A 143,842-nucleotide genomic window follows, 5' to 3' on the forward strand; every position below is an offset into this window, starting at 1 on the left:
AACCAGGAATTGATGCTTCTCATCTCTCTCCCTTCCTGTCCGTCCCTCTCTCTCTCTCTTCTCTGTCTCTGCCCCCAAAAATATTTTTAAAAACTTTTATATATGTATATATCACCCAGTATTGTAAATTCAATCCTATCTTTAAATATAATCAACTAATTGCATCAAATGAAAGCAGAATTTCCAAACAAGTGCTTCTAAGCAAAGATTCCCTTCCGAGAAGAGACTGGAGAAATCTACGGAGCAGGCAAGAGTACTGCTTTTAGTGGCTCCTACAGGCCCCGCCCCTCACGTACACCACTTCTAGGGCGGGCGTAGGACGTCGAGCGGAAGTGACGTGAGGCAGCCGCCGGAGGTGGCGTTGGTGTGTTGCGCGAGTAGGTCTTAGAGTGAACTGGGGCCTGGGCCCGGGAGTGTACCGTAATGTCGATCGAAATCGAGTCCTCAGAGTGAGTCCTGCGGCGGCCGGGGGGTGAGGGAGTGGGGGTGGGGTGGAAAAAGGATGTGGAATGGAAGGTGGTTCGGGGCAGACGTCGGAGAGGCTAGGGAGTGGAGGGGCGTTTACTTGCCCACAAAGACGTTTCTTGCATCTGGCTGCCTCGAAGGCGGGCCCATAAGGAAGTAGCGGACGAGAAGCCCAAAGCCCGTGGAAGGCGGTGCGGGCCCGGAAGAAGGGTACCCCTTGAAGACCCGAGTTCTGGCCATTGCCGACTCCTGGCGTGCTCTTTGATCAAATTACTTTTCCAGACTGGGTTCCAGTCTGATTATTCGCGCAGGGGGGCTTGGACTCTAAGCCTTCCTGTTCTTCCTGCCCCCGTTAAACAAATGTGATTCGTTTATTCTGTGCTTACATGGCCCCTTTGCTTTCCTCTGCACATCACTTAACCCAGTATTGCCACTGTTTCTCTGCCCACTCTACTGGCCTGTATGGGCGCCTAGAACCTCCTTTTTCTTATCGTCCCAGTCCCTGTCATACCATAGAGCAGGGGTCGGGAACCTATGGCTCGAGAGCCAGATGTGGCTCTTTTGATGGCTGCATCTGGTTTGCAATATTTAATTAAAAAATGTTAAAAATATAAAACATTCTCATGTATTACAATCCATTCATTTTCTACCGCTCATGTTCATGGTCGGGTGTTGTATGGCTCTCACGGAATTACATTTTAAAATATGTGGCGTTCATGGCTCTCTCAGCCAAAAAGGTCTCCTACCCCTGCCGTAGAGGCTCGATTACGGCCTTTGCAACGAATAAACGACTAGCTATTTTATCAGGCTCTATCGGGTGCTGAATTTTGATTGGTCTGTAAGCTCTGTGTAGCTACAAAGGAGAAACAGAATCTGGAGATTGGGCCAGAAGAATGATAGTTTGAAGGGATGGGGGGTGGTGGAACTAATGAGTGACTAAAAGAGGTGTTTAGTGTACTTTTCCAGGACATCATCTTCTACCGTGCCTGTACCAACATTTAGTTAAATCATCAGACTTAACATTTGTGTTCTGTGTGTAAGAGAGAAGACTTGTCCTGAGACCTGCCATAGGATGAAAGGAGGTTTATTTATTTAACAAATATTGAAGTTTACTATGTACTATTCTAGATCCTGGGGATATGGTAGTGAACAAAACAGACAAAAATCCTAGCTCTTATAAATGTACGTAGTGATTAGGGAAGGCGAACAACAGACTAAAACAGTAAGTGAAATATGAGGCTTAACGGATAGTGATAAGTATTGTGGAGAAAAATAAAGCAAAGAAGAATGATACAGTTAAGTCAAGGGCAGAAATTGGAAAGGATTCATTCCATGCTATGAGACCTGAATAATAGTTGCCCAGTCTTGGGCTGTGCTACATTTTTTATTATCAATAATAGCTACTATTTACTAAGTATTTTCTGTGCTAGCCATGCTATAAGCAGTATAGTCAACTCTTTAACCAAGCCTACAGGGTAGGTATTTTCTTAACAGATGAAGAAACAGGCAGAGATAACTGACTCACCCAAGCTCACAGTGACAGAACTTTGATTAAAATCCTAGCCAGTCTCCCAGGTTTTAAACTCTTTATGTATTCCATTATATTTGAAGGAAGTAAATTTTATTTTGATTATGCTAAGTAAGAGATCTTTACAGGAAGAGTGTCTTATTTTGGGAGTGCAAATGAAAGTGTTGTAAGGAGGATATAGCAGGTACTAAAATATCAGGGGTCTAAACCTGGTGTCTCGTAAAGGAGCCATAAGAAAAAAGACTACTGCAAATAGTTTCTGTCTACAGTGGTGGTTTTTTTGTTGTTGTTGTTTGTTTGTTTTTTTCTTTTCAGAGACAGAGAGAGTCAGAGAGAGGGATAGATGGGGACAGACAGACAGGAATGGAGAGAGATGAGAAGCATCAATCATCAATTAGTTTTTTGTTGCGACACCTTAGTTGTTCATTGATTGCTTTCTCATATGTGCCTTGACCATGGGCCTTCAGCAGACCGAGTAACCCCTTGCTCGAGCCAGTGACCTTGGGTCCAAGCTGGTGAGCTTTTGCTCAAACCAAATGAGCCCATGTTCAAGCTGGAGACCTCAGGGTCTCGAATCTGGGTCCTCTGCATCCCAGTCCGACTCTCCACTGTGCCACCACCTGGTCAGGCTACAGTGGTTTTAAAAAGAGAGTGTTTGCTTTCCTGTCAGGAATATATGCTCAAGAGCCACATTACCAGTTTGAATCTTCATTTTACCACTTATCTGTTACTTGGTGAGATCCTTATCTGTAAAATATGTAGACATAATAGTAATAACCTACTTCATAGGATTGTTTTGAGGAGGATATCAATCAATATGTCTAAAATGCTTAGAACAGTACTTGGTATATTAAAAACATAATAAACATTGGTTATTGTTTTATGATTATTTCTCCTCAGAGAAAGTTAATTAAAGTCCAATCTAAAATTCCTTCCATGTGACAATCTGACTCTATACTAGTGCTGTCTAGTAGAAAGACAGTGTGAGCCACATATAAGGAAAGAGAAGGAAAACACTGTATCACAGCATCATACAGTGAACTTTTTTGGGGTTTTTTTTTTTCTGTTTTTTTTTGTTGTTTTTTTTTGTATTTTTCTGAGGTTGGAAATGGGGAGGCAGTCAGACAGACTCCTGCATGTGCCCGACCGGGATCCACCTGGCACGCCCACCAGGGGGCGATGCTCTGCCCATCTGGGGTGTTGCTCTGTCGCAACCAGAGCCATTCTAGCACCTGAGGCAGAGGCCACAGAGCCATCCTCAGCGCCCTGGCAAACTGCTCCAATGGAGCCTAGACTGCGGGAGGGGAAGAGTGCGACAGAGAGGAAGGAGAGGGGGAGGGGTGGAGAAGCAAATGGGCGCTTCTCCTGTGTGCCCTGGCTGGGAATCGAACCCGGGACTCCCACACGCCAGGCCGATCGATGCTCTACCACTGAGCCAACCGGCCAGGGCTAGTGAACTTTTTTTCCCCCTTCTTTTCAAGAGGAGGGGAGATAGAGAGACAGACTCCCGCATGCACCCAACTGGGATCCACCTGGCAACCCCTGTCTGGGGCTGATGCTTTGCCCATTTGGGGCCATGCTCGCAACGGAATTATTTTTAGTTCCTGAGGCAGAGGCTCCATGGAGCCATTCTCAGTGCCTGAAGCCAATGCACTTGAACCAATTGAGCTATGGCTGCAAGAGGGCAAGAGAGAGAGAGAGAGAAGGAAGGGAAGAAGTAGATGGTCATTTCTCCTCTGTGCCCCGACTGGGAATTGAACTGAGGACATCCTCACACTCGCTGACTACCACTGAGCCAACTGGCCAGGGCCCATTACAGTGAACTTTTATAGTATATATAAAGATTCTTTACTATACTCATTGAATCCGAGATCAAGAAATTTTAACTATAAACGACGTTGAAAATGGTTGCTTATTCTCTCAATATTTGGCAATTATCTGACTCCTTTTTTTCTTGGGAAACTGAATTTACAATGTTTTTATTTCACTTCTGAAAATTTGGTGATAAAGGCAGTAGTTAGGTGTTATTTTTGCAAGTGAGGACATGTAGCTTTGCTTTACTTTTTTTTTTTTTAATTTTTTTTAAATTTTATTTATTCGTTTTAGAGAGGAGAGAGAGAGGGAGAGAGAGAGACAGAGGAGAAAGAGACAGGAGGAGAAGTTGGAAGCATCAACTCCCATATGTGCCTTGACCAGGCAGGCCCAGGGTTTCGAACCGGCGACCTCAGCATTTCCAGGTCAACGTTTTATCCACTGCGCCACCACAGGTCAGGCACTTTTTTTTTTTTTTTGAAGAGAGAGAGAGACAGTCAGAAAGAGAAATGAGAAGCATCAATTCATAGTTGCAAGTTGCATCATTTTAGTTGTTCATCGATTGCTACTCATACATACCTTGACTCAAGCTGAGCCAGTGGCCCCTTGCTCAAGCCAGAAACCTTTGTGCTCAAGTTAGTGACCTCAGCATCCCGGATTGATGCTCTATCCACTGCACCACCACTAGTCAGGCTGCTTTACTTTCTATACAGTATAGCTCTACTTACTTGTGTAAGTAAATAGGAATCATTAAGATGAAATAGAGATCACTAAATCCGTATTAAGAAAATCTCAAATCACGTCTTTTGGTTATTGTTTAGAAAGTGAACCAAATCATCCTACAAGCATTTAGAGTATTTGTGTCAATGACTAGACTAGGTTTAAATATTTTGGTAAAGTGTGCAACAGTATAACTTTATGAACTAATGAGAAACCTGGCATAGTAAAAAGATCTCTGGTTTTGGAAGTAAGAGAGTCACTTTGGTACCAGTTCCCTTTCTGACTGAGACATTGGGAAAATTATTTTCCCCTCTCTGAACCCCCAGTTCTCATGTTTCTGAGATGGAGATAGGACTGGATGGTCCCTAAAGTCCCCTAGAACTTAGATTCCTTGGTTTTTGGAAAGTTTCCCGTAGATGAGAAAGAAATGAAAAGTAGGTAGTGAAAGGAAGATGGCTAAATAGGAGAAATAAGTTGGCATGGGCTTATTTTGTGGCCTGTCTGGTGAGTGAGGATCCCTGAACTAGATGACTTGCTTTCTTTTTCCAGTGTGATCCGTCTTATCATGCAGTACCTGAAGGAGAACAGTTTACACCGGGCATTAGCCACCTTACAGGAGGAGACTACTGTGTCTCTGAATACTGTGGACAGCATTGAGAGTTTTGTGGCTGACATTAATAGTGGCCACTGGGACACTGTTTTACAGGCTATACAGTCTTTGAAATTGCCAGACAAAACCCTCATTGATCTCTATGAACAGGTAAGAGTGGAGGTGATGCTGATTCCTGTGGGTTGGTTAATGTGGGCCTCCTGACTGGGAAGCATTAGTGAGCATTCCTTCAAGCACTATAGGGCTGTAATTGTTCTTAAAACTTTCACTGTCAAGGCTTGAGTGCTACTTTGTATTTTTTTCTCTCTTGGAAAAGCCAAGATTTTCCCAAATTGAAAGTTATTTCTTTTTTTTTTTAAATTAAGATTTTTTTATTGATTTAGAGAAAATAGGTGGGGAGAGAGACAGAGAGAAACATTAAGTTTGCTGTTCCACTCATTTATGCATTCGTTGGTTGATTCTTATATGTGCCCCGACTGGGGATCGAGCCCATAACCTTGGTATATTGGGACATTGCTCTAACCAACTGATCTATTTGGCCAGGGTGGAAGTATTTCTTAAGTGATCATTAAATGAACTGTTCTGACATCAATTATTCTGATACCTGCTAGTATACTAGAATTCATTTCTGGCACTAACCACTTAAAATTAACACAGACCCCCAAAGTTAAAGGCTAAGTTCTCCGTAACATTGCCTTAATTTCAGATACCAGTTACACCTTGGGGTCTCAGGCCACCCACAGTTCTGATTGACTACAAATTTGGGGTCCCAAGACCCCCTCAGAATTGATAATTCACTAGAATGACTCACATAACTCAGGAAAGCACTATATTTGTGATTGCAGTTTTGTTATCAAGGATACAGACTGTAACCAGCCAAAATAAGAGACATATAGGGTGTGGTCTGGGAGCATCCTAAACACAGCTTCCAGTGCCCTCTCCCCATGGACTCTTGTGTCTCTCTGACCTGGCATAGGAATGTATTCACTAACCAGGAAACTCCATTGGGGTCGCATTCTATCTTCAGTTCCCTGGAGATTGGGATGGCTCGAAGCCAAAACCCTACAATCACATGGTTGGTTTTTATGGTAACCAGCCCCCTTTCTGAGCTATCTCTTTAGCGCAAACTCAGGTGTGATGCAGGAGGCTCATTAATAACAAGGATACTCCTGTCATTGGCAAAATTTCAGGGTTTTAGAAGCATTGGACCCGGAAATCAGGACAAAGACCATACAAATGACATACAGTAGAACAGAGTGGAATTTCTGGACATAAGAATGTAGTGTTTATAAAAATAGGGTAGTTGGTTTGTTTCTTTACAATCCACATGAATTCAGTAATTCCCCAAAGAAAGTTTTGGTGCCTGGAGAAAGATTTCTCTGGAGCCCGTGGAGATATTATCTTTAGTTTTCTTTAGCATCTGTATTCTGAAAGGTAGCTGGAAAGGAGAGGAGATTGGTAGATAAAAATGGAAGGTGGAAGTTTAAGGATTGAAGTTATTACTTACAATTACTTCAGTTGTCCATCTGAAAAGGAGGAGCATTTCCCAGTATAGGAAATCACTTTGATAGGCTATTTCTGTATAAGGAGTTATACTGGAAAAGAACTATTACTAAGAGACTGCATTGAAATGGCCATTTTCTTTCACTTTTCTAGGTTGTTCTGGAATTGATAGAGCTCCGTGAATTGGGGGCTGCCAGGTCACTCCTGAGACAGACTGATCCTATGATCATGTTAAAACAAACACAGCCAGAGCGGTATATTCATCTGGAAAATCTCTTGGCCAGGTCTTATTTTGATCCTCGTGAGGTATGACTGTGGTAATGAAAAGAAACTTGTTAATTTTGAAAACATGTAATAATGCAATCTTTTTTAACCATCTGATTAGGTACTTTTATGATTTGGATTTCATTTTTGATAATATTTTTCTATTTATCTATGTTGTTTGAAATTTGCATATGTTAAAGAGATTAATCTTGTTCAGTTTTCTGAGTATTGGAGGGTCTTCCCTTCCCCACATACCCCATTTTAGACTTTGTGTCAGTTAGTACAGAAGCAGAAAGTTTATTCTGATATCATTTCTTTTTTTTCTTTCTTTTTTTTTTTTTTTTTGTATTTTTCTGAAGTTGGAAATGGGGAGGCAGTCAGATAGACTCCCGCATGAGCCCGACTGGGATCCACCTGGCACGCCCTCCAGGGGGCGATGCTCTGCCCATCTGGGGTGTCGCTCTGTTGCAATGAGCCATTCTAGCGCCTGAGGCAGAGGCCATGGAGCCATCCTCAGTGCCAACTTTGCTCCAATGGAGCCTTGGCTGTGGGAGGGGAAGAGAGAGACAGAGAGGAAGGAGAGGGGGAGGGGTGGAGAAGCAGATGGGCATTTCTCCTATGTGCCCTGGCCGGGAATCAAACCCGGGACTCCTGCATGCCAGGCCGATGCTCTACCACTGAGCCAACTGGCCAGGGCCTGATATCATTTCCTCATTAGCCCAACTACTTGTCTGGCCCTTAAATGCTACCTGACTGCTGGTATATTCACTGCATTTGTGTCCCTTAACCCTGATGATTGCAGTTTCCTTTCGGCTCGCCCTTTCAGTTCTTAGAAGCTCATGCTTTTACTTCTCAGCTGATTATGCTTACTGGTAGCTCGTGGTGACTGATACTCTTTTTATTCTTTCACAACCTTTTTTTGTGTATAGTTTCATTCTTTCTCACTCAGCCTTTTACTAGTCAAAATGGGAGGAAGAAGAATTTTTTTTTTTTCTTTTTTCTTCTGAAGCTGGAAACGGGGAGAGACAGTCAGACAGACTCCCGCATGCGCCCGACCGGGATCCACCCGGCACGCCCACCAGGGGCGAGGCTCTGCCCACCAGGGAGCGATGCTCTGCCCCTCTGGGGCGATGCTTTGCCCCTCCGGGGCGTCGCTCTGCCACGACCAGAGCCACTCTAGCGCCTGGGGCAGAGGCCAAGGAGCCATCCCCAGCGCCCCGGCCATCCTTGCTCCAATGGAGCCTTGGCTGCGGGAGAGGAAGAGAGAGACAGAGAGGAAGGAGGGGGTAGGGGTGTAGAAGCAAATGGGCGCTTCTCCTATGTGCCCTGGCTGGGAATTGAACCCGGATCCCCCACACGCCAGGCCGACGCTCTACCGCTGAGCCAACCAGCCAGGGCCGAGGAAGAAGAATTTGATAGACACTGGATAATGGAAATTTAGGGTAAACTCACAGAAACCATGAGGATAAAGAATTGCCAAGTCAAGATTTAAGTTAGAGGTAGTAAGGAACTTCTGGGCTGGGATCATTTCACTGAAATTACTAAAGACTATAAAAGAATTCTTGGCTCTTCAGATTTTTCAAAAACTGTGAAAACAACCCTTTCTTTGACATAGCTTACTTGGACTCTATTCAAAAATAACTCTGGATTGACTGACCTCAGTTCTCCCTCAGCTCATACTTTTGAAATGAAAGTGGGTAGAATTGGAAAGTCATTTAAAAATCTAATTGATTTAATTAACCCCCTGTTCAACTGGGCAGTTTCTTTACATATTTTCCTTTTTTGGGTGTTTCTGCTTGGCGATTATTGTTGTTTTTTTTAAATTAAGCACACTCATATTTTGCAGCCATTTCTTATAAGTAATGCTATCCCTTCTCCTTTTTCAGGCATACCCAGATGGAAGTAGCAAAGAGAAGAGAAGAGCAGCAATTGCTCAGGCCTTAGCTGGGGAAGTCAGTGTGGTGCCTCCATCTCGTCTCATGGCATTGCTGGGACAGGTAATTAAAGTCCGTGGAACTGAAATTACCCTGTATGTAAACTATACTGTATGAGCTAAAGAAATCAGATATCCTGATTATTGAGGACTGCCTGCAGAGCTGTTTGTATTAACAGCTGTGCCATGCCACCTTCATCTTTCCTGAGAGAGGCAGGATATATGAGTGGTTAAGAGCATAAGCTCTAGAGTCAGAATCAGGGTGACCATAGAATTTACCATTTCATCTAGGATAACTTAAGGGCACTGTTCATTGTGCCAGGATACTGTCCCAGGCAAGTTGAAACAAATATTTACCCTAGTTAGAAGCCAGGCTTTCTCACTTGCTAGCTATGTCGTCTTGGGCACATTACCTAACTCTTGTGATCCCATTTATTTATCATAGTGTGTGGTAAGGATTAAATGAGATTATGTACTTACAGCTTTCTTTTTTTATATTTTATTTATTAATTTTTAGAGAGAGAGGAGAGAGAGAGAGAGAAGGGGAGGGAGGAGCAGGAAGCATCAACTCCCATATGTGCCTTGACCGGGCAAGCCCAAGGTTTCGAACCGGCAACCTCAGTGTTCCAGGTCGACGCTTTATCCCACTGCGCCACCACAGGTCAGGCCACAGCTTTCTTATATTGCCTGACATCTTAACACTCAGTAAATGGTAGCTGCGAATGGTGATTTCTTTTTTTTATTAGTAGCAGTATTACTGGTGGTGTCATTATTATTATATAATATGCAAATGTTTTATAAATAGCACAGGGCACAAGTGATTGAGCTGTAAATAGCCTTTTTGCACTAAATCTGCATTTAGAAAGGGGCCAAAAAGCTATTTGTACCTGACCAGGTGGTGGTGCAGTGGATAAAGCATCGGACTGGGATGCAGAGGACCCAGATTTGTGCTCCAAGGTAGTTGGCTTGAGTGCAGGTTCACCACCTTGAGTGCGGGGTCACTGGCTTGAACGTGGGATTATAGATATGACCCCCTGATTGCTGGCTTGAAGCACAAGGTTGCTGGCTTGAGCGCAAAGGATGCTGGCTTGATCCCATGGTCGCTGGCTTGAGCAAGGGGTCACTCACTCTGCTAAAGTCCGTGTCTCCCCCCCCACCCCCCACCCCCCCCCCACGCCCCCGTCAAGGTACATACAAGAAAGCAGTCAATGAACAACTAAGGTGTTGCAACAAAGAATTGATGCTTCTCATCCCTCTCCCTTCCTGCCTGTCTGTCCCTCTCTCTCCTTCTCTCTGTCTCTGGCTAAGAAAAAAAAGCTATTTGTTACAGGTTTGTAGTACTTCTGAGATATAAACTTAAGCTGCTTTTTTTTTCTTATTTTACTTTTTATGAAAGTAGTCAATGTGCGTAATTTAGGGCTTTCAGTGAGAAATAGGCTCATCTGTCCTCCATCTCTGAATCTTAATTCCTACAGTCACTTCTAACTCCTGACATTTACTTTCATAGCTAAACTATTATATTTATACTGTTGTATCTTGACTTTTTTTTTAAAAGACATTAGCTATTGACTTTGTTTAATGGAAAATGATTTATCTCATACTGAGTTCCCAAAACACGCACACATTCTTCTTCCTCTAGATTTTCAATATAGCTATACCACACTTTTTGTTAAATTGGTTCAGTGTTTACATTATCTTTACATAAGTACTGCTCATAGCCAATAATAAATACATTTAATTTCTTACATAATTTTTATGATTCCTTGAAATAATTGCTTGATTTTTTTTTCTTTTGCTTAGTTTGATTTTTTTTTGTTGTTTGTTTTAGCAAAACCAACTTAAATTTAATGAGATTCTGACTTTCTGATCGTTGGTTGCTGGGGATTTGGAGAAATGTTGAGTTTAATACTTTCCTTCAGCTTCTAGGCACTCAGTGATATGTTCTCTCTGTGGGCTCACATGATGTCTTGTTAATGTGTGTGTGTGGGAGGGCTTTTCCTTAAGAGGACATACCATCATTCTGAGTCAGCCATGGCTTTGAAAGGAGCATTGGTTCAGCGTAGGTGAAGCATTGCAAGATGTCCATCATGTTCCTAGCTCTAGTACAGTTGGACATTGGTGTCCCAGTGTGAGCCACTATTGGTTTTTGAGATGAAATAAATTTTCTGTACTTTGAAGAAGCTTGTGGTTTTACTTTCTTTGTTTCAGTTACCTGTGGTAAACCGCAGTCCTAAAATATTAAATTAAAAATTCCAGAAATAAACAGTTTGTAAGTTTTAAATCACGCTGTTCTGAGTAGTGTGACGAAATCTTGTTCCATCCCACTCTGTCCCACCCAGGACATGAGTCATCTTTTTGTCCAGCGTATCCACACCGTGGATGCCATCTGCCCTATAGTCACTTAGCAGCCATCTTGTTTATCACATTGACTGTTGAGGTATCTCAGTGCTTGTGTTCAAGTAACCATTGTAGTAGCCTAATTCTTTGTCACAATGCTTATGTCATACACCTCACTTTATTTTATCACATAGACATTGTATCAGCTAACATCACAAGAAGAAGGGTGAGTACAGCACAATATTTGAGAGAGCACATTCACATAATGTTTGTTGTAGTATATTATATCACTCTGCTATTGTTGTTAATCTGTTATTATGCCTAATTTATAAGTTAAACTTTATCATGAGTAGGTATGTTTACGAAAAAAAGAGTATATGTAGGATTTGGTACTGTTCAGTTTCAGGCATCTACTAGGGGTCTTGGAAAATATCCCTATGGATAAGGGGGGACTACTGTACTGGGGTTTGTGAATCTGAAACTTAGCTGTGAGGTTTTGGCTAGACCTGTAGCTCTGTAAAGTGCACTAGTGGTTGAAGCTATACATATAAATATAATACCCTGGAATGCGTGGAGAATAAGAAAAGTAAAAGTTTGAGAAGAAAGCTATAGAAAACACTTAAAGTGAACAGAGTGAAGAGAGAAAGGAACAGCCAGAGAGATAAAAGGGGAAGCTGAGAAAATAGGATTAGATAAGCCAAGAGAGGAGTTTCAGGAAGATGAGTAGTAAGGTCATAGCAACTAAGGAAGTTCAAGGTTATAAAGGAATCTGGTTTTGACAGTTGGGATATTTGAGATACACCTCCAGTGGAAAGGGAGACAGAAGGTATGTTGCAATGAGTTAGGATTTAATTAACTGAGAAGTGAAGACAGTGTAGATGGCTCCTGAAGCTGGTGGTCAAAGGAAAACAATGACAGTGATGAGGAGTAGAGAGGGCAATAGCTAAAGAACAGAGTAAGAGGGGATTTCTTTTCTTTTGAAGATGGGAGTGATTTGAAACTTACAGACTAATGGTAAAGAGCAAGCAGAGAGTACACATTGATTGGAAAGAGGCCTTGAAATTTTTTCTTACCATTGCAGTAAACCATGAAAAATAAGTAACATGAATTTTGGAAAGATATAAAATTAATAATATTTAGAAACATTAGATATTTAAACTATAATAATTATAGACTTAATTTAAAAGTTTGATATTGTCAGATATAAGTTAATTGCATTCCTTTATATTAGTAGTAGCCAGTTAGACAATTAGTGAAAAAACAGCTTTTGTTTTTAACAACAATAAGGTTGAAATTCTAGCTCTAACTTTCATGAGAAACAGGTGATTTCCATTTTTACTTTATTTTTGTGACAGAGAGAGGGACAGATAGGGACAGGCAGGCAGGAAGGGAGAGAGATGAGAAGCATCAATTCTTCGTGGCGGCACCTTAGTTATTCATTGATTGCTTTCTCATATGAGCCTTGACCGGGGGCTACAGCAGAGCAAGTGACCCCTTGCTCGAGCCAGCGACCTTGGGCTCAAGCCAGCAACCATGGGGTCATGTCTAAGATCCCACACTCAAGCCAGCAACCCTGCACTCAAGCTGGATGAGCCTGTGCTAAAGCCAGTGATCTCAGAGTTTCGAACCTGGGTCCTCTGCATCCCAGTTTGACACTATCCACTGCGCCACTGCCTGGTCAGGTGGTGATTTCCATTTTTAAAAAAGGCAAAAACTGCCTGACCAGGTGGTGGCGCAGTGGATAGAGCGTTGGATGAGTATTAAGGTCATAGCAACTAAGGAAGTTCAAGGTTATAAAGGAATCTGGTTTTGACGGTTGGGATATTTGAGATACGCCTCCAATGGAAAGGGAGACAGAAGGTAAGTGCAGGCTCATCTGGTTTGAGCAAAAAGCTCACCAGCTTGGATCCAAGGTTGCTGGCTTGAGCAAGGGGTTACTCGGTATGCTGTAGCCCCACAGTCAAGGCACATGTGAGAAAGCAATCAATGAACAACCAAGGTGCCGCCACGAAGAATTGATGCTTCAATGAAAAACTGATGATTGATGCTTGTCATCTCTCTCTGTTCTTGTCTGTTCCTGCCTCTCCCTCTCTCTGACTCTCTCTCTGGAAAAAAATAAAAAAATTTAAAAAAATTTAAAAGGCAAAAACCTGTCAAAACTTAGAAGAAGATTTGAGTAAATGATTGAATATTGATTTTCCTGGATAAGACTGACCATTGATGTCAGTTCTTAGATTTAAAGCAATTATAACAAAGATCACAGTAGGATTAGAACTCTTTCAGAAAAGAATTTTAGTGTTCATCTGGAAAAATAAACTTGGATGTATATTCATTAAGGAAATTGAAAAGGAAGAGTGTTGACAGCATACTAGTCCTAGAAATTTTAAAGCATTTAATGAAGGTTCCTAGTTTGAATCATTTTGATACTTGGCATAAGAATATCTGTTGCAGCCAGTGCAACAACAGTGCAAGAAATTGATCCATAAGAATTGAATAGATGATAATGGGAATGTCAAAAATCCTAGGAATAGGAAAAGATTATTCACCTTTTTTGTTTTGGGATACTTTAAAATGGGGGGAAAGGTCAGCTCAGAGCCTTCTCATGTTTTATACAGCATAATTTCAGATAGACTGAAAATTGTGTATTTTAAGAAAATAGAGCCCTGGCTGGATAGCTTGGTTGGTTCGAGCATCATCGCGAAGTACAGAGGTTGCTGGTTTGATCTCGGTTCAGGGCACATACAGGAGCAGATTGCTATTCCTCTCTCTCTTTCTCTCCCTCCCTTCTTGTCTCGCTAAAATCAGGAAATAAACATAAAAAAAAGAGAAAATAGAAAAACTAGAAGATAATATAATTTATCAAACTCTTGATAGGGAAGAACTTCCTGTGATTAGGGAGTAAATATCTAGGTAAAGGTCAGCAAATTTGATCACTTAAGATGCAAAGAAGGCCCTGGCTGGGGCTCAGTGGATAGAACATGAGCCTGGCATATGGACGTCCTGGGTTCGATTCCCAGTCAGGATACACAGGAGAAACAACCATCTGCTTCTCGCCCCCACTCTTTTCCCCTTTCCCTGTTCTCCTCCTGCAGCCAATGGCTCGATTGATTTGAGTGTGGTCTTGGGCACAAAGGATAGCTTGGTTGATCTGAGTAAGTCAGTCTCAGGTGCTAAAAATAGCTTGGTATTTGAGCATTGGCCCCATATGGGGTTGCCAGGTAGATCCTGGTCAGGGAGTATGTGAGAGTCTGCCTCACTATCTCTCCTCTTCTCACCTCCAAAAACAAACAAAACAAACAAAAACAAAGAAAGCTATATGGCTATAATAAAAAATAGGCAGATTGGGGGAAAAAATTTTTTGGCAAACGTAAATAACTGATCACATTAAAAGCTCACAAATTGGCCCTGGCTGAGTGTCAGCCAGCGTATAGATGCCCCAGGTTGATTCCTGGTCAGGGCATACAGGAGAAGCACCCATTTGCTTTTCCACCCCCCCCAACCTCTCTCTCTCTTGCTTTCTCTTTCTCCCTCTCTCGCTTTCTTCTCCTGCAGCCATGGCTTGATTGGAGCAAATTGACCCCAGGTGCTGAGGATGGCTCCATGGCCTCTGCCTTAGGCGCTAAGAAGAGCTCAGTTGCTGAGCAACAGAACAGCTCCCCAGATGGGCAGAGCATCGCCCCCTAGTAGGCTTGCTGGATGGATCCCGGTCAGGGCACATGTGGGAGTCTGTCTCTGCCTCCCCTCTCCTCACTGAGTAAAATATAAAAATAAAAAGAGCTCTCAAATTGTTAGGAAAAATAGTAGATCAGTGAGCAAAGACCATGAGTGAATGAATGGCAAATAGAGGAAGTATATATCTAGTTAATAAACTTGGAGAGAAGTTCAAATTAATCAGAGAACTGACCAAAGTAGGTTATAACTTTTCTCTTGTTAAATTAGCAAAATTTAAAAATGATATGCAAAACTATTGAGTTTTATTGATAAAACAAAGGGAAAAGGAATAAACATTGATCCATGTATCTGTTATATAGACTTAACGTATATTATTTTGTTGTTTCCTTTCAGCAGCTCTAGGAATTAGGCTTTTACTTTTTTTTTTTTTAAAGAGTATTTTTTTTTTTTTTTTTTTTTTTACAGGGACAGAGAGAGAGTCAGAGAGAGGGATAGACAGACAGGAACGGAGAGAGATGAGAAGCATCAATCATCAGTTTTTTGTTGCGAGACCTTAGTTGTTCATTGATTGCTTTCTCATATGTGCCTTGACTGCGGGCCTTCAGTAGGCCAAGTAACTCCTTGCTGGAGCCAGCAACCTTGGGTCCAAGCTGGTGAGCTTTTTGCTCAAGCCAGATGAGCCCGCGCTCAAGCTGGCGACCTCAGGGTCTCGAACCTGGGTCCTTCCGCATCCCAGTCCGACGCTCTATCCACTGTGCCACCGCCTGGTCAGGCTTTTAGTTCATGAGATTGGGAGTCAAAATAACATTCGGCAGATGATCTAGCCTAGGGCCATCTGTCCCCAAATCCATGATTTTTTCATTCATAATATAGTTGTGAGTGTTGTTGAAATTGAGACTTTTTGGGGAAACTTTGTTAGTGTATATCAAGAGCCTTAACCTCTCATGTTCTTTTTTTGGATTCAATAACTCCTATTCTGGGAATCTATTATTCTAAAGTGGGAATATCCCCAAAAGAGAAAAAGTCTTATGTCCAAAGATGTTTATAGCGGCATTAATTAGATGAGTGAAATGTTGGAAATGTGTAAGTGTCCATTAATATATTACCATAATTAAATAAACTGTTAAACATCTACTAGATAGGCTATGTAATATTTAACAGTCATTGGAAGGATAATTGTGGCATAGCACGATCTGATGTTAGGTGAAAACAGGAGAATATAAAACTTTGCATATATTATAATTACAGCTACATTAATTAAACACATGTGTAAGGAAGGAAATATGAGAAGATAATATAGAAAATGCTAACAGTGGCCGTGTTTTGGATTTGGAACTCTGAGAGATTTTTGTTTTCCATATTTTATTTATAATAAGAAAATGGGTGTGGAAAGATGGACCCATTGGCTTTCAGAATCCTCTTTTATGCTGAGCTCAGCCTGTGTTTCTAGGACGCACAGAGTAGCATAGATTATGTGGTGTTGGGATGGCCAAAGATGGATAGGTCTGTGGCTCCCAGTGGCCTGTGAACCTCACCCTTTTGGGCTTGATTTTGAGCAATCAGGATGAGATTTCTCTCCCTCTCTCCTTTTTTTCTCTTCTTTTTTTTTTCTTCTTTTTTTTTTAAAGGTGAGAGGAGGGGAGATAGTGAGGCAGAGTCCTGCATGCACCCCTACCAGGATCCACCTGGTTACTCTGTCTGGAGCTGGGGCCACGCTCTAACCAAGTGAGCTGGCTACAAGAAGGGAAGAGGGAAAGCAGGGAAGAGGGAGGGGGAGAGAAGCAGATAGTCGCTTCTCCTGTGTGCCCTGACTGGGAATCAAACCCGGGATGTCCATATGTCCAGGATGAGCTCTTAAAAGCACCCAGTGTAGCCTGACCTATGGTGATGCATTGACCTGGAATGCTGAGGTTACGCATTCAAAACCCCGGGCTTGCCCAGTCAAGGCATATACAAAAAGCAATTACGAGTTGATGCTTCCCACTTCTACCCCCACCTTTCTCTCTCCTCTCTCTAAAAGTCAATACATAAAATCTTAAAAAAAAAAAAAAAAAAAAGGCAGCCTGACCAGGCAGTGTTGTAGTGGATAGAGTGTCATACTAGAGTGCGGAGGACTCAGGTTCGAAACCCCGAGGTCGCCAGCTTGAGCACAGCTTCGTCTGGTTTGAGCAAGGCTCACCAGCTTGAGCCCAAGGTCGCTGGCTTGAGCAAGGGGTCACTCAGTCTGCTGTAGTTGTCCCCCGCCCCCGGCGCACATACGAGAAAGCAATCAATGGACAACTAAGGTGTCTCAACAAAAAAGTAATGATTGATGCTTCTCATCTCTCTACGTTCCTGTCTGTCTGTCCCTATCTATCCTTCTCTCTGACTCTCTGTCTCTATCAAAAAAAAAAACAACCCACCAAAAAAGGCTCAAGTGGATTACTTTACATTTCTTTTTTCATAGGCACTGAAGTGGCAGCAGCACCAGGGGTTGCTTCCTCCTGGCATGACCATAGATTTGTTCCGAGGAAAAGCAGCTGTCAAAGATGTGGAAGAAGAAAAGTTTCCTACTCAGCTGAGCAGGCATATTAAGGTAGGACCCTTAGGCACTGAGCCAGTTAGTAATCATTTGTTGAGGTCTTCACATGTGCTTGCTCAGTCAGGCCCTATACTAGGAGTTTGGGTTAGAAAGCAAAACTTAGTCTCCAGCTCTGACAACATTCAGGGTTGCTGTTGGTGACCACTGGGTCCTGTGGCCTGGCAGTGGCACACCACAGTTGTATAACCAAGTGGACATACTGTATTTCCCCATGTGTTAGACACTCCCAGGTAGAAGGGGCACCTTAATTTTGAGGCCCGAAATTTGGAGAAAAGAAAAAGCGTATTACATAAAGTCATTGAACTCAAGTTTTATGCATCATAAAATTCATACAACTCATCTGCGTGAAAAAGCGGGAAATGCAGGTAAAAAAACTATAACCACTGCATAAGATGCACCCAGTTTTTAGACCCCAAGTTATTTGGAAAAAAGGTACATCTTACACATGGGGAAATACAGTACATTTGAGGTCTGGCCCATCTGACCTTGCACTTCCTCCCAGGAAGTCTGTATTTGGAAGTATGGTTAGCTCAGGGGTCTCAAACTCAACTCAGCATGTGGGCCGCAGAGCAAGATCACAGCCGTTCCGCGGGCCGCAGAGCAAGATCACAGCCGTTCCGCGGGCCGCACTAGGTCTACAAAAGGCAACTGTTACGCAACACTTTTCTCACTGCAGTTGAAAACAAAAAAAAATCAGTACAACAAGCACAATCGTACATGCAGTTTACTCAGTGTCACAAAATGACCAGAAACTGTAGTTCGCATCACAACTGCTGTTAACTAAGCTAATATCTAGCTAGGATGCTAGAGAAATGAAAAATACAAGTAGGCCCCTAGGCTTACTTAATTTTATCCAAAATATTTTGAACTTCGTGGATTAGTCTGCAGGCCGCACAAAATTGTTTGGCGGGCCGCGAGTTTGAGACCCCTGGGTTAGCTGTTTGCTTAAGCCTGGAACTATGAACGTTTAAATATATTTGTCTTGTTCAACATTTGTGTTTTTGCCTGCTGCCTGTCAGGCAAAGTACGAGGTATGAAGTGGGCTTTTATGATGTTTGAAGATAATAATTTATCATCTTACAGCTGGTTCTTGTTTTTATTTTAATCTGAGACTTTCCTAGGGAAAAGCACAATTTAAGTAATTGCTTCAGTTTCCAGAATTATATTTGCTACTTCAGCATCTTTATATATATTACAGTTTTTCTGTAGGTTTGTGCTCTTACTGAATTTATGTACTTTAAAATAATTCATGTTCTTCAAAGCTTTGACTTTGGCTTAGTGAATTGAATTTGTCTTTTCTGAGTTATATGTTCTGACTTGTATTCGAAGATACTTTTGAGCAGTCCTTTCAGCCTTGAGACAAAAATCCATTACAATTACACTGCTAGGCTAAGATTTTGTTACACTTTCCTTTTTTTTTGGCATTTAAATTGAAATTCATAACAGCATTTCTGTGTATTGTTCTGTAGTTTTCATCAGTTGTTGGGAGCATGATTGCTGGTAAATGCTCAATACATTTCCTAGGTAAACAGTCTGTATCAGCTTTAACTAGTTCTCCCAGAGTTAGTCACCTAAACGTTATCACTTGATTAAGGGAAGGTCATGAAAAGAAACAGTGATAGAAAATTTGTTTACAAAATAGTGTGTGAAAGCAGAGAGTTATTTTGAAAAACTGACTTTTTCCCCCTAGATACACAACAGAAACATATTCTGGTATATTAAGTTGAGTGTCATGCTAATAGTGGCTGATTCTGATAAAAGCTTATTGTTTGGGTTAACAGGACTATTTGTTCTAAGTCCCATGTTAAAATAGTTTTTTTGGTTGTTGGTATTGTCTTTCCTTTATTTGGAAAAGTGAACTTCACATTAAAAATACCAGTTTTAGCTGAGAGTCTAGACACAAAACTGGTCAGAGAAAATATATCCACAATATTCCTGTGTCTGGGTGCAGAAATGTTCCCTCTATATTTCATAATAATAAGCTAGCTATGACTTGATGCTAGGGCAGGGTTTCTCAAAAGGTTAAAGTGGGAGCTGTTTTAAGTCCATTAGATAAAAGTGTATCTATTTCATTGTTTCATTTGAAACAGTTTGGTCAGAAATCACATGTGGAGTGTGCTCGATTTTCTCCAGATGGTCAGTATCTGGTCACTGGGTCTGTTGATGGATTCATTGAAGTATGGAACTTTACAACTGGAAAAATCAGGAAGGTAAAGTATTTAAAATACATTAACTTTTTAGTAAAAGAATGATCTGTTGATCTATTGTTTCTTAATTATCTGTTATTTTTACAATTTAAATGTATTTTTTGAGTGGGTTATATGTACATCTGATCGATGTTATATAAAATAGAAAAGTTGTTTTGTAAAGGGTCTTGTTCTCTAGTCTCTTGGCTAGTCAGTTCCCTTCCTTAGTCCAGACAGGGTTACCAGTTTCTTGTGGAACCTTCCTGGAATTTTCTAGGTATATTTAAGCAGTTATTTTTTATTTCTAATCTAACCTAATTGTAGTACTAATTGCATTTCTCTTACTATGAATGAGAGAATATCTTTTTTTTTTCTTTAGTGAGAGGAGGGGAGGCAGAAACAGACTCCCGCATGCACCCCGACTGGGATTGACCCAGCAAGCCCACTAGGGGGTGATGCTCTATCCATCTGGGGCCCTTGCTCTGTTGCAACTGGAGCCATTTTTTTAGTGCCTGAAGTGGAAGCATCTTCAGCAACTGGGCCACCTTGCTCCAGTTGAGCCATGACTGCAAGAGGGGACGAGAAGAGAAGGGGGGGAGAAGCAGATGAGTGCTTCACCTATGTGCCCTGACTGGGAATTGAACCTGGGACATCCACATGCTGGGTTGATGCTCTACCACTGAGCAAACCAGCCAGGGCTGAGAGAATATCTTTTTATATGTGAAAAGCCACCAATATTTCCTATTCTGTGAAGTCTGTTTATATCCTTTGCCCGTTTTTCTTTTGGATTGTATCTTATTGATTTGTTGGAGCTCTTTACAGTTTGAAGAAATCAACTTTTATGATACATATCACAAATATTTTTTAATTTTAACTTTTGTCTTTTGATTTTGCTTATGGTTTTGCTTTATAAACCTATTTTTTATTTTATTATATATATCCATCTCTTCTACATTTTCTTCTAGTCTTTTTATGTCTCATTTTATGTTCAATTTTTGATCCATCTGTAATTTGTTTAGGGAGATAAAGTTGGTGTAGATTGAACTTAATCTTTTTCCCAAATAGCTATTTATTGGCTATCCACTGATTTAAATTGTAATTGCCATCATAGAGTACTAAATTCTACTTGGTAGTGAATTTATGAGTGATTTTCACTTTCTACTTTGTATTTTTTTAGTTTGTCTCTTTTTTAAAACCATGAAGCAGTGTCAGTTTTAATTAGCAAAAAATAGACCTACTTCTATTTGAACAATAATGTATGATAAAGTAAGCATAAAAAATAAATAGATTAGTCAGTACATGGGGTGAGGAAAAATAGCTGATGATTTGGAAAAAAAACATTAGTTTCTACATCATACTCCTAAGATAAGTAAATTCAGATTTAGAGATACATAGTGTAAAACTGTAAGGAAATTTTGCTTAGAAAAGATTAGTAATCAAAAGATGTAGGCCATTATGTTGGCATTTTTTACAATATTAGTTCAAATTATGCAAAATTATTTATTCCCAACATTATCAGTTCTCACTTGTTCATTAGGAACATGTGTGCATGCCACTACTATTTGCTTTGGAGATTTAGAGTAGGAACAAGCTATTATCCTGCTTTCAGTGAGTTTGTAGAGATCTGGGGTAACTGGGTTTTGTTATTTTGATAAGTGCTTATCATTGTTTCCTTTAGGATCTTAAGTACCAGGCCCAGGATAACTTTATGATGATGGATGATGCTGTCCTCTGCATGTGTTTCAGCAGAGACACAGAAATGTTAGCAACTGGGGCCCAAGATGGAAAAATCAAGGTATGAATTAGTGAGCATCACAAACACTTGTATGTAGACATTTTGAAAGTTCTAAAGCTTAGTTTATTTATTTATTTATTCATTTTAGAGAGGAGAGGGAGAGACAGAGAGAGAGAGGAGAGACAGAGAGAAGGGGGGAGGAGCTGGAAGCATCAACTCCCATATGTGCCTTGACCAGGCAAGCCCAGGGTTTCAAACCGGCAACCTCAGCATTTCTAGATCGACGCTTTATCCACTTCGCCACCACAGGTCAGGCCATCACATTTTGAAAGTTCTATAGTGAAGTAGTGTCCTACATATGATATGCAGCTTAATAACAGCTACTGTTTATTGAGCATCTACTTTGTGCTAGTCACTTTTCTTTTTTCTGTTTAATCTTAATACGTAACTGCTGAGAGAGGTCCAATAATATGTTTGAGGTCACACATTTAGTAATTGATAGACCTGGATTTTAGTGTAGATCTACTCATGCCCTTAGTGATGTACCACCTTGCTCACTTTGTATGTGTTGTACTTTTTTTTGTTTTTGTTTTTTATGGAATGGGATGGTATATAGCTCATTAGCTGTGGCTTGTATTTAATTGCTTGTAAAATGCTCTGGGCTAGGTAAAATACAGAATTGGTCTCTGCTAAGTGAACTTAGAGTCTAAATTTTTGTTTTAATAATTTACAAGGAAAGCTATTTAACTTTCAAAAGATTCAGTTATCATTATACTGTGTGAACCAGATATATCATATTCAGCTATAAGCATGCATTTTTAATGCTGTTTTGGTACATTAGTGAGCATTGCTACTTGCTTGATTCTGGGCTAGAGTGGGACACTCTATTTACAAGTTTTTACTATTTTTTTTAAGGTGTGGAAAATTCAGAGTGGACAGTGTTTAAGGAGATTTGAAAGGGCGCACAGTAAAGGTGTCACGTGTCTGAGCTTTTCTAAGGATAGCAGTCAGATCCTTAGTGCCTCTTTTGACCAGACAATTAGGTAAGTAAGAATCCCCAAGCTGCCCTCACTTGGGTTTGATATGACGAAGCTCTGAAGGGTGGTACTAGTGATTCCTTATGCTTTCACCAGGACAGTATTGGATGGAGAGTGAGTGGATGTGAGATCTCATGTCCCCAGTCAGAGTACAGCTGACACAGTGCTATTATTTTGTCCATTTGAGTTTTTGCCCACCTGTATCAGAATTAAGTTAGAGGGCATATTACAAATACATATTCCTGGGTCCTAGCCAAAGCCTAAAAGTCTGTCTCTGAACAGAAGCCTGTGGTATTATTGGCATATTTTCTTCCAGTCTGTGCCAACCTTTTGCTTTGGATTTTGACATAATGAAAATTATACTGCATACATAAATGCATGGCCCTGTTTCTTCACTTAATATTATAACAAGACTTTTTGTAATTCACCTAAAATGAATTAAAAACTTGTCCTCAAATGTAGTATATAGAACATTAATTGTTCTTTTCATTTCCTAATGTATGTGATAGAATTCATGGTTTAAAATCTGGGAAAACCCTGAAGGAATTTCGTGGCCATTCTTCCTTTGTCAACGAAGCGACATTTACACAGGACGGACATTATATTATCAGTGCCTCCTCTGACGGCACTGTGAAGGTGAAGTATTTGTTACTGGTTTACTCTGGGGTATCTGTCCCATTTTTGCCCTTTGAGGAATTTTCAGTGATGGTAATGGTTATAATTGTGTTGGAGCAGACCTCTTTATTAATTATTTTAGCTATAATTGAGTTTAGTCTGAGACAACAGTAATATTTTGTGGGTAATTCCTGTTGGCCTAGACCTCAAATCTCAAACTTACAAAATGAAAAACAGACTTTAGCATGTGTAGGAAAAGAAGAAAGGTGTGGAGTCCTAAATTTAAGTCATACCCCATTTACATTGGTTAAATTTGAAATTGCCATATATGTATGGTCCACCTGCAACAAATTTACAAGGAGCTCAGTGGCTAAATAAATAGATTTTTTTGTTGTTGCACAGCCTTTCTAATTTAGGGCTTTCTTTTTTTTTGTATTTTTCTGAAGCTGGAAACGAGGAGAGACAGTCAGACAGACTCCCGCATGCGCCCGACCGGGACCCACCCGGCATGCCCACCAGGGGCGACACTCTGCCCACCAGGGGGCGATGCTCTGCCCCTCCGGGGCGTCGCTCTGCCGAGACTAGAGCCACTCTAGCGCCTGGGGCAGAGGCCAAGGAGCCATGCCCAGCGCCCGGGCCATCTTTGCTCCAATGGAGCCTTGGCTGCGGGAGGGGAAGAGAGAGACAGAGAGGAAGGGGGGGGTGGAGAAGCAAATGGGCGCTTCTCCTATGTGCCCTGGCCAGGAATCGAACCCGGATCCCCCGCACGCCAGGCCGACGCTCTACCGCTGAGCCAACGGGCCAGGGCCTAATTTAGGGCTTTTTTAATGGCATTTATAGAGGAACAGAGGAGGTGCAGGGTAGAACAAAGCCCTCTCTCAGCTGAAAGGAATGGATCTTCATTGCCTAGAGAGATTTATTTTAAGAGAGGTCCTCATTTCCTAGAAAAGATGATAAATCCAAATAATAAGTTGCTGAAAATCTTTGAGACACTCCATTTACATTCTGGACCTGCTTTTTAATTGCCTTATGTGAGTGCTTTGTAGCAGAAGTCCTCAACATTTTAACACAAACACCTGAAAGTCAGACCATGTCCTGATGTTTGTTCTGGTTTGGGAATCAAACCAGAAATCTGAGAGTAGGAGATATACTCTTCCTCAGGAGGAATGGGGAAATACACAGAGCTCTCACTACTTTAGTCATGGGATTTATCCTCTTTGTGCTAGGTGTAAGGCCTCACAACATGTAAAATGCCATGGGGGGCTGGTTTATCTAGGTCTCTGTTTTGATGTCTTTTCTTTTAGTTCTGTAGTGTGTGGGATAAAGCATTGCACTGGCTTTTGGACAGAAACACTAAAAAAGCCTTAAAACTCTTGATGTCTAAAATGTTCATTTGTCTTCTAGGCAGTTGGGCTTTAGAGAGTAGACTGGGACAGATGATTATAATATTTATTAGGAAAACAAACACTAGGACAACTATTTCCTCCTGTTTATTGGTATTCAGTATCTGTTGTGTGCTAAGCTTTGTTGAGAGCACAGAGAAAACACAGTCCACGCCTTTGAGGCTTTTATGCCTCATTAAGTGAGTGGTGTCCAGATGAGGCCATACAATCAATATTTGTCTTTCTTTTTTATTTAAAAGATAAAACAATAGACAGTAGCAATATTCTTTACATCTGTGCTTCAGGCTCTATCCATTAGCACAAATTCCTTTTACATTTTAGAGATATTGAGGATTAAATAAGAAAGTATGTGAAGCGCAGCAACCAGGGCATAGAACCATCCAAAATATAATAGCTGGTGTATTTATTTCTTTGTGCAATATAGATTTTCTTATGCACCAGGAAAATAAAATTGTTTTAATATATCCCTCTTCTAAACCTATAATCCTGACTGCAAATGAGTTACTAACTACAGGTGAGTTGATCAAGGTGCTATCAGACCTTACCATCACCATTTACCCCCAATAGGTATCTCTCTGGTTAGCTCTTCTTGGGTCCTGCTGTTCTGGCCCTTTTCTCACAAGTACAGTTGAAACCAAGAGGATTTCAGGAAAGTAAAGAAACATTGTGAACCAGGCAGCCCTAAAGATCAAGTAATGCCCTGATGGGGTTTTGTGACCCTCAGTCTGAATACTGGATGTATAATCTAGTCACCCATTGCCATTCATCTTTTAAACAACTTTATTAAAGATATTTATAGAGCAACATCCAGACTTCAGATCCAGCTGCCAAGTACACCCTGTTATGTTGTGGTTACTGGCTGGGGCATGGCAGATGGCTCTGGCTTTCCATCCTTCTGTTTTGAGGTGGTGGGCAGCATCTCATTGTTGGGTTCCACAATGCTCATGTGGTCAGGCAAGGGCTTCTTAGGGCCTGTCTTACCACTTGAGTCCCAAGGAAGCACGATCTTCACTTTGATGCCCAGCACACCCTGCTTGAGCAGCACATGGTGCACGGCAGTGTCAATGTAGTTGTTAACAGGGTCACCACTGTGGATCGTCAGCTCACTGACAAAAACTTCATTAATTTAGCCCTCTGTCCTTGGAGTTTCCCAGACACCACGACCTCACAGCCTTTGGCCCTGCTCATCTCCATGAAGAACCACAGCATGCCATAGCTGGCCCTCTATACCAAGAGGCCTCTTAGGAGTTTGTAACGTACACTCTGTCTGGGCAATGGCACACAGAACTCTCTGGCTACCATTTCCGCATAAAGCCCTACACTGCCCTCAGGGAAGCCAGACTTCTTCTGAACCACAGTAGTCAATTCCCTTGTCCATCAGCTTTTCTCACCAAGAACATTCTCTGTCCTGGTGGCCAAGATAATGATTTTTGTCCTGATTGCTATAACTCTGACCTCAATTCTGGAGTAGCCATTTTCACCCAGCTCCCAAATGAGAAACTTGTTCCGTTCAGCTTTGAAGATGCCATCAACAACAAACTTCCACTTCTTGGAAATTTGCACTGCCATCTTTCCCTGCAATCTATATTTGTTCCATCCCTTCTTTAAGCAAACCTCAGATGTCAGTAACTACTATGATGTCTTATTTAACCCTTCAGTTCATAATAGCCCAGAGGTTAGGTGAAAGCATTAGGTTAGAGAGCTAATACTAGAAGAGATGTTGGATGGGGAGTAGTGGTACAGGTGGCCATGAGTGGTTTCCTCTTCATGGATCCTCATGTGTGTGTGTTAACATTGTGACTTGTTTAGTGCTTCAAAATGTACATTAGAATTATTTTTGGAGCTTTATAAAAATGTACACGCCACCTGACCACTGGTGGCACAGTGGATAAAGCATTGACCTGGAGTGCTGAGGTCACTAGTTTGAAGTCCCAGGCTTTGCCTGGTCACGGCACATACCAGAAGCAACTACTACAAGTTGATGCTTTCTGCCCCCACCCTTCTCTCTTCTCTCTATATAATAAATATAAAAAATATAAAAAAAAATAATAAATATAAAAAAATGCACATGCCTGTGCCCCATCCAAGACCCACCAAGCTAGAATCTCCAGATAAGGGCCTGAGCATGTAACTAAACAGCCTCCATTTGATTTTTTTTTTTTTTTCTGTATTTTTCTGAAGCTGGAAACGGGAAGAGACAGACTCCCGCATGCGCCTGACCGGGATCCACCCGGCACGCCCACCAGGGGGCGATGCTTTGCCCATCCGGGGCATCGCTCTGTTGCGACCAGAGCCACTCTAGCACCTGGGGCAGAGGCCGAGGAGCCATCCCCAGCGCCCAGGCCATCTTTGCTCCAGTGGAGCCTCAGCTGCGGGAGGGGAAGAGAGAGATAGAGAGGAAAGAGAGGGGGAGGGGTGGAGAAGCAGATGGGCGCCTCTTCTGTGTGCCCTGGCCGGGAATCGAACCCGGGATTTCTGCACGCCAGGCCGACGCTCTACCACTGAGCCAACCGGCCAGGGCCCTCCATTTGATTTTGATGTCCAGATAAGGGCAGCTTTGTGGTTGTTTATGACCTTAGCAGTATTGACACATAGCTAATTTTATTGTATTTTATTTTTACTTTTATTTTTTAAGTGAGAGAGAGAGAAAGAGACAGGAACATCCAGCTGTTCCCATATGTGCCCTGACCGGGGATCGAACTAACAACCTCTAAGCTTTGAGACTATGCTGTCGGCCAGGGTGACACATAGCTAATTTTAAAGATGGGTAGCTCATTAGGAAAATTTTGTAAGAAAAGACCATGATTTGTAAAGATTTTTATTATTTAGCTTTGTGATTGTTTATACTAATTAGCAAATAGATGGTAAGTGCTTACTATGCATATGGCAATGCTAATTATTTGATTAGACTAAAAATCAAGTAAGAAGCTTTTTTCCTGAGTCAGTTTTATTTTTTCGTAATGTAATTTTGTTTTAAGCCACACAAATTGTATAAATTCTTATGCTTTAAATTTTTTGTCATAGATCTGGAATATGAAGACTACAGAATGTTCAAATACCTTTAAATCCCTGGGCAGCACTGCAGGGACAGACATCACTGTCAACAGTGTGATTCTGCTTCCTAAAAACCCAGAGCACTTTGTAGTATGCAACAGATCAAACACAGTGGTCATCATGAACATGCAGGGGCAGGTGAGTGCTCAGAAAGTGCCTTTACACAGATCCTATGGACCATTCCCAAATCAGCATGTCTTGGTCCTGGCCCTTCCAGTAACTAAATATGGATTCACCATTCCAAAAACCATATGCAGGCAGACTCCAGATTATGAATGAGATAAGTTCTGTAGGTTTGTTCTTAAGTTGAATTTGTATGTAAGTTGGAACAGGTCCATTTATCTATGAAATGCAACTTAGATGTTTTAACATCGTATTTATTTTGACTTTTCTGTGCTTATAAGTACTTAAACATTTTCAAACCTACAGAACAGTCTTGTTTGTAACCCGGGACTGCCTGTACACTGTATTTGTTATTGAAATGCTTAAACTACACTCTTTGGCTTTTTAAAAGTTATCTTTTTCTCAGAGTTTTGTATGGTATGCTCTTTCCTTTGTGTCCTTTGGATAAATGAGGCTCTCTCTTTAAGCCTCTGCAGAATCTCATTGAAGCTTTTAAGATAACATTTCCTAAATATGGGAGGTAGTGTGTGTCAGTTACCAGTCTGGGATATCTAGTTACCACATGATCTAAGGCAGAACTCTTAATAGGAGAAGAGCAACAGTGTCTTCATGATGTATATTTGTAATCAGCACATTTGCATGGTCCCCAGGGAACCTTGCTTTTGTAGCACCAGGGACATTAGAAGCTTTAAGGTTGAGGTCTGGAGCCCTGGGAATGTGTTCTGGTGCTGTTGAAATGTTGGCCTGGGCATCTGGGGCTGGTGTATAGAACTATCTCTATTCCTTTAGTCCCTATAACTGATACAGATTAGTAGTGGTTGAGATGGCTGGTCTGTAGTACCTTCTGGGCCCCTGCATAGTAGCCAGAGCTGCCCACTTCCTAGTTTTTTTGACTTTTAAAAGAGTTATTGAAAAGAGATTTTTTTTTAAGATTTAGAAAGAAGTTGCAAAAACAGAGTATTCTTGTGTACCTTTTCCCCAAAGATAACATTATATAACCATGGCATAATTATCAAAATTTGGAAATTAACATTACTACAATTCTGTTAACTCAAATATAACCTTATTTGGATTTCATCAGTTTTTACATTCATTTTGAGACAGGAAGTTAACAGTTCTATAAAATTTCACCACATATGTAGATTCATGTAACCACCATCACAATTAGGATACAGGGATGTTTCATCACCCCCAAAGAAAATCCCTCGTACTACACATTTATAATCAAACCCTTCCCATCAACCACTGGTCTATTTTCCATTATTATAATTTTGTCATTTTGAGAATGGTAGATAAATGGAATTGTATTGTGCCCTGGTTGGCAAACTGCGGCTCGCGGGCCACATGTGGTTCTTTGGCCCCTAGAGTGTGGCTCTCCCCCAAAATACCATGTGCGGGCACTACCTCGATAAGGAATGTACCTACCTGTCTACTCGATAAGGAATGTACCTATCTGTCTAGTTTAGGTTTAAAAATTTGTCTCTCAAGAGAAATTTCAACTGTTGTACTATTGATGTTTGGCTGTTAACTAATGAATTTGCCGACCACTGGTATAGTGTGCAACTTTTTATAACCTTTGCCATTTGTTTCTCAACTTGATTTGTGATGATTTTAAATGGTATATAAAATAGAGCAAGCAAAATCTTGGAGACAGAGTTCCAGCCTGCATGGGTACAACACCTTTTTTTTAGAAAGTGGAAACTGGGGAGCATGAGTCCACAGAGTATTGAGAACTAGTAGTGTATTGACTTAGAAATTATGTGTGTGGTAATGAATTTGCTTCAGGGTAAAATGACTCAGTAGACTAAAGAGCAGGATTGGTGACTGGGGATATAGAAAGTTGAAATTTCTGACTGCCACTGACTTCAGGTAGCCTATCTGTTGACTATTTCTCAGGCAAGGGGATTTAGCATATGATGAAGGGAATTGGTGATCTATAATAATTATAAATGTCAGCAAACCAAAGTGCAAAATAACAATGTAAAGATATCCATTTAAAATGCTGCTAATCCACGTTTTGTGTTTTGCTTTGGGCTGTGATATGATGTAGATTGTCAGAAGCTTCAGCTCTGGTAAGAGAGAAGGTGGTGACTTTGTTTGCTGTGCCCTCTCTCCCCGTGGTGAATGGATCTACTGTGTGGGGGAGGACTTTGTGCTCTACTGCTTTAGCACAGTCACCGGCAAACTGGAGAGAACTTTGACAGTGAGTATTACTGACTTGAGGCCATCTAAAGAAATTACATTAATGCTTGTGTCTTTCTGAAGTCTGAAGTGAATCTTTTCCAGACTGCTATCAGTATGAGCCTTGGTATAAAAAATATGAAAATTTTATCACTAAATAAAACAAAGAGCCCATAAGTAATTGTATAGAATTACTTTCTCTCTCAAGAAAAGTCATCCTTGCCTGACCTGCGGTGGTGCAGTGGGTAAAGCACCACCTGGAACACTGAGGTCGCCGGTTCGAAGCCCCGGGCTTCCCTGGTCAAGGCACATATGGGAGTTGATGCTTTCTGTCTCTTGCTGTCTCTCTCTCTCTCTCTGTCCCCTCTCTCTAAAATGAATAAATAAAATCTAAAATAAATAAATTTAAAAAAAAAAGTTATCCTTCATTGAGCCCTCGGCTTCAAATAGATAGGGTGGGTGTATGTAAAGCAGAGAAGAAAGGGAATATGCCTGTCTAGCCAGCTAGATGATCCATATCTTCCTCAGGGTATTGGAGAGTGACAGATATAGCTAGTTCTGTCCATGTCCTTTTTTTTTTTTAAGATTTTATTTATTCATTTTTATAGAGAGATCAGAGAGAGAGAGAGAGAGAGAGAGAGAGAGAGAGAGAGAAGGGAGGGGAGGAGCAGGAAGTATCAACTCCCATATGTGCCTTGACCAGGCAAGCCCGGGGTTTTGAACTAGTGACTTCAGCCTTCCTGGTTGACACTTTATCCACTGCACCATCACAGGTCAGGCTGTTCATGTCCTTTCAAAGGCAAATTACTTTTACATTATCCTATCGAATTGATTTGGTTATGTTTTTAAGCAGCTCTATGTTGTAAAATTTGGTATAAAAATTAATGCCAACTATTGTAATAACTCCCCATATTTCAGTGGCTTAACATAAAGTTTCTTATCATGTGGTATGAGTTGGATAGCCATCTTCCATCTTTTAGCTGTGTCATTTAGAATATATAGTCTCCAGCGTCTCAGGAGAAAAAAGATAGCTAGAGGGCTATGTTGGATGATTTTAAGACTCACATCTGGAAGTGGCTTATATTACTTTGTTCTGTATTCATTTTTTGTTATACCCAAATGCCAGTGGAACATGAAGATGTAATCTCTTCGGTTCAGGAAGAAATGGTATGGTAAACATAAAATAATTTTAAGGATACCTGTGTTAGAGAATAATCTTTTCTCGTGATTCACGAGTGAACTTTTGGTGCACCTGCCCTGGGAAGCCTCCAGTACTGATCTAAGATGTGAGAAAAAAACAAGCAAAAGAAACAAGTTGGGAGGTGTCCTCTAGCTGAGGTGCCTGGACAGTCCCATTTCACTGAGTTGAAGGAATCATTTGGTCTCAGCCACTGTCTTGGGACAAAGTATTATTCACACATTATGAAAAACAGTACAAAAAATACGAACAGCATGTAATCACCTCGTCTGAGTGTTTGCAGTTTGTATTTGTTTAGCTCTCTTTGAGGCTGCCTTAGGCTTGATTCCTGTGGTAGAAAGTGGAAGCTTCACTCTTATTCTTACCTACTCAATTCTGGAAGCCGCTTCAGAGTGACTTTTTAGTGGACCTATATGCCCTAACCCTGTGCTTTCCTTTTTCCAGGTTCATGAGAAGGATGTGATTGGTATTGCACATCACCCTCATCAGAACCTGATTGCTACCTACAGTGAGGATGGACTCCTAAAACTCTGGAAACCCTAATTTGACATTTTTCTTTAAAGTAGCTTGAGAACATGTACTTAAATGATGACATGTTCATGTGTTTTTTTTTGACCAGCTTTTAAGTGAGTTGTCTGAATTGGGCACAAGAATAATTTTGTGAAAATTCATGTTTAAGTAGCAGTTACCCTTTTTTATATATATATATATTTTAAGGTATTCATTTGTTTCTAATTGGGGCAGTCACTTTAAGTTTTCAATAATATTTTACCTGGAGAGTGAATAACTGATAGTTCTAGAAAAAATTGTAATCCTTTGATTATTGAGTTGCTGATTAAATGTGCCTCCTTGCAGTAAATTTGTAAATAAGGAACTATCCATATTCAGTAGCTGTTTTCATTTTTTTTTAGATGGTAATAAACTTTACACCTTTTTGGAGGCTTTGTTTTTAAATGTAAATAAGTGCTCATCTAGTTAACATACTTAACTTAGAATTTAGTGAATTGGGTAGGACACGGACATTAATTATGCCTGAATCTTAAATATAGTAGGAAGTCAATTCTTGGGTAGAAGAGACTGAATGTGAAAAGGTTGGATGTTGCAAAAGATCTCATTTCACTGTACTGACCCTTCCACTCATTCATAAAGATGTGCCTTCTCACATGTTCTGGGCAACTCCAAGGAAAATCGTCTTGAGCTCCTCATGTATAGAACTAGTTGCAGGATACATTGAAGAATTGTTTTGGCACCTCCCCTTTGTTGAAGGAGGATTTGGCACTGCAAATGTGCTATTGTTCTGAAGAAAAATTAGAAAAGGATTGAGATTTAGAAGTCTTTTTTGCCATGTGCATCATTACTAGTTATTTAGCTAAAAAAAAAAAAAAGATGTTAAAAGCCAACAATACCCTTGGAATATTTTGCATGTAGGTGTTTCTTTTATGTTTCAGCCAAAGATGTTAGAAGAGGGAGCATCTGTGTTGGTGTATTAAGATAATGTGCTAGGTACCATTTCAAGAAAGTAAGACCATATTAGTTTGTGTAGTTCTTTTATGCCCCTTTGTAATTTTAGCATTTATTAGATATAAACTAGTGGGTATAATTTTTTCAAAGTTTTGGAGTCTTATAATTTATCTTTGATTGTAATTTGAAATACAGCCTGATCCTGTGCCTAATAGTAAAGCTCCATATTGGCTGAATTAATTCTTAACAGCACTAAGAAATCCTTCTTTTCCAGTCATATTCCCCAAACTAAAATTTTTTCCTGTAACCACAAAACCTGTAGTTTTTTGACAGAATGTCTGTTGTATTGCTATTTTGATATTTGAACACAGCCATACGCCTATGAATTCATGTGAATGTAGCCTGCCATCCCAGTGAAAAGAAGCCTTTGCTTAAGTAAAAGAAGTTCAGGTGGGAAAGGGACAGCTTATGCTCTAATTCCTTAGAAGAACTTTCAAGAAATTGGATTTTTTGTTTAGCCCATGACTTCATGAACTGGCAGTTATGAGATGTATGTTTTGTGCTGGACTCAGGAAAGGCAAGAATCCAGTTAGCACAGGTTGCTTTTTTCCTTCTAGGATTTTTTTTATTATCAGACACCTCTTCTGTTCTTGCATCTAGTGCCGAGGATGGTTAAAAAAGACTAGTTTTTATCATAGGCTAGGAAAGAAAAGCAAGTTAAAAGGAGTAATTAAAATAGTGGAATAGAGAAAATCTTTTTGTTTTTCAATAAAGGGAGAAAGAGCACCTAATCCAGTCCTACTGAGTTGGGAAAGGCTTCCTGGTGTCCAGCATAAAAGCACCATCAGGAGCTGGAGGTAAAGGGGTTTGGCAATCTAAGCGCAAGGAGTCTTTCTAGGCACTGCAGTGTGGCACAGGCCTAGTGCAAGGCATGTGCTGGACAAATGGTAGTGTCTGGGGAGACCATGCAGAGAGGCCTGGATTGGGAGCCATTGAGTATGTATTTTTTTCTTTAAAAAAAAAAAAAATGCTTTTCCTAGGTAACCCTTAGGCATCTGCCTACAACTTCATTTCATCCAAACCGAAAAACATGGTGTTTTATTTATAAGTGGAAACGCCTTTCCTCTGTGCTTAGCTTTTTGTCTTAAGGCCCATGTGACTCTCTCCAGAAGGCAGGGGGAGCCCTGGGGCCAGAGGCTTAGGTGGTAGAAGAGTAGTTGTGTGGACCTAGCTCGCTGGGGGGGGCAGAGGAGGCGAGATGGCTAAGGAGGGCAGGTTGCACATGCGCAATTAGCCTCAGTGTGCCCCTGCAGTAGTCCTTTGTCTAGGCCAGGCTGAGTAGCTCCATTGGAGGCCCTTACCAGATTTCAGTGGCTGGAGGTCTGACTGCACTAATGGGCTACTTTCATATTACATATTGTTGGGCTTCTGCCAGTTGCAGAGGTTAAACGAATGGAAGCTGGATGCCCATGCCTGTCATGTCAGGTTCCTAGGGAGGCTCTAGGCTGCAACCAATTTAGATGATATTCCTCTAGATTTAATTCCATGAGAGAAAGAACATTTGTCCTATCAGTTGTTGAATTAATGACTCTGGAAAAGTTTTTTCCCAATAGAGTCTCAGGTACAATTCTCTATCTTCAGCCAGCCAGTTTTTTTTCCCCAGCTTGTATTACCACCACTAATAAACTATTTATTGAGCCCTTCCTATGTAAGCAGCCTTATTTCTCAGAACCATTTATGAAGTACAGCCTATTCCCATAATGCACATGAAGAAACAAGTTCCACACCTTACTCATGGAGCCCACAATAAAAAACAGGTGTGATTCCAAAGCTCAATTTCTTTACTCTCTTTGAATCAAACTGTTGTTTCTTCTCTACCTTTTTAAGTTTGGGCAGAGATGAAGACTCCATGGATTGTTTCTCCACCTTCTGTTAAAACCTATCTAAATTGGCCCCAGGCAGTGAGATGAGTAGAACTAAATTACAAGAATCTGGATTTCAGTCTTTGCTGTCATTTGATTTCTTTTTACTGGGGCCAGAACAATAGCTATTACCTGTTAACTTGTTGAAAAAGCAAAATCTCAGGCCATACAGTAGACCTGCACTATCAGAAACTGGCAGTGGCACTCAGCACACACAAATTTGAGAACCCATAGTCTAGAGGGCCGTTTCCTCACCTATACTGTACATCTGTCGCTCAGTATCTGCAGGGGATTGGTTCCCAAACCCATAGCAAGATACCAAAATCCAGAAGATGCTCAACACCATTATGTAAAATGACATTTGTGTATAGGCCACAATAGGGTCTCTACCTACACATCACTTCACTCACTCTTGTGGCAAATTCAAGTTTTGCTTTTTGGAACTTTTTCCCCTGAATATTTTCAGTTCAGTTTGTTGAATCCTTGGATGCAGAACCTGAGAACAGAGGGCTGACTATGTGTTTGATTTTTGTTCTGTCAGTTTCACAGGGTTGCTGAGATAACCAAATTAATAAAAGGTATAAGATTTCAGAGACCCTTTGGTGTATTTGTATTGCTGTAGTTTACTAGCATTTTAATCCCTGTGCTATTTAGATCCTATGATTCATTTCCTAGATCAGTGGTTCTCAACCTTTCTAATGCTGTGACCCCGCAATACAGTTCCTCATGTTGTGGTGACCCCAAACCAAAAAATAATTTTGGTGGCTACTTCATAACTGTAATTTTGATGCAGTTATGATTCGGAATGTAAATACCTGATATGCATTATGTCTTTTCCGATGGCTTTAGGCGACCCCGCTGGGGTTGCGACCCACAGGTTGAGAACCGGTCCTAGATTATTTCAAAAGAAAAATTGTGAAGTGTATGTCTTAAGCTAGGATGCTCCTTTGGTGTGACCCCATACACTTGCAAGGGCTACCATTACTTGAACTTACACATTAATTCTAAGTGGCATTTCTGTCCTAGGTAGTCAATACCCCATGTTGGTAGTGTTGAAGCTTGGCTGTACCTGACCATCCAGATGCTTAGGCTACACTCAGCTCAATTACACCAAAATCCCTGAAGGGTGGGACTCAAAATCAGTTTTAAAGTTTCCCAGGTAATTCTACTCATAGCCATGGTTGAAAACCAGTATATATGCAGAAGAGATCTGATACTAGACTGCTCTCAAAAATTAGGGGTACTTCAAAATAAATATGAAGTGATGAAATACTCCAATTTTTTCAGCATATTAATTTCACATACAGGAATTTTGGCCACCATGTTACACAGCACCCCCCTGGAACATAACTAGTCTACTCTTACTCCATAAAAGTGTAGAATGGGCCCTGGCCGGTTGGCTCAGCGGTAGAGCGTCGGCCTAGCGTGCGGAGGACCCGGGTTCGATTCCCGGCCAGGGCACACAGGAGAAGCGCCCATTTGCTTCTCCACCCCTCCGCCGTGCTTTCCTCTCTGTTTCTCTCTTCCCCTCCCGCAGCCAAGGCTCCATTGGAGCAAAGATGGCCCGGGCGCTGGGGATGGCTCTGTGGCCTCTGCCTCAGGCGCTAGAGTGGCTCTGGTCGCAACATGGCGACGCCCAGGATGGGCAGAGCATCGCGCCCTGGTGGGCGTGCCGGGTGGATCCCGGTCGGGCGCATGCGGGAGTCTGTCTGACTGTCTCTCCCCGTTTCCAGCTTCAGAAAAATGAAAAAAAAAAAAAAAGTGTAGAATGGGTGGAGGTAAGCACCAGAGAGAAAGCAATAGTGCACTTGTATTTCTGTAACCACCTTGGTCAGTGTTGACATTTTTTTTTTAAGTTACAAACGTGTCAGTTTCTGCCTCTCCAGGCTGTGTTCTGTTTTAGTGATTTCTCTTTTAAAGGGTTTTATTTTGTTAAGATGTAAAGTTTACTTTTAACCATTTTTAAGTGTATAATTCAGTAGCTTTATACAGCCATCACTGTTTCCAAAACTTTCATCACCCCAGATAGAAACAGTTAAGTACTCTCTCCTTTGCCCCCTTTCCCCCCAGCCCTTGGTAACCTCTGAATTTGCCTAGGTATATTTCATGTTCCTGGAAGCATACAGTGTATTATCTGTCCTTGTGTCTCATAGGGTGGGCCAAGGTAGATTACAAGAGTAAACTTCCGTATACTCAACTATAAATCTACTTTTGCCCACCCCTCTATAGGTATCACATTTTGTTTACCATCTGTGGGACTGGCGGTTGTTTTCCCCTTGGCTACTGTGAATACAGTAAACACTGGCATTCCCAAGTATCTGAAAGCATGTAATTACTGAGTCACATGACAATTCCATGTTAGGCTTTTTGAAGACCTGTCCAACTTTATCCTAGCAAATATGCATCATTGTACAAACCCACCAGCAATGTACAAGGTTCCAACTTCTGTGCTCTTCTCATTCTGAATTAGATTTTGGATTACTTGGTATGAAGTACACCTAGCTGCTACAGTGCTTTTGATTTGCATTTTCCTCAAGACATACCTTTTACTCTCAACCCACTTAAGAGAAAACATTAAGCTTTAGTTATTAGTACTTTTAACTAGTTAAGTGAAAAGTTACCTATCTTAATTAGTGAAAAACTAATGCTTTTTTTCTGGGGGGAAAAAAAAGCCTGTAGTGACACACTGGAAATGCTTTGTAATCAGTATATTAAGGAGACATTCATACATTTCAATAACTGCTTAAATTCTGATATCCAGATTTAAGCTTGTGAACATGACTTTTAAACATACAATTAAAACTATTCATAATTTTCTATACTACCAACATTAAATTACAGTTACTTTGGAGCATAACTTAAACGGTTTTAAAGTAAGCCTGTAACATACCTAAAAAATACCTTCCTATCTCACACATGCAAATTACTTCTCCATGTAAAGGTTTCATCACTCAACTTCTAAATTAGCCTGCTCCCCAAGTCACTACTCTAAGGCTTATGGTCCAAAAAGAAAGAAAAAAAACATAACTGAGGACTGATAATGTATTTTAAAGAAAGATGGCACCGCAGAAGTGGATGCAGTTCTACAAGTGCAAGCACTTAAGAAGCAGCTTACTATGATAAACACCTTCCTTTGAAAGGTATCATTTCTATCACTGATACAAGTTAAATTATATGGCATGCCATCTTCAAGTAACAGTTGAGTCAACAGAATAAATGCAGAGCCATCACAATGAATCCCACTTAATACAACTATAAAAACTAACACTTCTCTACAAATTAGGCTGTCTGACTGCCAGTTAAATACAGAATTTTAACTTCATGACTTAACAATTAAGGGTCATACACCAAAGTCAATACATATACCTGGCATTTCAGTCTAAGCTATTCCATGTACATAGATGAAATTAATCACAAAGTATGGCCTAACAAATGCTAGGGGAAAACTTTTTAAAGTAGTTTTTACAGGTTTTATACTTATCTTGCACACAAGTCATCATACATACAGGGCAAACTCAGAGCTTTTATATTTGAGTTTATTCTTCATTTAACTTTTAAAACACTACTATAGTTGAATATTAAAACAAAAACAATAACAAGTAGTGAGCATATTATGATTATAGTCCTTCACTCATTCACTACAGTATATAAAAGGGCAGCAGTCAGTGTTACTCACTGGCCCCATTAAGATGTCTGACACTGAACACCACCCCTAGGATGATGCTCATCATCCTCATATGCTTCTCCATTGTAATGGCGCCGTCTTTCTTGATTTGGATCAAAGTCCACCAGTTCTACCTGGTCCATTTCATCAGTCTCTTCTACTTCCTTCCTTTCAGGTAGGAGTTTTTCCAGCAAAGAAAGTTTATCAGGAGAGAGAAAGCCATTCTCAGGAAAGTTTACCTATGAAAAGAAATTTCTACTGTAAGTTCAATGTAATTTACTTGATCAGTAAGTAGCTCCTTAAATTACTGTCGACCCCTTCCCCCCAGAAACACACATGCAACCACACAATTTTTGAGTGAATTTGCTAGTCCCAGGGTCAGAACACGGTTTAAAATACGCAGCATCTAGTGCTCTAAACTACAATAGTTTTAAGGCATTTGGCGCAAGTAAGGTCTTTTTAAAATATAATGATCCTAGTAAAATTATACTGTAACGATCACTCTAATTCAGTAAACACATTATATGAGCCTGAGCTGTGGTGGTGCAGTGGCTCGAGTTGACCTGGAATGCTGAGCTCGCTGTTTTGAAACCTTGGGCTTCCCAAGTCAAGGCATACAGTGTACAAAAATACAATGAATAACTGAAGTGAAGCAACTGAGTAGATGCTTCTCACTCCACCCCTTCTCTCTGTAAAATCAAGATATCTTAAAAAACTGCACAAGAACCCTTCCTAAAACACATTTTATGAACCACCCTAGTAACAAACCAAACACTAAAGTATTTTGCCAAAAACCAAATAATAGCCTTTAAAGTCCTTCAGTTACAGCCCTTTGTGAATAAAATAACCACTTGCCATGTATCTGACCCTCCCTCACCATTTTTTTTTTTTTTTTTGCATTTTCTTTTCTGAAGCTGGAAACGGAGAGACAGTCAGACAGACTCCCGCATGCGTCCGACCGGGATCCACCCGGCACGCCCACCATGGGACGATGCTCTGCCCACCAGGGGGCGATGCTCTGCCCATCCTGGGCGTCGCCATATTGCGACCAGAGCCACTCTAGCGCCTGGGGCAGAGGCCACAGAGCCATCCCCAGCGCCCGGGCCATCTTTGCTCCAGTGGAGCCTTGGCTGCGGGAGGGGAAGAGAGAGAGGAAGGCGCGGCGGAGGGGTGGAGAAGCAAATGGGCGCTTCTCCTATGTGCCCTGGCCGGGAATCGAACCCGGGTCCTCCGCACGCTAGGCCGACGCTCTACCGCTGAGCCAACCGGCCAGGGCCTTTTTTTTTTTTTTTTTTTGAGAGAGACAGGAAGGGAGAGAAAGGGAGACAGATGAGAAGCATCAACTTGTAGTTGAGTCACTCTAGTTGTTCACCGATTGCTTCTCATTTGTGCCTTGACAGGGGTGGGGCTCCAGACAAGCCAGCGACCTTTGGGCTCAAGCCAGCAACCTCAGGTTTTGAACCTGGGACCACAGCATGCCAGGTTGACACTATCTACTGCACCACCAGTGTTCAGGCTCTCTACCAATCTTTAGCCAAATAATGATGTAAACAAACCCAATCCCAATTTAAAGATGACCAACATAACTAGTAGTATTAGATCGATATATTTTTTCCACAGGACAAGGGAGAATATAAATTTGATGTTTCTCACCATTCAGAAAATATAACATCAGGTTTAGCAAATAATTACTCAAATATTCTGTACTTTATACCTTACCTTAAATTCGATGATTAAGCGACCCTTTTCATATGGTCTACGATAAATTGGCATGCCTTCATTTAGCACACACTTGATATCTCCATGCTTGACAATTTGACCTAAAAACATTGAAGCCAAGTTCTTCCTTAAATACAGCCACATTTTCATGAAGTGGGTAAATAAAGCACAGAGGAATGTCCTAGCTCACTGACAGGAGGTAAAGTTATATAAAGCAATCCTTTACTTCTTCATTTATGGACTTTCTAGGGACTTCCAAAAAAGAGTCAAGACCATACAATTTCAGCTCATCTCATAAGAAGGGTATGTAACTGAGCAAGAAAAATAACCCATTTGCTCAGTGCATACTTAACAAAATGAAATTACTACACTAGAAAGAGAAGTTCATCTATTGTTACCGTACCTGGATGAGAGGTGATGACTATGGTTCGATTGTCAAGAGTTGATATTGGCTTTTGGAAGCCACACAGTGCTTCAACCAGCTGTATGTCCATACACATGAAAAGGTCTTCCCCTCGTCTATATTAACATAAACATAGTACATACTTAGATCTTTCAAATCACGAAGGACTACAAGTACCACAGCAGGCTATTCTGTTTCTTAACATCAAATTACCTTTCACAAAGATACTCTTTCTTCTCTATTCTAAAAAAGGAGCTGAGAACTTGGAATAGCAAATATATGAACCCTATTAGCCCCATTTCCTGGTCAAGGCTTCAGAATCCTTGCATACATACACTCTATGTCAGGGGTTCCCAAACTGCAGCCCCTGCCGCACTTCCAGAAGGGGCAACTCTTTCATTGGTGGTCAGTGAGAGGAGCACATTGACTATCTCATTAGCCAATAGCAGGCCCAGAGTTCCCATTGAAATACTGGTCAGTTTGTTGATTTAAATTTACTTGTTCTTTATTTTAAATATTGTATTTGATCCTGTTTTTTTTTACTTTAAAATAAGATATGTGCAGTGTGCATAGGGATTTGTTCATAGTTTGTTTGTTTTTTTTATAGTCCGGCCCTCTAACGGTCTGAGAGACAGTGAACTGGCCCCTTGTGTAAAGTTTGGGGACCCCTGCTCTAGGTAGTCTCTACCATTTATCATCCCTCAATTATTTCATTACCTACTTTTAAATCAAGTTTCTCACATAGAGAAGGAAAAAGTTCTCACAAGAGTGAGGCTAAGCCTGACCAAGTGGTGGTGCAGTGGATAGAGCATCAGACTGGGATGTGGAGGACCCAGGTTCAAGACCCCGAGAGGTTGCCAGCTTGAGCGCAGGCTCATCTGGTTTGAGCAAGGCTCACCAGCTTGAGCCCAAGGTTGCTGGCTCGAGTAAGGGATCACTCAGTGTGCTATAACCTCCCCCCCTCCCCCCCCCATCAAGGCACATACGAGAAATCAATCAATGAACAACTAAGGAATCGCAACAAAGAATTGATGTTTCTCATCTCTCTCCCTTCCTGTCTGTCTGTCCCTATCTGACCCTCTCTCTGACTCTCTCTGCCACACACACACAGTGAGGCTGAAAAACAAACAAACATATCCCTGGCCAGATCAGCTGATTCGATATCATCCTGATACATCAAGGTTGCGGATCTGATTCAGTCAGGGCATGTCAAGACTCAATATCAATAGAAAAATTTAAAAAGAAAGCAAACATACATCAGGGAGAATACATTATAGCAGGGGTCCCCAAACTACGGCCTGCGGCCGCATTCGGCCCCAAGGCCATTTATCCGGCCCCCGCAGCACTTCCAGAAGGGGCACCTCTTTCATTGGTGGTCAGTGATAGGATGCATCCTGTGCTCCTGGAGTACTGTATGTGGCGGCACCGCAAAGCATGGCGTCGCTTACGTACAGTACTACTTCCGGTGATGCGAGATGCATGCGTCATGGCTCTGGAAGCACGTCATATCACTTGTTACCACTAGCAGTGACAAATATGGAACTGGACATTGACCATCTCATTAGCCAAAAGCAGGCCCATAGTTCCCATTGAAATACTGGTCAGTTTGTTGATTTAAATTTACTTGTTCTTTATTTTAAATATTGTATTTATTCCCATTTTGTTTTTTTTTTACTTTAAATAAGATATGTGCAGTGTGCATAGGGATTTGTTCATAGTTTTTTTTTATAGTCCGGCCCGCCAACGGTCTGAGGGACAGTGAACTGGCCCCCTGTGTAAAAAGTTTGGGGACCCTTGCATTATAGTATAAGTTGAACAGACCTCAGCTGGGTCAGATGATGGGCTTTATGAAATTTATTGATATATATAAATTAAGTAATATATTGACTAGCACATTATGAACACAATCTTTTATATCATTAAAATCCTGAACTTGATAGCATTTTCCATTGTTGGGACGCTTGGGAAATGTTCTATTTTAATTAATTTACAACCAGTTCCTTCAGATGTCATTCCCAGTAAGACTTAATATTTTTATTGATTTGAGAAAGAGAGAAGGGAGAAAAGCAGGAAGCATCAACTCATAATAGCTGCTGCTTGTATGTGCCTTGACTGGGCAAAGCCAGGGTTTAAAACTGGCAACTTCAGAACTCCAGGTTGCTTATCTACTGCACCATCATTGGTCAGGCCCACTATGATTTATGATTTATCAGAACCCTAATCTAGTTCAATAGTTTAAAAGTCAGCCATAGGTACATAACTAACACATGCACTGTTGTTAACCATCAATTTTTCTTGTGCCTCACTATAAGTTCATTGTAAACACTATTATATATTTCACAGCAATAGATCTGAAGTTAGTTTTAAGGTTCTAGACACTTATTTACAATTTAAAAGTAACCCAACATATCATGAACTAGAACTAAGGATTGAAACATGTGAGAACTTTAGGGTAAAATTTTGTCCAGGGAGGTTTGCCCTAATCTACCTGTTATACTCAATAAAACAAACACATCCTTCAAATTCCAGATTAGGTTTTTAGCCTTTTTTCCCCCCTTTTCCTGAAATGAGAAGCAGGGAGGCAGAGACACAGACTCCCGCATGCACCTGACTGGGATCCACCCGGCATGCCCACTAAGGGGCAATGCTCCATTGCAACTGGAGCCATTCTAGCACCTGAGTGGAGGCCCTGAAGCCATCCTCAGCGCCTTGGGCCAACTTTGCGCCAATGAAACCTGGGCTGCAGGAAGGAGAGGACGAAGAGTGGAGAAGCAGATAGGCACTTCTCCTGTGTCCCCTGGCCAGGAATCGAACCTGGACATACACACCCCAGGCCGATGCTCTACCACTGAACCAAATGGCCAGACTGCCCTTTTTTTTTTTTTTAAAGTATTTGTTTTATTGATTTTAGAGAGGGGGAGAGAAGAAAGACAGAAACATCAATCTGTTCCTGTATGTGCCCTGATCAGGAATCGAACCAGCAACCTCTGCTCTTTGGAACTATGGTGTAACCAATCAAGCTATCTGGCCAGGGCTTTAGCCTCTTTCAAGATGGGAACAATGGCTCAAAAAACCTTTCAGAAAACACATACACATCCTAACTCTCCCACTGCATTTTTCCAGGGTACTTCCAGGAAATAGTTCTAAGAGTAATGAAAAGCTCATCTGAATTTTTTAAAAATACCCCAAATATGCAAGATGTCAGTTTGAGTAGTCAAAAGATTTTACCGAGTGAAAACAGCATGGTCCTTTTGATCTAAAACAATGATAATATCTCCTGGCTCCAGTCCTGGTTCTTGGTCTCCTTCACCATGGAATGTTATCTTCTGGCCATCTTTCATGCCTAAAAACAAAAGGTTAATTTTATACTCTTATTTAACATCCAACTAAGGTCAGGTTCTCAATCTACTTAGAAACACAGATGCATATTTGCGTGTACATAAAAAGAAAGTTCAATTTTTTTGTGGATGCTAAAGTTTCTAGAGATGTCTAAGAAGGCCCATATGATGTAGATCAGTCCAATTTCTTATCAAAGAAAGTCATCACAGCAGAAAACAAACTCCAGAGACAAGCAGATCAGGCCTCAAGTCTCAGAGCTATTATTTACTATCAGCTGGATTATCCCAGAGAAGCAAGTTGCATTAACTTTCCTAAGCACCAACTATCCAACCTGCCTCATCAGGGGCATTGTGAGGATTAAATAAAAAAGGTCTACACTGGCAACAAATCAGTGACTAGTGAATACTATAACCATAAATGTTAACTATTTCAATTTCGTTACTTAAAAGAAGCTATGTCAAATTATTTCTATTAAGTCCAACAGAAACATAAATCAAGACTTTCTTCTCTACTGTATTAGCAATATTTACATATAGGCAATCTACCGTATCTCCCCACATATAAGACACACCTTCCCCTGAAAAATTTGGGGTCTAAAAACTGGGTGTGTCTTATATAGTGATTGTAGATTTTTTTTACTTGCATTTCCCACTTTTTTTGCACTTATTTTTGCACTCGTTGTACATGTTTTTACTTGCATTTCCAGCTTTTTTGTGCTTGTCTATTTTTCTTTTCAAATTTTGGGCCCAAAATTAAGGTGTGCCTTATACATGGGGAAATACAGTATATATAAAACCTAAATAATTGAAAAATTATCTTTTTGTTGAAGAATGATTCAGTTTAGCACCCTTAAAAAAAGACAAATATATGACACTTCTTTTAGAGCCCATGTGGTTATCACAAGTACAAGTATTTCCCAATAGGGCAAATATTTTTTAAAGGCCAACATGTTTTACTGAGATTCCCTCCCTCTACCTCTGACCCATATATTTTTAATTCAGTAAAGCTTTACTTACACATCTCTAAGACAACTGTTTTTTTGCTTAATTCCTTCACCCTTTTCACCCAGCCCTCCAGCCCCATTCCTTCTGACAGCTGTCAGTCTGATCTTTGTGTTTACAAGTCTGTTTCTATTTTGTATTTTTTTTCTTCAGTAGATTCCACATGTAAGTAAAACATTTTGGTACTTGTCTTTCTCTGACTTGCTCACTTCACTTAGCTTATCTCTTTTAAACTTAACTCATGTCTTTGTAGGTCATTATACTGCAGCAGTATATCTCCTGATAACTTCCTAAACCAATCAATGAGGTCACCCAACAAAAGCTATTGTTTCACTTTGTTATGGGAAATACATATTAAACCTATATAAACATGGCTGGGATAATGAATCCCAATATATCCATCAATCTAGATCCAGCAATTTTTAACTCATGACTAATAACTATTTTATGAATACCTTAATCCTTGTCCAAGCCACCGTCTTTTTGAAGCAAAATCCAGATATACAAATTAACTCACAAATGCTTCAGTACATACCTCTAGAAAAATAAAAACTTAAACCACAATATCAGTTTTATTCGTTGACAAACTAACACACTCTGGCTTTATCATGATGCAATGTACATTAGTGTGACAAACTCGGCTGCTCTGCTGGTTGTTTCATTACTGTAAATGGAATGGGCAAGGGCAAAATAAATGGCTTTACTCCCAATTAATTCCCTAAGTACATATTATTGGTAGCAAGGGGGAACATCTTACTGGACCAAAAAATATCCAAAACCTACAGTAAATGGGCCAATTAAGGGGGGAAATTGAGGGATGGTAGTATCATGATTCAGAGGGGAAAGTACTATTGCAGGGCTTAAGTAATGTAGATGCATGTCTGAGATGTTAATATTAAGTTTCAAATCACTACACACAATATTATAGTTGGAAAACCTGAAGGTTACCATATTTATTATTTCAGAATATGAAAAGTTACAGTTACCACCTTGAGCCCCAGAGTCAGAAACTGTCAGGTAAGTGCACAGTCTGTAAAAAGGTTTTTAAAACAACATTCTTTTTGTTTTCAGTATTTTTATGTATTGTTTTTGAAAGAGGGAAGGGAGGGGGGGGAAGGGAAATACTGATTTGTTAGTCTACTTATTTATGCATTCATTAATTAACTGTTTATATGCCTGACCAGGGATTAAACCCTCATCCTTGGTGTACCAGGACAATGCTCTAAAAAGGCAATTTTTTTTTTAAGGTGAGGGGAGGGGAGGAGAGATAACACCGAGCTATCCTCAGTGCCCGGGGCCATGCTAGAACCAAACAAGCCTCTGGCTGCAGGAGGCAGGGAGAAGCAGATGGTAGCTTCTCCTGTGTGCCCCAACTGAGAACTGAAGCCATGACGTCCATATGCCGGCCTGATGCTCTATCCACTGAGCACTGGCTAGGGCCAAAAGGGCAATAGTCTTTTCATTTTTCTGAAGCTGGAAACAGGGAGAGACAGTCAGACAGACTCCTGCATGCGCCCGACCGGGATCCACCCGGCACGCCCACCAGGGGCGACGCTCTGCCCACCAGGGGGCGATGCTCTGCCCATCCTGGGCGTCGCCATGTTGCGACCAGAGCCACTCTAGCGCCTGAGGCAGAGGCCACAGAGCCATCCCCAGCGCCCGGGCCATCTTTGCTCCAATGGAGCCTTGGCTGCGGGAGGGGAAGAGAGAGACAGAGAGGAAGGCGCGGTGGAGGGGTGGAGAAGCAAATGGGGGCTTCTCCTGTGTGCCCTGGCCGGGAATCGAACCTGGGTCCTCCGCACGCTAGGCCGACGCTCTACCGCTGAGCCAACCGGCCAGGGCAAGGGCAATAGTCTTAATCTAAGTTCTTACAAATCAATTAAAACAAAATATTTTGCCTGGCCTATGGTGGCACAATGGTTAGAATATTGACCTGGAACAGAGGTTGCTTTATGACAAGCAACTATGAATTGATGCTTCTCACCCACCCCTTCTCTCTATAAAATTAATAAACAACATCTTAAAAAACAACAAAAAAAACATTTTAATGACACCCCCCAATTCACCTAAATCCCCTCCCCCAAATCCCTAAATATCCATGTCCCTTAACCTAGCAGTTCCTAAGGAACTTTATGCAAAAATTACAATTTAAAAAAAAAAAAGAGGTACAACTAGTTACTTAATGGAAGAAATTGAAGTTTGGGACACTGTTCAATTATCTAACGATATCAGTGTCATATTTGGTGAGGAGATGCCTAATGCATTCTCTACAAAATGAGCAAAAATGTCTGGATGGAAAAACATATTTAACTATGCAGCCAAGATATCTCTCAGTGGTAAGATCATACAACCCTATTGAGAATCATTTTTAACTATAAAATGTTAACTATTCTTGCCCTAGCGCTAAAGAATTCAGAAGTGGCTGAAAACTCACCTTTGTCAATATGAACTTCTAGAATCTTCTTCTCTCGAACTATCTTCCTTCCATTGCAGCTTTTACATCTATCTTTAGGACTGATCCGTTCCCCATGGCCTTGGCACTCCATGCACACAGACTGAATTTGCTGAACCATTCCAGGGCCTATCTGATGAATTCTTATTTGCATCCCAGTACCTCGGCAATTGGGACAGCACTCTACTGCTCCTTTCTTACCACCTCGGCCTAAATAGGTTAGAGAGAAATTAAATTATGTTTCAACTTAGTATTGGACACAGTAATGAATGTTTTAATAAGACAGTTCCTAAACACTATGCTTTATATTTGCAAAGTGTGATATAATTTCCTGCCCTAAGAACCTACAATTCAGCCTTTCACTTGATAAAAAATACAGCTGCAGTCAGCTTCAATTATCCATATATAAACATCAACATTGACTACTTTTTTCCCCAAGGAACCATTTTAGAACTGAATTCTAAATATGCTCCCAATCACAATTCATAGGATATACTTTATCTGTGAGGTGAGAATATTTCAAAGGGCTTATTCTTTTAAGAAGATACCATATTTCCAATAAATAACTTGTATTATTTGTCAGTTTTATAGCTCCATAAAGGCTTCATTACATTTTCAGTTACAGTAAAGATGTTATTAAAAGACCATACCTTCACATTTGTCACAAATCACATTCTTTTGTAGAGCTAGTTTTCTCGTTGCACCATTATATAAATCTTCTAAGGTTACTGAGAGCTGATGCACAACATTTTTACCTAGAACAAAATATTGCTCATTAAAAATCACAAGTTACTCATTAAAATTGAAGACGCTGCATTTTGTGGTCAATGCACCATAAAAATGGTAAATAAGATGAACTTCACAGGGTACATCTGTTGAGTACTTATATACATAAAATGTTGGCCACATTATCCAGACATGATCCTCAAAATGCAATATAATTTCAGATGAGGTAAACCGGATTAGATGGAGTAAGTAATCTGCCTGAGAATGTAGTTGTGGTCATCTTACAAATTATGGCAACCAAAAACATTTAACTGCAAAATCACTTGAGAGAACCAACGTCATCTAAATAGAAGCACATTTCACAATAACTAGTCCAAACTGCATTTCTGTCCCAATGTATTTTTTTGAATCTTTCACTTACTATGATATTGAGCAACATGGCTCATTATTTCATCCAAAAATTCTTCACTACACTGAGTTCCACGTTACACCAATCAAGATTGGCCAGGGAAGCTGATGCATTTATTTAGTCTACATAGAACATCAATTCCTACTTCTTCCTGAAGTAGGAACGGCACATTTACTACCTGACCAGAACTAGTTTAAAGACTAGATTACATTCTCATACCCTTTATCATAGTGCTGTCCAAATGAACTTTCTGCCGTGATGATAATGTTTAATATTAGCTCTATCTGACATAGTAGCCACTATCACATGTGGCTTTTGAGCATGTAAACGTGGCTACTGCAGACTGAATTTTTGTCTTTGTTTTGAATTAATTTAAATGTACTGTAGCCAGTGGTTACAAAGGAGTGTCACATCTCTTCTCAGAATGCAAAGTGGAAGGTGGAGATCATATGAGGATACTGGGGCCAAAGACGTGAAGTCACCTGTTAATGATTAACAAGTTCCTCGCTAGTGATTCTTCTATAAGGACTTTATCCACCGGCAAACAGTACTGCCTTATGCCCAGTGGAAAAAAGTTCTCAAACTCTCATCTGTACAGCATGCCTACTGTGAACATTTTTAGTTTCCAATGAAGTGTGAACTACCATTAACTACATCCTTCTGCTACTAGCTCCACCTCTGGGTCCTATATCACAAATATAGTCCATGTAGTTGGTTCCAGCATGCTGAAAGCTGCCCTTCTTACTTTAGCTTTATATATTTGCAAGTATTAAAAAGGGAGATAATCTTTAGTTTGATTAAGCAAATATTTTCTGGTATATACACACAGACCTTTCATTTACCTAAATCACACAGAAGAGTTTGCCAGTCAATTAATTATTAAAAAGATAAAAAAACAAAAAAACCCCACTACTTTTCTCTGGAACAAACCATCCTAAGCAACTTATTGATTGCAAAAAGCTGAGTAAGCTATGTCCACTTTTTCTGATTTTTTTGAAAAATCTCAAAGTGAAATTTAATGGCTTCCCTATTCCTTCTACTATGGGCTCTACCCATTAGCCCTTATTTGTGTCAACTATACTGGGAAGAAAGTGAGACTGGCTTTGACCTAAACACTCTTTACCTACGAAGGTATTTCTCCAGACAGAAAAAGACTTTTCTGATAAATGTTAAGGGCACATATTTTGATGTAATAAAGGTGAAGCAAAATTAAACAGATGGTAGGCTCTTTGGAGGTACTAAGGTTCCAATCTTGAGTACTGAACTTTAATTCACTTTCAACTAAGCACCTCCCACCCGGGTAGGAGTGTCAAATAAGATCTGTAAAAGGGCTTCGAAACTTATGCTGCTAGCCTAACCTGTGGATAAAACAGCAACCTGGAATGCCGAGGTTGCTGGTTTGAAACCCTGGGCTTGCCTGGTCAAGGTACATACAGGAGTTGCTGCTTCCTATTCCCCTCTCTCTCTAAAATGAATACTTATTATGTTCCTATACTGTGTTCCTTTAACACTTGACAACGTTATTGAAGTTTGTGTCTTACTATCCAAGAGCTTTAGAAGTACTCACTTGTTAGCACTTGACTGGCTTAGACAATTTTAATTACATCAAATCTCATTTTAAAACTATACTATAAGTAAAAAAAGGCAGTTTACAGTCAATTTGCAACATTATACCAACATGTAAAGCAACATCTTTGAATTGGTGCATATGGACCAGGTCAGCGGTTTTCAACCACCAGTCCGAAATATATTGTGTGCCTGTCCATGAAAGAGTTAACCACCCGAATGTTATATGAAGATTGGATCTGTAATCTTCATACAGCATCAGGGTGGTTAATTAACTCTTTCAGAAGCCAGCAGTTGAAAACAACTGGACTAGATTATTCTTACCTCTCCTTTCTCTCTGCATCCTTCCTCCTCCTCCGAAAAACATATCAAAGATGTCCATGGGGGAGCCAAAACCGCCACCTGCTCCACCTTCTTTAATTGCTTGTTCTCCTCCTTTGTCATATAATTCCCTTTTCTTTGCATCAGAGAGCACTTCATAAGCTTGAGAAATCTGCTTAAACTGTTAAGAGAATAAATCTCACTTTTAAAAAAGTGTTGCAAAAATAGCCACTGTATTAGACACTCAATTTCAGGTTGTTATAGAAGTACCATACACCAGGCAAAAACCATCTCAAGCTATGTTTATGAGTATGAATATACAACTTGCCTTCTCTCCTTCATTTGGATTCTTATCAGGGTGGTACTTCAAGGCGAGCTTCCTGTAAGCTTTTTTCAATTCTTCCTGGGTGGCATTGGGTTTGACCCCCAAAACATCATAGTAAGTGGTTTCTTTGACCATTTTTGACAGGCTAAAATTAGAAAACGCAATTTTAACCAACTTTAAGCTGATAGTTGTAATTAATCAGAGTTAAGGCAGAGAAATCGTTTTTTTGTCAAGCTTCACAGAGAAAGTGACAAGTTCATTGATAATTCAGTCGTAATTTTTAAGATACTAAACATATGCTAGTAACTGCCAGGGAATAATTCAAAAGCCGCCTTCTGTAGCAGCTGGTTCCTACTCTCCTACACAAAAGCCTCCATACTAATGCCACTTTCATCTAGATTCTTCCTGTTCCCCTTCTCCAGTAGAGATGGGAGTAATCAAAAGGAGCACTAACAGGTTCCGTCCACTGGTTATCACATTATCTTCTCTGCTAAATCCGATAAGCCACATTTCCTAGAAAAATTACATCTGGGTACGAGGGCAGGGAGTGGTTTATGAAACTGATCAAGACAATCCTAAGTCTGTTTCTCAATCACAGGACTCATAGCTTCTCCACACAGGCCGCAGTACACGACCCCTAAAAGCCAGCGTAGCTTACATGTCGTTCGGTTTCCCCTTGCACTTGACGTTGATCCTTAAGGTTTCCTTCCTTTCCCCTTCCAACCACAGAGCGAAGGGGTGGGAGAATCCCAATACAAAACAAAGAGACGCAGAGACCCGAAAGGCGAAACCCTAGCCTCCGCCCCACTCCTGCAGCCCCTCGTCCTAGGCTCCTTCTGCGCTTGCGCACAAGGAAGCTCCCCCCTCCCCCCGCCTGACGCGGGGGGAGGGGCGCACAAGGAGGAAAAGCCTCAGGCGGAAGGTCCTTGGAGACCTCAGGCTGGGTGGGAAGTGGACAAGCATTCTGCAAGGTCTTGGGACCTCTCACCACGTGCCGTGAATTGCTGCGGGGACACCACACCAGCTTCCCGCCCCCCCCCCCCCCAGGGAATCGTGGACCATAGAACCGATAACCCTCCCGCCCACGCGGAGCCAACCGCCTCACGACAGCGGCTCCATCCATTCTCCGCGCGGCCAGTGGCGCCGGCTTTGGGTCGAGGGGAAGCTTAAAGGCTGAAACTCACCGGCGAGCAGGCCGAGGCCGGTTTGAGAAGCGGGAAAGAGCGCGTTACTGCGCGCAGCTCCAAAAGCTGCCGCTCCCCCCACCTCTCTCTGAGCGTTCTGGAAAGTTCCGCTGGTGCGCCGCCGCTGTCCTCTTTTGTAGCCGAGCCCAGCCGCGTCACGCGCGCACAGGAAGTCCCGCCTTCCCAGCACTGCCACCGCCCCATGGTTACCCGGACAACGGCGCGGGGGAGCTCGGGCTATAGTGGGCTGTGCCGGAGGGCCTTGTGGGGGTGGGCCTAAACCTAGGTTGCTGACGCTCTTGGAAATTTCTGGAGCCTTTTCTTTTGCCCGACGGGCCGGGAGAACAGAGGGTCAGGTGGGAGTGGGTATTGCCCAGGAACGTTGCGAATCCGAGCCAGCTCGGAGTTTCCAAGTCAGTGGGGCCGCCGCCGCCGCCTGCGAGGACGGGAGGGCTCCGGAACACGCTCGCGGGCGGATGCTGTGTGCAGCACGGGTGTCTAGCAGAACAAAGCCCCGCAGCACCTCCATCCACCACGCTGGCCCCTCATTTGCTTCTTTCGGCCTCTCTTAGCCGCTTAGTTCTTTAGCTCTGAAGTTCTGGAAACCTACTGAGCGAGAAATGCTGAGTAGTATGGGCCTGGGCCCCAGAATAGTCTCACAGGTCTTGGCTCTTTCTTGCTGCTTTTCACACGCAATCCCTGACCTCGTAATTCAAACTGCGAAGTTGGAAGAGCTCTTTTTTGCAAGTCCAGGCTCCTATACACACGTTACCTGCCTTTGGCCTTGCAGTTGCCTACTTTTGGGGCTCGGCAGCGCTAAGCAGCGAAATGTTTGCAAAACCTGTGAACTCTTCTCTCTCTGGCAGGGCGGTTCACCCGGTATGACTAGCTGGGGTCATAAAGTAGCACCAAGAGTGCGTAACAAATGGTTTTCTTTGATTTTCTAAGTACCGCCAGTCTCTGAACCTGGATCTACTGTCTGCAAAGTGAGTCTCTGGGCTTTCGAGTGTTGGTAGGGGGGGCGTATTGGAAAAGGGGGTCTGTTTTCCTTAATCATTAACGAATTTAGGAATTCTATCTAGCTCCAAGGAAGCTGAAATTTAAAAGTTGAAAAAATCCGGGTTCATGTCACTTAAGACTTTATAGTAGGGGACCAAACAGTCAGTGAGAACTTATTATCACGATTATTTACACGGCGGGAGAAGTAGATTGAAGCCAGTTGTTACAAGTCAAGGAACTGTAAGTGAACCATAAGATTGAGGTCGTCGGCAGGGCAGAGGCTCCTGTATTAATCCGGTGGAACAGGGAACGCTGCTCTGGGAAAGTGGCAGTTGAACTGAGTTTTGAAGAAGGAAGAAGAGTTTTTGCAGCGAAGGACAAAGTACAGGATAGGCTAAGGTGTGGAAAAATTGGATGTTTTTAGGAAATTGCGAGTAATTAGATGTAGCTAGACCTATGGGAGCTGGACTGGCCGAGGTGAGGCTTCAGAACTAGTTGGGGTGCACCTCTTGGTCTAACTTACCAAACTAAGGATTCTGAACTTTGCCCTGGAGACATCCCCATGTGTATCTGTTCAGTCTTACCTGTTGTGTTTAAATTATGCACACCAGATGCACTGAACTATATATTTGCAGTTTCAACTCTTGTCCTTTTGCTCTGACCACACAATTAGATGAATGAACACCTGATTTCCCCACTTTTTTTTTAATTTTCTCAATCTTAGATGTTATAAAATATTACCTGTGGTATAAAGATTTTTTTTCTCTTCCGATCAGCACTTACTGAAAGTCTAATACTGCCAGGAAGGGCACTAGGGCTTGGTAATATAAAAATCATCTAGCCCTGGCCAGTTGGCTCAATGGTAGAGCGTCGGCCTGGCGTGCAGGAGTCCCAGGTTCGATTCCTGGCCAGAGCACACAGGAGAAGCGCCCATCTGCTTCTCCACCCTTCCCCCTCTCCTTCCTCTCTGTCTCTCTCTTCCCCTCCGGCAGCTGAGGCTCCACTGGAGCAAAAGTTGGCCCCGGGGCTGAGGATGGCTCTGTGGCCTCTGCCTCAGGCGCTAGAGTGGCTCTGGTCGCAATAGAGCAATGCCCCAGATGGGCAGAGCATCGCCCCCTGGTGGGCATGCCGGGTGGATCCCGGTCGGGCGCATGCGGGAGTCTGTCTGCCTCCCTGTTTCCAACTTCAGAAAAATACAAAAAGAAAAAATCATCTAAGTCATGGTCCCTACCCTCAAAGAGTTCACCACATAAAAGATGACTTTATGTGATAAATGCCAATTGAGAAAGAGAATGTTGGGGTGCTCAATAGGGAACCTTCCACTATGTAAATAAATATCCTAGGCTGGGAGACTAGCAGTTGTGAAACATGAACAATTAAAAAGTAAACAAACCATGACTAAATTAATATTGTTCATGTATTTATGTAGGCATTTTAGGTCGGAAGTCCCTACTTTCTGTAACATAAACTGCCTTTGTGAATCTAACACTGGTTCCCGTATGACCAAGTATCAATATAGCAAAACACTTCAACTAGGAGTTTCCACAGTAAAGGTTACCATGTCAAGTGTTAGTTAAATATAACCATGTTTAGTGTTCCTTTTTGCCTGAGGGGCCCAATTGAAATTCCCACAACTTTTAAAAAGATGGAGGTATGATACAAACATGATGATATCTTCTTGAGACCAATATAAGGCTATGAAATATACGAAAATACTTTTAGCCTGATCAGGCGGTGGTGCAGTGGATAGAGCATCGGACTGGGATGTAGAGGACCCAGGTATGAGACCCTGAGGTCACCAGCTTGAGCGTGGGCTCATCTGGTTTAAGCAAAAGCTCACCAGCTTGAACCCAAGGTCGCTGGCTTGAGCAAGGGGTTACTCGGTCTGCTGAAGGCCCACGGTCAAGGCATATACGAGAAAGCAATCAATGAACAACTAAGGTGTTGCAACGCGCAACGAAAAACTAATGATGCTTCTCATCTGTCTCCGTGCCTGTCTGTCTGTCCCTATCTCTGACTCTGTCTCTGTAAAAAAAAACAACAAACCCCCCCCCCAACTTTTAAACTTTGCAAGCTCACTGAGTGAGCTTAATTCTTTATTAAGAAAAAAAAGAAAAGAAAAGAAAAGGGGCCTGACCAGGTGGTGGCGCAGTGGATAGAGTGTCGGACTGGGATGCGGAAGACCGAAGTTCGAGACCCAGAGGTCACCAGCTTGAGTGAAGGCTCATCTGGTTTGAGCAAAAGCTCACCAGCTTGGACCCAAGGTCACTGGCTTGAGCAAGGAGTCACTTGCTCTGCTGGAGTCCCCCGATCAAGGCACAGATGAGAAAACAATCAATGAACAACTAAGGTTCTGCAAACGAAGAATTGATGCTTCTCATCTTTCCTTTTCTGTCTGTCCCTCTCACTGACTCTGTCTCTGTCAAAAAAAAAGAAAAGGGACATACAAGTTGATTAAAAAAAAAGTAAAACTGTATTTGCTTGTATGTGCATAGAATATTTCAGAAAGATACTCCAAAACTCGTAATATGTGTGGGAGAGCTGAGAGTTGGGGAGAGGCAGATAGGAGGGAGACATTTCACAAAATAACCTTGTGTAACTGTGGAATATTTAACCCAATTTTAATGTAATACTGATTTAAAAATTACAAAACAACATTATATATGCTGTGTTTGACACTTTTCCTTTATAGAGATTTATCTAAATGCTGAAAACATGTCCTGATGAATATTCTGGCTTTCCAATAGAAAACACATTTAAGAAGCATTGTTATTTGTATAAAATACCAAATGATTAACAATAATTGTGATTTCTTTTTGAAAAGAAATGGGATCATATTATATTGTACATGCTGTTTGCCCTTGCCCTTTACATTTAATTTATTGTCATCATGTTTAGATAGATAAACCTACTGTTTTTGTTTTGTTTTGTTTTGTTTTTTACAGGGACAGAGAGAGAGTCAGAGAGAGGGATAGATAGGGACAGACAGGAATGGAGAGAGATGGGAAGCATCAATCATCAGTTTTTCGTTGACACCTTAGTTGTTCATTGATTGCTTTCTTATATGTGCCTTGACCGCAGGCCTTCAGCAGACCCAGTGACCCCTTGCTCGAGCCAGCAACCTTGGGTCCAAGCTGGTGAGCTTTTGCTCAAACCAGGTGAGCCCGCGCTCAAGCTGGCAACCTCTAGGTCTTGAACCTGGGTCCTCTGCATCCCAGTCTGTTGCTCTATCCACTGCGCCACTGCCTGGTCAGGCTCTACTGTATTTTTAATGACCTCATAGTATGTAGGATGCAGACATTATAACCATTGCTTTCTTGGCGAACATTTTGGCCACTGCCAGGGTTTTACAAACAATACTAAGTAATAAATATCACTTATTGTTGAGAAATTCTCAAATACAGCTTTGAGAGCACTCCTGCAAGTATTTCTATAAGATGGACATCTAGAATTGAAATTTTTGGGTCAACGTGAATGCAGATATGTTGGCCTTGCCAATATGGAGGATTGTGGTTTTTTAATTTTATTTTGCTAACCATAGATATTCAAAAGTGATATCTATTGTTTTAATTTGAGTTTCTTTTATAGTGTGGTTAAGTATCTTCTGAATAGTATTTATCAACTCTTCTATCAGTGGTCCTTCTTGTATTTGTCCATTTTTCTGTGGTGTAACTCCACTATTTTAATGTGATATAATAGCACTTTTATAATTGGGATAGTGTATGTATGTGTAGGAGAGAGAACAAGAGAGTGAGCAGGCATCAACTCCTTCCATGTATTTGTGCATCCATTTATTGCTTCTCATATGTTCCTTGACTGGGATTGAACTGATGACCTTGGGTCTCTAACCAGTTACCTCTGCACTCTGGGTTGAGGGTCTACCCATTGTACCACTACTGGGCAAGCAAGGTTTTAATTTTTTTTTTTTTTTTTTTTTTTTTTTTCATTTTTCTGAAGCTGGAAACAGGGAGAGACAGTCAGACAGACTCCCGCATGCGCCCGACCGGGATCCACCCGGCACGCCCACCAGGGGGCGACGCTCTGCCCACCAGGGGGCGACGCTCTGCCCATCCTGGGCGTCGCCATGTTGCGACCCTCCTGGGTGTCGCCATATTGCGACCAGAGCCACTCTAGCGCCTGGGGCAGAGGCCACAGAGCCATCCCCAGCGCCCAGGCCATCTTTTTGCTCCAATGGAGCCTTGGCTGCGGGAGGGGAAGAGAGAGACAGAGAGGAAGGCGCGGCGGAGGGGTGGAGAAGCAAATGGGCGCTTCTCCTATGTGCCCTGGCCGGGAATCGAACCCGGGTCTTCCGCACGCTAGGCCGACGCTCTACCGCTGAGCCAACCGGCCAGGGCCGGTTTTAATTTTTATGTAGCTATGTTTTGACTCTTTTTTTTGTCTTTTGCATTTTTCTCTCCTCTCTCCCTCCTTCTTCTTCTTTACTTGTTATACTTAGAAAGCCTTGACCAGTCCATTATAAATATATTCTCCCAGGGTTTTTTTTTAGTTTTATGGTTCCAGTTTTCACATGAAAGTTTTAATCCACTTGAAATTTATTTTGGTGGAAGGGCTAAGGATTATTTTTAAGTAACTGAGCTTTATTTTTGTCCAAATGATGAGCTAGTTTGTGTAACACTATTTAAATATTTTTTTCTGATTAATGTGAAATGCTACTTTTGTTGTACAGTATACTAAATTTCCATTAGAATGTATTTTACAGTTTTCCTGGTATTTTCTAGGATGTTTATTCTTCCAGGTGAATGTAAGAATATTTCTGGCAGGTTCCCCACAATCCCACTGTATTTTGATTGTGGGTACAGTGCTTTTATATAGCAATCATTTTGAGGAGGATTAAATGTTTATGATGTTGAATCTTCCTGCCCATGAACAAGGTATATAGTGCATATAACTATACATTTACTTTATTGTTTATCCTTTTTTAAACTAGGTCCTGATCATTTCTTATTAAAGATGTTACTAGATACTGTCTTCTTGTCGCTGTCACGAATGGCCTCTTTTCTTACCATTGTATTTTATTTCAGTGATATGCTTCGTTAACTCTCAGTAACCATGTGACCAGATCACAGATGTCCAAGGAGATTGCTGGATGCAGGGCAGAAGCCAAGTCATAAGGGCTTGAGCATTATGTTATTAGTTTGAATTTTATCTGAAAGCTCTTAAGAGATACTGGAAGATTCTGGGAATGGGGTGATATTACCTCTAATAGCTTTTGTTTCTTTGAGCACCTGTCAGGCACTGTGCTAAACTCTGCAAATGTCATATTTTAATCCTCATGGCAACTCTGTTTTACAGATGATCATATTTACATTTTTTTAAAATTTTTATTTATTTAGTTATTTAATACAGAGACAGAGAGTGAGTCAGAGAGAGGGATAGACAGGGACAGACAAACAGGAACGGAGAGAGATGAGAAACGTCAATTCTTTGTTGCAGTTCCTTAGTTGTTCATTGATTGATTTCTCATATGTGCCTTGACAGGGGGGCTACAGCAGATCGAGTGACCCCTTGCTTGAGCCAGCGACCTTGGGCTCAAGCTAGTGAGCCTTGCCCAAACCTGATGAGCCCTTGCTCAAGCTGGCAACCTCAGGATCTCGAACCTGGGTCCTCTGCGTCCATGTCCGACGCTTTAACCACTGCGCCACTGCCTGGTCAGGCTGATGACTTCAGTTTTAAACATACTGATATCCAAGTGTACATATTCAGGAAGAACTCAGATATATAGGTATCAATAGAAAAAGCTGGAGTACACCCTACAAAATGATAATGTTAACATTCTGAGGTTGAGGATGAAGGGGGACAATTGGTTGGGGACTTTAAGCTTTTTTTTTTTTTTTTATAGAGACAGAGAGAGAGTCAGAGAGAGGGACAGATAGGGACAGGCAGACAGGAATGGAGAGAGATGAGAAGCATCAATCATCAGTTTTTTGTTGTGACACCTTAGTTGTTCATTGATTGCTTTCTCATATGTGCCTTGACCACGGGCCTTCAGCAGACCAAGTAACACCTTTCTCAAGCCAGCAACCTTGGGTCCAAGCTGGTGAGCTTTACTCAAACGAGATGAGCCCGCGCTCAAGCTGGCGACCTTGGGGTCTCAAACCTAGGTCTTCTGCATCCCAGTCCGATGCTCTATCCACTGCGCCACCGCCTGGTCAGGTGGGAACTTTAAGCTTTTAGAGAAAATAGTCATGATGGGGGATGCATTCAGGGCAACATTAGAATCTATGTAAACAGAATAAATTAAAATTAATTAAAAAAATAAGTAAGAGCCCTGGCCGGTTGGCTCAGTGGTACAGCGTCGGCCTGGCGTGCAGAAGTCCCGGGTTCAATTCCCGGTCAGGGCACACAGTAGAAGTGCCCATCTGCTTCTCCACCCCTCCCCCTCTCCTTCCTCTCTGTCTCTCTCTTCCCCTCCCGCAGCTGAGGCTCCATTGGAGCAAAGATGGCCCGGGCGCTGGGGATGGCTCCTTGGCCTCTGCTCCCAGGTGCTAGAATGGCTCTGGTTGCGACAAAGCGACGCCCCGGAGGGGCAGAGCATTGCACCCTGGTGGGCAGAGTGTCGCCCCCCTGGTGGGCGTGCTGGGTGGATCCCGGTCGGGCGCATGCGGGAGTCTGTCTGACTGTCTCTCCCCATTTCCAGCTTCAGAAAAATACAATAAATAAATAAATAAATAAGAAAGTCGTTTTTGTATAATTGAGAAATATTTTTATTAATGAAAATAAAGCCATAAAGTATTGTATTTGTAAGAGAAATAGTCAATCTGAAAGTAAAGTTTCAAAACTTTATAGTAAAACGAAAGGCATTTATGATAGAAATAGATTTGCAGCATACACTTCATTTTTAAAAATGGGCTCTGCCCAGCCTGACCAGGTGGTGGTGCAGTAGATAGGGCATCGGACTGGGACGCAGAGGACCCAGGCTTGAAACCCCGAGGTCTCCAGCTTGAGCATGAGCTCACTGGCTTGAGCGTGGGATCATAGACATGACCCTGTGGTCACTGGTGTGAAGCCCGAGGTCGCTAGCTAGAACCCAAGGTCGCTGGCTTGAGCAAGGGGGTCATAGCAGAGCACCCGATCAAGGCACATAGGAGAAAGCAATCAATGAACAACTAAGGTGCTGTCCCTCTCTCTGTCCCTGTCTCTCACACACACACACACACACACACACACACACACACAAATAGTTAAGAGATTTTTTTTTTTTTTTACAGAGACAAAGAGAAGAGAAAGTCAGAGAGAGGGATAGATAGGGACAGACAGGAACAGTGAGAGATGAGAAGCATCAATCATTAGTTTTTCGTTGTGACACCGTAGTTGTTCATTGATTGCTTTCTCATATGTGCCTTGACCATGGGCCTTCAGCAGACTGAGTAACCCCTTGCTCAAGCCAGCGACCTTGGTTCCAAGCTGGTGAGCTTTTGCTCAAACCAGATGAGCCCATGCGTGACCTCGGGGTCTCGAACCTGGGTCTTCTGCATCCCAGTCCGACTCTCAATCCACTGTACCACCACCTGGTCAGGCAGTTAAGAGCCTTTTTTGAAGCTTAACTTCTCCTTTAACTGACTTTTCTTTTTTTTTAGCTACAGAGACAGAGAGAGACAGGGACAGACAGACAGGAAAGGAGAGAGATGAGAAGCATTAATTCTTTGTTACAGCACCTTAGTGGTTCATTGATTGCTTTCTCATGTATGCCTTGATTGGGTGCTCCAGCAGAGCAAATGACCCCCTTGCACAAGCCAGTGACCTTTGGCCCCCCCAGCCAGCGACCTCGGGCTTCAAGCCAGTGACCTTTGGGCTCAAGATCATGATTTCGGGTTTTCAAACCTGGGTCCTCTGCATCCCAGTCCAATGCTCTATTTGCTGCACCACCACCTGGTCAGGCTAGTTAACTATTTAACTTTTTTTGATCACCAATAACACTGGGGAACAAAATTTTTGTTGCATCCACAAAAACACTTGTTCTTACCTAATTCGAGTGTGCTGATCTCATATCTGACATTAGTTTTACTCTGTAAGCTACAGCATTTTGCAATTCAAGATTTTAGGTTTTCATCTTATTGTAAAATTTTCAACATTTAGTTTAACATAATGAAGTAGAACGTCTTCTTGGGCATCATCTTTGTGAAAATATAATAATTTATATAATGCAGTAAATACACTAATACACTAAAAGATATGATTGCATCAGAATTTGTCTACATTTTCTAAATAGAACATATTAAAACATTTTAATCATAAAACGAGCAAAACATTTAAATTCTATTCAGGCAAAAATTTGCATTTGTAGCTCTTGCGTTTGTGTACTTGTTGAGGACAATCTCGTTTGATGCTCCAGCAGTAGTCTGCTCATCACTAACAGCTCCAAGATTTTCAGGAAACTTATCAAGGTGACTGTTCAGGAAGTGAATTGTTTTTTTTTTTTATTTTTTATTTTTCGGAGACAGAGAGAGTCAGAGAGAGGGATAGACAGGAACGGAGAGATGAGAAGCATCAATCATTAGTTTTTCATTGCGCGTTGTGACTTCTTAGTTCATTGAATGCTTTCTCATATGTGCCTTGACCGCAGGCCTTCAGCAGACTGAGTAACCCCTTGCTGGAGCCAAGGACCCTGGGTCCAAGCTGGTGAGCTTTTTGCTCAAGCCAGATGAGCCAACGCTCAAGCTGGCGACCTCGGGGTCTCGAACCTGGGTCCTTCTACATCCCAGTCCAATGCTCTATCCACTGCACCACCACCTGGTCAGGTCAGGAAGTGAATCTTAATGCTCATGTTACATCTAATGTCGCAGAAAGCCAACAGCATCCTTTGAACCAGAAGTTCATAGTTTTCTGTTTTTTTGTTGCCAAGGAAGTTCTTTGTAACTGCTACAAAAGACTGCCATGCTGCTTTCTCTTCCTTACTCATCTTCCTGGCAAATTCTTCGTCACATATGAGTGTTCGAATTTGAGGTCCGTCAAATACACCTGCTTTTCTCTTCTCAAAAGACAAGGCAGGAAAAGCAGAAATAATATGTTGAAAGCATTCACTTTCTCTATTCAAAGCCTGAACAAACTGCTTCATTAAGCCAAGTTTGATGTGAAGTGGGGGAAAGATGATCCTGTCTCAATTAACTACAGGTTCATTCACAATATTTTGCATCCCTACTTCCAGAGCTTCATGTTTCAGCCACTCCTTCTGTGTCCAGTGTTTCTCCCGAGCTTGGCTGTCCCACAAACAACAGAAAGCAAGGATACTTCGTGAAACCTCTCTGTTGTCCTAGCAGGAAATTTACAGTTTTGAGATCCACACAAATAATCCAGTTATGCTCCTCATACTTCAGAAAGTCAAGGACAATTTTTATGTCATTCTTACTAAGTCATTCAATTCGGGTTGGCTAAATATATAGCTGAGGAGTTAATGACTGCTTGGTATCAGAAGAAGACCCTTCAGATTCTACAACCATTTCTTCATGCATCTTATCAAAATACACTTGATCACCATGTTCACTTTCTTTGTCCTTAGAAGAAATAAAACCATTGAAACCCGGAACCATGCCTGACCTGTGGTGGCGCAGTGGATAAAGCGTCGACCTGGAAATGCTGAGGTTGCTGGTTCGAAACCCTGGGCTTGCCTGGTCAAGGCACATATGGGAGTTGATGCTTCCAGCTCCTCCCCCTGTCTCTGTCTCTCTCTCCTTCTCTCTCTCCTCTCTAAAATGAATAAAAAAAAAAAAAAAAGAAAGAAAACCGGAACCAAAAGTGTCTCAGAGTGTGGGATAGGTCGTATTGCTGAAGGAATATTAGGATATGTGATCACATGCCGTTTTTTCTTGCCGATGCCCTTGTATGGATCAGACAGAAACAACAGTCACTGCTGTGGTCCTTAGGTTCACGTCAAACTATGGGAATACCAAAAGGCATTCCTTTGCGTTTTCCTTTATCCAGTCATGAAGCATTTCCTCACAATTATGACACACAATATGAGGAACCCAATTCTTGTCTTGATCGCCAAGGGGAACTTGAAAATAGGCAATATATGCACGTGTCACAAATGATGAAATATTGTGCCTTTGACATTGAAATATGTAACAGCCACATATATAACAGAAGGTGTCAGGACTATTCTTACATTTACGCTTACTGGAAGAAGCCATGATTCAATCTTAAAACAAGAGGGTGGTGGTTTTTTGTTGTTGTTGTTGTTTTGTTTTTTGTTTTTTTAGAGAGAGGAGATACAGAGAGAGAAAGAGACAGAGAGAGGAAAGAGATAGAACAGAGGGAGGAGCAGGAAGCATCAACTCCCATATGTGCCTTGACCAGGCAAGCCTGGGGTTTTGAACTGGCGACCTCAGCGTTCCAGGTCGACACTTTTACCCACTTGTGCCACCACAGGTCAGGCTGTTGTTGTTGTTTTTACAGGGACAGAGAGAGAGTCAGAGAGAGGGACAGACAGGGACAGACAGACAGGAACCAGGAACAGAGAGAGATGAGAAGCATCAATCAACAACTTTTCGTTGCGACACCTTAGTTGTTCATTGATAGCTCTCTCATATGTGCCTTGACCGTGGGCCTTCAGCAGGACAAGCAACCCCTTACTTGAGCCAGCAACCTTGAGTCCAAGCTGGTGAGCTTTTTTTTTTTTGCTCAAACCAGATGAGCCCACACTCAAACTGGCAACCTTCGCGGTCTTGAACCTGGGTCCTTCTGCATGCCAGTCCGACGCTCTATCCACTGGCAATATTAAGGAAAAACATAAGGCATGTTCTGGGGACAGTGAGAAAATGAGTTTGAGAAGGTAGGCTGTTGGAGATTAATCTGGGAAGTGGTGGGAGGCTCACAAGAAAGATCCTGGAAGCAGAGTACGAATTTATAAAATTTAAAGTTTACAAAAAACTTTCAGAGTATCATTTAATTTTCACATCTCTAATAAGGTTAATTTCATGTCCATTTTACTAATAAAGAAAACATGCTCAGAAAAGCTGGGTAATTTTCTCAAGATCACACAGTCAACAAGAAACAGAGGCAGAACTTAAACCTGAGCATTTTACTTCTACAGGCTTTCTCTGTCACCTCCTATCATCCCCCCCCCCAAAATACACAAGTAATAAAGGAGCATTATAAAACATACTACTAAAATATGGAAATGCTTATATACCAGTTATCAAAAAACAGAGATACAAGGCAAAATTAAATTTTAACGTAAGTCATATACATCCTGTAGGGCAGTGGTAGTCAACCTGGTCCCTACCACCCATTAGTGGGCGTTCCAGCTTTCATGGTGGGCAGTAATGGAGCAACCAAAGTATAAATAAAAAGATAGATTTAACTATAGTAGGTTGTTTTATAAAGATTTATTCTGCCAAACTTAACGAAAATCCAACATAAAGCACTTGGTAATTATTATTATATGCTTTAACTCTACTTTGCTATAACTCTACTTTATAAATTTTATAAAGTAAAGTTACTTCCCTACTTTATAAATCACCATTACTGTGGAACTGGTGGGCGGTTAGAAAATTTTACTACTAACAGAGCTACAAAAGTGGACGGTAGGTATAAAAAGGTTGACTACCCCTGCTGTAGGGGACTAACTGATTACACTGGGGAACAATTTTATTTTCATTTTCTGTTGCATGTTTTCTTTATTAGTAAAATGGACATGAAATTAACCTTATTAGAGATGTGAAAATTAAATGATACTCTGAAAGTTTTTTGTAAACTTTAAATTTTATAAATTCGTACTCTGCTTCCAGGATCTTTCTTGTGAGCCTCCCACCACTTCCCAGATTAATCTCCAACAGCCTACCTTCTCAAACTCATTTTCTCACTGTCCCCAGAACATGCCTTATGTTTTTCCTTAATATTGCCTTCTCAATATTGCTCTGATTCATTTGTTTAATCAAATATTTATTGAGCACCTCACCTTCCTCACATCTTTAAATGTCACCTTCTCAGTGAGGTCTACAATGTTTACCTGTTACACGTTGCATTCTGATCTTCCTCAGCACTCCCAATCCCCCTTAACCTGCTCTACTTTTTCCCCCCATTACACTTATGACATAACACACTATTTATCAATTTTCTCTCCACACTCCCTTCCCACTAGAATTTAAATGCCATTTGGGCAGAGATTTTTGTTTATTTTAATGATGAATCCCAGGTATCTATAACACTGCCTGGTACAGATTAGGTACTGAACCAGGGGTATTTATTGAACAAATGAATGATATGCATTGTGCTAGAGTTTTTAGCTAGGGTCTGGCTATATATATGATAGTTGTGAAAAAGAAGAGCTTGTTTCTCCCCTTATGCAGTATCCAGCCTAGCATTATAGTACAGTGGTTTTTCTGCCTGCCTGGGCTGCCCTCCTCTATGAAATGTCAGAGTGACTAATGGCTGAGTTCAGAGTAGCCTTTCCTCTGAGTGGTGAGCAATTTTTAGATAATTTTGCTTTTAAGTAAAAAAGAATTCTAATAGAAGGGCAGAGGGAGAGTAATGCATTCTATTTAGTTACTCTCAGTTAAAAGTCAACAGTTTTCCCTAAGGCAAAGACAGAATAAAAATATTTTCTTTAAAGTGCCAGGCCTTGCAGATAGCTGAAAGAGGTCATGGGGGCGTAAATGGTTTAATTTATATTTTTTCTCTCCATCTCCCTCTTTCCCTTCTCCTTTCCCCTTCTCCCTTTCCTCTCACTCTTTCCTCCTCTCCCCCTTGGTTTTCCCCCTCTCCTTTCATCTGAAGGAAGATAGCTGTAATTTCTCTTATTGAAGAGTGAGAGGATGTGCAGTAGACCTGTTTATTGCTGTCTTTTTTGTGAAATTTTGAAATGCTTTATCCATGAGATTCTAACCTATTTCTTGAGGTCCTCTGTATGCAGTTTGTCAATAAGTTTTTATATTGCTAGAATTCTTAAGAAAAGAGGAAACAAAAGGAACTTAAATTGAGTATATTTAAAAATAATCTTCTGATCCAGCACACTTAAAACAGTGTGACAACAACTATTCTTTCTCTTACCCTTTTCTCACACAGGCAGCCACACAATCCAGGGAGATTCCAAGGCTGGGGATGCACTTGCAGGATGGAATGAAGAATTAAGGAAGAGCCTGACCAGGCGGTGGCGCAGTGGATGGAGCGTCGGACTGGGATGCAGGGGACCCAGTATCGAGACCCCGAGGTCACCAGCTTGAGCGCAGCTCATCTGGTTTGAGCAGAGCTCACAAGCTTGGACCCAAGGTCACTGGCTCGAGCAGGGGGTTACTCGGTCTGCTGTAGCCTCACGGTCAAGGCACATATGAGAAAGCAATCAATGAACAACTAAGGTGTTGCAACGAAAAACTGATGATTGATGCTTCTCATCTCTCTCCATTCCTGTCTATTTGTCCCTGTCTATCCCTCTCTCTGACTCCCTCTCTGTCTCTGTAAAGAAAGGAGAAAAAAAGAGAAAGAAAAAGAGAAAAGAAAAAAAAAGAATTAAGGAAGAACACTGCTGCACAGGTACACAACTGAGCTAAGAGATTTTTAATATCCCTTCCAAATTTTCAGATTCTTGACCTAGATAATTTAAATTCCTAAATCCTATTTGTCTTCATTTACTTAAATAATCCAGTTGATAAAGTGTGTGTGTATATATATTTAGATAATTATTTTAGTTCTTTACTTCACTTTGCTATCAGATATCTTCTAACTTAAGTTTGATATTCCATTTGAATTTTTTTCCCTGCATATGTGAATTGCTCCATGATCTTTTATTAGAAAAAAGTTGATAAAGGAAACTCTTGTGGCAGTAGCCTCAATTTAGTGTAAACAATTTCTATAGTGTTCCATAAACTCATGATATGAAAATCTATACAAGAATATTATTAACATCTTCTTACACTTCGTTACAACTTAATTTTATTTAACAATTGTGTTGCCTGACCAGGTGGTGGCGTAATGGATAGAGCGTCAGCCTTGGACTCAGAAGACTCAGGTTTGAAACCTTGAGGTCGCTGCTGACTTGAGTGTGGGCTTACCAGCTTAAGTGCGGGGTTGCTGGCTTGAGCATTGGATCATAGACATGACCCATGGTCGCTGACTTGAGCCCAAAGGTTGCTGGCTTGAGCCTAAGGTCACTGGCTTGAGCAAGGTGTCACTGGCTCAGCTGCAGAAAACCCCCACCCCCATCAAGGCACACATTTGAAAGCAGTCAATAAACAACTAAGGTGCTGCAATGAATTGATGCTTCTCATCTGTCTCCCTTCCTGTCTGTGTCCCTCTCTCTGTCTCTGTCTCGCTTGCTTAAAAAGAAATTGTTGCATTATGAATAAACTCTAAAAGACCTTCAATAAAACAGAGTGCAAGCCTGACCAGGTGGTGGCGCAGTGGATAGAGCGTCGGACTGGGATGCGGAAGGACCCAGGTTCGAGACCCCAAGGTCTCCAGCTTGAGCGTGGGCTCATCTGGCTTGAGCAAAGAGCTCACCAGCTTGGACCCAAGGTCGCTGGTTCCAGCAGGGGGTTACTCAGTCTGCTGAAGGCCCGTGGTCAAGGCACATGTGAGAAAGCAATCAATGAACAACTAAGAAGTCACAACGCGCAACGAGAAACTGATAGTTGATGCTTCTCATCTCTCTCCATTCCTGTCTGTCCCTGTCTATCTCTGCCTCTGTAAAAACAACAACAACAACAACAACAACAAAACAAAAAAAAAACAGCGCAAAAGAAAACTCAAGCAATGACCCCTATGCAAGGTCTCATCTAACTGATTTATAAACCATCTAGTGTGCCCACATCGCCATGTGGACACATCTCTGTCATAGTATTTATGAATATACATTATGAATATTGATTGTGATATCTTCTTCCAGGAAGTGTTCATAGACATTTTCAAAGATACAAGAAAAGCCCAGAAAAAAAAATCTCTCTCTCTCACACACACTCATACACACAATCCAAGATGCCATAAATTAAAAGTACAGAGAATGAAGAAATAAAAATAGATGACAAAATGGAGCCAGGGACAAAGCTAAAAGGATTCTAGCAATGACCTTCACATTGCTACAGCTGGGCCATGAATTTGTCTCTAAGCTGACAGCCTCATTGGTCTTATAATTCATGATATACATGGATAAAGAACAAACACATTACTCTAGAGAAGTAAAACTATTTCCATCACTGAGATCAGATTAGACTGTCTCACATTCATACTCAGAACCTTGTGTTACATGAGCAGAAGTGTCCTGGACAGCATCCCTGCCAGGTTGACCAATTCACAGGGCTGCTTCTTACAGCCTGATGGCAGCATACCAGAAAGGGATTTCATGGGTTAAAGCAATACTTTTGAGGTGGAGGACTGTCTCAGTGATCATGGACTTACAATATTTTATCTCCTGTACCTACTAGAGTAGAAATACATATTTTATTTAAAAATGTATAATAAATATGTATTTTCTGATGGCTTTAGACGACCCCTGTGTTTTGGTTGTTCGACCCCCACCGGGGTTGCGACCCACAGGTTGAGAACCACTGTACTAGAGTTTTTGGCATATAGCAGGTGTCAAGAAATTTTTGAGTGAATATCAAATGGAGAAGACACAGTTCAAAGTTCTAGAAAGGTTCCCCTGATTACCAAGACCTAAAATCCTGCTCCCCAGCTCTGCACACCTTTTGTAGCTATCAAGCAATACCATTTCAATGCTTTAATATTAAATTTCACATGTCTTCCCCAAATACGGGGGTGAGGCCAAGGGCTTTAGTATGTGTGTAGTGGGGGAGGTATTAGATCAAGAAAGTACTGAATCATCAAACTGGGAGGTCTGTTTGCAGGTTACCTTGAGAGTACTACTGGCTTAGATCCAGACTCCCACATCCAATCTGTCCTTCAGAGCAGAGGCAGGGTTTTGGTCATGGTGCAACAGTGGGCCTTTTGTCATGGGTCTCTGTGTTGAGCAATGGGACGACCCAGTCACATAATAGTAGCAATGGCATTAAAAGAGACTTAGTGCTGAGCTAGCTGTTACTGACTCAGGGCTCTTGACAGTGCTGTAGGAATTGAGTTGAGCTCACAGGTTAGGGTTTATCCATTTTAGTTGGCATAGAGGCATGGGGGTAGGGCTTGGTGTAAGGATCTTTCTTACTGGTAGATGTCACTATTTCTCAGTTCTGACTGTTATCTTCCTGTTGTCACTGACATTGTAAAGGTGTTTCAGAGCAGGAGTTGGTCCCTGTATGCAGCTTTCTACCTGCATAGTTATAATGATGTCTGCATCATGATGAAGATGCTCATCTTCTGGTGTGTAACCTTACTTTAATTCTCATTTCAATAGCATTGGCACTGCCAGACCTAGGACAGAAAACTGGGAGAGGCAGTGTAGTGGTTAAGAATATGGGTTTAGCCTGACCTGTGGTGGCGCAGTGGATAAAGCGTCGACCTGGAAATGCTGAGGTCGCTGGTTCAAAACCCTGGGCTTGCCTGGTCAAGGTACATATGGGAGTTGATGCTTCCAGCTCCTCCCCCCTTCTCTCTCTCTGTCTCTCTCTCCTCTCTCTCTCCTTCTCTCTCTCCTCTCTAAAAAATGAAAATTAAAAAAAAAAAAAAAAAAAAAAAAAAAAAAAAGAATATGGGTTTAGGCCCTGGCAGGTTGGCTCAGCGGTAGAGCGTCGGCCTGGAGTGCGGGGGACCCGGGTTCAATTCCTGGCCAGGGCACATAGGAGAAGCGCCCATTTGCTTCTCCACCCCCCCCTTCCTCTCTGTCTCTCTCTTCCCCTCCCGCAGCCAAGGCTCCATTGGAGCAAAGATGGCCCGGGTGCTGGGGATGGCTCCTTGGCCTCTGCCCCAGGCGCTAGAGTGGCTCTGGTTTCGGCAGAGCGACCCCCCGGAGGGGCAGAGCATCCCCCCTGGTGGGCAGAGCATCGCCCCTGGTGGGCGTGCCGGGTGGATCCCGGTGGGGCGCATGCGGGAGTCTGTCTGTCTCTCCCCGTTTCCAGCTTCAGAAAAATACCAAAAAAAAAAAAAAAAAAAGAAAAGAATATAGGTTTAGAGGCCCTGGCTGGGAGGCTCAGTTGATTAGAACATTGTCCTGATATGCCAAGGTTGTGGGTTTGATTCCTGGTCAGGGCACATACAAGTCAACCAGTGATGGCATGATGGCATGAATAAATGGAACAGAAAATTGGTGTTTTCCTCTCTCTCTTCTTCCCTCCATCCCCCACTTCCTCCCTTTCTCTCTATCTCTCTCTCCCCTGTCTCTAAAATCAATAAATAAAAATAAAATTAAAAAAAGAATATGGATTTTGATGGAGGCCTGAACAAGTCCCTACCTGTCCAGGGTTTGGGGTTGCTATCTGCCTCAGAAAGCAGAGGGTTTGTCTTCTGAGAAGACAAAGTCATCTTCTGTGAAGAAGGCCCCTGCATAGTTGGCTCTGGCATCTTCCAGGAATAGGATGGTGGGGTCGGAGCCTCATGAGTTTAGGTTTTTGGTTTAAGTAGAGAAGACAGTGTTCCCCGCCAATTTCATTTTATTACAATCCCATCCTTGTGTTCCAGAACCAAAGGTTATTTAATATATATCTAAAGCACTCCTAAAATTGATAGTGCTAACATTCCCATTTTTTGCTCAGTGTATTAAATCAAAAGAAAAAAATCTTTAAAACCCAAAATCACCAGGTTTAGTACATCCCAGGAAGAGCACCTTTAATAAATAACAGGAAACAAAATGTGTTAGGAATCTGACCAGATACACAAAGCAGCAGATGAGACTCCTAATGGAACATAAATAGCTCCTCCTCACAGTACATGTATTTCACATGAGTGTGAACACATATGTAATATATTAAAGGAATTTTGTTTCTACCACAAGAAGTTATTCAGAAAAAAATAAGTCAATATCTCATCCACGATGGGGGACATTGGGGTGCTGTAGCCACATTACAAATGAGGTGTGTACCTCACTCTCACATACAAAAACCTTCTGTACACTATGTACTTTCCTGGGAGGAGGCTGGACAGGGCAAGAAGACTGCTAACCAGAAAAGACCTAACACATAGAACAAACAGGAAAAGCTTTCAAGGATATTTTGGATATGATACTAAAAGCACAGGTAGCAAGAGTAGGTAAATTGGATTATGTAAAAATTAAAAACGTGTGTATCAACAGGCACAATCTGTAGAGTCAAAAGGCAAACTACAAAATGGGAAAAATATGCCCTGGCTGGTTAGTTCAGTTGGTTAGAGTATTGTCTAGAAACACCAGGGTTAGAGAGAGGTTTGATCCCTGATCAGGGCACATATAAGAAATATCCAATAAATGCAAAAATAAGTGAACCAACAAATTGATGTTTCTCCCTACCTCTTTCTCTAAAATCAATAAATTTTTTTAAAAATGGGAAAAATATTTGCAAATCATATATTTGATAAGGGGTTAATGACTAGAATAAAAACAACTACAATGCGAAAAGAAAATGAGTAAGGGACTTTTAAAAATTTTTCATTGATTTTAGAGAGAGAAGAAGGGGAAAGAAAGAAACATGTTCCTGTATATGCCCTGACCTGGAATTGAACCCATAACCTTTGCATATTGGGACAGCACTCTAACCAGTTGAGCTATCTGGCCAGGGCAAATGAGCAAAGGACTTGGATATTTCTTCAAGGAGGATATACAAATGGCTCATCACTAATCATTAGACAAATGCAAATCAAAGTCACAATGAGGTATCACCTCATACTCATTAAGATGACTACTATTAAAAAAAAAAAACAACCCAGACCAGAAAACAAGGAGTGTTGTTGTGGAGAAATTGAAACTCATATGCCCTATTGATGGGAATGTGAAATGGTGTAGCTGCTATGGAAAATAGTATGTGGTTCCTTAAAATACTAAAAATAGAATTATGACCCAGCAATCTCATTTTTGGCTATATATTCAAAAGAATTGAAGGCAGGATATCAAAGAGATACTTTTACAACCATGTTCATAGTAGCATTATTTATTACAGCCAAAAGGTGGAAGTCCATTGATAGGTGAATAATAAAAGTGTGGTGTATTCATGCAATGGAGTGTTAATTAGCTTGAAAAAGGAAGTTCTGACAGTTACAAGTCAATGAAACTTGACATTGTACTAAGTGAAATAAGCCAGTCACAAAAAGGCCAGTACTACATGATTTCACTTACGAGTGATCAGACTTATGGAAACAAAGTAGAATGGTGGCTGCCAGGGGGTGGAGGAAGGGGAAGTGGGGAGTTATACAATACAGAGTTTCGCTTTTGCAAGGTTAAAAAGTTCTGGAGATAGCTTTCACTACAACATGAGTATACTAACTACAGAATTGTATACATTACTTAAAAATGGTTGATAGTTTTATGTTACATGTGTTTTGCCAACAAAAGAAATTTATTGTGGTGTACAGTTTGAAGCCTTTGTCTTCCATCAGTGAATCTCAAACTTGAAATAAATCAGGATAACCTGGTGGGCTTAAAACAGACTGCTGGACCCCACCGCCAGAGTTTCTTTTCTGAATTAGTAAGCTTGAGGTGAAGCCTGTCTGAGAATTTACATTTCTAACAAGTTCCCAGATGTTGTGAAGCTGTTGTTACAGATCCAAGAATTACACTTTGAGGGCTCCTACCTTAAGTACAGCAGACTACTCTCTGTCAATGTCTATGTAATTTGTGATAAATCTTTGGTTCTGGAGTCTGTGAAAGTCTTAAGTCTGCAATTCTTTTAGCCATGCATTGTGCCATGTGCCCTTGCTTCTCTGGCCAGGAACATGCTATAGACAAAGGGCTAGACTTAATAGAGTAGGCGTGGAAACAGGCCAGTTTTGCACAATAAATAGCAAATAATCCAATTAGAATAAATCCATCCAGTTTTGAACACAGGACACACAAAAGCAGGTCAGGTAGAAGCAGAGGCTAAAAGAAACTAATTCTGATGAATAACAGTAGTCAAGACCCCAGACTTGCTTCTTTTTACCTCCACCAGTATGAAACACATCCCACCACCATAAGGCCTATGTGTCTGCTGGGATACTTCTGTGCTTCCCCACTTCCTGGTGTGAGCCTAATATAAACTTGCATCTTCCTATGCTAACAAAAGCAAGTCTCTGGTCCATGTTTCCTGGAATATCCTCCCACCCTGTTTTTTAATTTTTATTTTATTTTAAGTATTTATTGATTTTAGAGAGAGGGGGAGAGAGAGAGAGAGAGAGAGAGAGAGAGAGAGAGAGAGAGAGAGAGAAAGGCCCGGGAAAAGCGGGAAGCATCAGCATGTAGTTAGGTTTATGTGCCTTGACTGGGCAAGCTTGGCAATTTAAACCTGTGACCTCAGCATTCCAGGTCCACACTTATCTACTGTGCCACCACCAGGTCAGGCCCACCCTCTGTTTTGATTGCTCTCATATCTCCATCATAACACAGAGTTTCTGCTTTGCTATGGAAGGAAAGAGTAATACATCTCGATGAAGAAATGTGACTTCCTAAAGATCAGTTTCTGAGTTTGAGAAAAATTATGAACCGTGCCTTCACCCATGAGATAGTACTTTTTTCATCTGCTAAAATACCTTCGAATAATTGCAATCTGTGACTCTTAGGGAACAGCTTGGGATCGCTATAAAAATCTGTAAACATATCTCATCCTAGCATCCTGCTTCTCTCTTCCCTGATTGCCCCTCAGTTAAGTTAGTGGACAGCATTAAGGAAAAAAATCTTGCCCTGGCCGGATAGCTCGGTTGATTAAAGCTTCCTCCCCAAGCACAGAGGTCGCCGGTTCAACCCCGGTCAGAATACATACAGGAGCAGATTGATGTTCTCTGTCTCTCTCCCTTCCTCTCTCTCTCTTAAAAAAAAAAAAAAAAAAAAAAAAAAAAAATCTTAGCGGGTTTCCCAGTCTCTAGCCCCTTTAGCCCTTTCTGCCACCCCACCATCCCCAAAATGAGGAAGCAGATTGTAGTTTTAAAAGGGGACGGGAAAACGCTGACAAGCAGGTATTGTCTACAGCAGAAAACATGGCTTTGTGAGTTTCTCCTTTAGAAGGGAGTGTCAAGAGGCTACACGGCTTTCTAGAAACGGCCACAGAGGGGCTAGTTGCCGGAAGTCTCTCCCAACTTAGAGACCGAGCGGCGGTGACAGGGGAACGGCTCACGGCTCTCGGGTAGAGATGTTGAGATAAACTCCCAGGAACCACACTTGGACCTCGCCCCACCGAAGGACCAGTTGGGACGGGCGCTAACGATCCAGGCATTGGGCGAGACTAGAAGCCAGTGTTCCGAGAGGCACTGATGACGTGTCGGGTTGCTTGCCAGGTTATTTGGCTACGTCATTCCATAGCGCCGGAAGTGGCTCGGCATGGAGGAGTAAAGTGAACTTGTGCGGCTCCGTTGTTTTTTGGTAAGGCAGTTTGGGCCAGCCTTCTGTGCTGGCGGTGCCGAAAGCCCTGGGACGGGCGTTAGGCCGGTTTCACTTCTGCCTCTGAGTGATGTGCCTTGAATAACGCTCTTACGGCTTCTTTCCCGTTGCTCCATCCTCGGGCTCCAGGGCCCCCGGCTACCCACTTCCCTCCCGCTCCCTTGGGCCGTGTTTGGCGGCGCTCAGGTGGGTATCTTCTTACCCACGCGTTCGTTCACCTGTGACCCCAACACCAGTACCTAGCTTAGTCGCAACACAAGCAGAGGAGAGATTAGAGAGTGGGCGCCGCCTAACCCATGGAGGGGGCTCAGCTGGTCAGGAATGACATAGTCTCCTTCAGAAACGCTCCCTTAAAGGAACTTGAGGTCCTTTCCCAGCGTCCTCAACAGGCCTCATAGGAAGGCAGGAAGAAGGAATCCTGCCCTCCTGCAGACCAATGATAGCGTTCAACAAAGCAGGGAAAACATTTCCATTTGGAATTAATGTTACCCGGGTTTGGAGCCTTTTATGAATTTGACTTGTATTGGGGATCGGTAGGACACTTGGGGCAGGGTATTTCATATTGGGGAGACAATACAGATTTGTGCCTTTTCACTTTGCATAGTCTAAGGTTGTATGGTCTTTAGCTCCTGCTTTCATCTTACCTTTACTGTTAACAAAAGTGATAATAGTTTTGAATGTTTACTGCTTGCCAGACACTGATCTCATTTAGCCCTTGTAGTGTAGAGCAGTTGTTATTGTTTTATAGCCAAAGAAGTGAAGGCTTAGGTTAAATATCCATAATTGGCCTCAGGTCACACAGTGACTAGGTGGTGGAGTCACTATTTGAACTTGAGCAGTTAGACTTCAGAGTCTTGAATGTTATCTGCTATTCTACATATATTGATTTTGTTCAACTGTTAATTGAGTTTCTGTAAACCTCACTTGAGTGTTGTTATCTACTGTTTTGTGGAGAAAAATTGAAGTTGTCAGATATGCTTGTTTCAGATTTTTGCTTCTGCTTTCCCTTTCACAAAGTTGTCTAGATTTTCAGCTGTCTTTATCTTTCCTTAAGTCTCAGGATGAATTATGTCCTCCGATCAAAGAAAATCCCTTAATCTATGTTGCTGACCTTTCTTAACTCTCACTTATGAGACCTAGTTTTTTTTTTCCTGCCCCTGTCCCAGTCATGTTTTAACAAGGTCAGGTTTCTCAGATCTCTGGCCATTCCTCACCCCAACTCGCACCCTGCCATGCAGAAAGGAAGAAAAAGTTCTTGGTGATCATCTTCCTTTAGCTGTTATCCAGTAATTATTTCCCCCTTGTTACCCAAACTTTTAAAGAGTATTCCAAATTCTGTCTCCATTTTCTCACCTCTTGTTCCCTTTTGCAGCCTAGCTTTCAGACCTTAAATTTTACTCTAAGGTTAGCAGTGATTGATTCTCAAACCAGACAGACGTTTTAAAATCATTATTGGATCCCTTTGCTGCTTTTGAAACTTAATACCTTTCACTCCCTTCTTTTTTGCTTTCTAGGATAATATACTCAGCTGATTTATTCAGTGAACATTTTTGTGAACATTTATTGTAATATTGAGGTAAGACAAAGTGCCTCTTTTTTTATTTTTTTTATATAAATAAATTTTTATTTTAATGGGGTGACATCAATAAATCAGGGTACATACATTCAAAGAAAACATTTCCAGGTTATCTTGTCATTTAGTTATGTTGCATACCCATCACTCAAAGAGAGATCGTCCTCTGCCACCCTCCTTCCAGTTCTCTCTGTACCCCTCCCCCTCTCCCTCCTTCCCTCCCCCCACCCCCCATAGCCACCACACTCCTGTTCATGCCTCTCAGTCTCGCTTTTATGTCCCACTAATGTATGGAATCCTGCAGTTCCTGTTTTTTTCTGATTCGCTTATTTCACTCCGCACACTGCTACCAAGACTCCACCATTCCGCTATAAGTGATCCAATGTCACCATTTCTCCTAGCTGAATAATATACCATGGTGTATATGTGCCCCATCTTCTTCATCTAGTCCTCTATTTTTTTTTACAGTGATTAAAAGCCTTTAAGCAAACTCTTGGCCAATACAGCAAGAATCCATAAATGAGTAGTGTCCTTAACATGTTCCCCAAGTCCAAGTTGGCCCCCTCACCATGCCAAATCCCTGAAAAATGCAACCCAACCACAGTTCAGTCTGTTAGGAGCTGTCACAGGGAGCAGGAGTCCAGGAAAGTTCCCCACAGGAAAAGTCCGTATGGCACTGGAATTGTTGTCACCATTCTATACTTTGCAGCTCATGTCCAAGTCCCAATGACCGCTGCTTCTAGCTGGTAATGATTCAGGTAGACTGGAAAAAGCCATTTGCAGCATGCGTGGATATGGAGCTTCTGTTCTCCTCTGCCTGGAGAGTTGAGACCAGGTTGCTTTTCCCTGGAGCTCTGTGACTGTGGCCTGGTAAAGAGAACCTTGGGATACACTAAGCTGGGTGGCAAAGGTAAATTCATAATACAAGTTGGCAAAAGGAGGAAAGAGAGCTCTAAATTAAGAGTAGGTCCCAGCCTGAAATATGAGTGGGGCATTGAGGTAGGAGGAATAAAGGAAACACTATATATTAAGCAAAGCAGCAGAAAATAGGACTATCAACACCCACAACAGAGATCTTTGAGGGAAGAATAAAGAACCTGACTATTCAGGCAAAACATAGTTAAGTGGCCCTTGTGCAAATGAGATCAGTTTACCTGCTTCTTGGAAGAAATACCCTAGGCTCGTCCACAGTGTCGTAGATGGGGTCGACGGCCCTGGGCACCTTCAGCTTTCAGTGGCAAACCCCAGCATTCTGGGCAAGGTTAGGTCATAGGTGGCTGGAGCAGGGCTGGAAGAGACTGAACCCTCCCTTAGAGGAGCGAGGGGGAAGCCCACCTTCCAGTGTCCCTGTTTCCTCACAGCAGAGGTGTGTAAGCCTGGCAGGCTTTAGCTCAATGACCTTCCTTTCCACTATTGAAGCAGGACCCAGATGGCATCCTATGAGACCCCTTTGGGGTGCTGGAGCCTTTAAGGGTGTATCCTAAAAGCTGGTAGTTCCCCCTGATCTCTATTGGGCTTTTTCTGCCTCTAGGTATTTTTTTTTTTTTTAATCTTTTTTTTTTTTAAATTTATTTATTTATTCATTTTTAGAGAGGAGAGAGACAGAGAGGGAGAGAGAGGAGAGAGAGAGAGAGAGAAGGGGCGAGGAGCTGGAAGCATCAACTCCCACATGCGCCCCGACCAGGCAAGCCCAGAGTTTTGAACCGGCGACCTCAGCATTTCCAGGTCAATGCTCCATTCACTGCGCCACCACAGGTCAGGCGCCTCTAGGTATCTTAAAAGCCATTCTCAGAAGATCTCGCTGAGGGGTTTGAGGATCCCCATCCGCCTATATAAATCTTTTCCATATATCTGGAGCTATTTGGAAAAAAGACAGAACAGTGTTATTAGCTAGATCTAATAAAGAAGGTAGATTTGGTGTCTCCTGTTCATCAGCTTTCAAAAGAAATGTAAATTTTTTTTTTTTTTTAAGTAAAAAGCATGATATGGTAGACCCGTCGGAGTCATTGGCCTGGTGTGCAGAATTCCCGGGTTCGATTCCCAGCCAGAGCACACAGGAGAAGCGCCCATCTACCTCTCCACCCCTCCCCCTCTCCCCCCTCCCGGTCCCTCTCCTCCCGCCCACAGCCAAGGCTCCACCGGAGCAAATCCACCCTGGGCACTAAGGATGGCCCCATGGCCTCCGCCCTAGTTGCTAGAATGACTCCGGTTGTAACAGAGCAACATCCCAGATGGGCAGAGCATCCCCCCCGGTAGGCATGCCAGGTGGATCCCAGTCAGGCGCATGCAGGAGTCTGTCTGCTTGCCTCCCCATCCCCATCCTCAGAAATATACAAAAAATAAATAAATAAAAGAAAAAATACAAAAAAAAAAAATACAAAAAAAAAAAAAAGGGGGGGGGGGCATTCCCTTGTGCTAAAGCACCAGGAAGCATGGAGTGAGCTTGAGTATGTCCTATGAAACATGGAGCTCTATGTTTACATATAAGTCTTTGAAGAAGGAGGAACTGCTGAAATAGTTTGTCAGCATTTGTCCCTAAGACAGCAGTCTTTATAGTGGGAACACCATACGTAAATATTTGCTGTCTGTCTATAGATTAAGGGGGGAATATGGCCAATGCTGAAAAGCCATGATCTTTGTGCCCCTCCCCTCCCCCAACCCCCTCCCTCTCCTCCCCCCACCCTGTAACCCCAACACTGTTGTTCATGTCTCTGAGTCTCATCTTTATGTCCCACCTATGTGTGGAAACATATAGTTCTTAGTTTTTTCTGATTTACTTCTTTCACTCAGTATAATGTTATCAAGGCCCATCCATGTTGTTGTAAAAGATCCTATGTCATCATTTCTTATGGCTGAGTAGTATTCCATAGTATATATATACCAAAGCTTTTTAATCCACTCATCCTCTGATGGACACTTGGGCTGTTTCCAAATCTTTGCTATTGTGAACAGTGCTGCCATAAACATGGGGGTGCATTTCTTCTTTTCAAACAGTGCTATGGTGTTCTTGGGGTATATTCCTAACAGTGGTATAGCTGGGTCAAAAGGCAGTTCGATTTTTAATTTCTTGAGGTATCTCCATACTGTTTTCCACAGTGGCTGCACCAGTCTGCATTCCCACCAGCAGTGCAGGAGGGTTCCCTTTTCTCCACATCCTCGCCAGCACTTATTCTGTGTTGTTTTATTGATGAGCGCCATTCTGACTGGTGTGAGGTGATATCTCATTGTGGTTTTAATTTGCATTTCTCTAATCATTAATGATGTTGAACATTTTTTCATATGCCTATTGGTCATCTGTGTGTCCTCTTTGGAGAAATGTCTATTCATTTCTTTTGCCCATTTTTGGATTGGATTGTTTGTCTTCCTGGTATTAAGTTTTACAAGTTCTTTATAAATTTTGGTTATTAACCCCTTATCAGACGCTATGTCAAATATATTCTCCCATTGTGTAGTTTGTCTTTTTATTCTGTTCTTATTGTCTTTAGCTGTGCAGAAGCTTTTTAGTTTGATAAAGTCCCATTTGTTTATCCTGTCTTTTATTTCACTTGCCTGTGGAGACAAATCAGCAAATATATTGCTGCGAGAGATGTCAGAGAGCTTACTACCTATGTTTTCTTCTAAAATGCTTATGGATTCATGGCTTACATTCAAGTCTTTTATCCATTTTGAGTTTATTTTTGTGAGTGGTGTAAGTTGGTGGTCTAGTTTCATTTTTTTGCAGGTAGCTGTCCAGTTTTCCCAACACCATTTGTTGAAGAGGCTGTCTTTACTCCATTGTATTGTCTTACCTCCTTTGTCAAATATCAGTTGTCCATAGAGCTGTGGGTTTATTTCTGAGTTCTCTGTTCTGTTCCATTGATCTATGTGCCTGTTCTTATGCCAGTACCATGCTGTTTTGAGTACAATGGCCTTATAATATAACTTGATATCTGGAAATGTGATACCTCCCGCTTTTTTCTTCCTTTTCAGGATTGCTGAGGCTATTCGTGTTCTTTTTTGGTTCCATATAAATTTTTGGAATATGTGTTCTATGTCTTTGAAGTAAGTCATTGGTATTTTCATTGGTATTGCATTGAATTTATAAATTGCTTTGGGTAATATAGACATTTTAATGATGTTTATTCTTCCTAACCATGAGCACGGTATATGCCTCCACTTATTCGTATCTTCCCTGATTTCTTTTATCAATGTTTTATAATTTTCTGAGTACAAGTCTTTAATCTCCTTGGTTAGATTTATTCCTAGGTACTTTATTTTTTTGGTTGCAATGGTAAAGGGGATTGATTCCCTGATTTCTCTTTCTGACAGGTCATTATTAGTGTATAAAAATGCCTCTGATTTCTGAGTATTGATTTTATATCCTGCCACCTTGCCAAATTCTTTTATCAGGTCTAGTAGTTTTTTGACTGAAACTTTAGGGTTTTCTATATACAATATCATGTCATCTGCAAATAATGATAGTTTTACTTCTTCTTTTCCAATTTGGATGCCTTTTATTTCTTTTTCTTGTCTGATTGCTGTGGCGAGGACTTCCAGAACTATGTTGAATAAGAGTGGTGAAAGGGGGCAACCCTGCCTTGTTCCTGATCTCAAGGGGATAGCTTTTAATTTTTGCCCATTGAGTATTATGTTGGCTGTGGGTTTGTCATAGATGGCCTTTATCATGTTGAGGTATGTTCCCTGTATTCCCACTTTGCTGAGAGTTTTGATCATGAATGGGTGCTGGACTTTATCAAATGCTTTTTCTGCATCTATTGAAATTATCATGTGGTTTTTCTCCTTTCTTTTGTTTATGTGATGAATCACATTGATTGATTTGCGAATATTGTACCAGCCTTGCCTCCCAAGAATAAATCCTACTTGATCATGGTGTATGATTTTTTCCATATATTGCTGGATCCAGTTTGCTAATATTTTATTGAGGATTTTTGCATCTAAGTTCATCAGGGATATTGGCCTATAATTTTCTTTTTTTGTGTTGTCTTTGCCTGGTTTTGGAATCAGAATTATGCTCGCCTCATAAAAGGAGTTTGGAAGTCTTCCTTCCTCTTGAATTTTTTGAAATAGCTTGAGAAGGATAGGAGTTAGTTCTTCTTTGAATATTTGGTAGAATTCACTTGTGAAGCCATCAGGCCCAGGACTTTTCTTTTTTGGGAGTTTTTTGATAGCTGTTTCAATCTCATTTGTTGTAATTGGTCTGTTTAGGTTTCTGATTCTTCCAGATTGATTTTTGGAAGATTATATGATTCAAGGAATTTGTCCATTTCATCTAGGTTGTCTAGTTTTTTGGCGTACAGTTCTTCATAGTATTTTCTTACAATATTTTGTATTTCTGTTGTGTCAGTTGTTATTTCTCCACTCTCGTTTCTAATTTTATTTATTTGAGTCCTCTCTCTTTTTTTCTTGGTGAGTCTTGTTAAAGGTTCATCGATCTTGTTTACCTTTTCAAAGAACCAGCTCCTGGTTTCATTGATCCTCTGTATTGTTTCTTTAGCCTCTATGTCACTTATTTCTGCTCTGATCTTTATTATTTCCTTCCTTCTACTAGCTCTGGGCTTTACTTGCTGTTCTTTTTCTAGTTCTTTTAGATGCAGGGTTAAGTTGTTAATTTGAGCTTTTTCTAGCTTCTTGAGGTATGCCTGTAATGCTATAAACTTCCCTCTCAGGACTGCTTTTGCTGTGTCCCATAAATTTTGAGTTGATGTATGCTCATTATCGTTTGTTTCTAGGAATTTTTTAATTTCTTCTTTGATCTCAATGTTAACCCATTCATTGTTTAATAACGTGCTATTTAGTTTCCAAGTGTTTGAATGTTTTTCAATTTTTCTATTGTGGTTGATTTCTAGTTTAATGCCATTGTGATCAGAGAAAGTGTTCGATATGATTTCAATCTTCTTAAATTTGTTGAGCCCGCTTTTGTGCCCTAACATGTGGTCTATTCTAGAGAATGTCCCATGAGCGCTTGAAAAGAATGTATATTCTGCTCTTTTAGGGTGAAAGGTTCTGAAGATATCTATTAAATCGAGTTCATCTAATATGTCCTTTAAGTCTGCTGTTTCTTTGTTAATTTTCTTTCTTGAGGACCTATCTAATGATGTTAATGGGGTATTGAAATCTCCTACTATTATAGTATTGCTGTTGATCTCGCCCTTTAAGTCTATCAAAGTCTGCTTTATATATTTAGGTGCTCCTATATTAGGTGCGTAGATATTTATAATGGTTATATCTTCCCTTTGTATTGCTCCCTTTATCATTATGTAGTGACCTTCTTTATCTCTAACTATGATCTTTGTTCTAAAGTCCATTTTGTCTGATATAAGTATTGCTACCCCAGCTTTTTTTTCATTTCCATTTGCGTGAAATATTTTTTTCCATCCTTTTATCTTCAGTCTGTGTGCATCTTTTGATTTAAGGTGTGTCTCTTGTAGACAGCATATGTATGGGTCCTGTTTTCTTATCCACGCAGCTACCCTATGTCTCTTGATCGGATCATTTAATCCATTAACATTTAAGGTTATTACTGATATGTAATTGTTTATTGCCATTTTTTTTCTTTAAAACTGTTTTTCTCTTTTGCTATATTCTTTTTTTCCTTTGATCTGTTTACAACAGGCCCCTTAGCATTTCTTGCAGCCTTGGTTTGGTTGTAGTGAAATCCTTTAGTTTTTTTTGTCTGTAAAGCTTTTTATTTCTCCTTCAATTTTAAATGATAGCCTTGCTGGATAAAGTAGTCTTGGTTGTAGGTTCTTGTTCTGCATTACTTTGAATATTTCTTGCCATTCCCTTCTGGCCTCAAGTGTTTCTGTTGAGAAGTCAGAAGTCATCCTTATGGGGGCTCCTTTGTAGGTGATTGTCTTTTTTTCTCTAGCAGCTTTTAGTATTTTCTCTTTATCATTTAGCTTTGGTAATTTAATTATGATGTGTCTTGGTGTTGGTTTCTTTGGATTTCTCCTTAATGGAGTTCTCTGTGCTTCCTGAACATGTGAAATATTTTCCTGCCTTAATTGGGGGAAGTTTTCCGCTATAATATGTTTGAACAAAGTCTCTATCCCTTGTTCTTTCTCTTCTTCTTCAGGAACCCCTATGATGCGGATGTTATTTCTCTTCATGTTGTCACAGAGCTCTCTTAGAGTTTCCTCAGACTTTTTGAGTCTCTTTTCTTTTTTCTGCTCTGCTTCCATGCCTTTATTTATTGTGTCCTCTAACTCACTGATTCGATTCTCTGCTTCATCCATCCTGCTTTTAATTCCTTCCATTGTATTCTTTATTTCAGATATTGTATTTGTCATTTCTGTCTGATTCTTTTTTATTATTTCAATGTCCTTTTTTATATTTGTTATCTCTTTATTTAGGTTTTCGTAATGGCCATCTATGGTGGTTCTAATATCTTTGAGCATCCTAACAATCGTTATTTTAAACTCTGCATCTGGTAATTTGGTTATATCTGATTCACTTAGGTCCTTTTCTGGGGATTTCTCTTGGTTTATTTGTGTTGTATTTCTCTGCCTCCGCATTTTCTCTTCACGAGAGTGGCTGTGATCACGTGCTCGGGTGCACAAGGGTTGGTGGCCTTGGCCTTTGCCCCGCCCCCGTGTGTGATGTTATGCTCGGTCCTGAGGGCACTGGCGAGCACCTTTGCTCAGCTGCGGGTCTCCGCCTGTTTCCGAGCTTTCGCCCTGCCTTTGCAGGATGATCCCACTCAAGAACAGCTGCTAGCCTTGGCTCTACCACCAGGAAAGGCTGCGTGCCCAAGCTCAGCTTCGTAGCGGAACTCCGCCTCTTCTGGGCTTTTGGCTCCACCCCCGCGGGAGGAGCCTGCTACCAAGTCAGACCGCAAGCCTGGGTTGCACAGGCGGGGCAGGGATGTGCTCCTCTGCCCTTGCTCCGGGGCTGGTTTCTACCCTTTCTGGGTTTCCCGCCCTTCTCCCGGAGGCTGGATTACAGGCTGCCGGCAGCTGAGCTTGGCCGCTTTTGCATGTCCCCTTCTCCCTAGCCGGGCAAGATTGAGCTCACACCTGAGCCCACTGGTGGCCAGCCGGCTTCCGCCCCTGCCAGCAGAACCGCGCTTTTGTCTCCCGCTGCCGCCCGCTCTCCGGTGTGCCCTCAGCCGTGTGGGTGGGGGCGTTGCAGCTCGGACCCTAAGACTCACTACTGTAGACCCGAAAGCTCCCTCCTTCTATGCGACTCTGCTCTGAATGCCGCGGGGGAGCTTGTTTGGCTGCTCTCCTGCTTCCCTTTGCTGGTATTGCTGTTTCCGGGGGAAATATTCACTTCAGCTTTGGGGAGTGACTCGTCCCAGGGGTTAGAGTGGCTATCTCCCAAAAATGTTTCTCCCTATGCCTCCTAGATTGCAATCTCTTCCTGTTACTGTGGTTCTCTTCCCTCTCCCTCCGTCTCCAGGAGCCCCGGGTGAGTGTGAGAGAGATGTTCTGCGTGGTCCCTTTAAGAAGGATCCTGGGTCTGAGAAATTAGACTCTCTCACAAACAGTATCCTGACTTGTTTCCAGCTAAATACTGTCCTTATGCTTCTTCTGGGCTCTGGGGCTGCAGGCTGGGGCTTTGTTCCTGGGGCTCAGGGCCCTTTCCCCTCCGCTAAACTCACTTCCCGCCACGCGAGTCTCTCCCGGCTGCCGTTCGCTCCGAGAAGCTGGGCAGCCCTCTCCGCGTTTCCGCTTTTCCTACCAGTCTCTGGGTGGCTTCTTCAGCGTTCCTGGGTTGAAGAGTCCTTTTAGTTTAGTCCAAAGTTGGTTTTTCCAGTTGATAGTTCATAAAATTAGTTTGTAATCCACATTGGTTCTGGGAGGTAGATGCTGGTACGTTCGCCTACTCCAGCGCCATCTTGTCTCCTCCAAAGTGCCTCTTTTTGTGTGTGTGACAGAGACAGCGAGACAAAGAGAGGAACAGATAGGGACAGACAGACAGAAAGGGAGATAGATGAGAAGCATCAATTCTTCGCAGCACCTTAGTTGTTCATTGACTGCTTTCTCATATGTGCCTTGACTGGGGGGCTCCAGCCAAGTGAGTGACCCTTGTTCAAGCCAGTGACCTTGGTCATCAAGCCAGCGACCTATGGGCTCAAGCCAGGACCATGGGGTCAAGTCTATGATCCCATACTCAAGCCAGTGACCCCATACTCAAGCTGGCCACCTCAGGGTTTCAAACCTGGGTCTTCCGTGTCCCAGTTTGACGCTCCACTGTGCCACCACCTGGTCAGGCCAAAGTGCCTTTCATTTTTACAGAGACAGAGAGAGAGAGAGAGGGATAGACAGGGACAGACAGACAGGAACAGAGAGATGAGAAGCATCAATCATTAGTTTTTCGTTGCGACACCTTAGTTGTTCATTGATTGCTTTCTCATATATGCCTTGACCGTGGGCCTTCAGCAGACCGAGTAACCCCTTGCTTGAGCCAGTGACCTTGGGTCCAAGCTGATGAGCTTTTGCTTAAACCAGATGAGCCCATGCTCAAGCTGGCGACCTCAGGGTCTCGAACCTGGGTCCTTGACATCCCAGTCCGATGCTCTATCCACTGCGCCACTGCCTGGTCAGGTCCAAAGTGCTTTTTTTAAAAGGAGCTTTATTCTAGGTGTTTCTCTGTGTTCCTCTCTCAATAGTCATTTCTCCTGTGGATAGTCTTTTTCCTCCTCTTCTAAAATGTTGGGTGTTTCCAATGCTTGTGACTTTGGCCCACTGTTCTTTTTATTCTGTATACACTGCTTGAGTGAGCATGCCAACTGGCTTGGTTTTAACTTCGTACTCCCTACATCACGGGTCAGGAACCTATAGCTCGTGAGCCAGATGTGGCTCTTTTTTATTTTTATTTATATTTATTTATTCATTTTAGAGGAGGGGGGGAGGAGGAGCAGGAAGCTTCAACTCCCATATGTGCCTTGACCAGGCAAGCCCAGGGTTTTGAACCGGTGACCTCAGCATTCCAGGTTGACGCTTTATCCACTGCACCACCACAGGTCAGGCTAGATGTGGCTCTTTTGATGGCTGCATCTGGCTCACAGACAAATCTTTAATAAAAAAATAATAACGTTAAAAATATAAAACATTCTCATGTATTACAATCCATTCATTTCCTACTGCTCATGTTCATGGTTGCAGGTGGCTGGAGCCAATCACAGCTGTCCTCCAGGACAACACCAAATTTTTATTGGATAATGTGTAATGTACACGGGTCATTGTATGACTCTCATGGAATTATACAATACATTTTAAAATACATGGTGTTCATGGCTCTCTCAGCCAAAAAGTTTCCCGACCTCTGCCCTACATGCTCTCAAATAGAAGTTGTCATTTTAGACCTCTTTTCTGAGTTTCACCCTCATCTCTGACTACCCTGCTGGACAGCTCTGCCTGCAAGTCCCCCAGGCAGTTCAAATTCAGAGCCCCCAAAACTGAACTCATCTGCCTTAAACTTACTCCATCACATCCATCACTAAATTCTGATGACTTTAACCCCTAAATGTTTCTCAATTCTGTATTCTCTACTTTGTACCTACTATCGCTGTACTTTAGGCTTGATCATTTCTCACCTGAAATATAATGGGCTTCTACTGGTTTCCCACCCCTAGTTCTGTTCCCCACATGTCTATTCTCCACATTACCTACCTCCTTCCCCAAATGATCTTTGAAAATAAATCTGTCAAAGTCCTGCTTAATCTTTTTTAAAGAGCTCTCTCTTCTTTCATCTGATCTTTTTTCTCATTCTTTCAGCAAATATTTATTGTTTACTGAGTTGTAAAATCCATTGGAACTTCTAAAATTTGAGCTTCTCAGCAGTCAGCCAGGACTTTGCTTCATTTAGAGCTCTTGCGTCTCCAGCTTCTTTTCTGCCTCCTACTTTTGGTTGCAGTAACACTGAACTACTTCTTATACACAGTGCTGTTTCTTTGTGCGCTTTCCCTTCCTGTTTCCTTTGACTGGACTCTTCTCTCTGATTTCTTTCTCCATTTTCAGCCCCTTATGTAATTAGGCTGCTCCCTTTCATTGAATTAACCTGGTTCATATCAGTACAGGATTTATTTTAGGCCCATGTCCTATAGGAAACTTTTCTTGACAACTCCTTTTTCCAACTCTGGGTACTCCACCTTTGTGCTCCCATAATGCCTTTTTGACAGCAGTTATGATGTATTAAACTTGCATCATTCAATGCAAGTGAAATGTATTATATCTTTTTTCCTAGCACTAGAATTGCATAAGGAACATAGTGAACATATGGTGTAGTGATTAAGAACTTGTTCTTTGGAATTAATTCAAATCCTAGCTCTGGCACACATTGGCTGTATGATTTGAGCACATTACTTATCTAAGCCTTAAATTTTCTCTTTCTTAGAATGAAAGTTGTAAAGATTAAATGAGATGATATAAGTAAGACATTTAGCAAGTGCCTAGTACATAGTATGCACTTGATCAAGTTGTGCTGAACACCAGGGTATATGGAAATGTAAGACTATGCCTAAGCCAGAGCACTTCTTCCAAACCCAGAGAGCCTTCTTCGGAGTTTCCTGAATGGATGGGCAGTGGTCCATCTGGGTACAAGGAGATTTTATTTTCATCTGGAAAGTAGAATTGCATTCACATTTAATTTTTAGAGAATTGTGAAGGTAAATCGACCACACCCAGTAACAAGATGTAGAGAAAACAACTCAGTGAAGGCCTCTGGGAAGAGGTCAGACTTGAAAGTTGTAAAGGATTTAGGTTTTTAGGAGGGAGGAAAGGGTATAACCAATACCAGGAGGTCATACTAAGAATTACTTATTTGGGAGACATGACTTAGTACATTGTATATGAGGGATGTGTGTTTGTGCAAGGATGCTCTTATGTGACTCTGAGGGAAGGGAGGAGAGAGAGGATGAGTAAGTGGGACTAGTTCTATGAAAAGAAGTGGGAGGAGAAATAAGTAACCTCTGGGGTTAGAATATGAATGAAGGTCTTAACTTAAGGCCTGAGGAATTCGGGATTGATCAGGGCTGGGCAAGTTTCCAGATCTGTGCTGGACATTATGGTAGCCATCAGCCACATTTAGCTAGCTATTTAACTTTAAATGAGTTAAAAAAAATTAAGATACTCATTTTCTCTGTTGTACTAGCTACATTTCAGATGCTTGATTTTCACATGGTGAAAATTATTAGAGGAGGTTTGGAACACTTCCACCATTGCAGAAAATTCTACTGGGCAGTGCTGTTCCAGGTTAGTAGATTGCTGGCCCTGTGAGGTTTATCAGATCACTTGGGTTCCTAAAGAAATAATCAGAATTTCCTTCTGACCAATCTCCACAACTCTGGAATGGAAAGTATGGAGCCAAAAAACAGAATTAGGATTTATTCACATTGATGGGAGGATGGGATTGCCCAAAGAGAAAAGCAAAGCACCCTGCATAAGTGGGGTGCCAGAGAAGGGGAAAGAGAAAGAAAGGAAGAGATAGGGTTATCATCTGGCCATTTGCCTGCAAATATTTATTGTATTCTTGCTGCACACTAATACTGTATTAAGTGCTGAGAAGTATTGGTAAGCAAAAATGGACTTGACTTCTGCTGTCATTGAGCTTGCAGTTTTACTGGATGGACTATATTGAAGATTCAGGAACGCCCATCCTTAAGCACTACCCATATTCTAAAATGCTCAGTCTTAGAAGTTGGAACTAGTTGCTGAAACAGGTCAAGATATTACTTAAGGATAGTCGTGTAAGTATTGTGCAGTCAGCTTTAGCTTCTCAAGGAGTAGTAACTTGGAACGTTGTAACTTCAGAACTTTGGGGAAATGAAGCATGTGAATATGTGTTTTTGTAGGGCAAGAGGAATAGTTCCCATTATCCTGCAACAACCAGCCATGCTCTCAGCTGTCCACTGGATTCCTTCCTGTCCCTGCTGTCAAACTGCTCTCTCCAGGCGTCTTTTATTACTACAAGGAGTAGTCAGTCGTCACATGACTTATTTCCCAATGTGTAATGAAAACTACTTCTTAGTGCATCACCTGCTCATTCATCATTTACCAGCAAGATCAAACAGATGCCTCTCTGAACACATAGCAGTTAAAGTGGGACCCACCTGTAGCACTGTCATCAGATTTAGATTTTAGGTTTACGGCTGACTCTTCATGCTTTGACATTAGCATCTTTACAGAGACCTGCTGAACTGCCTTTTGGACCTCACTCTGGCCCACGTTATGTTAACAGCCTCCTGACTAGTTTTGGACTCTAGATTTCTCCACTACAGCCTGCCTACACACAACTGTTGTTTCCCCTTACAGTGTAACTCAGCACCTGGCAATTGCCTCCTATTGATTATCAGATTTCAACTTTTCAGCTTAGTGTTCTTTCAACACCTCTGTCCTTTTTTGTTACTCTTTGGGGCAGCTCCTCTGGGTTGACCAACTAAGGTCTGCTTTCCACCCCTCACCAGTGGCTTGTCATTGCTGAAATCTGTGCTGTCACTTTTGATTTTAAAAAAATATTTTTATTCATTTTTAGAGAGGTGGGGGTGGGGGGGGGAGAGAGAGAGAGAGAGAAGGGAAGGAGAAGCAAGAAGCATCAACTTCCACATGTGCCTTGACCAGGCAAGCCCAGAGTTTTTTAACTGGTGACCTCAGCTTTCCAAGTTGACGCTCTATTTGTCGCATCACCACAGGTCAGGCTGTCACTTTTGCTTTTTAAAATGGAATGTCCCCTCCCACTCCTTTTCTTTCTCATCAGTCCCATTGACTTCTGGCCTTTTCAACTGGGAGGTTTCAGAAGCCTTTCCTGCCTGAGTAATGCTGTATTTAGTTACTTCCTTCTTATAATGCTTATCACTATATATATGCTTTTATTTATATATATAAGCATTTATAAATATATATATAGACAGAGACAGGAGGAACATTGATCTGTTCCTGTATGTGTCCTGACCAGGGATCAAACTGGCAACCTTTATGCTTCGAGACAGTGCTCTAATCAACTAAGCTATCTGGCCAGGGCTTATCACATTATATTTTAATAATCGGCATTGTACTCCAGGCCATAGGAGGATAGTGACAATGTTTAATCCTTCTTTGATCCTCAGCATGTAGCCTAATGTCCATCACAAAGTATATCAATACACATAACAAATATTTGATTGCTTGGCATAGTTCAGGCACAGAGGTGAATACTTTACCCACATTATCTTATTTACTCCTCACACCAGCCTTATCAGCCCTATCATTACCACATATTATAGGTGAGGAGATTGAGACTAGGGAAGTGAAGAAATGTGCTTCAAGATGAACAGCTGGTAAATGGCATGTGTGGTGTGCTGGGATGTGGCCCCAGAGGACTTGAGCTAGTTCTTCTAGCCATTGCTTCTGTTTTGTCTCTCAGAGTAATGATGCGGGTGTGCTGGTTGGTGAGACAGGACAACCGTCACCAGCGAATCAAACTTCCACATCTGGAAGCAGTCATGGTTGGGCGCAGCCCGGAGACCAAGATCACTGACAAAAGATGTTCTCGACAGCAAGGTAACTGGTTAAAAGAATGTGGAGAGCATCATGTTTGGGTCCTTAGGGTAGTGATAACCCATTTTCTGGATGCTAATGATGGAAAACCTTTTGTCTGCCATAAATGAAACTCAGGAACTGAGCTCTTTTAGCCAATACCAGGACCCCATTCACTCCTGATTTCCACTCTCTGAAAGTGATTACTAGTCAGTGTTGGGAACAGGTGGGTCCTTCTTGAATCCTGCACCTTGCTTTGCCTAGGGAGAGTCTTTGTTGGCAGTGAGACAGTTGAATTCTGGGATCTCCAGACTGAATCCATATCTGAGAAGTGACGGGATGGTTCCATCCTTTATATATTGCCTCATACAGAGGGTGGTATCTTTCTAAGACTATAGTTCTAGCTCTTGAAATGTCATCCTTGGGATTTAATAAAAAGAAAATCCTTAGGAAAAAGCCTTACTATGTACCTCACTTTCTGCCTCTAAAAAGTCTTACTCTGTACCTCACTTTCTGCCTCTAAACTTCTGGACATGCTCACTGCTACCCAGGCTTCCCACCTGCACTGTGTTCCCATGGCCGGGTTTCCTAAAATAGTCTGCAGTACTGATTATTGGTTTTGCCACATGAGTTCATCTAAAGGGGGGTGAGGGTGGGGGAAGACATGCGTGACCTATGTAGGCCCAAGATATAGAAGCAGACACTGCTTCTCGCTCTGTTCTCCTTGTCACAGTAGCAACTTGTATGTCAGCCTGTCTTCCCTGGAGAGCAGCTAGGCTGTCTCTCTTCTCTGCTCTCTGTCTTTCCCTAGAAACTTTGTTCACTTACCTGAACAAGAATGGCTAATATGATACTACTTCCCACACATGCTCAGACTGTTCTGTCTAAATATTCCTCTTTCTAGAATATTCTCTGCATTTCTCCTACCCAAGGCCAGCTGAACTTCTATTTTCTAGGAATGTATCATTTGCCCCTTTCTCTGTTAGAGGCAACTGATAGTTTTATATAATAGTGGAAGCCTGATTTAATCCTGAGCCAGGAGCTTATGAGAGAAATGGGTTCCCTTCCCTGACTGCAGAGTCTGTGATCCCAGTGGGCCAAGGGCTCTGGAATAGGGAGACTTATGGGGATTAGTGAAGCTGCCTCACGGTAATATTATCAGTAACTAAGGGAATATGTACACTGTTGGACATTTTCTGGAAAGATTTGGAGCCCCAGCCATCTGCATAATGGACAGTTTTGCTCATCAGCCTTCGAGGAAACCCTCTCAAATCGCCTCTTAGAACAAGGTTTCGCTGTCCTGTAGGATAGGAAAGAGTGCCTGGTTCTTCATGGTGTTTGAGTTTAACTTTTTTCAATCTCTTTCAGTGCAGTTGAAAGCAGAATGTAACAAAGAATATGTCAAGGTAAAGCAGGTATGTCTGTTTGTAACTTGGATTTCCATTTCATACTTGATGATTTTCTTTCTTTTTTTTTTACAGTGACAGAGAGTCAGAGAGAGGGATAGATAGGGACAGACAGACAGGAACAGAGAGAGATGAGAAACATCAATCATTAGTTTTCCTTTGCGACACCTTAGTTTTTCATTGATTGCTTTCTCATATGTGCCTTGACCGTGGGCCTTCAGCAGACCGAGTAACCCCTTGCTCAAGCCAGTGACCTTGAGTCCAAGCTGGTGAGCTTTGCTCAAACCAGATGAGCCCGCGCTCAAGCTGGCGACCTCGGGGTCTCAAACCTGGGTCCTCGGCATTCCCAGTCCGACGCTCTATCCACTGCACCACTGCCCAGTCAGGCTTGATGATTTCCTTATGCGGTTGAGTGTCTGTGCCAGCCAGCAGCTCTTCTCTGTCATGTGTGGAAGTGATGGGTGGAGCAGAATAAGTGACCATTAAGCACGGTGCCTGGCACATAGCAAGTTGTTAACATAGCAGTGGCTATATCAGTAATGGTGTTATTGCTCTTTTTATAATTATTTTCTGATTATTTCATAGGTAGGAGTCAATCCCACCAGCATTGACTCAGTCATAATTGGGAAGGACCAAGAGGTGAAACTGCAGCCTGGCCAGGTTCTCCACATGGTGAATGAACTTTATCCATATATTGTAGAGTTTGAGGAAGAGGCAACGAGCCCTGGCCTGGAAACACACAGGAAGAGAAAGAGGTCAGGCAACAGTGATTCTGTAGAAAGGGATGCTGCCCAGGAAGCTGAGCCCAGTACGGGACTGGAACCAGGGAGTGACTCTAGCCAGCACTTTGTGCCCTCAAACAAGGGGGCAGATGCATCTACTAAAAAGGTGAGGGTAGTGTGCTTGAATAGATAATGTGGAGACTAAATGAGATGTAATGACTGCTTAATTGTTTTGTACACTGTAAAGTTCAGGCACATGCGAGGGGTCATTTATTAACTGGGGTAAGGGTTATTAACTATGATGAAAGAGTCACCTGTTTGTGTCATAGTCACTTGGGCGAATGTCCCTTTATGTACTTTTCTCTTGAATTCCTGAGGTAAGTCACTTGAAGGGAGGATGAAAATGGCAGTGTACTTAACATTGAACTATTAAAATGGGTCATTTATATACTAGAAGGTTAGCCTTGGAACACTTTTCACAGATCGTATGATTCCCATCCTGATGTCAGAGCGGAAGCCTAGTCAGGCTGAGATGGAGTGGGAGAGGACAGAGAAGATGCTCCCCACACTCTGGCATTTCCAGCTTCTGTCTAGACATGCAGCTCTGAAATACAGGAAGAAAATGGGGATGGCTTATGTTAAAAAGGCAAAAGATTGAGATAAAGATGATATAGTTTAATTTTTATTTATTTATAGTTTGTCGTACTGACATTTTATTTTTTTAGATTTAATTTACTGATTTTTAGAGAGAGGAGAGAGAGAGAGAGAGAAAGTGGGGGAAAAGTGGGAAGCATCAACTTACTTGTTTCCTGTATGTGCCTTGACTGGGCAAGCCCAGGGCTTGGAACCCAAGACCTCACCATTCCAGGTTGGCGCCCCATCCACTGAGCCACCACAGGTCAGGCTGAGGATATAATTTAATTCATAAAAATTAACCTTATTTCCAAGTTTGCTTAGACTTTGCTGACATATAGTGTTAGCTATTGCCAAATTTAACTGTTAGTATTTGTGGATTTACATTGCCCTTTTTTGTTTAAGGAATCATTGGGCCATTGGAGTCAAGGCTTGAAGATCTCTATGCAGGACCCCAAAATGCAGGTCAGAATAAAATTTTGGCATTGAAATATATTTCATGTTTTAAATGACTGTTCCACAGAGGTCACGGCATAACTACAAATAAAACCAAAGGAGATCAGTCCTACTGAATGAGACTTGTTTAGCTTAGTTGGGCTATTTTGTGAGAACAAGTAACTTTTCTTATTGTCAGTAAGTGATTACCTGGAATTCTTTGGAGAGTAGCTAAGTTCTTCAAGTGCATATCTGCTCTACCTTTTTCCTTTTAAACTTCGGGATACTGTTAAGGAAAATTAAGTTAACTTTACTGTGATTCCTTTCAAGGAAGTGTCAGGTAATGTATTGTGACTGTAGTTAGTAGGCTGCTCTGGGATTAATAGCCAGGCATCACCCGGGAGGGAGTCTTTGAGGTCTTAAATTATATCCTGGGGTGACAAGGAGCCATATCTGATAGGGCTTCTTGGAACACACGTGCATAAGTCACGTGGTCTGCTGTGGTAGAATGGAGAAGGGAGCATTTGACTTGATGCTTGCAGGAATTTTACGTCAGAGCCTCAGGAACTGTTTGTACTGTTTACCTTCTCTGTGTTCTGTGTAGTGTGGTGATTAAAATGCAGACTAGAGTAAATTAGATCTGGGTTGCTATCCTAGATTTCCTACTTAGTAACTGTGACTTTGCACAAGACACTCAGCTTATGTGAGTCTCTGTGCTTTTATCTGTCAAAATTGGTATACTAAAACCTTTTGTAGAAGATCGTGGGGGGATTAACTGAATTAACGAATGTGACAGCAACCGGCACACAGAAGATGCATGGAAGATGTCTGTTTCCTTCCCTTGTGCCCGTCTACTAGGTTTACAAAGATGAGCAGGTGGTGGTGATTAAGGACAAATACCCCAAGGCACGTCACCACTGGCTGGTCTTACCATGGGCCTCCATTTCCAGTCTGAAGGCTGTGACCAGAGATCACCTTGAGCTCCTCAAACACATGCATGCTGTGGGGGAAGAGGTGATTGCAGATGTTGCTGCGTCCAGCAAAGTCCGATTCCGATTGGGCTACCACGCAATTCCTAGCATGAGGTAAGCTTGTGGGTAGTGCTGGTGCATCCTGATTATTTCTTGGTGGACAGATGGATTCACCCTGGGTCTGCTGAGTGTGCTGAGGCCCAGGGGAGTAGGGTGGGATGTTTCCAAGGCAGGCAGGCTGAAACTTACTGACTTGCCTATAAGCCTGAGCTCCTACTTTGCTTGTAATTTGACCACATTCCTTTTTGTTGTTGTTCCTCTCAAAGTATAAATCTCTGAGGACTTAACCTACGAACTGGACGAAGCAGCTTTATTCCTCTCCAATGAAGAATTATGGACAGTGACTTTTCAGAAGCCTCTATAACCCTAAGTGATTAAGGACCGTTGCTCTGAAGGAGACAGATACCACTGACTTCTGTCATGACAGCTTAGTACATCTAAGATTTAAAATAAAATGAGAAAAAAAATGCAGAGCCTGTTTTCTTTTGGCTCATACCCAGAAGGATTTAGAAAGGAATGATTGATTCTTTTCAAAGAATGCAAGCAAGGCAGCTCTCCACAGTGCTTTATAGCTAAGCAATATGATAAGCAGACTAATTGGATTTCAGAGTTTTTATCTTGGGCTTTCTTTTTGTGTGTGATAAAATACACATAATATAGGGAGATGAGAGATGGGGATTGTGGATGCGCGGATTGCCTGCTCACCACTGTGAAGGGGCATTTTGCTGTTTGCTTGCCTGAGAGGCGGTTTCCCCGCCTGTGTGCTTGTCTGACGTTGTGAGACTTTATTAAATGGAATGGGCCAATCTTTTCCAGCTCTGCAGTTTTTTTACCATCTGCCCGAATCTAATGGTGGACCTGCCTGGCCTTGGCCACTGGCATTACAAATTTTAATTAAGTGAATTTAAATATTAAAAGTAAGCTGTTGTAACATTAGAATTTGGTTGTCTTTCTCTCTGTTACAAAACAAAGTTTTCTTGGACTACTTGTCTGTTCCTCATAAGATACTGTAACAAGTTTTCTGCCTAGAAAATAAAGATTCTGTGTTCTATCAAAATAATTTTCTGTGTTTTATGTTGCCTTAGTTAGGTCTTTGATCACTAAAGAAAGCTGAATCTTGATAACAAACACTAACCTGCATTTGGGATGCCCTGACATTCATCAAAAGGCAGCAGCAACAGAGGCTATAAAGATTGTGGCACCTGTGAGTGAAATTCATCCTGCTTTTGCAAAAATGACCCCCTCTTTGCCAGACTTGCTGTCCTGATGCAACAGTCTGCTCCTGAATTGGGGACATTAAAATGGGTAAACAATGGCTGTCAATGAAATGAATAGTCAGGTTATGGCAAACCCAAGATTGCCGCTTGGTTCTTACAGGCTCACTGGCCAACCCCATTTCTCAGTATTTGCATTCCGTCATCCACCCTAGTGCATTTAAGCTGGATTTCATTCAGCTGCCACTCAGACTGGGTTATAAAAAATAATAATAAGTAAATACACATAACATAAAATATACCATTTTAACCATTTTCAAGTGTACAGTTCAATGACATTAAGCATATTTACATTATGCAACCATCACCACTATTTCTAGAACTTTTTTTTATCTTATAACACTACTTTCCTCCTAACTCCAGCCCCTCAAAACCACCATTCTACTTTTTGTCTCTGAATTTGACTACTGCTGTAGATATGGCATATAATTAGAATTATGTGGTATCTGTCTTTTTGTGATTGGCTTATTTCACTTAAGATAATTCTTCAAGGTTCATACGTGTTGTACCATGTATCAGAATATCTTTTGGTTATTTTTCCTAAGCACCTGATATTGTTCACATTTTATTTAGGGGAGTATTATGACTTCGATTACTGGCTATTTTAACCTAGTGAAATTTTGTGCCACTTTTTTCCACATCAATAATAAAATTGCTTTTAAATTGAGGCATAACGTACATAGAGTAAAATGCATAATAAAATTTATAGTTTGATCAGTTTTAACAGATGTAAATACCATGTAACTCACTCTAATCAGGAGTCAGAACATTTCTATCATTTCATCTCAGCTCCTGTGCTTTCCAGTTAATCCTCTCCCAGCATTAAGATTTCTTTCAGCATAGATTGGTTTTGTCTGTTTTTGTATAAGAGGAATCGTGTGCTCTTTTTCATTCTGGATTTCTTTGGTCAGCATAATGATGTTGAGATTCATGCATACTGTTGTGTATGTCATGGGCATACTTTATTGTTTTGCTCATGGATAAATACCTAGAGTTGGAATTGCTACATTATAAAGTGAATGTATATTATACCTCATTAAAAAATATACTTTTTATTGTTAAAACCTTCTTAAAAAATTTAGGGCAGAAAGTCATCCTATGACTAACAGAGCCCTTGACTACATAATTCTTTCCACATAGTAACCAAGGTGCCTTTCTTGTATCTATGATAAATGCTGTTGTGCTAAGGAGAACACCTGTGCTAAGGAGAACACCCTGTGCTGAAAGCAAGAGGGTGGCAGGTGTGGGTGGAAAACAAAAAGCAGTGGATAAAGTTGCCACTTACATAATTCTTTTATGATCACTCCTTATGATACAATTTTGAATAAAAGTTATAGAAAGGAAAAGGTAACATAATTTTTCTATTGTAAAATTATTTTCAATTTAGAAAATATAAAAAGGAAAGTGTGAAGCAGAAAAAAAAATCCCCCATCACATTACCACTAATTAAACTTGAGACCTCATTTGAGTTTCACCTACTTTTCTTATTCATGTAATCTTTTTCTGCTCCAGGATCTAACCAAGGATCCTGCATTGCATTTATGTATTGTCTCTCCTTAGTCTAATCTGTAACAGTTTCTCTTCCTTTCCTAGTTTTCATGACCTTGACACTTTTTTTAATCAATTTACTTTATTTTATTTTATTTATTCATTTTTAGAGAGGAGAGAGAGAGGGAGAGAGAGAGGAGAGAAAGAGACAGAGAGAGAGAAAGGGGGAGGAGCTGGAAGCATCAACTCCCATATGTGCCTTGACCAGGCAAGCCCAGGGTTTTGAACCGGCGACTTCAGCATTTCCAGGTCGACGCTTTATCCACTGCGCCACCACAGGTCAGGCATGACCTTGACACTTTTGATGTATACTGGCTAGTTATGTTACAGAATGTTTGATGTTTTTTTTCCTGATTAAATTGAGGCTATGCTTTTTTCTTTCTTTTGCCAAAATGCCACAGAAGTGATGTGTCCATCTTAGTGCATTATATCAAAGAGTACAGGATTTGAGGTGATTTATTAATCATGATGTTAACCTTCATCACTTTGTTATGGTGCTGTCTGCCAGGTTTCTCTACTCAAAGTTACTATTTTTTCCTTTGTAATTGATGAATATCTTGAATATTTGAGACTACTATCCTGTTTCTCCTCAAACTTTTGCCCAGTAATTTTGGCATCTCTATTGGTGGATCTTACCCACAATGGTTTTTGCTATGGTATTTACTCAATGGTGATTTTATGTTTCCCTCATTCCTTCTAATTTATTAATTAGCATTCTTCTATGTGGAAGAACTCCCCCTGCCCCCTGATGATATATTTATTCAAGTATTTATCAGTATGAACTCACAGGTATTTATTTTATTTTTTAGGTTGTAATTCAGCCTATTGTTATTTATTTTGTTGATCCAACATTCCAGCTTTGGTCATTGGAAACTCCTTTAGGTCAGCTCCTGTAGCCCTTTGACATGCTCCCAACATTTTTTGAGCACTTCCTTATTTTTTGGAATAAGATATTCCATGCTCATCATATATTTTTTCTGTTCTAGCCCTGGAATGAACCACTTCTGCCAAGAGCCCTAGTTCCTTTTTTTTTTTTTTTTCTGATTTTTAAAAAAATTTATTTATTTATTTATTTATTACGGAGACAGAGAGTGAGTCAGAGAGAGGGATAGACAGGGACAGACAGACAGGAAGGGAGAGAGATGAGAAGCATCAATCATCAGTTCTTCATTGCGCGTTGCATCACCTTAGTTGTTCATTGATTGCTTTCTCATATGTGCCTTGACCGCGGGCCTTCAGCAGACTGAGTAACCCCTTGCTGGAGTCAGCGACCTTGGGTTCAAGCTGGTGGGCTTTTGCTCAAATCAGATGAGCCTGTGCTCAAGCAGGAGACCTCGGGGTCTCAAACCTGGGTCCTCTGCATCCCAGTCCGATGCTCTAGCCACTGCGCCCCCGCCTGGTCAGGCGAGCCCTAGTTCCTTTTATTGGTGAATAATATTTATAAACTAAGACTTGGGCTCTAGTTTTCTGTAATGTTTATTCTAGGGTGTCTTTACTCCTAGATCCTCTGAGCAGATAGAGCTAGGAAATAAATATTATACATGAATCCTAACCCACACTGATAACAAACATCTCTCTATTTAATTACTTGTATGTGTATATAGAAAACTGAATTCATACTGATACCTCTGATTCCAGTCCAACTCCACAAAGTTTGTTCTTCCCCTTTCTTTTATTTTAACTTCTTTTTCCAACAGTGCAACATTTGACTCATTAGCTATGATAAATTTACTTATTGTTCAATCCTAGTACAGTTGACTCTTGAACAACATGGTTTGAACTGTGCGGTCCACTTATATGTGGATTTTTAGAAATATATACGTACTGTAAATGTATTTTCCTTTCTTTTTTTTTAAAAAAAAGATTTGATTTATTGATTTTATGGGATGGAGGAAGTGAGAAGTGTTGACTCATAGTTGCTTCACTTTAGTTGTTCATTGCTTGTTTGTCATATGTGCCTTGACCGTGCAAGCCTAGGGTTTTGAACTCGTGACCTCAGTGTTCCAGGTTGACACTCTATCCACTGCACCATCACTGGCCAGGCTTCTTATGATTTTCTAAATAACATTTCTTTTCATTCATTTTTTTGTTGTTGACTTTATTGTAAGAATACTATGTCTAATATACAAAATGTGTGTTAATTGACTATGTTATTGGTAAGGCTTATAGTTAGCAGTAGGCTATTAGTAAAGTTTTTGGAAAGTCAAAAGTTGCATGCAGATTTTGACCATGTTGGGGATCAGCACTCCTACATCCCATATTGTTTGAGGGTCAGTTATGTATGTATAAAATAGTTACAGAATTGCTGATCTGTGAGAAATACTTTTACTCAGTATTTACTCAGTAGAGCGCAGTATTTATATGCAGTTCTTTTTATCTTTACAGTATCCAGTGAAAATACTGCTTTCCAATGTCAATTAGGTTAGTTATTTTCTTCCTGACCCCCTTCAGTATGGTTCTTTTATTCATGTAATACAGTTAGGTTTGTTATTGCTTATGTTCCACTTCAGATTCCCGCACATAGTGGTTGGTTTTGGTTATTTATTGGGTGATTGTGAAGTATCATATTATTGATTCTAAGAGTCAAATCTATATAAAAAGGCATTCTACTTGGCTTTACAAGGTTAAAAGGGAACTCTTGGGCCCTGGCCAGTTGACTCAGTGGTACAGCATCGGCCTGGCGTGCGGAAGTCCTGGGTTCGATTCCTGGCCAGAGCACACAGGAGAGGCGCCCATTTGCTTCTCCACCCCTCCCCCTCTCCTTCCTCTCTGTCTCTCTCTTCCCCTCCCGCAGCTGAGGCTCCATTGGAGCAAAGATGACCCGGGCGCTGGGGATGGCTCTATGACCTTTGCCTCAGGCGCTAGAGTGGCTCTGGTCGCAGCAGAGCAACACCCCAGATAGGCAGAGCATCGCCCCTTGGTGGGTGTGCCGGGTGGATCCTGGTCGGATGCATCCTGGTCGGGTGCATGCAGGAGTCTGTCTGACTGCCTCCCCGTTTCCAGCTTCAGAAAAATACAAAAATAAATAAATAAATAAAATAAAAGGGAACTCTTGATTTTCTTCCTTATACCTGCTTTCCCCATAAGCTTCCATCTCAGAAGGTGGCACCTCCCCAAACCCGTATCCTATCTATTAGTAAGTCCTGTTGGTTTTATCCCAAAATATAGTAAAAATTGAATTGTTTCTTGTCATCTCAACCACTATAGTCTAAGACATGATCATTTTTGGCTTGGACTGCTAGGTCTCTCTCTATCCATCCTGATCTACTCTATGGTCCTTTCTCCACATAGCAGCCAGGGTCATCTTTTAAAAGTATAACTCAGGTAGTAGTACTCTCCTCACATAGTAGTACTACTCCCCTGCTTAAAGTCCTTCAGTGGCTCCATAGTGTAATCAGAATATAGTACAAACCTCTTGCTGACCCACAAGACCCTTATGATCTGGCTCCTACCTAATCTCTGCTCCATGGCTCCAGACATTCGGCCATATTACTTTTCTGTTCTTGGTTACATTTAGCTTTTCTCATCTCAGGGCCTTTTGTGCTTGATCTCCCCACTCCGAGAAATACTCTCTCTCCAGATCTTTGTCCGACTGCTTTCTCCAGTCAAATCACTGAGTGGGAGAGCCCTCCTTGAACACTCTAACTTAGGGGTCCCCAAACTATGACCCGTGGGCTGCATGTGGCCCCCTGAGGCCATTTATCCGGCCCCTGCCGTACTTCTGGAAGAGGCACCTCTTTAATTGGTGGTCAGTGAGAGGAGCACATTGACCATCTCATTAGCCAAAAGCAGGCCCATAGTTCCCATTAAAATACTGGTCAGTTTGTTGATTTAAATTTGCTTGTTCTTTAATTTGTTCCCGTTTTGTTTTTTTTTACTTTAAGATATGTGCAGTGTGCATAGGGATTTGTTCATAGTTTTTTTTTTATAGTCTGGCCCTCCAATGGTCTGAGGGACAGTGAACTGGCCCCCTGTGTAAAAAGTTTGGGGATCCCTGCTCTAACTTAAAGAGGCAACCTTTACCCCAGCATTCTCTATCACATTTCCCTGTTTTGTTCTTTTCTTTTTTAAATGTTTTATTTTATTGATTTTAGCAAGAGAAAAAGGGGGAGAGAGAGAGAGAGAGAGAGAGAGAGAGAGAGAGACAGGAACATAGATCTGTTCCTGTATGTGCATTGACTGGGGATTGAACCAGCAACCTCTGTGCTTTGGGACAATGCTATAACCAACTGAGCTATCTGGCCAGGGCTGTTTTATTATTATCTTAGCAATGTTAATAATTTGAATTTTCCTTGTTTATTGGTTTACTTATATTTCATTTGTCTCTTATGAGAATATAATTTTTATGAGGACAGAGACCTTTCCCATTTTGTTTATTACTAAGTTTCAGTGCCAGAACAGTGCTTGGCACTAGTAGGTATTTAATGAGCATTAAATTGTTTTTTTCAAGGAGATGAGGGGAGATAGACATACTCCTGCATGCTCCCCAGCTGGGATCCATCTGGGGCTGATGCTTCAATCAACTGAGCTACCCTTAGTGCCTGAGAATGACATACTCAGATCAACTGAGCCATCCCTAGAGCCCTGGGCTGATGCTCAGACCAATAGAGCCAATTGAGCCACTGGCTGCAGGAGGGAAAGAGAGAGAAGAGGAAGGGGCAGGGAGGGGGAGAGAAGTAGATGGTCATTTCTCTTATGTGCCCTGACCTGGAATTGAATCCGGGACGTCCATACGCCAGGTTGACGCTCTATCCACTGAGCCAACTGGCCAGGACCACATTAAATATTCTTAAGTGAATGAATGATTTGAATTAAATGGAAACACTGTCAATATTTTACACACCCATACTTGTACCGTTTGTCCTTTTAATTTAACCATAGTCTTTAATGAATTTAATTGTCAGATTTTTTTCCTCTCAACTAGCCATGTACACCTTCATGTGATCAGCCAGGATTTTGATTCTCCTTGCCTTAAGAACAAAAAACATTGGAATTCTTTTAATACAGAATACTTCCTAGAATCTCAAGGTAAACAGTATTCATTGGTTTTTGTATTTGTTTTATTTTCTCAGTTGTTTTTATACTTGATTCAGTTGTTTCTCTAAATATTAACCTGGTCTCAAAAACACATGTATAACTTTGTGTTCCCTATAAAGAGAGCCCCAATAAAAGAAACTGGATTATTTGTATTGTAGTAGGATTGTCACTTTGCTGTGTGCAGCCTTCTTGGGGGACCTAGAAAGTTGTTATGTCAGGGTCCAAAAGGTATTTTATTATAATGCCAGGGGACTTAAAAGTAGTTATGAGAATTATTGGAGTTAACATGTGAAAGCTGTAAACAGTTCTGCGTCTCTTCTGCCACCAGCAGGGCAGGAGCTTGGGGCTGCTTTGTGTCAGGAGTGGTTAACAGGGGAAGGCTGTGTATGCAGAAGGAAGCATTTCCCAGTGTATGTTCTTTGGAACTTCAGTATTCTGGGAATTTAAAAATGAAGCTGCCATTGACCAAGGCCCAGTCAAGGTAAAGCACTGTGATAAGCCTTTGACATAGTAACATGGATGGCTTAGAGTGCATCTCAAAGGAATGTAATCATCTCCAAAATAGGTTGCTCACATTTAGAATAGATCAAGTCTATTTTCCCAGGAATGAATCTAACCTCAGATTTACTAGCTTTAGGATACCCGGCATATTATTATTTGTATTGGCTTTCCAGAGTAACAGGGCTCTGAACATTTTTTCCTTGCTTGCAGCTGTGATCGAGATGGTACAAGAGGCTGGCAGGGTGACTGTCCGAGATGGGCTGCCGGAGCTCTTGAAGCTGCCCCTGCGTTGTCATGAGTGCCAGCAGCTGCTGCCTTCCATTCCTCAGCTGAAAGAGCATCTCAGGAAGCACTGGCCACAGTGACTCTGTGGAGCCTGAACTTTGCAGCAAGTATGACTGAACGTTAGAGCAAATTCCTGGCACCTGTTCTGGATTGCTTGTGAACTTTACTTATTTCTTGAATTAAAATTATGCAGATTTTTTTTTTTTTGTGTGTGTGTGTGTGTGTGTTTTTAAACAAAGCTTGTTCTATTCCTGAGTGGCTACTATAATGTGAGGTGACTTGAAATAGTTCAGGAATTAGGAATTTGGGTTAGTCATGGATGTGTTCTGTGGTTGATGAGGATGGCTGGGATAGGCCTGACCATCATCTCCAGGACCCACATCAGCTCTGACTAATGGGAGCAAAGCCATGTTCAGACTGAACTGAGCAGGCTATGGAAGCAGAGGGTGGACTGTATTTCTGTTCTTTACATTTATCCTCCCTCTGGGAAGCATGTGGTACCTTTTCTTCAGAGCAGCCCGAAGGGTGAAGACACTGTTTGGTCTTGTTCTCTGATCTTTTTTCTATTTTTATTTCATTTTTTCATTGATTTGAGAGAGGAAAGGAGAGAGCATGAGAGAGAGAGAGAGAGAGAGAGAGAGAGAGAGAGAGAGAAAAGCATCAACCTGTTCTTCTACTTAGTTCCATTTAGTTGTGTTTTCCCTGGTTGTTTCTCACGTGCCCTGACTGAGGATTGAACCTGGTACCTCGGCTTGCTGGGACAATGTCTGTCTAGTCAGGGCTTGATCTTTTATAATTGGGTACTGTTTACATTCAATATTATTTGTATTAGTTTCAGGTGTACAGCATAGTGATTAGACAATCATATATGTATTTTATAAATGTTCCCCCTGATGTTTCTAGTACCCAACTGGCACCATGCATAGTAATTGCATTATTATTGATTATCTTTCCTATGCTGTATTTGTTCTCTAAACTGAATCTGTTCTGTATATTCTTTCATTTTCCCTCCTTCATGAGGAGACTTAGTTTCTTCTGTCCCTTTCAGATTTTTCTGTCCAAAACCACTCAAATACTCCCTTCTCAGGAAGTCTGTCTCATAAGTTCTCCATTACTCTGAGCAAATAGGCTAGGTGAGGGGGTGGAGGGATAGGGCATCCTTCTAATATGTTATGAAACCTCTAACCATCCTTAGAGGTTTCTAGATGGTGAGGAAATAACCACATGTTTATGACAGTTCAGCTGCCAAGTCTTCTTGCTGGCCTGCTTGGGCCTGTTGTCGAAAAATAATGTGCATTTGTTTGGGGCATCTCTTTTAGGTATTTGAAAACAATTGGGAGTGTACATGTCACAAAGTCATTTCTGATACATGAAAAGGTAGTTTTTGAATGAAAAAGTTGCACAGAAACCCATAGCTTCATTTTTTTCTCAGAATGAATTTAGATAGAACAGTTGGATCAAATCAGTTTTTGGATAACATCAGAACTAAAGGTAAAGGAAAGTCTAAAGTGTTTTTGATCAAATTGTTGATCTATTTGGGGATGTAACTCTTTTTGTTCTTGAGTTAAAAAAAAAAGAAGCACATCCTAACAATAACTTCTTTCTGGAGAGAGACAATCTCAATGCATGGAGACCACATTTGACTTCACTGTCTTTCACAAATAAACAAGATGCTGTGGTGGTTTCTTTCTTTTTTTTATTTTTAATTTATTCATTTTAGTGAAGAGAGAGAGAGAGAGAGGTGGGGAGGAGCAGGAAGCATCAGTTCCCATATGTGCCTTGACCAGGCAGGCCCAGGTTTTGAACCGGCGACCTCAGCATTCCAGGCCGACACTTTACCCAGTGAGCCACCACAGGTCAGGTGCTATGGTGGTTTCTTGGTGAGTGTGGATATAGTCATAATTAGTAGTAATGATTATAGCAGCTAACACTTGTTTAATCCTGTGTGTCTGACATTATATTAATTCTACTTCCACGAATTCAAATGCACTAATTCAAATAGCACTTTATTCAAATGATCTCATTTACTTTTCTCTGTATCCAACTTGATGGGGTAGGTACTACTTTTATGCCCATGTAGAGGATGAGGATTTAATAATCTATAAAGGCTCTTAGGCTTCAAAGTCGGTCTTGATTCTGGTACATCAAATCCATTTTCCTATTAGTTGAAATGTATAAATGCAGTACTAATCAGTAGGGGTCACAGACTCCCCCCCCCCCCTGGCCTTGGGCCTCTGGCCAGTGCTGGCCAAAAGCTTTCCATGGCATTTCACTGATTTCTCAGAGGATAGTCCATTTCTTTCAAATCCCTTTTGTCCATCATTCAATACCCAACATTTTTTTAAATCTCTGTCCACTGTTTCCTTCTGCGCTCCAGGAACATAGTTCTTACCTTGTTAGCCCAGCTACCATAGTTTCTGCTGTCTGGCTGTACCCTGCCTGATCATTTGCATCCTCTCCTACAATGGTTGCCTGCTTACCCTATATAGCAGGGGTCTCAAACTCAACTCAGCATGTGGGCCGCAGAGCAAGATCACAGCCATTCGGCGGGCCGCACTAGGTCTACAAAAGGCAACTGTTACGCAACACTTTTCTCACTGCAGTTGAAAACAAAAAAAAATCAGTACAACAAGCACAATCGTACATGCAGTTTACTCAGTGTCACAAAACGACCAGAAACTGTAGTTCACATCACAACTGCTGTTAACTGAGCTAATATCTAGCTAGGATGCTAGAGAAATGAAAAATACAAGTAGGCCCCTAGGCTTACTTAATTTTATCCAAAATATTTTGAACTTCGTGGATTAGTCTGCAGGCCGCACAAAATTGTTCGGCGGGCCGCGAGTTTGAGACCCCTGCTATATAGCCTGTGGGGCTCTACCCCAACCCAGCTGCAGAGGGCATGTGGCTTCATAGCTTCTCCTTTCCTTTTACTGAAACTTCAAAATCCTGGGCTTATTGGTTAAGAACAGACTCTGGATTCAGATCTGGGTCCCAGTTCTGGCTCTGGTACTCAGCTGAGGGATCTTGTGCAAGTTAGTTATTTTCTATGAATGTCAGGGTTGTAAGGAATGAAGTGAAACTGTTCATCTAAAAGACTAAGTGTAGTATCTGGCACAGAGGACTAACTAAATGGTAACTGGAAGCCTCTGCTTTAATTTTAGTGGGGGTTGGTAAGGAGGAATTGGTCTATCTCCCACTCCATATCTGATGCCCTAGAAATTCTGTTTCTAAAGGTATACTCCATGGACTCCTGAGATCAGAATTACTAGTTTTCTTTCAAAAACATTAAACGCCTGGGCTCTACCACAAAACTATTGAATCACAATCCCTTGAGCCTAGGAATCTGTATTATAAACCATGTTCAGGTTGTTTTTTATTCATACTTAAGTTTGAGAACAGATATAAATGAACTCTTGGTTTCAAAGCACCTTGTAGGCCCTGGCCGGTTGGCTCAGCGGTAGAGCGTCGGCCTGGCGTGCAGGGGACCCAGGTTCGATTCCCAGCCAGGGCACATAGGAGAAGCGCCCATTTGCTTCTCCACCCCACCCCCTCCTTCCTCTCTGTCTCTCTCTTCCCCTCCCGCAGCCAAGGCTCCATTGGAGCAAAGATGGCCCGGGCGCTGGGGATGGCTCCTTGACCTCTGCCCCAGGCGCTAGAGTGGCTCTGGTCACAGCAGAGCGACGCCCCGGATGGGCAGAGCATCGCCCCCCTGGTGGGCAGAGCGTCGCCCCTGGTGGGCGTGCCGGGTGGATCCCGGTCGGGCACATGCAGGAGTCTGTCTGACTGTCTCTCCCATTTCCAGCTTCAGAAAAATACAAAAAAAAAAGCACCTTGTATTTCTGAAGCTTCCAGATTAGGCCCTGCCCTGCCAGGTTGTATACACTATTCTGGTTGGCTTTCTGGGCCAGCTGTTGCCCTTCCTTTCCCTGCAGGGTCTATGTTATTTCAAGATCCACGGAGATCTTGGGCATTAGACGAGGAAGAGTAACTGGCAGTAGGGACCAGCTCACTCTTTCTGCGGAGGTTGGAGAAGACCCTCTCTGGTCCTGGGTTCTTAGGGGTCAGGCCTGGAGCTGATGACTGCCTCTCATCAATGGCTCCCATTCCATCTTCATGCCTAGAGGCCAGTCCCAGAGGTTTGACTTGGGACCTATGAGAAGCACAGCTGGCCTTAGGCTCAGAGCATATGTATTTTTCCTCTTGGTTTGTCTGAGATATCCAGGTACAAATGGTCCTTTCAAGGACCAGACCTGAAAGGGATGGTTATTAAGAGTCTCTGCAGGTTCAGGAACATTTCCTGGAGCCTGGCATCTGGCAATGTTACAAATACTGGCTATCAGAGATTCAGGGCTCATCTGTATCAGAATGGGCTTAGCTATTTCTCTCTGTTCCTGAAGTCCCAACTTGGAGACTTCTAGAGCTCTTAAGATTCTTCCATAGACTAGATTTTATTTTTTAATTTTTTCAAAAATTTGACAATATGATTTTTAAACATATGCTGAAAGCTATGAAATCTGCTTCCCAGAATAATGTATATATACATGTTTTATATACATTAATAGGGAGTTTAGGAAGCCCCTGAAGTGCTTCCATAAATTCCCTAGGGGTCTGTGGACCTCAACTTAAGAACTGCTCTGGAGAAAAGGGTCATCACTATGAGTCTGGGATTTCAGGAAGGGTCTGGGATTATTAAGGCGACTAGAGGACAATCTTGATCTTCAGGATGCTCCCTGGGATGCTCTCCTTCAATCTCAGAGCTCCTCCCTCTGCCCTTGGGCACATGCACATGGTGGGGGCCTCTGGCTGGAGATGCAGTTCAGGCCCCAGAGCTGCTGGCTCCAGTTCAGCCACCACACTCAGGGAAATAGGGGAACCTCAGCAGGTCTGAGGGGTTTGGGAACCCTGGCTAGCAGACTCATCATAAGCTATTTAACAGGCCTTGAATCTGTATTACTAAAATGAATGCCTTGAGGAGAACAGTACCAATCCAATCATCTATCTGCACAAGTGGATGAGCGGCATGGTGACGATATACCAGGACAGTGGGAGTGGAAGTATTTTTTGGGTATAGTATATTAACAGTATGAACTGTTCTGAAGATCTAGTACAGCTTTTAGAAGCTTGTACTATTAACAAAGACAGAGATTATAACTGAGGCCCCAGACAATGTAGCTGAGAATGACAGAACATTTAAACTTCAGATAAAGTGTCCAGGGAATGTTTTCAAAATAGGTGTTGCAAAAGCGTTCAGTTTAATTTTCTACCTAATCAATCATGCTATATTGTTTAGCATATCAATATTAAAACCAAAATGAGAATATTTGATAAGAAACTGCAACCAGCCTGACCAGGCGGTGGCGCAGTGGATAGAGTGTTGGACTGGGATGCCAAGGACCCAGGTTCGAGACCCCAAGGTCGCCAGCTTGAGCGTCGGTTCACCTGGTTTGAGCAAAAGCTCACCAGCTTGGACCCAAGGTCGCTGGCTCGAGCAAGGGGTTACTCGGTCTGCTGAAGGCCCGCAGTCAAGGCACATATGAGAAAGCAATCAATGAACAACTAAGGTGTCGCAACGAAGAACTAATGATTGATGCTTCTCTCTCTCTTCATTCCTGCCTGTCTATCCCTCTCTCTGACTCTCAATCTGTCCCTGTAAAAAAAAAAAAAAAAAAAAAAAAAAAGAAATTGCAACCAAAGAGAGACTGTACTGTAGACAGTGCAATAATATGTGAGATGTAATGAAAGAAAATTTGGAAGAACGAGGTGACCACCCCATTCTTTGTTTATCCAGGCTACTCAGTGACCTTGAATACTAGCACTTTTAGAGGAGCAAATGTAAATTATGACTTTGAAGGGCTCAAAAAAGGATGTGAGATATTTAGGTATGTAGGCCCCATGCCACCCTCTTTCCCAGGTGGGCTATGATTGACATTCCTAGAATAAAATCAACTTTCTTTGCTTATTCAGATTTGTCATTGTGTTACAATTAGTTGGAGTCTTCTTAAGTTACAAGGCATACTGGCATGAAAACACAACAAACATCTAAATCACATTTGTGATACCAGCTTTTGGTATTTCGTCCATTAGGGTCCTATCCTCTTTTATGTTGGCCCTATCGTAGCCAGGTAGGGCAGAACTTTTGTTAAAGTAAAGCAGTTGAATATAGCTAGTTACTTCAACTCTAGCTAAGAAGGCAAATTTATTGAGTTCTGTTGCTGTAAAAGAAGGTAGATACAATGTGGCAGAGCTGAGCTGGAACCTGAACCTGAGCAAGGGAACGCTTTCTATGAGGGTGTGGAGAATAGACCTTGACGAGCTCCAAGAGATCTTGTCAGAGCTGGAGAAAAGGGTTCTCAGAGTCCATTAGACTTGCTGATTTGGAGTACTCTAATATTTATATTTTAACCTGTTACACTACTTTTTTTTTTTTTTAAGCAAACAAACTATTACCAGGGAATGAGTTTTGGGGTAGGGTTCTCTTGCTTCTGGCTCAGGAAGATGCCAGTAGGTGAGCATCATATAGGCAATTGTCAAATGACTTATAAAATCGGTCAGCTAGCCACATGCCTGAGAGTACCCCTGTCGCAGCTGCTCTCTACCCAAACCTCAGGGAAGAGAATGCTCAGGGCAGGGGAGTGGAAAAGGCGTTTAGATCTCCAAGATTCTGGGCCACTGACTACTCAATTCTTTTTGCCTGTTCTATTCTGCATATTTATTTTGAGACCATGTATTTTAACTTTCTCAATTTTTATTAGGCAGTTGGGCATAGAGGCTTAAGGCTCTCATTCAACAATTAAAACTAGGCGTTGCCCTTTATTGAAGTCCTCTCCCTGACTCTTCTAGATGATCTCATGCACTGACACCTTATTTAAGAAGAAGAATTAATCACTGCTAAGTTCCACTTCTATTTTTTTTTATGTAAACATAGAGTAGGGGGAGAAAAGGATTTAGGCTTGTATTTGAGGCTCAGCTTTGTTCCATGTTAGCTGTGTGACACTGGGGTCATTTAACCTCTCTGGTCTCAGTTTCATCGTAAATGGAGCTAAAATATGTACCTCCCAAATTGACGATTAAACAAGCATGAACTAAATAGGGTCAGGTACTGTGTGGTCCAGCACTCATCAGTTCTAGTCTCCTGCCAAACTCGAACTCCAGTGAGAATTCTCTCAAGCAAGCCTCTTTTCCCTCCCAGTCTTGGTACTTCATATTTAAAACTAGGGCCTTGGACTAGATTATACTTAAAGTCCCTTCCTGTAAGATCTGAGTCTTCAGATTTTATCTGGTTAGCTCCTATTGCTCTGTCCTCAAGGTCTCTTTTTTTCCCCTAAGATCAAAATTGCTTATCACTCATGTGGACTGCATACATCATTGCAACATGCTGGTAGCTCTCTTGGCCCCATGCTGTTGTCATGGGATCCAAGACTAAAAAGAACAGTCCTGAACTTCTGGCAGGTACAAGGTGAAAAATTGATGTAACCCACTGCCCCCACCCCCAATCTGTATTGTCTGCCTTGATTGGAGGAAAAACTATCACATATTCAAATTGAATAATTGGTTACTGGCCAAGGACTTTTTTGCAGAAACTTCTCTAGAAAGTACAGGATATACTCTTATAACTCCGGTTGGAGTTGCCAGGGTTTGGGGGCACTTCCACATCCTGGCTCACCAGCAGACCACCAGGCTTTGCTGTTATTTCTTTGGCTGCATCCTGGAGATAAGAGACCAGGGCCAGGGCCAGGGTAGAGGAAGGGGCTTCGAGGGATGTCTGAAAAGCCAGTTGAAGGTTGGATTCTTTTCTGCTACTGATAGCATTTCCACTATCATAAATATTCTTAGAGAATTGCCCAGCGACTAGGGAATGGAAACTGTTACTTTTGTTTCCAAGAATCTATAAAGGGGGAAACATCCATGACAGAGGAAGGGGGAGGAAATAGGTCAAATACTAAAATGTGGGCCCTCCAACTGGTCATGCATTAGGGAAGAGACCCAAGGTATCTGAATCCCCTGCCTGTGAAACTGATAGCCAGTGTCCCCCGAATGAGAACGAGAAGAGTCCCCCACCGCAGATGGAAGCTGTTTAGGCTACTTTCACCCTGGAGGCTGAGGCCCGGTAGGGCACAAATATACAACCATACAGGTCAGGGACCCTGTTTCTCACCAGATCATGAGGTTCTCCAGAACAGATACTGTTTCTTTTGTTCTCCATCATGTACCCAATGAAATTCAGTGTATCTGGAACATAATAAGATCCCAGTAAGATTTTGTTGAGTGAATGAAACCTTGTGCCATACTTTAAAAGCATAAAGAAAGCATAACTTTCTGGTGCAACTGGATTTAACTGTCAAGTGTGTTGTCTGCTGAGACTGTGTCTGGCTTTTGGAAACATTTTGATAAACATCCTGCTACCATTGTTTACAGGAAAATTTTCTCTTATAGATCAGAATTAGTGGAACATAAACATGTTAATATTTTCCCACATAATGCTCTAGTTTATCAGTCTTTGCTAACATACCAGGTGATTTGAGGTATTGGGGTTTTCCATATCTTTTCTGTGATCTTTTTGTTTACTACTCTTGGCCACCAGATGGCAGCCTTTTAACAATAAATTTTTATTCTGATTTTTATACTCTGAAGCTTTTTTGGGAAAGTCTTATGTAACTCTTATGTTTCAAAATAATATGTATAATTTTTTTAAATAAGGCTGATGAATGTTTAACTGATATCCTAATTAAGATAGAAGTTTGATAGAAAACCAGGATGTAGGTATAGATACAATTGATAAGGGGTGATTGTTTGGCTTAGAGATTAAATAGACTCTAAACTTGGTGAGAGCCAGGGTTAAGGCCTGGTACTGGTATTTATCAGATGAAGATCTTGAGGCCTGTCAAATACATGATAGACTGAAAATATGTTAGCTCATTTCCTTCTTTCTTAATTTGACTCCAAGTTTAGTAACTCTTGTTCCCGTCACAAGAATACCTAGGACTAGCACTGAGAGCAAACTTCTCCTGGGCATATCCTTGAAAAGTAGCATCATTTTTACATTGACATATTTGTTAAGTCTCTGATGGTTTGATATGAAAGGCAGTGCTGTCAAAGCAAGACCAAAGATACACAGACAACGTAGAGGGCAGTGTGTACGTTTGTCGCAGGCCAGCTCTCCTCAAAGCCTCCTTCTGACATAAGAGCCTAACCTCACGTTTGTCTTCCAGCTAAGACTTCTGTCTTCTAAGCAGGCAAAATAAATGCCCCCAAACTCAAATCGTAACGGAATATTAGAGCTGGAAAGAACTTGACAAACTAGGACTTTTGAGAGTTTGGTGAAAGCTATAGGCCTTCTCCCCATACATGTTCATAAAAATCAGCTGTCCATGGATTTCCTGGGGCAGAGGTTCTCAGCTGGAGTGTGTGTGTATGTGTGTGTGTGTACATTCTTCAGGCCTCAGTTATTTTGAACCATGTGGTAAGGTTTTTCCTCTAACCATACCAGAAAGGCACTCTACTACCAATGGAAGGGCATCTAATGCCCCTGGTGCTTTGTGGGCAGACACATGTTTAATCTTTTGCCTTGAGAATTTGTTCAAACTTTTTAATATAGTCGCCTCTGATGTTCCATTGAGCCAAAATCCAAGGATTTACAGGTTTAGATGGCCTTGAGAATGACACAGATGAAAAAAATTAATGTTGTGGGTCTGATTCTGCTATCACTAGATCTAGAAAAGTAGATTTTCTCTCTTTGCCGCCAGCCTCAATCTGTTTCTTTCACAAAGACATCAACATTTTCTTCAAATTTATTGTTCATAGCAACTTCCTATTTATATTTGCAAATGTCTTTCAGGAGCCACTGAGGTCCCCTTGTGGCATGTTATAATAAATTTCAATCTTGAACCATCCTTGAGTTCTAGGAATGAACCTTCTGGGTTCCTGAGGGCTGCTATTTAATGCTGACTTTAATACTCCAGGAAACATTTTTTTTTCTTCTTCTTCTTCTTATTATTTTTGTATTTTTCTGAAGCTGGAAACGGGGAGAGACAGTCAGACAGACTCCCGCATGCGCCCGACTGGGATCCACCTGGCACGCCCCTGCCCCTCCGGGGGGGGTCGCTCTGCCGAGACCAGAGCCACTCTAGCGCCTGGGGCAGAGGCCAAGGAGCCATCCCCAGCGCCCGGGCCATCTTTGCTCCAATGGAGCCTTGGCTGAGGGAGGGGAAGAGAGAGACAGAGAGGAAGGAGGGGGGGGGGTGGAGAAGCAAATGGACGCTTCTCCTATGTGCCCTGGCCGGGAATCGAACCCGGGTCCCCCGCACGCCAGGCCGACGCTCTACCGCTGAGCCAACTGGCCAGGGCCACTCCAGGAAACATTTTTGATGGGATGAGAGTATACATAAGGTGTATAGATTAGTTCATGTGTGAGTGCTTTCTGATTTGGAACCCATATTTCTCACAAAGTATCAGGAGAGGCAGGAGAGGAGGGGGAGCAAATGGGACTTGAAATCAGGAGAATGGGAGCGTTCTGGATATCCTTTGTGGTAGAGAATTCAAGTAATGGGAGAGGTGTAAAGGCAAAAAAAAAAAAAAAAAAAAAAAGAAAGAAAGGAAGAGAGAAAGAAAGAAAAAGTCAGAGGAGCTAACCAATCTATGTATTGAAGAGGAAAGGAGGAGAAAGATGAAAAAGATACATGAGGCCCTGGCTGGGTAGCCCACTTGCTCAAAGCATTGACCCAAGATGCCAAGGTTGCAGGTTTGATCCCCAGTCAGGGCACGTGCAAGAATCAACCAATGAGTGCATAAGTAAGTAGGACAACAAATTGATATTTCTCTCTCTTTTTTCTCCCTTCCTTTCTCTCTCTAAAATCAATAAAAAAAATTAAAAATTTTGGGAAGGAATAAAGATACATGATGTGAACATTTGGGGAAAACTTTGAGGTATTTGGGAAGTGGGAGCTTTGGAGTGTGCAGGGGAGCTGGGGAAGGTAGGAAGGAAACTGGGAGAAGGGTTGCTCTCCCTAGATGTGACCTGAATCCCAACTTTAATAATTTTTTTTTCTTTTTTTTTTTGTATTTTTCTGAAGCTGGAAACGGGGAGAGACAGTCAGACAGACTCCCGCATGCGCCCGACTGGGATCCACCCCGCACACCCACCAGGGGGTGACGCTCTGCCCACCAGGGGGCGATGCTCTGCCCCTCCGGGGCGTCGCTCTGCTGCGACCAGAGCCACTCTAGCACCTGGAGCAGAGGCCACAGAGCCATCCCCAGTGCCCAGGCCATCTTTGCTCCAATGGAGCCTTGGCTGCGGGAGGGGAAAGAGAGAGACAGAGAGGAAGGGGGGGGATGGAGAAGCAAATGGGCGCTTCTCCTATGTGCTCTGGCTGGGATTCGAACCCGGGTCCTCCGCACGCCAGGCCAACGCTCTACCGCTGAGCCAACCAGCCAGGGCCTACTTTAATAATTTTTGAGAGATTCAAGCAAAGATTATATACTTCATTATTATTATTTTTTGTTTTTGTTTTTGTTTTGGAAAATTTGATTTCTGTTGTTCATATTCAATTTCTCATGCATTTTGTGTTTTTTTAAAAAAAGATTTTATTTATTCATTATAGAGAGGGAAGAGAGAGAGAGAGAGAGAGAGAGCGAGCGAAGGGGGGAGGAGCAGGAAGCATCAACTCCCATATGTGCCTTGTCCAGGCAAGCCCAGGGTTTTGAACCGGCAACCTCAGTGTTTCCAGGTTGACGCTTTTTCCACTGCGCCACCACAGGTCAGGTCCATTCTGTGTTTTTTCTTAGATGTTTTCTTATATTAATGTATGTGTGTGCATATATATATATATAGAGAGAGAGAGAGAGAGAGACAGACAGACAGACAGACAGACAGGGGCAGAAGACAGGAAGGGAGAGAGATGAAAAGCATCAACTCATAATTGCGGCACCTTAGTTGTTCAATGATGCTTTCTCAAATGTGCCTTGATGGAGGTGGGGGAAGAGCTCCAGCTGATCCAGGGACTCCTTACTCAATCCAGTGATTTTGGGCTTCAAGCCAGTGACCTTTGGGCTCAAGCCAGCGACCATGAGGTCATGTCTATGATCCTGTGCTCAAGCTGGTGAGCCTGCGCTCAAGCCAGTGACTTTGGGGTTTTGAACCTGAGTCCTGAGCATCTCAGGTCGATGCTCTATCCACTGTGCCACCACTTGGTCAGGCTGTTTATATTATTAAGTGATATTTTTCAGAAAAGCAGTTCTTGGGTTTTAGTTACCTTTGTGATTATCTCACTTTACTATTTTTTCTAAATTTTTTGAGTCAGATACCAAGATATTTTACTGTTCAAATATCCTTTTTATTAATAACAAATTTTAAAATAATGAAAATACTTAAGACCATGAATTAAATTGCTGGGTTATACCTGAGACTTAGAAAGACTGCCTTGGCTGTTGATAACAACGAAATACTCATTCTAATTTCTAGACCAGAACCATCAGGTTTCCTTGTGTCTGTCAGAGAAGGTATATGTTCAGGATGCTAAAGTGGAAGTGGTGTGTTTATCCCTACATTAAGGATTTATTCCACCTGACCTGTGGTGGCACCGTGGATAAAGTGACAACCTGGAACACTGAGGTCGCCGGTTTAAAACCCTGCACTTGTCTGGTCAAGGCGATTGTAGGAGTTGATGCTTCCTGCTCCTCCCCACCTTCTCTCTCTCACTCTCTTTCTTCTCTAAAATGAATAATAATAATAATAATAATAATAATAATAATAAAAGGCTTTATTCCTTGTACATTTCCCAAATGCTTTTTCTTCCTTTTTCTTGTAAATGAATCATTGTGTTAGGTGCTCTCATCTGACCTCTTAGCTGCACTGCAGCAATGAAACAGGATGACCTAGGCAGGGATCTGCTGTTAGTCTTTTATAATTTAGTATGATTTTAAACCTCAATATTATCTCTCCCAGATACTTGCATTTCAATTCTATTTGTACAACAATAAATGTTGCCCCCCGTGGAAGGACTTTTCTTTTAATGAAGTACAACTTATCACCCTCCCCTCACAGGTCATGTTTTTAATGTTGTAAAGTCATCATCAAACCCAAGGTCACTGAGATTTTTCTCCCAGGTTATGTTCTAGAAGTTGTATGATTTTGTATTTTACATTTATGTATGTCTGTGATCCATTTTGATTTAATTTTTATGAAAGAGGTAAGGTCTGTATCTAGATACATTTTTTTTTGCATGTGAATGTTCCGTTAAAAGATTTTAAAGCATTACCCGATGGTGAAATTTTAAAATATGAAGTAAGCGTCTCTTTCTTCCCTTCCTAATGTACTGCTTCCCTGATAATGAGAATCTGTATTTAAGGAGAAAAATTTCAGAGGAAAAGAATACAGTTGCTAGCAGAAAGCCATGTTAAATTAGGGAGACTGGAGTGTAAGACCTTCACTCTTCCTCCAGCTGTTTGGTTTTTTCCCTCCAACAGCTGGAGTGAGGTGGGATTATGGGAGCTGTTGCCTTCCCTGGGCTGGCTGTGCTTTTTCTAACGCTAGTGTAACTATCACCAGAGTCCGCTCACCTCCTGCCTGAGCCTGTCTGCCAATTCACAGGCACCGTGGAATGGAGGCAGTGTCCAGAAAATGGTGCCTTTGCCTCTGTATCAAATCCCAAACTCCCTTTAAGATTTGGGGGGAAATGAGCAAGGGCAGCCACCCTCAATGTTAAATGTGAAAAGGCATGATTGAATTGTCACAATTTGGAAAGAACTTGTCACAGTGTGTGATCTGCCCAGAGGCACTCTCCAAAACACCGCAAAAATCCTCCAGGAATCTTTTCATCTTTTTAAAACTCCAGTTTGCATTTCCAGGAGCCAGGCTGATCTGCTGAGCACAGTGTTCTGTAAAGGCAGAGTTTGTTTTTCAGTTATTGGTGGTGGGAGGAACACCAGAGTGGTGTCTGCTTTTTGAGAAAGCGATGAGAACTCATTCGTGAAAGGCATGTGGGCACAGAGAGAATTAGGCTGCCCACATGTGTGAGCAGTGAGGGCAGGGAGGTGTTTGGAGATGTAATTCCCATGCTAGGTTTTCCATGAGAAAGAGAAACTTGTCTCTTCACAATAAGGTTCCCCCCCTCCACTGGCACCTAGGATATATGGTCTGTTGGGTGCATAGGCAGCAACTCAACAGTACCAAGGTCCCCCTTGTACCAGGCACCAATCCTGGCAACAATGCCATAAGGTAGGTGGCTTCAGTCTCACTTTGCTTGAAGAACTTACAACTCTGAGTGGTTATGTCACAGACCGAGGCTGGAGGCTGGTGGTAGAGGATAGGGCAATCAGGAGATAGAGCTCTTCCCTCCGTATCCACATATAACACCTCCCTTAAACTGGTGACTGAGTCTTGAATTTGAGCCAAAGTATGTTAGACTCAACATAGGAAGGCTGGGGCATGTTATTTGTACTACCCTACTTCTACCCTCAATCCCCTTCAGAAAAGCACCTGTGTTTCTCCAATGTATTCTTTTCCAGGACCTCTGCACTAAGTTGGGGCATGGAGAAGCGGCCGGAGTCACTGCCGCAATCCGCCATGAGAGCACCCCTGAGGCTCTGTGGGTTCCTTGGCTTGTTGGTGGCTCTGGAGGCTGCCAGTCCGGGCTCAGGCTTGAGACAGAGGAGGTGGGGAACAGGGGAGATGATGACTCAGAAGGAGACCTGGGTTCCAGAAGGCTGGGGCTGGAGGAGGATAAGCCTCTAGTCTTCCCCCAGGTGCCTGTCGTAGGCTCCCTCGATGGGTAGTGGGCTCATCAGAACCTCACTGGGGCTGTGTGAAGAGGAAGGGACCAAGCTGGGGTGTGGGGGGTCCTGGTGTAGAGACCTTCCCAGGACTTGGGGTCATGGAGGCTCTGGTCCCTGCAGGTGCTGCTCATCATGGAACCCTGGCCTGGCACGATCTGGACAGCAGAGACCACAGCTGCTGGCTGCTACTTGGCCTGGGCAAGTGCATTATGATGGACAGCGAGGTGAATGCAGCTCCCCTGGTGACTTGCTGGGGGTGTGCTTGAATGCCCAGAGGCTGGGCTGTGAGTAACAGGACCCATAATTTCCTCAGGGCCCCAGAGGCCTCCGTCTGAAAGTGATTTTTCAGTTACCTCCTAGTAACTGAAAACCATAGACATGCCAGTGCCTGTTTTATCCTTAATGACCACTCTTGTTTTTTCTTAGTCTCTCATAATAACCAAAGTGACCCACATCCTAGATGACAGCCACACTAGAAGCTCTAAGGTCACTGGGTTCAATCAGCATAGTATTATTGGTAGAAAAAGAGACACGCCAATGGGACAGAATCAAGAGCCCAGAAACAAAACCACATGTATAAGGCAAGTAAATAATTTTTGAGAAAGGAACCAGAAACACACAATGGAAAAAAGAAAGCTGCTTCAATAAATGGTGCTGGGAAAATTAGAAAGCTACATGCAAAGAATGAAACTAGACTGCAGTTTGTCCCCATGTACAAAAATTAATTCAAAATTGATCAAAGACCTAAATATAAGATCCAAAACAATAAATTGCATAAAAGAAAACAGGTACTAAACTTACGAACCTTGGTTGTAGAGAACATTTTATGAATTTGACCCCAAAGGTAAGGGAAGTAAAGGCAAAAATAAATGAATGGGACTATATTAAAGTAAAAAGCTTCTGTGCAGCAAAAGAAACCAACAACAAAACAAAAAGGCAACTGACTGAATGGGCGATGATATCTGCAAATGACAGGTCCAACAATGGGTTAACATTTAAAATATATAAAGAACTCATACCAAACAAAAATATATAAAGCTCAATACCAAACAAACAATCCAATTAAAAATGTAGAGAGGATCTGAACAGACATTTCTCCTAAGAAGACATACAAATGGCCAACAGATATATGAAAAGATGTTCAACTTTACTGGCTATTAGGGAAATGCAAATCAAAACTAGAATGAGATATTATCTTACACCTGTTAGAATGGCTGTTATCAACAAGATAAGTAATACCAAGTGTTAGTGAGGTTGGGGAGAAAAAGGAACCCTCACTCACTGTTGCTGAGGCTGTAAACTGGTACAGCCCTATGGAAAAACAGTCTGGCGTTTGCTCAAAAAAATTAATAATAGGGTTACCATATGACCCAGCAATCCTACTGGATATTTACCCCAAAGCTCAAAAACTATTTATTCACAAAAATATATAAACTTCTAAGTTCATTGCAGCATTATTCATAGTGGCCAAAACATGGAGACAAGGAAAGTGTTCTTTGATAGATAATTGGATAAAGAAGATGTGCTGCCTAACCAGGCAGTGGCACAGTGGATAGAGCATCGGACTGGGATGCAGAGGACCCAGGTTTGAAACCCCAAGGTCGCCAGCTTGAGCGTGGGCTCATCCAGCTTGAGCATGGGCTTACCAGCTTCAGTACGGTGTTGCTGGCTTGAGCATGGGATCATAGACATGACCCCATGGTTGCTGGCTTGAACCCAAAGGTCACTGGCTTGGAGCCCAAGGACACTGGCTTGAAGCCCAAGGATGCTGGCTTGAGCCCAAGGTCACTGGCTTGAGCAAGGAGTCACTCATTATGCTGTAGCCCCCCAGTTAAAGTATATATGAGAAAGCAATCAATGAACAGAGACAAAGGAGCCCCAATGAAGATTTGAAGCTTCTCATCTCTCTCCCTTCTTGTCTGTCTGTCTGTCCCTATCCCTCTTTCTGTCTCTCTATTACCAAAAAAAAGGGAAGAAGATGTTGTACATATGTATCATACTATAGAATACTACTCAGCCATAAGAAAGGATGAAAAGATGAAATACTTCCACTTGTGAAAACATGGATTGGTCTTGAGAATATGCCAAGTGAAATAAGTGAGAAAAAGATAAGAACTATATGATTTTGCTCATATGTGGGAATAAAACTGAAACTAATAGACATCAGTGTGGTGGGTACCAGAGGGAAGGTGGTCTGGGTGGCTGTGGTGGAGGTAAAAGGGGCTCAATATATGGTGATGGAAAATGGTTTGACTTTTGGTGATGGGCACACAATGCAGTGTACAGATTCTGTATCATAGAAATATACACCTGAAATCTATATGATCCTATTAACCAGTGTCACCCCAATTAACTTAATAAAAAGTAAAGTGGACACAGGGGTGGGGGGGGGTGAGGGAGTTATATTCAGTAGGACACTTGAATTCAGGTAAACACAATAAATTAAAAATTGATAAAAAAAAAAAGTAAAGTAGAACATAATCTGACAGGTGAAGATTTTAGGTGGATTTACTTCCCAAATGTCTAGAGCAACAGCCAACTTCAAGATTAAACTCCCAGTCATTTTTGCCAGGTACAGATTAACATTCTAACTCATTTGTTGTGCCTATATGGAAAGTAAATATTTTGTATAATTACAAACACCTGTCATTAGCACAGTATTCTCACTCAGGGTCCTGTCCTGTTTTTCATGTGTTCTGTCTTTATTTTATTAGTTTTTTATGTGATATCTTTTTTAAAAAAATTTATTTAATTAATTGTGTTTACATAGATTCTAGGGTCACCCCGAATGCATCTCCTCTCCCCCATATTCCCCTCAACATCTCCCTTGCCCTCCTCCACACAGCGCCCTCCCCCCTTCCCTTTAGGTTCATCCCATCTTATCATCCCCTTTCCCTCTGTCCTCTTTTCCTCCGGTCCCTTTGATCCCTCCTCTGTCTCAATTCCATTCCTCAGTTCTCACAGTTCCTTGGATTCCTCAAATGAGTGAGGTCATATGTCATTTTTCTTTCTCTACCTGGCTTATTTCACTCAACATAATAGTTTCCAGGTCCATCCATGTTGTCGCAAAAGGTAATATTTCCTTAATAACCAAAATTTATAAAGAACTTGTAAAATTCAACACCAGGAAGACAAACAATCCAATAAAAAAATGGTCATGGCCCTGGCCGGTTTGCTCAGTGGTAGAGCGTCGGCCTGGCGTGCAGGGGACCCGGGTTCGATTCCTGGCCAGGGCACATAGGAGAAGCGCCCATCTGCTTCTCCACCCCCCTCTCCTTCCTCTCTGTCTCTCTCTTCCCCTCCCGCAGCCAAGGCTCCATTGGAGCAAAGATGGCCCGGGCGCTGGGGATGGCTCCTTGGCCGCTGCCCCAGGCACTAGAGTAGCTCTGGTTGTGGCAGAGCGACGCCCCGGAGGGGCAGAGCATCGCCCCCTGGTGGGCAGAGCTTCGCCCCTGGTGGGCGTGCCGGGTGGATCCCGGTGGGGCGCATGAGGGAGTCTGTCTGACTGTCTCTTCCCGTTTCCAGCTTCAGAAAAAATACAAAAAAAAAAAAAAAATGGTCAAAAGAGCCTGACCAGGAGGTGGCGCAGTGGATAGAGCATCGGACTGGGATGCTGAAGACCCAGGTTCAAGACTCCGAGGTCGCCAGCTTGAGCACAGGCTCATCTGGCTTGAGCAAAAAGCTCACTAGCTTGGACCCAAGGTCGCTGGCTCTAGCAAGGGGTCACTCAGTCTGCTGAAGACCCACAGTCAAGGCACATATGAGAAAGCAATCAATGAACAACTAAGGTGTTGCAACGAAAAACTGATGATTGATGTTTCTCATCTCTTTCTGTTCCTGTCTGTCTGTCCCTGTCTATTCCTCTTTCTGACTCTCTCTCTGTCCCTGTAAAAAAAAAAAAAAGGCCAAAAGAAATGAATAGACACTTTTCCAAAGAGGACATACAGATGGCCAATAGACAGATGAAAAAATGTTCAACATCACTAATCATTAGAGAAATGCAAATTAAAACCACAATGAGATACCACCTTACACCAGTCAGAATGGTGCTCATTAATAAAACAACACATGATAGGTGCTGGTGAGGATGTGTTCTGTCTTTATAAAACCTATGAAGTTTTAAACCAATGTGACTAATAGCAAAAATGGTCAATGGGGCGTTCTCTCTTCTGTGGCCCATTCTCGATGGGGCTGTTCTGTATATATCACATATTTGTGTTTTGCACATTATCTACTCCTTTATTAAAACCCAAAGAGGAGTTATCAAAAAGAAGCAAAGGACCTTAAAGATGAATGATGTAGGCGCGTTCATTGCTTCCAATCACATTTGTAGGAGAGCCTAACAGGACTTCATATTACATATAATTAACAGTGTTCTGAATTACTCTTTAGTTGCTTATCACTGTATTCAAATGGCTTCTGTTTCTTGAGAGAAAAAACTTAATTTTTCCTTTTTTAACAATTACCTAATTGCACAGTTATTTTCAACCATACAAAAGCCACATTAGGAATGAGCCAAGGGAAATAATTATGACTTGCAGACAGGGAGGAGGTAAGTGATCTGATATGTAGTTCTTGTACTTAAGGTATTTAATTTGACATAGACAAAAATAGGATTTTTCTGAGGTAGAAAATTTAATCCACAGGGTATTAAGCTATACACAGTACTATTGACAGAATTTGTTTAATGTTTTTCTGATTCATTTGTGTTTAACAAAAGGATTACTTTAGCTCTTCCATCTCAATTCATTGTTGTAGGATTCTTCAATCTTAATTTTTATTGGCTGTGAAATAAGTAAAATAATTATTGCAAGAGATTTTAGTACATATCATAACTGGACATCTGCAGGAGGCAAAAAACACATAAGGACATATAGGAATTGGACAATACAAGTAGTAAACTCATGTCCGTGGAACATTTGAAATACTTGACTCCAGCCCTGGTCAATGGCTCAGTGGATAAAGCGTTGTCCCAGAGTGCCGAGGTTGCCAGCTCCATCCCAGGGTTGCTGGCTCAACTCCAAGGTCAACAGTTCAAGCCCCAGTCAGGGCATGGATGAGAAACAATCAGTGGTGCACCACTACATGAGACAAGTTGATGCCTCTCTCTCTCTTCCTCAAGTTCTTTCCTCATGCTTCTCTTTCTCTCTGTCTCTCTCTCTCTCCCAGCCTTTCTCTTTCTCAAAAAAATCAATGGGGAAAAAACTAGTTGATTCCACATTAGACCAGAAAAAAAATTGATACATCTTTGTATTATTTCACTTTTTACAGCAATCATGTATTACTTTTATTTTTATTTATTTATTTTTTTGAGAGAGAGACAGAGAGACAGAGGGGAAGGGAGAGAGAGGGTGAGAGTCATCAACTCATAGTTGCTTTCACTTTGGTTGTGTGTTGATTGCTTCTCATACATGCCTTGACTGGGGCCAAGCCAGTGTCCCCTTGCTCAAGCCAGTGACCTTTGGGCTCAAGCTGGTGAGCTTTGGGATCATGTGGACAATCCCCCACTTAAGCCAGTGACCCAGTGCTGATGAGTCCATGCTCAGAGCCAACGACCTTGGGGCTTTGAACCAGCAACCTCAGTGTTCTGGGCTGACACTTTATTTGCTGTGCCACCACTGGTTAGGCTATCGTATAATATTGCAAAAAAACCCAAAATAAATTTAAAAATTTTAAATGTGTTTTTTCTATTCCTAATGTCTAGAACAATGTTTGACGCATATTAGGCACTCAATAAATATTGGTTGCATAAATAAATGAATTTTAACATTCATTGAGTACGTTGTATGTGCTAGGCATATACAATACTGAACAGCAGGTATTGCCCCATAGCTGTCTAAAATTAATAATAAAGTGGGAAATAAAAGTGGTCTAAAGCCATTGGAGTTAAATGGGTTTTGGCATATCACAGAGCAAATCATGTGTTCTCAAATATAACTAACGTGACAAGTCTGTAGTCACTCCTTTAGCCCATGGCAGAGGCTATAACTATTTTTCAACTGCATCTTAAGGGATTCTGCTGGTTTATGTCATATTTTCGATATTCAGGTACCCAGTTTTTACACTTCAGGCAATAACTTACAGAGTGAGGGAGGGGTGAGAAGGGCATATGGAGTAGGGACAGCTTTCTGACCCTGCACATGTTAACTGCACCAGGCAATGCAGATGTCCTTTCCAGCTTCATCAGGAATAAGTCTTCCATCTCTAAGCACACTGGCCCTGTTGTCTCTTTACTTATGATTATTTTTTTACTTGTTATCTGGAAATAGGCTCTTTCTTTATAAATATTCTCTCTTGGCCCTGGCCGGTTGGCTCAGTGGTAGAGCGTCAGCCTGGTGTGCAGAAGTCCCGGATTCAATTCCCGGCCAGGGCACATAGGAGAAGCGCCCATCTGCTTCTCCACCCCTCCCCCTCTCCTTCCTCTCTGTCTCTCTCTTCCCCTCCCGCAGCCAAGGCTCCATTGGAGCAAAGATGGCCCGGGCGCTGGGGATGGCTCCTTGGCCTCTGCCCCAGGCGCTGAAGTGGCTCTGGTCGCAACAGAGCGACGCCCCGGAGGGGCAGAGCATCGCCCCCTGGTGGGTGTGCCGGGTGGATCCCGGTCGGGCGCATGCGGGAGTCTGTCTGTCTCTCCCCATTTCCAGCTTCAGAAAAATACAAAAAAAAAAAAAAAAAATTCTCTCTTCAAAATGTCGGCTTAGTTGAAAGATTTTAGTTTCTGCTGTAATTGTTGCCCTTAATTATAATTGTAATAGGCACACCCTCCGTAATGTGCACTCTAAGCCATTTTCTTCTTTTTCTTTCTTTCTTTTTTTTTTTTTACAGAGACAGAGAGAGAGTCAGAGAGACAGATAGACAGGGACAGACAGGAATGGAGAGAGATGAGAAGCATCAATCATCAGTTTTCTGTTGCGACACCTTAGTTGTTCATTGATTGCTTTCTCATATGTGTCTTGTCCGCAGGCCTTCAGCGGACCGAGTAACCCCTTGCTCAAGCCAGCGACCTTGGGTCCAAGCTGGTGAGCTTTGCTTAAACCAGATAATCCTGCACTCAAGCTGGCGACCCCGGGGTCTCGAACTTGGGTCCTTGGCATCCCAGTTTGACGCTCTATCTACTGTGTCTGGTCAGGCAAAGCCATTTTCAATCAAGGAAAATCAGGAGCTTTTAATTGGATTAAGATTTTCACTTGTTTCTTATTATGCATTTTCTTACAGTTTGGAAATATTTGCTGCCCACAGGCAAAATTAGCATCGGTATTAAGGGTAGTACATTTTCTACCCAATAATTTGTTGTGCATCTTTATTAATAGTAGACAGAATAATGGGGCATCTATGTGTTTTTTTCTATTATTTGCAATTACTTAGAATTTAGTATGTGCTGGGCCCTGAACAAAGCTCTTTAAATAAGTTATTTCTTTTAATCTTCACAACAATCTTATAGACTAGCTATGATAAAAAGAAATAGCAAGATTAAGTGAAGATAAACAATGAAACTAGTAACAGGAAATTTCTCTGACTCAAAGCTCATGCTGTTAACCACTGAGATACATTTCTCCTATTGTGTGGTCATATTCTGGAACTTGCCTTCTTCTAGAAAGCCTTTATCTTATAAGACTCAAGTAAAAATTAAGAATTCTAATTACTGACTCCAGCCCCCAGCTTTTCCATAGTTTCATTTCCCCTATATCTGTTTTTACCATCGATAGATTTTCAATCTGTTGGTCCTTCGACTTTCTCCTGGTTTAGTAATTCCATTTGGGGCTTGCTTTCTTCTTCATGAACTGCATATTAGATTACCTAAAATATTCTCCCACAAATACCGCTTTTACTTCTATCCTACTGCTGCACTCGCGCTATATCCCAGCCTAGGATCAAGGCCACAATTTGCTTGCTTTGTTCCTATCTTCAGATTAGTTAACCAATATTAGAAAAAAAAAATTAGTAGATCTTGCAATGAACCTTGCAGATTGGTGGCATTGCACATTCATGGCCTTAGACCAGGGGTCCCCAAACTTTTTACACAGGGGGCCAGTTCACTGTCCCTCATACTGTTGGAGGGCTGGATTATAAAAAAAACTATGAACAAATCCCTGCACACTGCACATATCTTATTTTAAAGTTAAAAAACAAAACGAGAACAAATATAATATTTAAAATAAAGAACAAGTAAATTTAAATCAACAAACTGACCAGTATTTCAATGGGAACTATGGGCCTGCTTTTGACTAATGAGATGGTGGTGCCCCTTCCAAAAGTGCGGCAGGGGCTGGATAAACGGCCTCAGGGGGCTGCATGTGGCCCGCGGGCCATAGTTTGGGGTCCCCTGCTTTAGACCCTTACTGGGCTTTCAGCGCTCTCATTTCATTCGGTGGCTTGGCTGTTTGCAGGCTCTTTCTTTATTGTCTTCAACAATGATGCCATGCTAATACCACTGTTCTTAAGTTCTTACTTTCCTTACTCTTAGCTGTGTTTTCTCCTACTTCCTCAAAAAATATTGAGGCCAAGCATTAACTTGCTCAGCTTTCCATCCCCCTCACTGCATGATTACATGTATACCATTCTTGACCTTCTTCCACAGCATAAGGCATCTGCCTTCCTGTTAAAATGCAGTTTCTCATCTTGACCTCAAGTCCACAATTTTCATTACTATAATTTTGTAGAATTTCTTTCTTTTCTTTTTCCTCCTCCTTTCTTCTCCCTACTTCATTTTACCTAGCCAAGCTCAAATGCTCCTGTGAACAAGAGGCAAACTGGTGTGTGCTTCCATCTCTATTTTCTTTTTCATTTTTTGTATTTTTTCTGAAGTGAGAAGTGGGGAGGCAGATAGACAGACTCCCGTACACACCCAACCGGGATCCACCTGCCAGGCCCACTAGGGGGCGATGCTCTGCCCATCTGGGGCATTGCTCCTTTGCAACTAGAGCCCCCTCCAGTGGCTGGTGTGATGTGGGAGTCTGCCCCCTCCAGTGGCTGAAGTGGAGGCCATGCAGCCATCCTTAGCGCCTGGGCCAACTTTGCTCCAACGGAGCCTTGGCTGCAGGAGGGGAAGAGAGAGAGATAGAGAGAAAGGAGAGGAGGAAGGGTGGAGAAGCAGACGGGCGCTTCTCCTGTGTGCCCTGGCCAGGAATTGAACCCAGGACTTTCACATGCCAGGCTGATGCTCTACCACTGAGCCAACTGGCCAGGGCCTCTATTTTCTTAACTACAGAGTCTTTGTCTCTTTCCTACTCATCACCTTTCCATTTTTGTGCTGCTTAGTGTCACCCCCTCCAAGTCTTGCTTTGTATGAGATGTTGGGATTGGAAGGATTGCTACTGATAGTTAAGACTTGTTCTTTGTGCTTCACTTTTTGATCCTTTGAACTTTGTGTGTATTATCAATTTCTCTTTATCACTAGATTAAAAAAATTTTTTGTAAGTTCTCTGTAGATGTAAAAATACCATTGTCTCCAGTATATATGAATTCACCTCTTTATTTCCTCTTTTATTTATCTTTTTTGAATGCCTGACTGGTTTCTTCAGGCAGGATGAAGCTCTTCTCTGAATTAGTGAGCCACAGAATCTCCGAATCATGTAGCATGTGAATGAGAATGTGGTGTCCCTGGAAACAATTTGCTGCCCCAAACAAGTTCTGGCTGAACTTGTCCTGGATGCAGATAATGAGGTCATGCTGGTGGTGCTTGTGTGTGGCTCAGTGATGAAAAGTAGACACACCTCTTCAAAGGGCTCTACCTTGCTGGGCTCTTGAGACAACTTTGCTGCTGTCCACTGTACTTTCTCTGTGCTCATGGTCTGTCTGATCACTGTTCTTCTTCAATATTTTATTGGCTCTTCTACAGTCACTTTTCCAGGTGAGCTTCTTATTCAACTTGTCAAATTAAAAAAATAATCTCATTAAGATTTTGACTTTGTTTTAAATTTATCAATTAATGAGAGGGATATTAACCATATTAATCATGTTGGAACATCAAAACAGATGCTAATGACAGGAGCTTGGGTTCTAGCAGATTATATGAGTGTGTGTGTGTGTGTGTGCCTGTGTGTGTGCCTGTGTGTGTGCGCGCGCGTGCCTGTGTGTGTAGAATGGTGGAAGACTTTCCTTTAGAGTGTTATTTCAATATGAATTTTAGAGGGAAAAGAAAATGCACTCAGTCAGCCATCTTGAAATAGAGGCTCTGATAACTTTTATGAGACAAAAACATTTAAAAAGGAATCAAGGCCAAATAAGCCAATACAGATTGGTTTACATTAAAGTGTTAATATATTATAAAGTCACTGAATACACACAGAAAGGTTGCTATAGTAACAGTAATTTTCATGAAATAATTTTAGATTCTAGATTCTTGAGTGATAGCATGCTTTTTTATTTGCTTTAATGCCTCCCCACCCCCTAGGGCAGTGGTTCTCAAACTTTTTGAAGTCAGGGTGCATTTAAAATCCTACAAATAATTGTAGGTGCACTATATACAAATTTCTGAGAAATATGTTATAATAATTAAGTCAAATATTAAAGAAAAAATATAAAGTCCAAGTGTGCTTTTATGGTAATTAAACAAAATAAATATGACAAAATTAAATTTATTCTGATATTAAAAAACATTTTCATGTTACATTTTTTGAGTTATGCTTTTTAGAATTCATAAAAAAGAGGGGTTAAAAATGACAGAAAAGTTATCTTTTTATATACATATAGATAAATTCTTAGTAAGATTTAGTAAATTCAGCAGGTCCTGGCACGAATGTGTTAAAGTTTTTTCATTCTTGTGTTTATGAGAAACATGAGCCTGATGTGTCCTAGCAATTTCTTCAATGTTTGGGCATATATTTGAAAGGCAAACTCTCATTTCCTTGTCAATACATTGAAGAATTCCTCTCTTTTTACTCTTAATTGTGTTGAGTGCAGAAAACCCCCACCATACATATCATCTTGACACCAAACAAAGGATAGAAGAAACTTGCCTCCAGTCTTTCCAGGGAACATGGGGGGTAGTGTAAACAATCCAGCACCACAGCTTAACAGTCTTTTGCAACCTAATCAGGCAAGTGAGGTAGGGGTTGGGCAGACTGTCAGCTTACAGCCAATTCCCCACACCTCTGTCCCCCAAAAATCTAAACTCCAAAAACTGTTGGTTTTTTGGTCCCCAACAGGCACATATTTCTCTGGAATACCATAGGGCAGTGGTCCCCAAACCCTAGGCCGCGGACCAGTACCAAGCTGTGGGCCATTTGGTACCGGTCCCCAGAGAAAGAATAAATAACTTACATTATTTCTGTTTTATTTATATTTAAGTCTGAACGATGTTTTATTTTTAAAAAATGACCAGATTTCCTCTGTTACATCCGTCTAAGACTCACTCTTGACGCTTGTCTTGGTCACGTGATACATTTATCCGTCTCACCCTAAAGGCTGGTCCGTGAAAATATTTTCTGACATTAAATCGATCAGTGGCCCAAAAAAGGTTGGGGACCACTGCCATAGGGTACACCAGTGCACCCTGGTGCACACTTTGAGAATCACTGCCTTGGAGGATAAAAAAGAGAAAGGGACTTATACTTGACACAATTCTTTCATTTAGAGCAACAGAAACTAATTTTGACTCATTTAAGCAAAAATATGTGTATTGGTAGGATCCAAGGATAGTTCACAGGGTCGAAGGTGCCGGGGTCCAGCCCCGGGGGGAGGATCCAGGGGTCCCACAGGAGGAGACGGCGTCGGCGAAATCGAGTGAGAGAGCCGAATTCTTTATTCTCTGGTTAGCATTTACTGCCAGGCATCTCTCTCAATGTCTGGTCTAACATTACTTTTTATGCATACACACTGAGTTACAGTCACATGGTATTTTGTTTCACTATGGTTACATGTTTCCAGATAACAGTTAATTCATATCTATAAGCTACAAGTCAGGTGGTAAGTTATTCAAAGAACAGTTATACAATAGTAATAATAATATTGGTACAAACTTCTAAAAGATTAGTACTAATTAATAACTCTATTTTACTCTTGTTGTGAGTCAAGGGCACAGAAAGAGATAGCAGATGAAATCATCAAGGACTAGCAGAGGACCACCGCTTGCTCAGGCAAATAGCCTTGAGTTCATGTAGTGTCCTAATTCTTTTTTCACAAGACTACAAAAGGCTTGCTGTTAAGAAACTGACATACTATAAAGAGTAATTTTTACTTAGAGATACATAGAGTGCACCTGCAAGATAGCTAGTAGCAACATAATATCAGAAGGCATTAGTTGCTATTGCTGCTATGAATCCCACCACATACCTCTCCTATTCTTGGAAAATACAAAAATCTCATGAGAATGTTTTACTGAGAAAAGCCCAGCAACTGCCTTCAGTGACAAAACAAGTCTTTTAACAAAACATTCTTTACTAGCCAGCTGCACTCCTATCCAAGGCCACGCAACAGGCCACTCCACTCCACTTTACCTAAGATTCTAATGTCTAGTTAAACTTTATTTATTTACTATATTCATATACTAGCTAAGTTCTAACTATATTCTTTCTAACATGATTAATAAGAAGAAATTCTCCTACAAACTTAACCCTTTATGAGGGATATCATGGCCAGCCTCTTATGTTTATGAGCCCAGTTCAAGGGGCTTACCGGCTTTTCTGTGGAACTTACACCTTCTGTCTCATTTCCAAAGAAATTACTACAAATCTACAGGGAAAGCACGGTACTATTATCCCTGTGCCATAAATAATAGCACACACCCAGAAAAGGGGGAATATAAGGCCAGATTAGTTCAAAAGATTAAAGGGGGGAGTATCGTTATGCCTATCCTTTGCGGTGACTTTGTCAACCCGCAGCTGTTGGTCTTACTGCGGTGACTCTATCTTCTTTTGCTGTGACTTTGTCAACCAGCAGTTGTGGATCTTCTTCTGCTGTGACCTAGTTAGCCAGCATTAGTGGATTGGCTCCCAACACGAAGGAAATGAGGGAGAGGGGGATTCAGAGGGTTCAGCAATATAGAGCAACTCTGAGAATCTGGGAAGCAGTATCCATGAAACAGCCTCTTTAGGGCAACAAGAAGTATCAGTGAAGTGCTTATCATTTTCAGTTTTGTGTCTCTATGTTCAAAGTTCAAATTCTAGGAAGTTTCTTTTTTTCTTTCTTTTTTTTTTTTTTTTAGCACACACTCAGGAGAGAGAGAGAGAGAGAGAGAGAGAGAGAGAGAGAGAGACACCAGAAGGGAGATAGATGAGAAGTAGATGTGACACACCTTTTATTAATTGCTTTCTCATATGTACCTTGACCAGTAGGCTCCAGCCTAACTGGTGACCCCTTGCTCAAGCCAGCGAACTTGGGCTTTAAGCAAGTGACCCTTGGGCTCAAGCCAGTGATCATGGGATTATGTCTATGTTCCCACACTCAAGCCAGTGACCCCATGCTCAAGCAGGTGACCTCAGTGTTTCAAACCCAGGTCTTTAGTGTTCTAGGTCACTGTTCTATCCATTGTACCACTACCTGGTAAGGCAACACACTTTTTTCTTATAGAGAGATCCTCATAGGGGTTTGCAACCTCTTTCAGATTATAAATCGTAAACCATAGGTAATAGACTAGGGGATGACCATATGAGAAATGCCAATTTCAAATGGAGAAACACATTATGCTTGAACAGTTCTGTTCTCTGTGAAATTTTCTTAAAACTTGTCCTCCTCTGGGATTTTCTTCTGTTTTTCATGTATCTCTCTCTCTCAACTGTCATATATTGTTTTTCTTTATTTCTGAATTTTCATTAGTGAATGTCATCCATGAAGGTTTTCTGATTTAGTATATTCTCTTCCAGGGACTTCCATTGTGACACTGCCCCTAGCCTTCCCCCTTCCTAGGCAATGCCTAAAATGCCACACTTTCTAGTTCCCACTTTTTTCTTTCCTTCTGTTCTAATTCTTTAGTGTCCTCCTCTCAAGACCAACTAAGTATGAAAACAAATGTTATTGTATTATTGGTTAACATTGAGTTCATGTTACTGTGGAAGATTGTGTTGTTTTCAATTCTTCAAACCACCCCTGTGTTCTTGCCCTTTGCTGTATGACTTTATGGTTCCTCTCACTGGATACAGGGTATAGTTTTTAGTCCCACCGCTGTTGGGATGGGCCATATCATTTGCTTTGGCCAATGGGATGTTACTGGACATAATGACAGCAAAGGCTTCAAATATGCTCATGTGTTTTAGTTTGGCCTTTTGTACTTCTTCATTGCCATGAACACATCCTGGGTTCTTCACTAGTCCCAGAAAAATGATGACACGTGGAGCAGAGCTACCCCAGCCAACTCTCACACCCAGAATATGAGGCTGAGCTGTCCCAGAAGACCTTAGACTTACGAACATGAGAAAAAAATACTCACTGTTGCATACCCCATGGTTTTGAAGTAATCTGTTAAGTACTTTTGTGGCTTCATGTATATTTAACTGATACATTATTGAATGCACTTTCATTCAGAGTATTGTTGAGTCTGTGTTGTAATCCATGTGCATGTTTTATAGAGCTTAATGCAGAGTAGAGAGAAAATGCTGGGCAGAAGGTGTCTCATGGGATCCCCTCAGTGTACCCTAGGAGACAAAAACCTATTAAATGTATGTTGGTTTCCCACACTAACTGGTCAACGTATTTGTTAGAAAAGTGAAGTAGATTCTGAAAACCCTTCATGATGCATTATAGTTATCCTGAATTCTTTGCTAGTTAAGTACATTTTCATCATAAGTCTAGTATAGGTTAGACTGTGGCTCTGGTTATTATAAGCTTGCCAGGGGTTTGATGGACTCCTGAAACTCTGCTTAATGTGGTCTCCCACAGATTTCCAGGCAGAAGTCCTCCAAGGGGAAAGTCATCAACACCTTCCTGGAACTTACCATGTCTATGAGACTAACTCTGAATTACAAATTCTAAGTTTTTTTCCTCTTCTCTATAAAATCAGTGTTTACTAAGAATCCCCTTGCTGTGGCAGCAGGCAGTAGTGGAGTGCTTGTCTGCCGTCCGTATCTCTCAGGAGGTTATACTCTGAGAACACAGTGTGAATTGTACTTTTAAAACTGTTTTTTATGCTTAGAAAAACCCTTACTTCTATAAAATAGTCAAACACAAATAAATGACATTGTAAGTAAAAATTCTCAGTAAGCCTACACCTAGAGATAATTACTCCTGATTCCTTCAGGTTTTTTTTCTATGCATATACAAACACATGACTCTTCTTCTTTTTTATACAAAAATGGGATTACATCATAAATGCCACTTTGCAGCTTGCTTTTTTCTACCCAAAAATGTGCTGCAGACCTCTTTCTTTGTTAGTTGTTATTCTAGTTTTATTTTAAAACTCCTTCTAAGAGGATCCTCTTTGAGGCATAATTTTCTTCTCTTTTCTAGGATCATATCCTAAGCCCACATAATTGGTTATTTGCAACTTATGAAAGCAGAAAAAACTTGGAAGAAAATTTTTTTAAAGGATACTGGAAAACCAGAGTTAATGCCAAGAAGACCAAGTGATAGAAACTCACACTATTGGGAGTGGGCCAGCTTTTTGCTTTTCCTTTACATACAATTTTTTATACCTTAGTATAAACCCTTAGTAGAAGCAAGGCATTTGAGGGGAAATGAACTGCTGGAAGCCTGGGTGACCATAGTAGCAAGTAGTGACACATGCCATTCTATTCTGAGGAAGGATTTAGAAAAAAACAAAACATTTCAAAAGACCCAAGGTAGTGGTCCAGGGCCTTTTAGAGATGAAGGACCAACAATTCCTCAAGAGCTCCTGAGGCAGTTCCAGGAAGAGAGCTGATCTTCCTAATGAAAGTCCTGAGCCACAGAATTGGCTCATTACTGCACACTCTGTTGAAACAGGAATATTGTTATACTGTTTAGGAAAATTTTAATAAAAATTAAATGTGCCTGACTAGGCGGCGGAGGCGCAGTGGATACAGCGTTAGACTGGGATGCGGAGGACCCAGGTTTGAGACCCGAGGTCACCAGCTTGAGCGCGGGCTCATCTGGTTTGAGCAAAAGCTCATCAGCTTGGACCCAAGGTCGCTGGCTCGAGCAAGGGGTTACTCAGTCTGCTGAAGGCCCACGGTCAAGGCACATATGAGAAAGCAATCAATGAACAACTAAGGTGTCATGACACGCAACGAAAAACTAGTGACTGATGCTTCTCATCTTGCCGTTCCTGTCTGTCTATCCCTGTCTATCCCTCTCTCTGACTCTCTCTCTATCTCTGTAAAAAATAAAAAAAAATTAATGTTTATTTAAAAATTAAATGTTTAAAGGGTGCCTCAGACCAGCACGGCTCCTAATAATGGTGCAGAATTAAGGAAACACACTTATCAAAATAAAAACGATGGGACTGGGAGGACTCTTCAACATGCCTGGCAGTATCCGAGTGCCCCAGAGCCCCAGTTTGCTTTATTATATAGCCATATGCAAATCAAGGACCTTGATACAAAGTTGCACATCCAAGGCTAAGACAGGAACACTCCCAAGGCAAAAACAGGATACATTAGTGAAATCTACCAACATCTGAAACAAACAAAAAGTCAGAAGAAGGGCATGTATATTGCTTCCAGCAACCCAAGGAAGCAAGTAGAGTAGGTGCAAATACTCAGCATCATAGCCAAATATGGAGATGGAGGGGGGAGAACTTAGCCTTTTGCTAAGCCTCGAATCTACAATGACTTTTTGCCATTTACGGTCCACAACAAAAGGGTAAGCTCCAGTTAGATGAAGAAGGTAATTGGGCAGATCCTTCTGTGCTTTTTGAATAAACCCAGTTGTTCATTTTTCAATAAGGGTAGAGAAGCCATGTGAGTCCACCCCAGGCTCCCTGGAAGTTAGGTTGGCGATGAGACTGAGTTGTCTCCAGGGAAATGTGAGCAGAAGTGAAGATCTGGCTCATAAACAACATCCTTTTTTCTCTTCTTCCATCTGCTGGTGGGACGTAGATGCTCGGGGCAACCTGAAAAGCCATGTGTTGAAGATGGCAGGGCCCCCATCAACCTGGATCCTGTCCTTTCTTCTTATCCCAAGCTGATTGGACTTTTAAGTAAGCAAGAAAGTAACTGTTATTCAGCTATTCATAAAATGGGGTTTATCTTTACAGCAACAACTGTTACTTCTACTGATACTGAGTAACGTAGTCCTTCCTCAGGAAACACAGCAATGTGGAGCTGGTTCAACTGCATTTGTTTGTACATTGTTATGTGAAGTCTCTTTACCATTACAACATGTTGACAAACGGACATGGTAATGCCTTTTGGCATTGTGTCTTCCCATCCAATGACTGATGACTAGAATCCTGCAGAAAGCCCAGTTCTCAAGGTTTGGGTATTACAAAGCCACTGGTTTTGGCTTTACATGGGGTGTCAGTGGGCCTGGGTTTCCTTCAGTTGTACAACTTTAAACTTTCTTTAAAGCTATTTGGTTCAAATCTTCCTTTATATCTTACAGCAGTTTTGTAATTTTCTCTCAATCTATATTGTCCACTGTTCTTGTTTATTTTAGTGGTTATTGATTATATGTAAAGACATCCTGTTGCTATTAAGAGAGGGATTTATATTTTTATTGTCATATTTTTGGCTTATTGCTAACATATATGAAAATTAGTAATTAATGTATAGGAAAATAGAAATAACTAAAATTAGTTATTTTATAAGTACTGTTTAGTGAATGTTCGGATGGTTTGGCAGCTGATGTCACAAAGTTTTTTAGATAAACTATCAAGTGATAATTTTTTCTCCTTTCTTATAGTTATGCTGTCTTTTTATTGCCTTCTTCTTACCCCCATTTGCCAAAATACTCAAAAGGCAATGTTAAATAATAGCTATAATATTGGCTATCCTTGTCTGGATCCTAAAACTTATATTTATATTTATGAGGAGCTTGATTTTTCATTTCTGTTTTTCTAGTCAGGAATGTATAAATTTTGTTAATGAAGATAACTGTTCCTTAAGGTTAATCCATTACAGAGCATGGAAATTATCTGTACCTTGACGTGTGTTATTTTTAAATGATGTCAACTTGGGTATGAAAGTAAATCACATAATCCTTTTTTAGACAGAAAGATAATTATAAAAACAGAAATGCAATTTTTCCCTTTGAGAACAGAAGTCAACTTATCAGTAAAGTGATAGTTAGCTAGATTCTGAAGGTTCAAGAAAAGTCTTCAAGACAAATTCATTTGCTTTGATTGAACTGTTCTCTAGCTTCTGGCACCAAGGAGAAGATAAGAATTTTTCTTGTACTAAAAAAATCCCGCTAATTTCTTTCCTGTGCACATAATAAACACTTAAAAAATTTACTGCCTCTTATACTTATGAAATATTGTTTAGATAAATTATAATATTTTATTTTTATTTATTAAAAAATTTTAAATGTTATATTATTTTAATAGTGGTTTTATGAAGAAGCATACTGAATGGCTCAAATGTCACTTAGTGTTGTAAATGAGCCACAGTGAACTTCTAAAACCTTCTGTAAAGGTGAATTGTAATCAACATTTATATATTTTTATATATATAAAAACATACACCTTATTTCTTCTATGATAGTAGATTAAGAAAAAAGAATTCTCAGCAGTTTTGCTCCATGGAACTTAAACACAATGCCGTATTACAGTGCAAACCAAACTCATTAATGGTCTGTACAAAATGGATTGAATTAATTTATTTGGCACATACTATATTGAGAATAGGGCACACACTTCTGAGTTACGTGCATGACTCTCTTTCCTCAGCGCTATACTCTTTCTACTCTTTTCTCTACCACCCCAGCCCCTTTGAGAAGCCCACTCATGGAGAAACCTACTCAGCCTGATCTCTCATTCATTAACTTTCTTGATTTCTTTCTTGCTTTTTTTAAAATTAAGTGAAAGGTGAGGAGGCAGAGAGACAGACTCTCCATGTGCCCCGACTGGGATCCACCCAGCCCGCTGCCCACCGGGCAGTGTTCTGCCCATCTGAGGCTGCCTCTTCATTGTTCAGCAACCAAGCCATTTTTTTAGTGCCTGAGGTGGAGGTGGTTCATGTAAGGACCAAGAGAAGATCAGAAAATAAGCAGGGCACTAATGGAACAGGGAACTTAAGGGTTACAGGCAGGTCCTGCTCCTGTTCTGGTAGGAATAACAAGCCCAAGGTCGTTCAAGAAGCAGAGACAGATAGGGACTCTGGGAGGCTGAGAGAGAAGAAAAAAAAGAAAAGAAAAAGAGACAAACGTTTGCATTCTATTGGTTAAAAGACCCTTATCAGAAGTTTAGGTTTGGAATTCGCCAATGAGCTAGACCCCAGCCCCTGTTGCTATGCTATGTGCAGCCCCCTTAGCAAATAGGTTACTGCCACATCTGCTTCTGTATTAGGCTTGCTTGCTTAGCTTATAAAAAGATTTAGCTGTGAGCGCTAGGTGCGATTCCCATCTGCAGCTCCTTGTGAGCACAGTGTCTCTGGACACCTCGGGAATTTGCCCCTGCGCAGGTAAAACTGGCCAATAAAGTTACATCTATACTCCTGAAAGTTTCCGACGTTTGTTCTTGTACCCGGTGGATGTTACAGTTCGGAGCCATGGCTGCAGGAGGGGAAGAGAGAGTGAGACAGAGAAGGAGGAGGGGGAGAGGTGGAGAAGCAGATGGTCACTTTTCCTGTGTTCCCTGACCAGAAATCGAACCCAGGACATCCCCATGTCAGACTGACACTCTACCACTGAGCCAGCTGGCCAGGGCCCCTTGATTTCCTTCTTTTTCTTCTCTTCCATTCGCCCTTCCCAGCTCTAAGCTTGAAGGCCACTCACATTTAGCTGTAAGGTTTTAAACTGGGAGAATGAAAGAACTAAAGTTTATGCTATTAGGTTTAAGAGAGTATTTTCAGTGGACCCAGGAAGAGTTAGTTGGTCAGGGTAGGTTTAAAAATTGTCTCTTTTATTTTTCCACTGGTGTTCTATGAGAAAACTTTTTTTTTTTTTTTTAGCATGACCTGGGCAGTCTGAGGAGCCCCAGTGAGTGAAGGCTGAGAAGTGCTTGACTCACTCTCCCAAATAGCCAGCCTCTCCTCATCATTGAAATTCTTTTCACATATCAATCCAGTTATTTTCTTTTACATTTGCACAAGGTATCAATGGCATGAGTCACAGTAAGAAAGTCACCATGAGAATGTGCCAGATTGCAGAATAGATCCCCCTTTCCATGGCAGATTCAAGACTTTAAAATTGCAGTGATTTAGTAAGCTTAAGAGCATGATTTTTGAAGCCCCATATTTTTCTTTTTTGTTAATGTAAACTGCATTTTTGACTATAAAAAATTAACTAAAATTGTCATTTAATTCAGGCATTCTCAAGTTTAGTTTAGAATGATTGCTTCTACAAAGCTGTATTCTTCACACTGAAAATGAAAGATGCAATTATACCATACATGGATGCAGGAAGGGGATCAAAAGCAAAGGCAGAACATGTTACTGTTAGTGTGTGTGCTCTGTGTGTGTGGTTCGTGTGGCAATAAAAAACTTTTCCAGATAAAACTATTAGCTCACAGTCTATTTGGGAGAATACCGCATAAACAGGTAAATGATAATTCAGTGAGGCTAGTTCTTGGCCACAGTGTACGTGTGAGGAAAGGGCTATGGAGGAACAGCTGAGGTAGAGACGAGTCTGATGGAGCAGGGTGGGGTGGTCAGGGGAGAATTCACAGAGGAAAGGAGAGCAGTTTTTTTTTGCTAGGGGAAGGAGGCAGAGGAGTTGTGTGTAGAGAAAGACTTGGAGGTATGAGAGGTCTTGAAGTGTGTAGAGAAGAATGAAAGGTTCAGCATGATTTGTGTGTTGGGCTCATCATATAAAGTAGAGGAAACAGAGACCATCTGGGCCCAGACAGTGATGACCTTGTATTTCTGCCTAAGGAGCTTGGATTCTTTCCTGCAGACCAGTGGGTCTTCACCTTTAGTAGGCCCAAGAATCACCTGGGGAGCTCATTAAAAATGGATATTCCTAGGTCTCATCTCCAGGGAGATGGATGCAATAGGTTTGGGGATTAGGAAGTGACAACTTAATGAGCCGTTGGTCCACCAACCCCATCATTGTTATGTGCTATGAAGGCTTTTAAGAACATGGAGTGACATGACCACATCATTTCCAGAATTAGGAAACTAATTCTGTCAGTGGTGTGGAAAACAGACTGACTTCATTGGCAGGGAAACCATATAGGAGATTGCTGCAAGCATCCTGGTGAGAGATGATGGGGACTGAGGCTAAAGTGTTTGTGGGGATAAGACAAGGGCTGAATCTAAGAGATCCAGCTGAGTTAGAATCCATAGTTGACCTGAGCAGGAGAAGAGCTCAGAAGGATGAAGGTTGATTCTCTCTAGTTTGGAAGAATGAGGGGTCAATAATGGCTGGCACTTGGACACTATTTGTTGAATGAATGAATGAATATAGCAAAAAAAGGAGATGAGTAGGTGAAATGAGGTAAGAAAGGAAAATTCCACTTTAGATGTGTACATTTATGGTCAATACAAGGAATATATTGATACAGTATTTATGAGGAAGGTTCACGCAAGATTAGAGATATGGATTTGGAAGTTAGCAAAGATTTGGTTCTTGAAGCAATAGGAGAACCTGAGACTACTGAGCAAGAAGGTATAAACTTTAAAGAGAAGAAAATCAAGGACGCAAACCTTTCAAAATGTTTATAGATCAGACAGAAGAAAACTAGCCGGTGGAGAAGGGAAAGTGGCCAAAAAGAAGAGGATCAAGAGGAGATAGGTTTTGAAAAGTTTTGAACTAAAGGAGTTTTAGGAAGTATGTGTGCATATGTGTGAGTGTGAATGTGTATGTGTGTATGTATGTGTTGGAGGGGTATATTAGGAGTATGTTATCAACCTGAATGCTGAAATATATTCTACCCAGACTTTTTTCTAATATAGTTTGCCAGTAGATTTAGCTCTCTCTTAAGGTTGTTCCTGAATCATGATAGGAAAACAAGGTAAACAGCATAAAGGAAGTTAGTAGTCTTCCTACTTGCTGCAGCTGGTGGGCAGTACTTACTTCAAGTAAAAGCTGTTTCAACTTATTTAGACATGAGATGGGCTTTGACATATTAACTCCCGTCCTCATAACATTTGTATTTTTTATTGAAGTTAGGTTGGAATTAGCCTTGTTTTGATTTCTACCCCAGGCAAACTTTTCAGATGGTTATCGGACATTTGTAGTCATATATTTTTTTTTCTGTAAATTCTGTTCAAGTTTGTTGCCCCTTTGTATTTTGGGTCTTAGCAGTCTTTTGGATTGATAATTTTATGTTCCTTATATATTAAGGGCATTAATAACCCTTTGAAATACTTGTCGTCATCATTTTTCTAAACAATCATTGATGCAGTGGTGGAAGGGAAGTGTTAACAATCTTTAGAGGAGGCTTAACATAAAAATTTGAGGCTCACCAGTTAGGCTTCTTGGCCTTTAGCCTTTGCCCTTTTGTCTACATTTCTGGGAGATTGTCCAGCCAGACCCAAGGAGGACCCCCTTATAGGATCAGTGCCCCTTGAAAACAAGAGGCACCTGAAAGTAAACTGAGGATGAACTGGTGGGTTGTGTCAGCTGTGTGACTTAGCTTCCTTCCTTCTTCCGCAGAACTCAGGCAGACATACCTGGACCTTTGTGGCCCCTGGCATGGAGTTTCTTTGTAGCTGTACATTGGGAGAGTTGTTCTGATTGCCTGTCTAAAAGGAAGACATGCACGTATTCATGTTTGTTGGAGAAAATTGAATCCAATTGTACAATTGTGTAAGTATAGACCACCTCTTATGATGACTTCCTCCAAAGTGTTAAATTTAGCATCAGATGACTATTTTAAAAAAATCTGAGCTCCATTGGGAGTGGGGAAGTGAGAGCTACTATTGTATAATTTTTCAAATCTCATTTTCTAATAGTTTATTTTTGGTATTTTATTTTTGTTGTATATTGACTTTGCTTATTGGTAAACATGATAAATTCACTTTTTTATAGATTGTCTTCTCTGAAAGAAGTTTTCTTAGTATTGGTTTTCTTCTCTAAATAAATGGAAGATTTCATTAGTGAAAACAACTGGATTTGAAATTCCTTCGTGGAAATATTTTATTTTATTTTTTTACTTTAAATAATTTTCTATTTTTCAATTACAGTTAACATACACTATTATATTAGTTTCAGGTGTACAACCCAGTGATTAGCATTTTATAACTTACTAAGTGACCATTCCAGTAAATCTAGTCCCCATCTGACACCATACACAGTTATTACAATATTAATGACTACTTTCCTATGCTGTACTTCACATTGCTGTGACTATTCTGTAACAACCAATTTGTATTTCTTAATCCCTTCACCTTTTTTACCCATCCCCCGACACTCTCTCATCTGGCTGCCACCTGCTCTCTGTATCTATGATTCTATTTCTGTTCTGCTTGCTCATTTTGTTTGTAGATTCAATTGTTGATAGATATGTATTTATTGCCATTTTCTTATTTCATATTTTTTATCTTTTTTTTCTTCTTCTTAGTATATGTGCTGCCGAAGCGAGCACTTTTTTCTTCTTCTTAAAGAAGACCCTTTAACATTTCATGTAATACTCCTTTAGCTTTTTTTTCTCTGGGAAGCTGTTCATCTGTCCTTTAATTCTAAATGATAGCTTTGCTGGGTAGAGTAATCTTGGTTGTAGGTCCATGCTTTTCATCACTTTGAATATTCCTTTTTTTTTTTTTTTGTATTTTTCTGAAGCTAGAAACGGGGAGAGACAGTCAGACAGACTCCCTCATGCGCCTGACTGGGATCCACCCGGCACGCCCACCAGGGGGCGACGCTCTGCCCACCAGGGGGTGATGCTCTGCCCCTCCAGGGCGTCGCTCTGCCGCGACCAGAGCCACTCTAGCACCTGGGGCAGAGGCCAAGCAGTCATCCCCAGCGCCCGGGCCATCTTTGCTCCAATGGAGCCTTGGCTGTGGGAGGGGAAGAGAGAGAGACAGAGAGGAAGGAGAGGGGGAGGGGTGGAGAAGCAGATAGGCGCTTCTCCTGTGTGCCCTGGCCAGGAATCGAACCCGGGACTTCTGCATGCCAGGCCGACGATCTACCACTGAGCCAACTGGCCAGGGCCACTTTGAATATTTCTTGTCAGTTCCTTCCAGCCTGCAAAGTTTCTGTTGAGAAATCAGTTGGAAGTCTTATGGGAGCTCCTTTGTAGGTAACTACCTGCTTTTCTCTTGCTGGTTTTAAGATTCTCTGTCTTTAACCTTTTGCATATTAATTATGATGTGTGTTAGTGTGGGCCTCTTTGGGTTCATCTTGTTTAGGACTCTCTGTGCTTCTTGACCTTGTATGTCTATTTCTTTTACCAAGTCAAGAAAGTTTTCTAGCATTATTTTTTCAATAGCTTTCAACATCTTGCTTTCTCTTTTCCTTCTGGCACCTCCATGATGTGAATGTTGGTATGCCTGAAGTTGTCTTAAAGGCTCCTTCTACTGTCCTTATTATTTTTATTTTTTGGATTCTTTTTTCTTTTTGATGTTCTGATTGGGTGTTTTTTGCTTCCTTATTTTCCAAATCACTGATTTGATCCTCCACTCTATCTGCTCCACTACTGGTTCTCTGTAATCTGTAATGTAGTCTTCATTTCAGTTAATGTTGTCATCATTTCTCACTGGTTCTTTTTATGGTTTTTAGTTCTGTTTTTATGTTTCCTATCTCTTTGTTAAAGTTCTCACTAAGTTCATCGATTCTTTCCCTAAGTTCATTAAACATCTTTACAACCAGTGTTTTGAACTCTGCATCTAGTAGATTGCTTGTCTCCATTTTGTTTAGTTCTTTTTCTGGAGTTTTGTTCTGTTCTTTCATTTAGGACATGTTTTTTTGTCTCCTCATTTTGGCAACCTCTCTGTGTTTGTTTCTATGTGTTAGGTAGAACTGCTATGTCTCCTGGGCTTGGTAGAGTGACCTTATATAATAGGTATTATGTAGGTTCCAATGGCACTGTCACCCTGGTTACCTAAACTGGGAACTCCAGCTGTGCCCTCCCACCCCCTGTGTGGGCTGTGTATCTCCTCCTGTTGTAGTTCAGCTTTAATTGCTGTTGGCATCTCAAAGGGAGGGGTTTATTCCCAGGCCAATTGGCTGCAAGGACTGGTTGTGACCACCATGAAGGATCAGCTGTGCAGGGACCCATCCCATAAAGCAGGATTTATTTCAGTGGAGCTCTGGTGCCTGCTAAGTCTGCCCCTTGGCAGTGTGTTGCCTATGGAGGTGTTTGGGTAGTGGTTTTTTGTTGTTTTTTTTTGTTTTTTTTTTTGTATTTTTCTGAAGCCGGAAATGGGGAGAGACAGTCAGACAGACTCCCGCATGCGCCTCACCGGGACCCACCCGGCTCGCCCACCAAAGGGCCATGCTCTGCCCACCATGGGGCGATGCTCTGCCCCTCCAGGGCGTTGCTCTGTCGCAACCAGAGCCACTCTAGCGCTTGGGGCAGAGGCCACAGAGCCATCCCCAGCGCCCGGGCCATCTTTGCTCCAATGGAGCCTCGGCTGCGGGAGGGGAAGAGAGAGACAGAGAGGAAGGAGACGGGGAGGGGTGGAGAAGCAGATGGGCGCTTCTCCTGTGTGCCCTGGCCAGGAATCAAACCTGGGACTTCCACACGCTGGGCTGATGCTCTACCGCTGAGCCAACAGGCCAGGGCCAGATTCTTTTCTTGAACAATATCTTTTCATACAGTACCCTTCCATTCTTCCCTCCCAGTAATGAAGTGGCCTCTTTTAGAATTGCATCACTTCTTGTTCTCTAGTTAAATACAATATCCTCTGGGGTTTTTTTTGTTTTGTTTTGTTTTTGTATTTTTCCGAAACTAGAAACGGGGAGAGACAGTCAGACAGACTCCCGCATGCACCTCACCGGGACCCACCCGGCTCGCCCACCAAAGGGCCATGCTCTGCCCACCATGGGGCGATGCTCTGCCCCTCAGGGCGTTGCTCTGTCGCAACCAGAGCCACTCTAGCGCTTGGGGCAGAGGCCACAGAGCCATCCCCAGCGCCCGGGCCATCTTTGCTCCAATGGAGCCTCGGCTGCAAGAGGGGAAGAGAGAGACAGAGAGGAAGGAGAGGGGGAGGGGTGGAGAAGCAGATGGGCGCTTCTCCTGTGTGCCCTGGCCGGGAATCCAACCCGGGACTTCTCCAAGCCAGGCCGACGCTCTACCACTGGGCCAACCGGCCAGGGCTGGGTAGTGTTTTGATGTGGTCTGAAGATGTCCACCAGGTATGCTGGCTTTGGGATGTTCCAGGAGGTGCAGGCCAGGGTCAGCCACCACTTGTATTCTTCCTGGGGCCACCTGGCATGAGCTACAAAACAATCTGCAG

General features: G+C 41.7%; 3 protein-coding genes, 1 long non-coding RNA gene and 1 pseudogene across 10 annotated transcripts; 3 read left to right on the forward strand and 2 right to left on the reverse strand.

Annotated features, from left to right (window-relative positions):
- The first annotated feature begins 323 nt into the window (after positions 1-323).
- On the forward strand, positions 324-34,935 carry SMU1 (SMU1 DNA replication regulator and spliceosomal factor). Its single transcript, XM_066256928.1, has 12 exons — positions 324-449; positions 5,075-5,285; positions 6,792-6,944; positions 8,789-8,899; positions 17,291-17,419; positions 19,516-19,635; positions 21,290-21,406; positions 22,262-22,389; positions 22,893-23,019; positions 27,426-27,593; positions 29,629-29,781; positions 31,402-34,935. Exons 1-12 carry the CDS (start codon positions 424-426, stop codon positions 31,498-31,500), a joined length of 1,542 nt encoding a protein of 513 aa, XP_066113025.1. The 5' UTR covers positions 324-423; the 3' UTR covers positions 31,501-34,935.
- LOC136322828 (small ribosomal subunit protein uS3-like) lies at positions 25,240-25,970 on the reverse strand (annotated as a pseudogene).
- A 2,925-nt stretch (positions 34,936-37,860) lies between the features above and the next one.
- Positions 37,861-51,603, reverse strand: DNAJA1 (DnaJ heat shock protein family (Hsp40) member A1). Its single transcript, XM_066256929.1, has 9 exons — positions 51,450-51,603; positions 50,269-50,410; positions 49,944-50,121; positions 47,569-47,673; positions 46,901-47,128; positions 43,355-43,469; positions 40,127-40,242; positions 39,724-39,824; positions 37,861-38,243 (listed from the first exon to the last, which is right to left on the reverse strand). The coding sequence occupies exons 2-9, from the start codon at positions 50,398-50,400 to the stop codon at positions 38,025-38,027; spliced, it is 1,194 nt and encodes a 397-aa protein (XP_066113026.1). The 5' UTR covers positions 50,401-50,410; positions 51,450-51,603; the 3' UTR covers positions 37,861-38,024.
- A 163-nt stretch (positions 51,604-51,766) lies between these two features.
- LOC136322829 (uncharacterized) lies at positions 51,767-66,664 on the forward strand. The gene is made up of 3 exons (XR_010728866.1): positions 51,767-52,435; positions 65,472-65,936; positions 66,364-66,664. It is a non-coding gene; the product is annotated as an uncharacterized lncRNA (long non-coding RNA).
- A 6,997-nt stretch (positions 66,665-73,661) lies between these two features.
- APTX (aprataxin) lies at positions 73,662-102,924 on the forward strand. Of its 7 annotated transcripts, none has more exons than XM_066256932.1 (9): positions 73,761-73,803; positions 87,491-87,591; positions 89,738-89,874; positions 91,219-91,265; positions 91,842-92,144; positions 93,017-93,076; positions 93,905-94,131; positions 101,824-101,927; positions 102,648-102,924. In XM_066256932.1, exons 3-9 carry the CDS (start codon positions 89,742-89,744, stop codon positions 102,800-102,802), a joined length of 1,029 nt encoding a protein of 342 aa, XP_066113029.1. In that variant the 5' UTR covers positions 73,761-73,803; positions 87,491-87,591; positions 89,738-89,741; the 3' UTR covers positions 102,803-102,924. The 7 variants fall into 7 exon arrangements, with proteins under 7 accessions (XP_066113027.1, XP_066113029.1, XP_066113032.1 ...); XM_066256935.1 differs by lacking the exon at positions 87,491-87,591 and adding an exon at positions 75,336-75,397 and having other exon boundaries at positions 73,772-73,803; XM_066256937.1 differs by lacking the exons at positions 73,761-73,803; positions 87,491-87,591 and adding exons at positions 73,812-74,007; positions 75,336-75,397.
- Positions 102,925-143,842: the final 40,918 nt, after the last annotated feature.

This window comes from Saccopteryx bilineata, chromosome 2 (assembly GCF_036850765.1).
Source record: "Saccopteryx bilineata isolate mSacBil1 chromosome 2, mSacBil1_pri_phased_curated, whole genome shotgun sequence".
NCBI classification, from domain to species: Eukaryota; Metazoa; Chordata; class Mammalia; order Chiroptera; family Emballonuridae; genus Saccopteryx; species Saccopteryx bilineata.

Excerpts from the sequence above, each read along its gene's own strand:
- SMU1 (XM_066256928.1), top strand. The coding sequence starts at position 424 with ATGTCGATCGAAATCGAGTCCTCAGA. Across the intron at positions 6,945-8,788 it reads CTTATTTTGATCCTCGTGAG|GCATACCCAGATGGAAGTAG; the intron begins GTATGACTGTGG and ends CTCCTTTTTCAG. Across the intron at positions 17,420-19,515 it reads AGCTGAGCAGGCATATTAAG|TTTGGTCAGAAATCACATGT; the intron begins GTAGGACCCTTA and ends CATTTGAAACAG.
- APTX (XM_066256930.1), top strand. The coding sequence starts at position 89,742 with ATGATGCGGGTGTGCTGGTTGGTGAGACAGGACAACCGTCACCAGCGA. Across the intron at positions 91,266-91,841 it reads AATATGTCAAGGTAAAGCAG|GTAGGAGTCAATCCCACCAG; the intron begins GTATGTCTGTTT and ends ATTATTTCATAG. Across the intron at positions 93,077-93,904 it reads TGCAGGACCCCAAAATGCAG|GTTTACAAAGATGAGCAGGT; the intron begins GTCAGAATAAAA and ends CCCGTCTACTAG.
- DNAJA1 (XM_066256929.1), bottom strand. The coding sequence starts at position 50,400 with ATGGTCAAAGAAACCACTTACTATGATGTTTTGGGGGTCAAACCCAAT. Across the intron at positions 50,122-50,268 it reads ATCCAAATGAAGGAGAGAAG|TTTAAGCAGATTTCTCAAGC; the intron begins GCAAGTTGTATA and ends TTCTCTTAACAG. Across the intron at positions 38,244-39,723 it reads GCTTAATCATCGAATTTAAG|GTAAACTTTCCTGAGAATGG; the intron begins GTAAGGTATAAA and ends TTCTTTTCATAG.